The following is a 144,179-nucleotide window of genomic DNA, read 5'->3' as shown; positions in this document are numbered from 1 at the left end:
GAGATTGGCCACATTTTCATATACTTATTGACAATTTGGATATCTGTTGAAACATCTTAAACATTTTTAAAAACTTGGTTGTTTGCTATTGCTTAGTTTTTTATAGAAATTCTTTATGTATTTGGTACATGATTCCTTTGTCAGATATATATGTAGCAAGCATTTTCTACTCTGTGGCCTGTCTTATCATTCATATAACAGGGTCTTTTGGTAAATGTAGGTTTTTAATTATAATGTGTTGCAATTTATCAAGGTTTTGGTTATGTTTTGCAAAAAAAATCTCTGCTTACAAGATGTTGTTTTGTAGAATGTTTATTATTTTATCTTTAACTTTTTGATCTAAGGACCATCTGGAATTAATTTTTATTCAAGGGATGAGTTATGGGTAAAATTTACATTTTTCTATACAGATATTCAGTTGGCCTGGTACCATTTATTGAGAAGACCACCTTTTCCACACTGTGGTATAGTGGTGTGTTTTTTATAAATCAAGTGATATTGTAATTGTGGATTTGTTTCTAAAATTTCTATTCTATTTTATTGGTCTATTTAGTTATCTTTATGATAATACCACACCATGAGTTATTACAACTTTATAATAAATCTTGAGTAAGACCTCTATTTTCTCTGCTTCTTCAAACTTATATTGGTTATTCTTGGATTTTAGCATTTGTACACAAATATTAAAATAGGCTTACTGAGATTTTAAAACTTTGTGGCTTTCAATTTTGATTGCTTTGCCTTTATAGTTAAATTTAGGAAGAATGATTATTTAAAAACCATTGTGAAAAAAAAAAACAAAACATTGTGCCTCCTAATCTGTAAATATGGACTGTTCCTTCCATTATTCGGTCATTCTTTATTTTGTCTCAGTAATGTTCTATGTCATACATGATTGAACTCAAGGTTCTGATTTTGCCATATAATGCTCTTTATAATATGGTATCAAGGATATCTCCTGTCCACCTTATTTCCTGCCACTTCCCACTATTCATGCTTTTTTCCAAAGTCTTTGACCTTCCTAATATGTCTAGACTATAAAGGTTTTTTGTTGTTGTTGTTGTTGTTGTTTTTGTTATTTTTTAAGAGAGAGAGAGTGCATAGGAACAGGTGGGAAGGGGCAGAGGGAAAGGGAGAGAGAATTTTTTTTTTGGGGGAGGGATGAGAGAATTTTAAGCAGGCAGTCTCCATGCCCAGTGGTGAGCCCAATGTAAGGCTCAATCTCACAACCCTGAGATCATGACCTGAGCTGAAATCAAGAGTTAGATGCTTAGCCAATTGAGCCACTCCTAAAAGGCTATTTCTTAACTCTTTAATTTTGCATGTGATTTTTTCCTATTTCTCAAAATGTTCTTCTCTTCCATGCCTTGCAATTTTCTAGCAATAGTCTGAAGCAAAGCTCAGCTTCTATCATCTCTGTTAAATTTCCCCTTGCAGAGTAAATTGCATTGCCCAAAATGCATTGATAACACTTTTTCACATCACTTTAATTAATTCATATTACCGTTCCTCTGTGAAACTGAACTCATCAAGGGCAGGGACTGCATTTTATTTGTCTTTGTGCCAGTACCTAGTGCAATTCTCACAGCTAAGCAAGAGTTTAACTATTATTTACTGACTGAATGGATGTGTCACCAATATCTAATCCTTGTCAGTTCACGTACAGAGACACACAAAAATAGAAAAAAACTCCAGATGCCCTTCAGGTTTCAAAGAGTCTCAGGGTTACCTGGTATCTAAAATAAGCTAAGAGTACAGATAACAGATATACCTTAAAACTCACCTTTGAAGAAACATCTAAAAAATTATTGCTGTATTTCTAAGCCTCTTATAGTAAGTTAGCAACGCTCAGTGTGTCTTCCACAGACCAATTATGTCAGAGTCATGTGCAGTAATAATCAGGTTCCCTCACCCCAGGTCTGAACCCAGGCCTTCTGAATAACAACAACAACAACAACAACAACAACAACAAAAAGTGAGGGGGAGATGAGAGTCTGCATTTCTGACAAGTGTCCAAGGTGATGCTTATGGGCATTGATATTTGAGATTCATGGACCCTGAAATGGCCTTTTGGTCATTCTTTCAAATGGAAGCCCTGGATTTCCAATAAGTGTTATCTTACTGGCATTATGGCCTTAGGATCTCTTCCTTAACTTCTGTTCATCTTAGAGGATCTTCAGTCATCTGAAGGTAGGATTCCAGAATTAGAACAGTCTGAAAGCTTTAACAGCAGGTGATTCCCTTTGAAAACAGAATATATAAGACTGATAAGAGATCAGGATAAGGGGAGGCATGAAGGAAACTCTATCTCTAATATTGTGAAAATCTTCCATGTTGAATATTAACCCAGGTAACGGTGGTTGGCTCTTTCATTTCTATTTATCCTACTTTAATCATTATATTTCCACCTGTGGCGTCATGGGAATGGTCCAGAAATTGGCATTGACAACTGTATTTCTGTTGCAAGAGAAATTGAAGACTAATCTCTGAGGGTCATACCTAGACCTTTGCAGTGGCTCACATGAAATGCAGAGGAAGCAGTAAGTGTATTTCTTCCCCACTCAGGGAACAGTGGCCTTCTGAATTGTGTGACATACTGAGGTAATAGAAATCTTTGTACTGTTTTTTTTTTTGGGGGAGGGAGGGGTGTCAAACCTAGAGAAAACCCATTTTTTCCCTCTTTCTGCCTTAACAATGAAAGCCACTCTATTCTGCCCCAGAGCTTTGTAATTAAAAAGGTCCCTCATTGTTTGGTCTGTCCAATGAATGGCAGAGAAGGTCAGTCTATGATGCTAAAATGCTGATCAGTAGGAAAATGGTGAGAATACAGCTAACTTCACATAAACAAATTTAGAAAAAAGTAAAACCTCTCCATAACCCTGAATAGAATACAAACCAGAAGAATATTTTAGCCTCACTTTTTTTTTTTGATGAGGATGCTGTTTTATTTCTTCATTGTAAATATCACTCCACACCCTTTTGAGCCTCCTGAAATTTGGATGTTCATAGATAGATATATAACAGCAAGAAGGGAGAAAATTGCTGAATTTGGAACCACAGAGTTGTTCAAATCATTGGGAGAATGTTGTCCCTGGGACATATGCTGAGACAGTCAGGGCTGATCCATTTCCAGATGGAGCTCTCACACCAAAACCGCAGAAGGACTGTGAATTTGATTTCACAACTAACAAAGCCTCATTTCAAATCCAGATGCCTTAGGATTCTGTTCCAAAACAGATTTATAAGAGGGCCAACAAAGACCAGGCAATAAAATTTTTTCTAGGCAAAGACCACGTAAGAAGATGTATAAAAATTCTTAGTACTGAAGATCACTCTAGTTATTAACAAGTCAAATTACTCAAGAACACTAAGGTGATGCTTCCATTGCTCATTGAGGAAATAAACTGAGAAAAATGATGACAGTTCTACTTTAGGGACAGGTGATACCAAGGTGCCAAGAAAAGCTGTAGCTTTCCTGCAAGTCCTCTGATGTTCTGGGCATGATTGAGCTTAGAAAAAAAGCAATGAGCTTAGAAAAAAATACCCTCCAACAAGATATTAAAAGGATTCTCATGGGATTGGCAGACACTAAAGAGTGGTGAGCATGAAGGGTATAGATTTACCTAAAGCAACCGAATAGTTTAAAATTCCTAAAACGTAATATATCTGTAAGGGTGAGAGACCCTGATGCTCATGAAATCATGAATTGCCTAAGGCCAATTCCGGACAAAATTTGCTCACATGGAATGATATTAATATTTGCTCACAGCAGACTCTTAGTTCTCAAAATATTGTGAAAGCAAATATGTCAGAGACACTAGAGGCAATTCTCTGATCACTGACACAATATTCATCTTAGTAAAGGTATGATAGAATTTGAAATTAATTTGTTAATTCCATATGTGAAACAAAGATGAGGAGTCTAATATGAGTCCCAGCTGCAGTGAGTTGGAATATAAAGCTGCATAATGGATCATTTGATGCCTAATGTACATCATAATCATTACTCATTGGCATGGTGTAGGCAGTGGTTCTCAACCCTGGTGGCACCTGTTGGGGAGCTTTAAAAAATACAGACCCCTCCCCCACCCCACAGTCTTATTTGATAGACCTGGTGTGTGCCTTGTATCTCAGCATTTTTTTTAAAGCTTCCCCAGGTGATTCTAATGTACTACTGGGCTGCAGACCACTAAACCTTGGTGTTGGTCATTTATTTCTCAACTTTGGCTATTCATTAAAATTAACTGAGAAACAAACAAACAAACAAAATCCTAGTGTGGCCTGAGACCCATTCCAGACCAATGAAAGCAGAATGGAGGGCCCTTCTGGGTATAGATATCTTTTAAAGTTTGCCTAGGTCATGTCATTTTGCAACCAGGATGGAGAATTGCTGGCAGAGGGTTAGCTCTCTCAAAGGCAGGTTAAATGCATTTTGGCAAGTTTTTAATGTAAAAACCGTATGGTAAATTCTATCTTGTAAAAAGACTTTCTTGCTTTTCAGGAATCTAATATATGTATGTATATATGTATGTATATATGTATACATATATATTTATAAAGATATATAGATGTAAAATACATCTTTACTGTGAATTGGAATATGAAGGATATAAAAGAAAAGGGCATCTCTTGCCTTCAAGTAGTAGTGAAAAGCTTGCGTTGAACTTGAATGTTTCAATCAGAACTCCAGTATCAGAAAAATATTGGCAGAAAAGGAACTGGAGATTTTTTTTCTAATTCATAAAACTGGCACAGATGATTCTTGTTCTCAGGTTCTGTGAGTAGAAAATCTCTCTTCCAGGAGATACTGTCATTCAGCTGTTCCAATCCTAATGTGCTTAAAAAACGCTGATGTGCTAGATGTTTTTTCCTTTCCAAAGGAGTTGGTTATGAAACATCTAAAAATGAAGCATGAAACAAAAGAGAGAGTTAACTTATAATTGCTCTGTTGAAGCATTTTGCGCAAATCTTGGCAGATTGGTAACTCCATTTGCAAATCTCAAATTTTGAAAGTCAGCAATTCTTAGGTGTGGGGAATCATTATGTTCAAGGACTGTCACTGTATTTGCAAATGCCAAGTAGGTTTTGGACCAACGAAAGGATGAATAAAAGACTTTTCATTTACATTGTTTGTACCAAACACATCACTAGGTGTTTGGTGCTTTTACAATCTTTTCCCCGATGATATAATACTGATAAGCAGTTCTGTGATCCCATAATTTATTATACAGGCCTTTAAAATGACAAATGCTCATAAAAGTTAAGGAACGTTCTCAAACCACAAGTACAAGGTATCACAAGATACTGGTTTAATCTCAGGTCATTTGCTCCTTGAAGGGCCAATTTTCATCAATGTCTCTGCAAAAAATTTTCTTCAGTGAGGGATAAAGTCCTTATTGCCTCCCTCTCTACATATACAACAACAGGGTAAGGCCTTCTATTCTTTGGTTCAATTGGTTGTTCATGCACAACATGCTGTTCATTAGCCAGGACTCAAGGGACTGTGAACTTCTGCTGGTGCCAGTTCTTTTCTTGTTCTAGTTTCTGTTGAATCTTCCTAATCTCTGCCTTGGTAGCAGGATGGGAAATAAGACAGATTTTGCTATGGTGAGTTAGTGCCTTCCAGGGACTTCTCATCGTTGGGAAAATCAGGTGCCACTGAAAAACTCTATAGAATAGAAAAAGGTCAACTTTGGGGATCATTTACTAGTTCTTCCTAAAAGCAGTGCTCAGAAATAAAAAGTTGATCAAGGTATCACATAGGTGGATGGTATTGCATTTGGGGCAGAAGCAAGATTAATTTATCTGTATAATTTTCTCTGTCCTTAGGGCAAAGTAACATGCCTTCCATGCAGCAGGCAATTGGCAAAGATTTGTGGTAATGAATGATGGAGATTTGAATGTTTATTTTGTTGCCTGCCTATACCACCTCTGTTTCTCTATTATAAATATTTTTAAAATCTCATATATATGCCTATATACAGAGATGCAGCAGTATGGAGGGGAAGAAAAAGTTCTTGCTGAAGTCTGTTACCATGGAGAAAAATCTTCATTGTTCTGAGAGGGCTCATATTCAAAGATTTTAAAGGGAATCTTTCTAAGTTTGAGCAAAGGATAAAGGTGATCACCTGAGAATAGCTATTCATTTCCAACAAATGCCTTTTCCGTTCATCTACACCATATTTGTTCTCCTATTGCTGCTATAACAGATCACCGACAAACAATGGTGTCCATAACACACGCTTTTTATTCTACAGTCTATGGGTCAGAAGTCCAAGATGGGTCTTCATAGGCTAAAATCAGGGTATTATCAGGGCTCTATTCTTTTCTGGAGGCTTCAGTCTAACATCTGTTTCCTTGCATTTTTCAGCTTCTATTTTTTTTTTAATTTTTATTTATTTATGATAGGCACACAGTGAGAGAGAGAGAGGCAGAGACACAGGCAGAGGGAGAAGCAGGCTCCATGCACTGGAAGCCCGACGTGGGATTCGATCCCGCATCTCCAGGATCGCGCCCTGGGCCAAAGGCAGGCGCCAAACCACTGCGCCACCCAGGGATCCCCATTTTTCAGCTTCTAGAGAATATCTGCATTCTTTGGCTACTGTTCCTTCCTTCATCTTCACAGACAGCAGCTCTACATCCCCCTGACCTGTCTGCCATTGTCACATTTCTCTCTGACCACCGTCAAGAAACATAGTGATTAGGTTGGGTCTGCCTGTATAATGTAAGATGATCTCTGCATCTCAGTGTCCTTAATCACATCTGCAAAGGGTCCTTTGACCTTCTGCCATGTGGGGCCATATATCCTCAGGCTCTGGGACTTAGGATGTGGTCTTGTGTGGGGAGAAATTTGGGGTGGGGTGGAATGGGGTGAGGTGGAGGTGGGGTGAGTATTATTCATCCTACCACACCCACTCCCTGTCCTGTGTTCCCTATCATCCTCTCTTCAAATCTTTTCAAATTTGCTGTGATGCTATAAGGAAGACCAGACATTTGCTGCAGCTAAAAGTGGCATTATTAGTAAAATGAATTCCCAACTATGTTCTTAGTGATCTACAGTTTGGGAACTTGGGAAGTTTGAAGAACAGAAGTCTCAAAGGCACAGTGGTTGTAACTACCAAGGGCAGAGAAGATAAAAATTGCAAGTGATAGGCGATGACTGAAGTGCTTCTGAGCAACGGACATGGGTCATAGGGCTCCCAGAATGGGAGAAGCAATAGTAAAAACTTCCCTGATCCATCCTCTGAGGTATTCTGCCCCTTAACTTTGAGGCTGTCAGGAGAGAGCTGTCCATGTCCCTTCAGATAGGTGGTAGGATATTATCTCAGGGAGGTCCTCAAAGCTTCAGATACTTTACAAGACTTAGCTCCAAAAAAATAGAATGAAGTCAAAAAAGATTTGGAGTAAACAGAAACCACATCTCTCTTTTCTTCAAGTTAATCTTCCTAAACCACATCTGTAAAATTACAAGGACCTACTTAGGCTCTGTAGTGTTTGCCAATAAAATAGACTTGCATTCTGAGAGATAGAGAAAAGAGAGAAAGAGGGAGTGGGAGGGGGAGGGGAGAAGTGGAGAGGGGGAGAGGAAAGGAGGGGAGTGAGGGATTGGGGGAGAGGGGAGGAATTGAATTAAATGAACATGCACCAAGTGCCTACTGTGTGTCGGACTCTCCATATATTTTGTTTCTTTTAATTTCCTCTGTTGGTTATGAGTCAGATGTTGATAAATCTGTGTCATAGGGAAGAAACCTCAGGTTGACTAACGTATTTGAAAAGCAGCAGTGAGAGATTTGAATCTAATTTCTGTGTCTTGAAAGCCCTGTTCTATCCTCTGCCCGACTATGCAGCAAAGTATGTATTTGCTGAACTTCAGTCTATAATATAGACTGAAGTTAAAAGGTAGGCACTAATGAATAGTTAGGTACTTGTTTTTCTTAACTTACTTCTTTTGTTAAATATTTAGAATTATTTGGACATAGAACACACTCAATAAATGGTAGCTGTTCCTATTTATAGTATTGATCAGAATTACAGTGAAACCCATTCTTCATGCTCATTAGAAAGGAAGCTGCAGTGAATATACATTAACCTCTTTTTTATGCAGCTCATTCAGTGCTGCAACTATTAAGTGCTGGGAATTAGTCTTGACAGGGACATGAATTTAAAAGGATATGCTTTTAGACCTCAAGGGCTAGATGATAGAGCTGAGGATAACACAATTTGAAAAAAATACCTAAAGGAAACGTAAAATATGATAAATGTCATAAGGGTGGTGGTGCAGGAACTATTGAAATATTAGGGGCTCAGAAAATATTTCATTTAGTAGTATTTGCTTGAGGGACACCTGGGTGGCTCAGCAGTTGAGTGTCTGCCTTCAGCTCAGGTAATGATCCTGGAGTCCTGGGATCAAGTCCTACATCAGGCTCCCTGCATGGAGCCTGCTTCTCCCTCTACCTGTGTCTCTGCCTTTCTCTCTGTGTCTCTCATGAACAAATAAATAAAATATATATATATAAAAATAGTAGTTTCTTGATTATAGGTTATGACATCTTTGCAAGATTTGGCAAAAATAACAATAAAAAGATGGAAATAGTCATGGGCAGAAGCTAGAGTAGACTGATACAGACGGCTGATTAATGAGATTTCCTTGTGTTCTCACTGCCCATATGCTAGAATGAGTCATCATGATTAGTGAAGCTCAGGAATGAAAACTTCAAATCACTGTAATCTTTCTGAGCCTAGTTAGTCAGTTTCCTAAAATATGATCACTTTGCACAGGTAAAATTTATATAGTAGATGGATTGTAAAAACGGCTCCAACTCTGCACGCCTTCTTTTCATCCAGACCCTTTGTTATATATATGATTTGCTTCTCTTCCTATCAAGAAGTCTATTTCTCCAATTCTTGATATAGGCTGATCCTAGAGCTGGTTCTGGCCAAAAGAATGCAGCAGAAGTCTGTTCAGGTCCAAGAAGCCTTAACAACTCCATTTGCTTTCTTGGAAAACTGCCACCACCATGATATCAAACATAGACCACATGGAAAAAGTTGAATCAGTCCGTTTGTTTTAACTGAAGCCCAAGATATGTGAGAGCATCCAACTGAGAGTAGGAAAGACCGTCAGACCAGCAGCTGAACACAGGCCAACGACAGAGCCACAGCAAGCCCAGTCAGACCAGTAGTGCTGATTAATCTGTTGATTAATCAACCTACAGATTCATGAAAAAAAAAAAAGTGCTATTTTAAGCCACTGAATTGGGGGATGGATTGCTACATAGTAGTAACTAACTGATATATAATAGTCAGCTTTTTTTTTTCCTGTACAAATGGTATGGATGACAGAGGATAAGCTCTGCTTCCCAAAACACAAAAATAATAAAAAAAAGTACAGTTTGTTGAATTTTCCATTTGTCAAAGACGTAGTAAACTTTGAGGTAAGCAGTATTTTCTGCTATGTAAAGGTAATGTTTTCTCTCTTAAAAGCAAAGACATTTTGGAGAGATCATTATACACTATGTGTGTTTGAAAAGAGAAGTCAGACTTCTGCCTCCAGCCATGATGGATTAACAGATTTATCCTTATGCCATAGAAATCTAGAAAGGGGGAAAAAACTAGAAAAAACCCGACAAAATATATAAAGCAAATGTTTCAGACATTAGACAAAGAATAAAGCAGATAGTGATCCTAAGAGAAGGAAGCAAACAAGGTGAGGACTACGATCACCCCAGATTTCTGCTTAAAATCATTTTCTAGACCATTATACAGGCATTGCAACCTAATCTAAAGAGAAGTAACTCTAGACCTGTTGTGACAGCATATAAAACCAAGTTTTGAAAGTATCAAGCTGAACTGCAAGTTGCTTACCTTCTTGCCATAATGAACCAAAGTACTCATCTGGTAAAGAAATGTTAGCCTGAATAAAAGGGAACATTTTATCAAGGAGTCAGTTTATCAAGGTAATATAACAACCTCAAATGTTTATGTACCTAGTAACAGAGCTTCAAAAGTACCTGAAGAAAAATCTGACCAAACTGAAATTAGCAACGGAAAAACTTTCTATTATGGCTGGATATCTCAGTCATCCTTTTTTCAGGAATTAATAAGATGAGTCATCATAAAATCAGTAGGATATGGAAGTCTTATAACACACAATCACCAGCTTCACTGGATTAGCATTGTTGATGGGAATGTAAAAAAGTTCAACCACTTTGAAAAACAGTTTGTGAGTTTCCTTATCAAGTTAAACACGCACTTAATATATAACCCTACAATTCCACTGGTAGGTATTTACCCAAGAGACACAGAGACATATATCCACCCAAAGACAAGTACATGAATATTTTAAGTACTTAGAAGTTTTATTCACTGTAGCTCCAAAGGGGAAACAAATACATCACTAGGCAAATGAACAAACAATTTGTAGTGAATTCATGTGGTAGAAGCTACTCAGAATAAAAAGCAAGATCTATACAACACAGTGATTTAATTTCAAAAGCTTCATGCTGCACACAAGAAGCCAAATCTAAAAGAGTGCATATGGTTTGCTTCCGTTCAGATGATATCCCAGGAAATGAAAATTTCACAATGCAGGTAAGTGTTTTCCTTGAGATTACGGAGGGATGAGGGGCCCTGATGCAAAGGGGCATAAGGAAATTTTGGGGTCTTATGGAAATGTTCTATACCTTGATGGTGGAGGTAGTTACACAGATGTATGCAATTATCAAATTTCATTGAACTATGTATTTAATAAAACAGGTGTAGTTTCCTTCATGGGAATCACACCTTTATAAAATTGATTTAAAAATGATGTCAGTTTCTCATCCTATTCCTAGTACCCATTTAGATGAATACTATATATACCTAACATATTTGTTAGGAAATAAGTCTTTAGGGAAGAGCATTCTATGGAATTAATGTCTGACTAAGTGAATTTATGTCTTAAAATTTTTAATTAAAGTTGATACAGCCTTCCACTTTTCTGAAATAAGAATGTGAACACAAATGAGTTTTAACTGGAAGGAAAATCTACAGTCATTACAAATTCCCTCTCTTGATGGGACATGTATGAAACATCCAAATATAAATGTAAATATGAAACACCCAATTATAGATGTAAATGTAAATAAATATAAGACTTAAGGGAGCTAGCTAGGAATGAAATATAGCAGATTATATTTCTCTGATTCTCTACATTGACTGGGTGCCCAATAATTTAATTTTATTCTGACATGACCTGATGCTGGCATGAGGCTCTGCAGGTTTAAAAACTCAATCCCACAAGATTGCCCCCAGCTACCTACACTTCTGTTCACTTCTGTACCTATACTTTTGTTGTTCCTGAGTGTCAGATGAATGAGCTTTGTGGTTAGCTATATATCCCAGCTAAATGGAAAGCCAAGCACTAAACCAGTGCCTTATAATTCTTTTAGTCCATATGGAACATGAAAAATAAAGAGACAAAACTAAGGATAATTAATCTAAGCAATGTCTTTAACTGGGTTGGGAAATAGTGGAAAAGGCAAATATTTGAGTAAGGAGGAGAAAATACGTCCAGATTCAGACACATTGAGTTTGAGATGCCTATAAAATCTCCAGTTGGAAATATTCAGTAGGCAGATTAGGTAATACAAGCTTGGGGCTTTAATGAAAATCATATATGCTTCTAGGGATATAGATGTGGAGGAGAGATTGGGGGGAAAGTAGAGGAGAGCAGGGGAAGAGAGAGAAGGAGAGGAGAGATGAGGAAAGGAGAGGAAAGAAATGGTTAATATCTATTGTGGATTTCTCTTTCAAGAAGTTTCATGGTTAAAGGGGAGAGGAAGGAAGGAAGGAAAGAAGGAAGGAAGGAAGGGAGGGAGGGAGGAGAAAGAAAAGAAAGAAAGAAAGACAAAAGAAAGAAAGACGAAAGAAAGAAAGAAAGAAAGAAAGAAAGAAAGAAAGAAAGAAAGAAAGAAAGAAAGAAAGAAAGAAAGAAAGACTTAAGGGAGCTAGCTAGGAATGAAATATAGCAGATTATATTTCTCTGATTCTCTACATTGACTGGGTGCCCAATAATTCAATTTTATTCTGACATGACCTGGAGCTGGCATCAGGCTCTGCAGGTTTAAAAACTCAATCCCACAAGATTGCCCCCAGCTACCTACACTTCTGTTCAAATTGGCTACAAATTTCAGGGTTTCCATGACCTCCTCAATCCCTTGAGGAGGGATTTGCTAATATACTTGAATGCCTCAAAGAACCCAGGAAAACACTACTTACACTTACTAGATTATTCCAAAGGATTCAACTCAGGACTAGCCAAATGGAAAAGAAGCATAGGGCAGAGTCTGGCAGGGGTGCGTAGCGCAGAACTTCCATGCCCTCTTTGGGCATGCCACCCTCCCAGCATGTTCACTTGTTCACCAGTTAAGAAGCTCTTCAAATCTCACTCTTCAAGAGATTTTATAATCCAATCTGTAGCCCCACTCCCCTCTAGAGGATGGGATGGGCCAGAGAATTTCCACCCTTAAGTTACAGTTGTTCTTTCTAGTAATCAGCCTCCCATCCTGAGGCTATTTAAAAGCCCCACCCTGAGTCATCTCAGTAGCAAAGACTCTGGTGCGTTCCTGAGGGGCTTGATATGAATAACAAAAGATTTCTATCAGTTAGGAAAATCCAAGGGTTTGGGGAGCTTTGTGCCAGGAATATAAATCAAAGGCCAAATGTATTTTTTAAATTATATCACAATATCTATCACCAAGGCATAGAAACCAGCAAAGAGAATGAAGTGTATGATAGAACAGGAAAAATTGGATTTGCACCAGCTCCATGGAGATAGAAATGTGATAAAAAAGCCCAAGTGATTTTTGAAAAGAAGGTAGAGAGATAGAGATTGGAAAAACACAGAAGAGAAAGAGACATGGATGGATTCATCTCTCTCTCTCTCTATCATCTATCATCTATCTCTCATCTGTCTATAATTCATCTATCTATATGTGCACACACACTTGAAGTCTGATTACAGGTAAACTGAACAAGGGACTTGATAAAACAGGAAAACTGACCAAAGTCAAGTCAAGGCTTCATGTGCAGCTTCAGGGGTCCTACAAAGCTGAAAGTCATAAATTTGTAAGGTCCTCATTCTATAATATTACATATATTCCTCAATATTGATGACTCAGAAGAAAGAGCAAAGAAATTGAATGTTGACTACTGGTTTGTTTTGAATTTTATTTTGGGTTCACTCTAGTGCTATTGGAAAAGGAAACTTTCATATGACATTTTGTGTTTGAAATTTGTCAAGAATTTATTGATTGGGATTCTGAAAATTATAAAGCAAGGCCTTAAATTTAGAAGACTTCAGCAGTCTCCCTTTATCTGTGAGGAACATGTTCTAAGACTCCCAGTGGATGTCTCAAACCACAGGTAGTTTCAAACTCTATAGACAGTGTTTTTTCCTATATGTATATACTTATGATACAGTTTAATTTATAAATTAGGCTCAGTAAGAGATTAACAATAATGAATGACATAATAGAACAATTATTTTTTTAAGATTTTATTTTTAAGTAATCTTTATACCCAGAGTGGGACTCAAATTTACAACCCCAAGATCAAGAATTGCATGCTCCACCATCTGAGTCAGCCAGGCACCCCTAAAATAGAACAATTGTAACCTTATACTGTAATGAAAGTACTGTGAATGTGGCCTCTCTCTCAAAATACCTTATTGTACTGTACTTATCCTTCTTATGACGACATGAGATGATAAAATACCTACGTGATGAGATGAAGTGAGGTGAATGACATAGGCATGGGACCTACTGTTAGGCTGCTACTGACCTTCTGATGATTCATTAGAGGGAGGCTCATCTACTTCCCAACTGTGGTTGACTATGGGTAACTGAAACTAAGAAAAGCAAAACCATGGATAAAGGGGGGCTACAGTATTAGCTAGAGGAAGACATGAGGCTATTGAGTATGATCAGTTTTTAAGATAAATGTGCTAGCCAGAGAAAGGGAAATTTATTAATTCTATTTTTAAAAGATTTTATTTATTTATTCATGAGAGACATAGAGAGAGGCAGAGATACAGGGAGAGGGAGAAGAAGGCTCCTTGCGGGGAGCCCGATGTGGGGACTCAACACCAGGACCCCAGGATTGCAACCTGAGCTAAAGGCAGACACTCAACCATTGAGCCACCCAGGTGCCTGGGAAAGGGAAATTTATCTAGAGAAAGGCTATAAATATGTTTAAGGACGGCAGGCTTTGATGACTGGGCTCAGAACTAAATTTATAAGAAAGGAAGGAATTAGGGCTGATCACAGACCTTCAGAAACTTATAAAGGCTTTTCATCTTTTTTTGTTTCCTATCTGTATCCCCATCTTCAAGGCACCTTCTTTTTTGCCTCTTACTCAGCACACTGGGATAATGGATGAGGCAGAGATGGGGGTGTGAGCAGGGGAACAGTGATTGTCATACTTTCTTTTATTTCTAATTTATTTTTTAATAAATATCTTATTTATTTATTTTAAACAGGGGGTGGGTAGGGGCAGAGGAAGAGAAAGAATCTCAAGCAGACTCCACCCTGAGCATGAAGCCTGAGGAGGGTTTGATCTTACAACCCTGAGATCATGATCTGAGCCAAAGCCAAGAGTAGGATGCTCAATGGATTGAGCCAGCGGCACCCTGTCATATGTTCTTTCTGACTTCAGGGATAAAAACAGACAACTGGGGTGGGTGGAGGGTGAGGAATGGGAGTGGAGAGCACAGGACAGAGCAAGAGCTGGAGATGAGGTCTCAGTTCTAAAAGTGATTCAGTGTCAATGGCAAAGGGAACAATTTTTGGTTCAGGCATTCCTAGTCAGAAATGGCCTTATGTTGGATGTGTATGTATGTACCTCATATTGACTTTTCATTCTTTTATTTGCTCCCATCATAAATATTTTATATAAAATATTAGAATTTTAGTGTCACTGTTTCCAAGACAGACTAGTTAAGTGGTGCCAGGATTCTAGTCACCACTGAGCTGGGGCTCTGGTCACCCCTGAGGTAAAACATTTTTTCAGTGATGCCCTCTCTAGTCACTTCCAATTTTCTATATTTTCAGTCAGTTTTTTAATATTCATTTGAAGAGAAAAAAATGTGCATGCATATGTGTGTGTGCATGTGTGTGTGTGTGTGTGTGTGTGTGTGTGTGAGAGGGAGAGAGAGAGAGAGAGAGAGGGAGAGAGAGCCAAATGAAGCTAATTTTGCAAGGCTGAGATATGAACTCATTTTTGTTGTCATTTAAATTGTGTTCTGTATTGAAATGTCCTTTTGAAGAGGCCAGGGCCCTAAGGGTCATACTTTCTTAAAGCAAAGACACTCCCATTATGTATTTCTGTGTCTTAAAAAAACCCTACAAGTTATGTGTGTGAGCATGAAGAATAGTTATAGTGAAATGCATCTTATTCCTGAAGGACTTTTTACAGTTATGAACTACTCATTTTATACAATTCAAGTTGATTTTTTTTTTACCTCTATGAAGTAGTAATAGAGTCTTATGCCTTTCTATAACCATAGTATAATGGTAGCCTGAAATAGAACAAAATTCCCATAAAATGTTAAATGGTTCACAGCCACTTTATGAATTGAGATCCTTATTACAACTTTTAGAAAGTAAATATGGATGTGTAAATGAATGGGAGGCAGATCCTTTGGAGTATCCTCACCGATCCTGTTGCTATCAACATTATAACCCCTAACAGCTGATGAATATGGAGAAAGACATATGTAAATTGAGAAAGTTGTCTTTTAACATACTATACTAATGTCTCTCTACCTAGTCATTTGGTGAAATAATTTAGCAAAATGCATCCACAGTAAATAGGTTTATCTTCAAGCCTAATGCTCTTTTCCATCTTAACTGAGCATAAAATTATATCTTTAAGGATCTGTGGGTAAGAAAGGCTTGGTGCCTCTTGAACAGTTCAGTGTGACATATGGTTTTAAACGCAACAATTTTATCTGCAGCACACAGTATCTGCAAATTTGAGCTAATGTTCCTGTGAAAACAAGAAGGGATTTATGCCCAAAAACTAAAGAAGAAAAATCTTTTTAGCTACCATATGTAGAACACTGAAAACTGTGTATAAATAGAAAACAATATTGACATTTGTGCATCTCTAATTTTTTAGAAACATGTTTTTCCATGTAGCTCTCCTCTTCGAACATTAATGGTAACAGGGGTATTCAGTGCAGATCCTGCAGGGGTCAGGAAGGTAATGTGCGCTAGGAAAGCAGGCCTAGTGAGGAATTAAGGGGAACCTATAAGGGCTTCCCTGCCTTCAGCAGGCAAGTGCTTCACGAAATCCAGGAGGCTGTCGCCATAGATTGCTGCTGGCCCAGGGTGGCTACGTCTGCCAAATTTTCAAAAGAATGTCCCATAATTGGATTTTGCATAAAATCTCACAATCGTGTTGGCAACAGGATTTTTTTTTAACATGATTAGTTTTAAAACAGCTCTGTAGGTCAGCATTGCTTTGTGGGCTGCTAATTTCTTGCCTTGCCTTCTGATGCATGTAGTTAACCCAAAGAGAGGGCAGATGTGGGGAGGGAAGAATGTCAAGGAGGAGGAGCTAAAGAGGAAAGAGAGAGGAGCACAGAGAAAAGAAGAGGGAGGAAAATAAATTTTCCAAAATATGTATAAGGATTTCATCTTACGGATGCCTGAATGGCTCAGTGGTTAAGAATCTGCCTTAGGCTCAGGTCAGGATCCCCTGGTCCTAGGACCAAGTCCCGCATCAGCCTCCTGTAGGGGAGCCTGCTTCTCCCTCTGCCTGTGTCTCTGTCTCTCTCTGTGAGGCTCTAATGAATAAATAAATAAAATCTTTTTTAAAAAAAGATTTCATCTTAATCTTAGTAAAGAAGTGTATCCAAGGTACTGATCTCAATACAAATGAAAATAAAACTTTTTAAAAGACATATACCACTGATTAGATTTGTAGAGAAATACACCTGATAAAGCCTTGGGTGGACAGTGGAATTGATTTTGTGTGTTGTGTGAGATAGGGATCAACATTTATTTCTTTCAATATGGGTGTAATATCGACATGGCATCATAGGTTGAAAAGACCATCTGTTCCACAATCCTCAACTGTGCCACCTTAGTCGTGAATCAAGTAGATACAGATACAGATACAGAATTATTTACTCATTTATTTGTTTCTGGACTCCATATTCTAGTTCATCATTTATTTGCCTATTGTGACAGTATCACATTGTCATTATATTGTAGTTTAACAAATCAAACTTGGTATTGTATGTCTTTCTACTTTGGTGAGGTTTTCCCCTAGAATGTCTTGGCTACATTTGGCCCTGTGTTTTAACACATACATGTTAAATTATCGTGTTCATTTCTAATCCCCTTGGAAAACATTTTGGCATAGCTGAACATATGAACTCGGGGAGGTCACTTTAAGTACATTCCTCAAAAAAATGCAAACGCAGTGCAACAAAAGACATATACAAGAAAGTTCCTAGCAGTCCTCTTTGTAATGGGCAAAAATCTGGAAATAATCCAAATTTTCAACCATAGGAGAATGAACAAATTGTTCTATATTAATTCAAGTGAGTGCAATGAAAATATACAGCAATAAAAATGAACTACTACTGTAAGTAATGATGTGGGTAAATCTGACAATATGGATGAATGAAACCAGACACATGTGAGTACCAACTGTGACTCAATTTGTGTAACCTTCAGAAAGCAGCAAAATAAAGTGATGGTATTAGAAGTCAGGACACTGGTTTTCTTTGGGATGGATTGAAAAACCAGGCGTAGCAAAAGGGAGACTATTCAGTTGCTTTGGTCTGGATGCTGGTCACATAGGAGAATTTACTTTGTGAAAATTCCTCAAGCTGTATATTTATGATTTATGTACCTTTCTATACATATATTGCACTTCAATAAAAAAATTATGTGAAAATGTGCATGTAGTACCTGAGGCATAATTAGTTTTTTTTCTTTTTTCTTTTCTTTTCTTTCTTTTTTTTTTTTTTTTTGTTCTGTTTTGTGTGTTTCTCTGCAAAGCAAAATTTGGGAGCAAATGGAGAAAAGTCTGTGAGTCCAGCAACATGGTGTTATAGTTTATGGTATAACAAATAAGGCTTTTATTTTTATATCAAATTTGTATATGTCAGAAGAACCCATGAAGAATCTACTGGGTTGCCTTGTGTTACAGTAAGGCAAGTGCCAGGACAGCTGACTACCAGGTAATCAGAAGAAGAAACTGGAGGAAAAGACAGCATCAGTGGATTAAATGGGTGCCTGCATCCTGGGGAGCTCATATGAGTCCTCTGATCATACTTTTTTATAGAGAAATTCTTTTCCTTCTTTCCTTTCTTTTTCCCTGTGATTATAAAGACTCACATTGATGCAGCACCAACTAACGAAGTCAAATTTTGCAATAACATCCTAAGATTTCAATCACCTCTAGGGTGTTTGCATCCAGCTACTCAACAGCAGGAGCCCTCACTTGGTCAAACAAAGCCCCTAATGACAACTGTAAGGATAGAGTGATTGAGTCTGGCTGCAGGGCTCGTTGCTATCACTTTTATGTTATATTAACAGCTAATACTAATTGTGTGCTATTTGCTCAATAATTGTGATACAGACCAACCCCCCACAAACACTCAATTTTGCAATAATGCACCATAGGTCATCACAGACTATACCAGTAGTGAAATTCTAGCCCTTCACTCCAAGTGTTGAGCTTTTTCTTTGAGATTGATTATTTCCAAGTGTGTTTTTCTTCTGAACTTTATTTTTAAGGGAAACAAAACGAGAAAGTATAATATACAAACAGGTTGAAGTGGGGCCCCTTGGAGGAAGCAGCACTGGGACAAAATACCCAGGGCTCTACTGCTACTGCCAACCCCAGTCCCTCAGGATGTCCTTCTAGAACCCTTCCTCAGTCTGGATTTTCCCCAGTAAGCAGGCTGCCACAAGGGCTTGCCTATAGCTAGTTGACTTTTGGATAAGATCCCAGGGGATAGGATTAGGAGACTGGGAAGGAGGGAAGAGGAAGAGCAAAGGGCAGACAAGGGTTGCATTCTAGGGCTGGTCATCCCTGCGGGCAGCTGGGGATCTTCCTGCTGGGACCCTCTGGGGAATCACATAGAATGAGCTTCCGAAAATGGTGCACCCGAGGGATGGAAAATGAGAATCTTTACTTACTGACCCCTGCTTCCACTGGTCAAGGAGTCCTCCTCGGAGTGTGACCCTCCCCCCAATATGTTTCCAGCTTTGTGCCTGGTGCCCATGCGACAGACAGACAGGGTCCTGCAACCGTTCTGTGCTGCAGCACCGGGGGAGAGAGATGCACTTTTGCATTTGATTGGGCTGCGAGGACCTGTTGGCTTAAACATCCAGACTCAGGGATACCTCTTGTATAAAGGGCTGAGACTGGTCTTCCTCAGGCAAAGCCGTAGCTGTTACCACCTACTATGAAACAGGAAGGGGGCCCAACAATCATTTTGTAAATATACACATCCCACCTCACTGTTTTCTCTTCAATAATCTTCTCTATCCCTTCCTTCCTTCCTTCCTTCCTTCCTTCCTTCCTTCCTTCCTTCCTTCCTTCCTTCCTTCCTTCCTCCCTCTCTCCTTCTCCCTGTCTCTCCAGCCCTCTCCGCGCCCCCCCTTTCTCCCCTCCCCCTCCCTCCTTTCCTTTCTTTTCTCCAACATACTTCAGCTTCAACCCTTTTGGGCTTGTTGAAATTCTCTTGACATTTATGCTTGGACGCTTGAAAAGTTTTTTCTCTTTACACTATTAAACATTTTCTTGATGGATTTTGGCCTTTGTCCTTTCTCCAAATCTATCCCCCCCCCCCCACTTTCTCACTCCTCAGGGTATTTCAGGTCCAAATGTTGACCAAATAATTCTCTACACTCTAATTTATAAAATATTTCCTCCTGGGTCAGGGAAGTAAGAGGTTTTATTGCAGCTCAGATCCAAAAGTAGTGGACAGAGCCTGGATGTTTAAACAGAGCCCGAAGCAAGGTTTTGCCAACCGTTCAGAGGCTGCATAACAAATATTTATTTGCTTCTTCAGGTGCTGGAGTTAGTATAGCTTCTTGAAGGTCATCTGTTACCCTGCCTTCCCTGCTGCCCATACCAACCTTTATGAGTCTCTTGTGAAAATAAAAAACCACCCCAGGAAGAATCATACTAAGCTATAATAGTTAATACCATACTTTTCAACTAACACTCAAAGTCAATTGAGAATAGGAATAAGGGAGGGGGGTTGATACCTGGAAAGCCTGTTTAGAATACAACAAAAGAAAAATAAAGAGAAAAAAAGGGGATCTTTATCATTTTGTTTAAGAGCGGCAACTGGTCAGAGAACTTCAGATCATTCAGGCCACCTTCATTTGCCACCCTAGGGTTTAAAGGCACATGATTCTGAAATTTTGATTTTTAAAAGGCTTTGAGGTTTTCCTTCAGGGACAAGGAATGCCATGGATCATCCATCCACTTTCTCGCTGGGGTTACAGAGTGATCCTGTGCTCCCGTCAGTATATGGCTACAGTGCCCAGAAAAAAAAGATCTTACAATTTCCAAGTTTCATTTGCCCTGGGTTTGTTGCCAATAGAGCTCAAAGGTAAGGGGCGCTTAGATCCACGGTGTTTGCTTGGGGGATGCTATTCTAGTGGACTGCCAGGAAGGAACACACTGGACAAATTACACCTCATTTCGAGCCTGTGTCTCCACAGAAATAGCAGCAGCTCCTTTCCAAAAGGATGACAGTGAGTTGGTTGTCCTAATTTCAAGAAGTTACTTGTGTAACTTGTGTATATTGTACAACCACCCCACAACTTCTGCCCTGATTTTTTTCAGTTTATTTATTCTTTAATATAGTACTCAATACAAAAGGATATATGTGACATAGATATATGTATGTATTATATACCTTTGTGCATAAGTGTGATATAATGCAATAAACAAATGTGAACCCAATTAGCCAATCCAAATTTCAACATGTCATAAAACTTCCCTCTGGGACACCTGGGTGGCTCAGTGATTGAGCGTCTGCCTTCAGCCCAGGGCGTGATCCTGGAGTCCTGGGATGGAGTCCCACATCGGGCTCCCTGCATGGAGCCTGCTTCTCCCTCTGCCTGTCTCTCTCTCTCTCTCATTAATAAATAAATAAAGCCTTAAAAAAACAAACTCCCCTCTGCTTATCTACCCCATACTCCCTATAATCTCCTTATCTTGCACAAAAACTAATCAGTACCTTGAATTTTGTCTTATTGTGGCCTAGCCTATTTTTATAGTTGGATAATATGCTTATAGATATGCCTAAATAAGGCATTTTTCAATTTTTCTTGTTTTTGAGCATTATGTTAAGTATAGCACATTGGGTATCGTTTTAGGAGACTCGTTTTTCTTTTGCATCATATCACTAAAATTCTTTCATGTTGTCATTCATTCAATAACGTACATTTCACTCAATGGCTATGTCATGTTGATTTGCCTATTTCCCTGTCAAAGGGGAAATATTACTTCTACTTTGTTGCTGCTGTGATGAATATATTCTTATTTAAGTCCTGGCATAGCTATGAGCAAGAATTTCTCTAGGGTCTCTAATTAGGATGGGGTTTCTTGACTGTGGCACATGTAGGATCAGATAATTCTTTGTCGTGGGGGTCTGTCCCGGACGTTGTAGGATGTTTAAGAGCATCCCTGGCCTCTACCCACTAGATGCCAGTAGTATCCCTTTGTTGTGACAATCAAAAATGTCTAGAGACATGGCCACGTGTTCCTTAGAGGTCAAAATCACTGACCCAGGAATATAGCTGTTGGGTGGAGATTAGGTGTGGGAATATTCACCTTTACAGGAGAATACCAAGTGGTTTTCCAAGGCGATTATAAAAATTTAATGTCCTCTGCCTTTCCTGTTAATTCACTTCCTCTCCAATACTTGGTATTATCAAATCTTCCGATGTGAAGCAGCTAAATAGGTGTAAAATGGCATCTCATGATAGTGGTCATTTGATTATTTCCTTGATCATTAACTAGATTGAAAGCCTTCTGATTTCTGTTTGGGTGACACTTATTTCTTCTTCTGTTAAGTGCTTATGTTTGGCACCTCGCCTGATTTTCTGTTTTACTGATTTGTAGAAATTATTTATGTATTCAGGGTACTAATCTTTTGTTTATTAAATGAGTTGTAAATGTCTCTTCTAGTTTGTCATTTGTTTTTTCATTCTCTTTGTGATGTTTTTTGATGACCAGATTTTTTTTTTTTAGTTTCTGTTTGCTGTTGCTAAACTATAATTGCCATAATATTATGTTAGTTTCAGATGTACAACATAGAGATTTGATATGTGCATGTATTGCCAAATGATCACCATGGTAAGTTCAGTTAACATCTATCACCACACAGCTACATATATTTTTATTTTTGTCATGATGGGAACTTTTAAGATCTATTTTTCTAACTCATTTCAAATATGCAATACAGTATTATTAATATAGTTACCATGTTATACATTACATCCATGATTTATTATTCATTGTATAATTGAACATTTATGCCTTTTGACCCCCTTTACTGATTTCGCCCATCCTTCACCTGCCCACCTTCCCCCTTAGTCATCCATTGGGCTATTCTCGCTATGCATCAGCTCCATTTCTTTTTAAAGATTTATTTATTTATGATAGACACACAGAGAGAGAGAGAGAGAGAGAGAGAGAGGCAGAGACACAGGAGGAGGGAGAAGCAGGCTCCCTGTCAGGAGCCCGATGTGGGACTTGATCCGGGGACTCCAGGATTGCGCCCTGCGCCAAAGGCATGCGCTAAACCGCTGAGCCACCCGGGGATCCCCCATTTTTGTTGTTGTTTTAGATTCTACTTCTCAGTGAGACTATTGGCATTTATATATTTCCTTCTGATTTATTTCACTTAGCATAATACCCTTGAAGTTTCTCCATGTAGTCACAAATGGCAAGATTTCGTTCTTTTTATGCTTGAATAATATTCCATCATGCATTCTTTATCCATTTATCTATTGATGGATGTTTAATTTGTTTCCATGTCTTAGCTATTATAAATAATGCTGCAGTGAAAATGGGGTGCATATATTGTTTCAAATTAGTATTTTTGTATTCTTTGGGTAAATGCTTAGTAGTGTGATTCCTGGATCATATGGTTGTTCTATTTGTAATTTTTTTAGGAATCTCCCATACTGCTTTCCATAGTGGCTGCACCAATTTACATTCCCACCAGTAGTGTACAAAGGTTTCTTTTTCTCCACATCCTCACCAACACCTGTTGTTTCTTGCACAGGAAGAAAATACAGGAGAAAAATCTGTTATTGTTCATACTAGGCAGCTAATAGATACATATAAGGAAGTAATATCTAAAGATATATTATTTGATATGTGTGAGGTGACATCTCATTGTACTTTTGATTTGCATTTCCCTAATGATGAGTGATTTTGAGCATCTTTTCATTTGTCTGTTGGCCAAAAGTAAGTCTTTATTGGAAAAATGTCTGTTAAGATCCTCTGCCCATTTTTAAATTGGATTGTTTTTTGGCTACTGATTTGTACATGTTCTTTATATGTTTTGGATATTAACCCCTTATCAGAAACATGGTTTACAAATATTTTCTTACATTCAGTAGGTTGCTTTTTCATTTTGTTGATAGGTTACTTTGTTCTACAGAAGTTTTTTTAGTTGGATGTAGTTCCACTTATTTATTTTTGCTTTTGCTGCCTTCGCTTCTGATCCAATAAATTATCACCAAGAGTAATGTCAAGGAGCTTAGTGCCTATGTGCTCTTCCAGGAGTTTTTTGATTTCAGGTCTTATATTTAAGTCTCTAATCCATTTTAAGTTAGTGGTCCAGTTTTCTCAGCATCATTTGTTAAAGAGACTGCTTTTTCCCCATCATATATTAGCTCCTTTGTCATAAAGTAATTGACCATATAAGCGTGCATTTATTCCTGGGCTTTCTATTGTGTTCTATTGACCTATGTGTCTGTTTTTACCTCTTTGCCATACTATTTTGATTACTATAGATTTGTAATACAGTTTGAAATCAGGGAACATGATGCCTCCAGCTTTGTTTGAGTGAGTTTGGAAATATTCCCTCCCCTATTTTTTTGAAGAGCTTGAAAGGATTGGAAATAATTTTTCTTTATTTTGTAGAATTTACCAGTGAAACTGTCTGGTCCTGGATTTTGTTGGGGGGTTTGATTACAGATTTAATATCCTTACTAATAATCAGTCTGTTCAGGTTTTCTGTTTATTTATGATTTTAATATTATCGAATTTGTTGTTATTACTTTTCTTTCATGGTTAACCTTTTTTGACCCAAGATTACAAAGAAATTTTCCCATGTTTTCATCTAAGTTTAGCACATAAATATAATAGCTTCCACCTGATTTGATCTCTCCTGAATTGTTCACTCTGGGGAAAACCAGTTGCTGTCTCATGAGGACACTTAGCTGGCCTGAGGGGAGATTCATAGGGAAGTGATCTGAAGCCTCTAACCAACAAGCAACACCAGTATGCCAACCCAGTGATTAAGGGCATTTGGAAATAGATCCTCCAGCCACAGTCAAGCCTTCAGATGACTACCACTTTCTGAGACACCCTGAGTCAGGACTCAAATTTCAGGTACTTTAATTCCAGACTCTCAGAAACTAGGAGAAATAATGTATGTTTATTATCGTTTTGAACTACTAAGTTTTGGGGTAATTTATTATACAGCTGTAGGTAATGAATACGGCTTACCTTATTGTTTGCCAATGATCTTTGTGATCACATTACTTGATCTATCTATTGAGAATCCTGCAAGTCAAAAATTGAGAATTTCTTTTTTTTTTTTGAACACAAGTGTGCTTTGTTCCTATGGCTTTGGGTGTTATAGATGAACATTTCTATTTACCTTGACAGCCTTGGGTCAGTTTAAGAATCCTAGGCTCAACTTCCTTACTTTGATGTTTGCTCAACATTCAGCACCCAACAACAGCAGTGCTGCCATCCTGTTACACCCTGTTCTTCCTGATGACCCCTAACTATCCCAAGTTCACTGCTGTAATTTACACGGGCAGGGCTTAGGAGAAGGCATCTGAAAATCTCCACCTATTCAAATAGTAAACTACATTTGAAAACTCTATCTTATATAAGCTGTACTACCAACAGAAGGCTTTCAGGGTACCTGGTCAGCCATAATGTTAAAAGAAGATAGCCAAAGAGATTTTATCAAGGTTTTCTCATCTAGGAGGTTAGAACAGGTAGTTTCGTTCCTCCACATCGATGCTCAATATCATTTTATCCAGGGCTTTGTGGCTCCACAGGATTAAGTTAAAAGACTTCTTTCTTTTAAGCAACAGTTGACATATTGATAGACATAAATCAGCTGAATATAGATATTCCATCAAATGTGGGAGTACATAAGCTAGACATATTCCTTCAGCTTTCCCAAATGACATATGCTAAATTGTTTAGCTTGCCGAGTGCCCAAAATTCAGGGCCTCTGAGGAGTGTTAGTTTTCCCAAGGCAGGATTCTCAAAACTACCATCCTGGGAATCTGATAGGGGTGGAGATTACCTGTAGCAATAACTACCTTGACTCTCTGGGTCTCGATTTCCAAATATATAAAATGTGAAGAATGTTTGAGATGATTGTTAGGATCTTTTCCACCTCCTAAATTTTTGAAAATATCTATGGATAATGTCTTTTGGCAGCAGAATAGAGCCCTCTTGGCCACCATGCTGAGAAGGCCAAGAAATAATGCGATGATTTTATATTCCTGGTGACCAAGTCCACCTTTCAAACTGAATTACTCAGTTTTTTGAGGATCATTTCACTACTCCTAAAAGGTCAGACATGGCAGCACTTGTTAAATACTTATCTCTGACAAGAATCTAAACCTGTTGGGGACAAAAGAAATGAGAAATTTTGGAATGGGACAAAGAGGAGAAAGGGAACATGAATAGAAGGGAGAGGACAGCAAATCAAGCTTTCTTAAACCATGTCTTGCTCAAGGGCCAACTCTGACTTCTGAAAGGGTTTTTACCAATTAAAAAATTGCCTTTGTATGTGCTTGTACATATCTATATATGGGCAGATGTTCATGTGCATATGTATGTATTTATAAGCAACAAGAATTAATTGGCAGTCTTGAGGTTGTATTGGCAGAGACCTTCTTCCATTTAATCATGATTTCTCTCATCCTTTCTAAGCAGAGAGTGTTCTTGCAAAACAAATATGAGGAAGTAACTGGAATTTAGGTCTGCCCAAAGGAGCTTTGTCTTTACTTGCTTTGGTGAGTCATTCTTTAGCTGGCAGCCCCTGAACAACCTCCCAGCCGTTTTGCCTGCAATGAGAGACCTGCTTTAAGCACATTCCTCCAGGGACCTCGCAGGGCTGCTGTGAGAGGTATACACCCCTTGTGCACATGGTTCCCTTCAGCATGCCAGTCAGATAGCAAATGCATTCACAATGACTTGCTCAATTAAATGTGTCTTCATTTATCTAGTGGCATTTTCTACTGCAGCCCACAAATTCCCTTAATTTTGCCACTTCCCACCTCAAAAACAAAGTTGAAGAAGGAAGATTATAAGGAGGGTTTCACATTAAGGATTCTGGTGACAACAACCTGGTGATTTTTCAGTCAATCAGGATTTTTTTTTTCCTTGGGAAGAAATAGCAAGTAGGTGGATAATTATTTAGTTGAGCTTAAAATGTTTCTTCTGCATGAGTTCCAGAGAAAATGAAGATGCTTTTGTTATTAGCAAGGTAATGAAAGGAGGGCCTAGGTGCCAGGTAGGTAGAGAAACTTGAGAGGAGGTGGAGTTGAGGGGGAGTTTTTCAATGCGGTGTTAAGGGAAGGAGAAAATGAAGGAAAGAGAGAGGGGAGAAGTGTCTTTTTAGAACAAAACCTACAGCACTGGGTGGCAAGAAGGTGAAAATTTACTAAACCAAGTTTAAAGTTGCCATTAGAAATAATGAATTTAAAATTTACCATACTTCGGGCAAATTTTATTTATTCTTCAATGTGGAATATTGCATATCCTAATGCTACAGAAAATGATCTTTGATTAAATGAAAGCTTTTCAAATATCAGAGGGGAAAAAAGTCCAATATACCATTAAATAAGCACACATGTCATTAAGTATTTTCTTGACTAACAAAAAGTGGATTCAAGTCTCTCAGGGCAAACCCTGGATTCATTGGGGATAGATGCTAGGACTCAGGTATTTGTGTCTAAAAATCCTAAAGTAACTTCTTTGTTGAGATGCATTATCTCCCTCTAACATAGGAACAAGACATTTGTCATTTCACGATGACATGTATTTCCCCGAGGTCTCTTTCTTAATATTAATATTAGTGCATAAAAATTGTGACATATTAATGCTGGAAAGAACCAGCCCATCTGGTCTTTCAAGTTGATTGACTTGCTCAATTTCCATGTACCTGTGTATATTTAAATTCTTTGGGTTCTCAGTTTATTTCTAAATTGAGGAAAATTAGAGTGGATGAAGTCTTGGATCCTTCCTCAATTAATAATTTTGAATCTTATCTAACATCTTTAATTGAGTATAAGACATACATCTTTTTCACATTTTAATATCTCAGATATTGAAGTGTATCTTAAATAGATATTCCTTAGTCATTGTGTCACAGCATAATCAGAATGTTTTACTTCTCTTTTTTGAAGGTATATAAAATAATGGTGCAGATTGTAATTAATGTCATCTTAGATTTGATTAAATATGCTGTGTAATTGAGACATGAATCCCAAACATACCAAACTTAGCCAATGTCATCATCCATCACCCAATCATTCCCAAACTGACTTATTTTACATTATTGGGCACTTTTGGAAGGCAGAGTTTTGCCAGAAAAGAATTCAGTTGATGGGTGGGGATAAAGAAACCATTCTTTTCATTTTCTTTTTTTTTTTTTTTTTAATTTTTATTTATTTCTGATAGTCACAGAGAGAGAGAGAGAGGCAGAGACATAGGCAGAGGGAGAAGCAGGCTCCATGCACCGGGAGCCTGACGTGGGACTCGATCCTGGGTCTCCAGTATCGCGCCCTGGGCTAAAGGCAGGCGCCAAACCGCTGCGCCACCCAGGGATCCCCATTCTTTTCATTTTCTTTGGACATCTATTTTGGAATAATCCATTCCATTATTATTATAATTTTTTAATGAAGCTGTCTTGTTCCTTAGTTTTGTCTTAGAGACTATCCATTTAATTCTTGATTGTGCTGGTGTAAAATGTACACTAGGCAATGAGACAGTTCTTTCCTATGGTTAAATATATTTATTTAAAAGTGAATTAATTTAAAAAAGCATTTATTGAATTTCTATGTATTATGTTACGTACCCATCATCAAATAGTAAACAAAAGCAATATTTACCCTCAGAGAATAGGCTATTAAACAGTACAATGCAGCAAGATCTGTAGTGAGGAAGTGAGAGGAATTACACAGATAATCCTAAGTTATTAGAAAGAGTTTTCTGTAGACAGTGATTTCTAAGTTGAGACCTAAAGGACAGATACAGTTAGTCAAGTAAACAATAGAGGATAAAGAAGAAGGAATCAACAAGGAAAGAAGCAAAATGTTCAAAGACCCATGATTCAAATGGAAAAAACAAACAAACCCAAAACACCATGGTGTATTCAGGAAACTACATTTTGTTTAGAATGGCTAGACGTGCATGACAGTGTCAAGTTTTCCAAATCAATCCTTCAGTGTACAGTGGTCCCATTACTAGTGGGACCTACTTGGTGGGAACTACTGTAACCGAATTTTATCTAGTCTGAGCTAAACTCTGTACCAGGCTGATGGGATTGCAAAGAGATTTCAGAATGGATTGAGGGGGCAAGCTGGCGGAGGAGTAAGGTCCTCACCTCACCTGCCAAATTACCTAGATAATTTTCAAACCATCCTCAACACCTACAAATCCGACCTGAGATTTAAAGAGAGAACAGCTGGAATGCTACAGAGAGAAGGGTTTTCCCTTCTAACAAGGTAGGAAGGCAGAAAAAAATAAAAAGAGAATCCAGTGGGGGATGGGCACCGTGAGGAGCCGGGCTAAGGGGGACAGTGGGAGCCTTGGGACAGGAAAGCCCCGACCGGGAGAAGTGAGAACGTTAAAAATCCGTACTGGATTCTTCCCGGAGGAAAAGGCTCTGAGCGATATACAAGATATGGTTTTTTGTTTTGTGTTTTTTGTTTTCTCTGACTCATTTTGTTCTACACTGGTAGAAGTTAATACCTTCTAAAACATGACCAGCATGCTCCCAGAACCAAGTGGAATACCTTGCTGGTCCATTGTGTTAGATTATATTCTCTCTTCATTCCCATTCTGTCCCCTCTCCTTTATCTCGTTTATGTTTTGGTGGTCAATGTTGGGGCCTTCTACAAGTATTGCTGGTTTATATAAATTTGGGACTGAGCATCTTCTAACATACAGAACTTAATACACTCAGAACCAAGAGGATCACCCTCTAGGACCCCTCAGGTAGACTACATTCTCCCTCTACTACAACTTCTTCACCACCACCATTTCCCAGTCCTCCCCTTTCTTCTTCTCTTTTTTTTTTTCTTTTTTCTTTTTTTTTCTTTTTTCTCTTTACTTTTTCTTTTTTCTCTTCTTTTTCTTTCTTTTTCTTTGGGATTCTTGGCCTTTAATTTTTTACTACTTTGTTTTAAAATTTGTTTTTCACTTTAGTGGTCTTTCTGTTTTTTTCTGATCTTTGTTTTCATTTTCTGATCTCTGACCTCGGCAGAATTATCTAGGGTGAAATTTACTTAGGTTGTGGTTGATATTCTTGACTCAGCCCCCTCATACAACCACTCTGCCCTGAACAAAAAGACTAGAAGGAAGAATTCACCACAAAAGAAAGAAGCAGATATAGTACCCTCTGCCACAGAGTTACAGAATATGTATTAAAATTCTATGTCAGAAAGCTAATTCAGAAGCACAATTATAAAGCTACTGGTGGCTCTGGAAAAAAGCATAAAGGATTCTAGACACTTCATGACTGCAGAATTTAGATCTAATCAGGCAAAAATTAAAGATCAATTAAATGAGATGCAATCCAAACTGGAGGTCCTAATGACAAGGGTTAATGAGTTGGAAGAAAGAATGAGCAACATAGACGACAAGTTGATGGCAAGGAAGGAAGCTGAGGAAAAAAGAGAAAAACAAATAAGGGACCACAAGAAAAGGTTAAGGGAAATAAATGATAGCCTCAGAAGGAAGAATCTACATATAATCGGGGTCCCAGAAAACGTTGAGAGGGCCAGAGGGCCAGAAAGTATACTTGAACAAATCATAGCTGAGAACTTCCCTAATTTGGGGAGGGAAACAGGCATTCAGATCCAGAAGATAGAGAGGTTCCCCCCCCCCCCACTGATCAATAAAAACCACTCAACACCTTGAAGTTTATTTATTTATTTTTAAAGATTTTATTTATTTATTCATAGAGACACGAGAGAGAGAGAAAGGCAGAGACACGGGCAGAGGGAGAAGCAGGCTCCATGCAGGGATCCTGAGGTGGGGCTCGTTCCCGGGTCTCCAGGATCACACCCCGGGCTGCAGGCGGCGCTAAACCACTGCGCCACCAAGGCTGCCCAACACCTCGACATATAATAGTGACACTAGCAAATTCCAAAGATAAAGAGAAAATCCTTAAAGCAGCAAGAGATAAGAGATTCTTAACTTAAATGGGGAGAAATATCAGATTAACAGCTTACCTCTCCACAGAGACCTGGCAAGCCAGAAAGGGCTGGCAGGATATATTCAGGGTCCTAAATGAGAAGAACATACAGCCAAGAATACTTTATCTAGCAAGGCTCTCATACAGAATAGGAGGAGAGATAAAGAGCTTCCAAGATAGGCAGAAACTGAAAGAATATGTGAACACCAAACCAGCTCTGCAAGAAATATTAAGGGGGACCCTGTAAAAGGAAGAGGAAGCCCAAAGGAATAATCCACAAAAAAGGGACTGAATAGATATTATGAAGACACTAAATTCATATATTTCAATAGTTACTCTGAATGTGAATGGGCTAAATGATCCCATCAAAAGACACAGGGTTGTGGACTGGATTAAAAAGCAAGACCCATCTATTTGCTGTCTACAAGAGACTCATTTTAGACCTAAGGACACCTACAGCCTGAAAATGAAAGGTTGAAGAACCATTTACCATTCATAGGTCCTCAAAAGCAAGCTGAAGTAGCAATCCTATTAGATAAATTAAGGTTTATCCCAAAGACTGTAGTAAGAGATGAAGAGGGATACTATACCATACTTAAAGGGTCTATCCAACAAGAAGACCTAACAATCATGAATATTTATGGCCCTAATGTGGGAGCTGCCAAGTATATCAATCAATTAATAACCAAAGTAAAGAGATACTTAGATAATAATACACTAATAGTAGGAGACTTCAACATGACACTTTCTGCAAATGACAGGTATTCTAAGCACAATGTCTCCAGAGAAACAAGAGCTGTAAATGATACATTGGACCAGATGGATTTCACAGATATATACAGAACTTCACATCCGAATGCAGCTGAATACACATTCTTCTCAAATGCACATGGAACTTTCTCCAGAATAGACCACATACTGGGTCACAAATCAGGTCTCAACTGATACCAAAAGATCGGGATTGTCCCCTGCATATTTTTAAACCACAATGCTTTAAAACAGGAACTTAATCACAAGACGAAATTTGGAAGAGACACAAACATGTGGAGGTTAAAGAGTATCCTACTAAAAGATGAATGGGTCAACCAGGGAATTAGAGAAGATTTAAAAAGATTCATGGAAACTAATGAAAATGAAGGTACAACCATTCAAAATCTTTGGGATACAGCAAAAGCAGTACTAAGAAGGAAATACATCGCAATATGAGCATCCCTCAAAAAATTGGAAAAAACTTGAATACACAAGCTAACCTCACACCTAAAGGAACTGGAGAAAGAACAGCAAATAAAACCTATACCAAACATAAGAAGAGAGATAATAAAGATTTGAGCAGAACTCAATGAAATAGAGACCAGAAGAACTGTAGAACAGATCAACAAAACCAGGAGTTGGTTCTTTGAAAGAATTAATAAGATAGATAAACCATTAGCCAGCCTAATTAAAAAGAAAGGATAAAAGACTCAATTAATAAAATTATGAATGAAAGAGGAGAGATCACAACCAATACCAAGGAAATACAATTAAAAAATGTATTATGAGCAGCTATACACCAATAAATTATGCAATCTAGAAGAAATGATGTATTTCTGGAAAACCACAAATTACCAAAAGTGGAACAGGAAGAAATAGAAAGCCTGGACAGGCCAATACCCAGGGAGGAAATTGAAGCAGTCATCAAAAACCTCCATGAGTCCAGGGCCAAATAGCTTCCCAGGGGAATTCTATCAAATGTTTAAAGAAGAAATAATACCTGTTCTACTAAAGCTGTTCTGAAGGATAGAAAGGGACAAAATACTTCCAAACTCATTTTATGAGGCCAGCATCACCTTAATTCCAAAACCAGACAAAGACCCCACCAAAAAGGAGAATTATAGACCAATATCCCTGATGAACATGGATGCAAAATTCTCAACAAGACACTAGCCAACAGAATCCAACAGTATATTAAAAGGATTAATCACCATGATCAAGTGGGATTTATCCCCTGGATGCAAGGGTCGTTCAACACTCGTAAAACAATCAATGTGATAGATCATATCAACAAGAGAAAAATCAAGAACCGTATGATCCTTTCAATAGATGAAGAGAAAGCATTTGACAAAATATAGCATACATTCCTGATCAAAACTCTTCAGAGTGTGGGGATAGAGGGAACATTCCTCAGGATCTTAGTCATCTATGAAAAGCCCACAGCAAATATTCTCAATGGGGAAAAGCTGAGAGCCTTTCCCCTAAGATCAGGAGCACAGCAGGGATGTCCACTCTCACCACTGCTATTCAACATAGTACTAGAAGTCCTAGCCTCAGCAATCAGATAACAAAAAGAAATAAAAGGCATTAAAATTGGCAAAGAAGAAGTCAAACTCTCCCTCTTCGCAGATGACATGATGCTGATAGAAAACCCAAAAGACTCCGCCTCAATATTGCTAAAACTCATACAGCAATTTGGCAATGTGGCAGGATACAAAATCAATGCCCAGAAATCAGTGGCATCTCTATACACTGACAATAAGGCTGAAGAAAGAAAAATTAAGGACTCAATCCCATTTACAATTGCACCCAAAAGAATAAGATACCTACGAATAAACCTAACCAAAGAGGTAAAGGATCTATACCCTAAAAACTACAGAACACTTCTGAAAGAAACTGAGGAGGACACAAAGAGATGAAAAAATATTCCATGCTCATGGATTGCAAAAACAAATATTGTGAAAATGTCTATGCTACCCAGGGCAATTTACACTTTTAATGCAATCCCTATCAAAATACCATGGGCTTTCTTCAGAGAGTTGGAACAAATCATCTTAAGATTTGTGTGGAATCAGAAAAGACCCCGAATAGCCAGGGGAATGTTGAAAAAGAAAACCAGAGCCAGGGGCATCACAATGTAGGATTTCAAGTTTGTACTACAAAGCTGTGATCATCAAGACAGTGTGGTACTGGCACAAAAACAGACACATAGATCAATGGAACAGAATAGAGAACCCAGAAATGGGCCCTCATCTCTATGGTCAACTAATATTCGACAAAGCAGGAAAGACTATCCACTGGTAAAATACAGTCTGTTCCATAAATGCTGCTGAGAAAATTGGACAGCCACGTGCAAAAGAATGAAACTAGACCATTCTCTTACACCATACACAAAGATAAACTCAAAATGGATGAAAAATCTAAATGTGAGATAAGAATCCATCAAAATTCATACCATACACAAAGATAAACTCAAAATGGATGAAAAATCTAAATGTGAGATAAGAATCCATCAAAATTCTAGAGGAGAACACAGGCCACACCCTTTTTGAACTTGGCCACAGTAACTTCTTGCCAGATACATCTATGAAGGCAAGGGAAACAAAAGCAAAAATGAACTCTTGGGACTTTATCAAGATAAAAAGCTTCTGCACAGCAAAAGAAACAGTCAACAGAACTAAAGACAACCTACAGAATGGGAGAAGATATTTGCAAATGACGGATCAGATAAAGGGCTATAAAGATCTATAAAGATCCAAGATCTATATAAAGAACTGATTAAACTCAGCAGCAAAGAAACAAACCAATCATGAAATAGGCAAAAGACATGAACAGACATTTCACCAAAGAAGACATAGACATGGCCAAGAAGCACATGAGAAAAGGCTCAGCATCACTTGCCATCAGGGAAATACAGATCAATACCACAATGAGATCCCACCTCACACCAGCGAGAATGGAGAAAATTAACAAGACAGGAAACAACAAATATTGGAGAGGATGTGGAGAAGGGGAACCCTCTTGCACTGTTGGTGAGAATGTGAACTGGTGCAGCCACTCTGGAAAATTGTGTGGAGGTTCCTCAAAGAGTTAAAAATAGAGCTACCCTAGCACCCAACAATTGCACTACTGGGGATTTACCCAAAGATACAGATGCAGTGAAAACCCGAGACACCTGCACCCCAATGTTTCTAGCAGTGATGTCCATAGTAGCCAACTGTGGAAGGAACTTTGGTGTCCATGGAAAGATAAATGGATGAAGAAGATGTGGTAAATACATACAATGAAATATTAGCCATTAAAAATGACGAATACCCACCATTTGCTTTGACATAAGTGGAACTGGAGGGTATTTTGCTGAGTGAAATAAGTCAATTGGTGAAGGATAATCATTATATGGTTTCACTCATATGAGGAATATAAAAAAATAGTGAAAGGGATTATAGGGGAAAGGAGAAGAAATGAGTGGGAAAAATCAGAGAGGATGATAGAACACGAGAGACTCTTAACTCTGGGAAATGAACAATGGGTAGTGGAAGGGGTGGTAGGTGGTGTTTGGGGGGACTGGGTGATGGGGACTGAAGGGGGCACTTGATGGGATGAGCAGTGGTGTTATACTATATGTTGGCAAATCAAACTCCAATAAAAAATATACATTAAAAAATTCAAAAGTGAGTCATATGCCAAATATGTGCCAAACTAGCCACCAAAAATATCTTGATTCTCTCATCATCTTTATTATATTTTATTTAAAGCTTTTATGTATTTATTCATGAGAGACACAGAGAGAGAGTCAGACATAGACAGAGGGAGACGCAGGCTCCCCTCAAGGAGCCTGATACAGGGAATGGATACCAGGACCCCAGGATCATGCCCTGGGCCAAGGCAGATGCTCCACCACTGAGCCACCCAGGTGCCCTCTCTCATTATCTTTAAAGTTATAATATTCCAAATGAAACTCATTCTCTTTATATTCCACATCTGTTGTGTCTTCCTTTTTCCTATTCTTGGCAAATAACCATATCTGCCAACTAAGCTCCAAATCTTGAAATCATATCAATATATTTGATTAACATTCCACAAATCTAATGCACCATCAGGTTCTGTAATTTGGGCTTCTTCACCCCATTCTTTAGATATAATAATACCAGATTAAATGGACTTTGAAATGAAAATCTTTACTAGAGACAACAGTGTATGTTTTATAATAAGAAACAAAGAAGGACTTTTTTCTTAATAATGAAAGTGTCAATTTATGCACCCAATAAGAGATCTCCCAAATATATAAAAAATTAATAGAACTGATGGGAAAAATAGACAGTGACACTTTGGAAGAGCCTATAAATTAGGATGCTCTAATGGAGATCTGTTAACTTAATTGGTTTGGAATCCCCACTTCTTAATAAAGTCCCTTTTTTTGTGGTAACTCATGTCACATGGTTCATGTGATGCTAACATACTTTTCCCAACTACATGGATGGACATATGGTATATCTCACCCTCTAGGGTACCATAGATTCTGGAAAGTTAACATATAACCCAAGATAGGTCAGTTAGAGAATTCAGTTGAAATTTAGTGCTGTGCTTCCCTGTATTTTTTTTTTCAAGATTAATTAAGCTAGAACAGTGTGATCCCTTATGCCTACAGCTGAGAAAGAACAGGAATACAAAGTTAAGCCAAGAGAGACAAATGGATTTCATTTATCAGGGAAAGCTGGTGCCTTGATAACATTATTTTGAGGTCCTAGATTATTCCTGAACCCAAACTAACTCTAGACATTTTTACTGCATGAACCATTCTGTTCCTCTTCTTCTTAAATCTATTAGAGTCAGGACTCTGTCTCTTACAACTGTAAAAACCTTGAACAAAACAGCAGTTGGTAATTACAGTTCTGGTCACCAATCCCTCACCAATCCCAGGGCAGGGGTTTCCCACACCAAGCACTTCTCAGACACCCACTGGGTATCTTACAATTCAACTCAGTTCTGGCACTGCCTACCTGGAGATAGCATCAGATCCCACAGGTTAATGGCTCAGTCCTACAAGATTGCCCCCCTCTGTTACTTCAGATGGCAATTGAAATTCCAGCTTGTCAACTGTGTTTCAGGCTGATGAGCTATAGATTAGAATCCAACAGCCCCTTCCTTGGGTTTGATTAATTTGCTAGAGTAGTTCAGAGAACTCAGAAACATATTTTACTCATTAGATTACCCGTTTCTTAGAAAAGGATATAACTCAAGAACAGCCAGGTGGAACAGACACATAAAGAAAGGAGTTCAGAGCTCCATGCTCTCTGAGAGGGCCACATTCCCCAAATCTTCATGCGTTCACCAACAACCTGTCCTGTTTTTGTTTGTTTGTTTGTTTTTACAGAGGCTTCATAAGATAGACATGATTGATTAAAACATTGTTCATTGGTGATTAATTCAACCTCTAGCCCCTCTTACCTCCCCAAAGTTCCAAGAGGTCAGGGACCAAAAGTTACAACCCTCTAAGCACATGGTTTGTTCTCCAGGCAACCAGGTGCCATCCTCAGGTAGGTTTCAAAAGTCATCTCATTAACATAACAAAAGACATCTTTTATGGCTCTTATCATTTAGAAAATTCCAAAGGTTTAAGGAACTATGTGCCAGGAATAGTGGACAAAGACCAAATACCCATTTCTTATTATAAATCACCTGGGCACCTGGAGGGCTCACTTGAGCATCTGACTCTGATTTCAGCTCAAGTCATGATCTCAGGTTCCTGAGATCAAGCCTGGAGTGGGGCTACCTGCTCAGTGCAGAGTCTGCTTGAGATTCTTTCTCCTTCCACCTCATCTCCTTCCGCTGCTCAGGCAAACTGTCTCTCTAAAATAAACAAATAAGTAAATCTAAAAATTATTTTAAAAAAAGAAAAGAAACAATCACAACATCACCATAATAAAAATGTATTGGTAATTCAAATGGTTGAAAACAAGAATAACTAGATTCCAAGCAGAGGTACACAGAGAAAATATCTTTCTTTTTCTTTTTCTTTTTTTTTTTATTTTTTTTTTAGCCTCTGTCTTCTAACATGGCTTGTCATAGCTCCATTTCCATCCTACAATGTTTTGAGATGATTCCATAGTTTCCTTGTGATTCTACATTATAAGAATATCTAGGTACATATCACTCACTTTCAGGGAGTGAAAAAAAAATTCTAGGCAAGTTTAAATCAAAATTCTAGTCTCACATCTAATTTGATCTGAGTGTCTTTTCTTTTCACAGCTCAAGGCAGATCCATGCCTCTGGCCCTGCAGGAGGGAAGAGACCATGCTTTCAGCTTAGAGATTTCCTCTTTCCTCTGTCAAGCCTTTATTCTGCTGCTGTTTTGTATAGTTGTCCCTTGACTAAAAGAAAATGACCAGTGTGTTTTTTATTAGAGCAAGCTTCTAAATGCTGCTTTCTCATATATAACATTTTTTGTCCTGAGTTCTTCAGCCAATATCCAAACATTTTTCACTGAGATTGTTCCAGATCATTGCTTTATGACATGGGTGGTATACTTTCCAGCTAACCTAGAATGACATCATTTCAGCCTTTGTCCCGAGGGATCTATCCTGGTGGGATTCCCTGACCCCCAGCAGGCTTTTTTTTTTTTTTTTTAAAGTAGGATCCCATCATGACAATTCAGGCACATTGGTTCTAAAGGAAATTCATGCCTTGCTTTTGTGCCAGACTGTGGGTAGTCTGCTCCCCTAGCCACTCACTCTTCCTTGTCTTGCCATGGAAGACAGCTGCAGCCAGCCATTTATCTTCTGATTTTTTCCAGTTTGGCAACAGACTCCAAGTATCTATTTTTATGTACTCTGTCAAACTTCAGGGGACACGCATAAATTCCTCCTAAATGTCAAGTGCTCCCAAGGCCTTCCTCATCAAATTTTAATGCACCAAGTAAGACTACAAATTTCTGCATCTTGCAAGTGTCCGATGAGAGGATGATCTGCTTTCTCTTTTGCAGACATTCAAAGTCGCCAAGAGGGGCTGTCTTGGAGTCCTTCTGACTTGGTTAGGTGGAGAGAGCCCTTCTTCCCATTCCTCATGTGTATTCCTCCCGGTAACCACACTTGTTACTAGGCAGATAATTCTCTCCTACAACTTATCTCTCTCTCCAGGAACTCCTGCTTTTTGCTTTTATAGGATGGATGGAAAGGTAAGTGGGAGAATGAAGTTCCAGTCTGATCACTTAGCAAACACTTGAGGATATCTGTTTGGCTGTTCTTTAGACCAAAGAGGCACTTGTGGACAGAAGTGATATTCAGTGTGTTTAATAGCCATTATGGTAGACCACAGGAGTGGATTTAGACCACAATGTTGAAACGATATTCTGGAAAGGCCTTGATGATCCAGGATTTAATCTTATTTCCAGATTATTAGGAAATCAGAGGGTTCCAGAGGAGAGGCCAGGGTGGTTGAGTGGCAAAGCCCTGGGAAATGGCTATTTATCAATTGTCTGGAAGTATTTCTATAACTTAACCAGGTGATTATCAGCCCTTCCTATGGCCTATTATCCTTGGGATTAAAGCTTGAGCTGTCATTCTCAGGCAATAAGAAAAGTCTTATTTCATATCTCTTTACATCTGGGCTGTGATGGAAGCAATATTCAAAAATTAAAAAGTTTGATAAAATTAGCTTTACTGAGTTAAGGAAGGAGACTTGGGAGGCGAAGCAGTAGAGCAGAAATCACAAAGAGAGGGAAATCAAGATAATGTGATAACCCCAAAGTAAAAGTTTTATCTTGAAAGGAGGGCTTTTATAGCAGAGAAGACAATGAGACTGAAGGTGAGGGAAACATCCTGTGTTTATTGATGACCTTTATAAGTTGAAAGCAAGAGAAGAGGGATAAGAGAGCAAAAAGCAGAGATATGGAAGTGACAGTGGATGACACAGACCATTCAGGTGTGGAGCACAAGGATGGAAAGAAATTGTGTGGTAGTAAGAAGTGTGGGAGAAGAAAGCTTCATTGGAAGTTTTCATTGTTGTTGTTGTTTAATCCATTAAGTGTATCTGAAGGCAGAAGAGTAGGAGTTGGCAGGGAATACGTGGCTGTGTCCAAAAGGGAGACATGGAGCACAGTCCTTCTGATTCCAAGTCAAGAGTTCTGTCAAGAGCTCATATGGATGGAGGGGTTGGCTTTGAAGCAAATTCACTTCCTTCTAAGACTGAATGGTGACATCAGAGTATTGACCAGCATGTGAAAAAAGAGTGTGAGCAAAAGTAGTAGCTTAAACCAGAGAGCTGTGTCTTCTGAGTCAAATAGATCCCGAGAGTGGCAGAGTGAAAAGAAAGGTCTAGGGATGCCTGGGTGGTCTAGCAGTTGAGGGTCTGTCTTTGGCTCAGGGTGTCTTCCTGGCATTCCTGGATGGAGTCCTGCATGGGGCTCCCTGTGAGGAGCCTGCTTCTCCCTCTGCCTATGTCTTTGCCTCTCTATCTCTGTCTCTCATGAGTAAATAAATAAAATCTTTAAAAAAGAAAAAGAAAAAAAGAAAGGTCTAAAATATTCAACAAAGGGCAGGAGAGAATTTGTAGAACTGAGTTATTACCAGGCTGCAAGGTAGGTTCCAGCTACGACTGGACACCAAGTTGTGTGTGGGGGCTGGTGGTTCTGCATAGGCCAACAAGTTGTGAGGCCGAGGAAATGAAATATGTAGGGATATGGTGCATATGACCCAGGAGAAGCAATGACATAGGTTCGGGATGGCCAGGGTGAGTGGGGGGAACTGAGCAGAGCGGAGTGTCGATGGGCTCCCTCTGGGTACACAGTCCAGGGAGTAAACCGGATGAAGTACAAGGCTCTAAGCACAGGCTCTGTTTGCAAGGGAAGCAGATTGTCTAACCGTAAAATGAGTGGAGCGGGTGACATACTGGTTATTCTTTGGAAAAGGGAAACAGGTTCTATGGTTGTTTGTGCCTTGAAAGACCTCACCAAATTGTAACTGGTAAGGGAAGTCAGGAGGGAATTAAACCCTTCGTTGATTTGGCTTTCAAACTGCAGTAAGTTTCCACAGTGTGATATACTAAGGGAGAAAAGGGGAGCAGGCCTAGAAGGGACAAGAGTGAAGCCACATAGACATATGCAAATATGTGTGTGTTCACTCGCTTTTGAAAGCAAACATTTTGTTTTCAGCAAACAGCTTGCATTTTGTGCTTCCTTAATTTTTTTTTTAAAGGAAAGTTCACACACAAAACAGCCTGTCATTGCTGGTTTCACAGAGCAGGAAGACAGGCCCTTGAGTGTTTTCCAGTAACCAGCTCTCTAAGCTGGTTCTCACACGAGAAAGAAACCCAGAGTCACAAAAGGTGCCTATGAAAGGTTCTTTTAGACTAAAATTTGGTGGACATTAAAAGAGGGTAAAAGTTCAAATGAGAAGGAGCCACTGCCAAGTAAGCAGGAATCTCAGCCAAAGGGAAGGAAAAGGAGACACTGGTTTAAAATGCAAGTAACCATGGCGAGCCAACAGTTCAATGCTAGAATCTGGTTAAGAAGTAATATCACACAGAGCTGTGATTGTTTATTCAAAGCAGGCCATGAGAGAACAGTTGTCTCCAATGGGTACTCGCACAGCTTGGATTCAATATTATAAGTGCATTTTTAAAAGCATCCAGCGCTTCTCCCTGACCCATTTGGTTTTAAGCAAAAAGAAAAGAAAGCACAAAGTTTATTCTCAATGTCTCTTGTGGGTTTAAGACAGCTTTACATATGGAAAAGCATTTTGGTGTCAGCTGTTGAGCTGGTTTCCTGCAATTCTGCTTTCATTTGCCACTGGAAACTCTGCCTTTCTGTGTGGTAACATCACCCACTTCCCAAGGTCCAGAAACTGAAGCCCCTCTAAAGAGAAGCAGAGCATTTCTTTCTTTACAAAAACATGTTGTGCTTTGCCCTGGATTCTTAGCGAGACAGGCCTGCAAGTGGCTCAAGGACTGTGAGAATGAGGATGAGGTCTGGAAATCTGACATAAAGATAAGCCTGATATAATATAACAGGAAGTTCTACAATGGCCAGAAATGCACCTTCACGTTCTTGCCAATTCTTACATTGTGGGTTATCCATTTGCTGTGGTTACCCCATGCAGACAGGAGCCAGGATGGTTCTGTCCTTCCTGTGTAGATGGGATGACTATCAATATAGCAAAGGCTTTGGGGAGGGAAAAGGTCCCTGATCTTCTGAAATTTTTGCAAATGTATGTTTATCACTTGGCATGTGAATTTTTCTAGAGAAATACATCTGTAAATATCCCCAGATTATCAGAATGGGCCATGACCCCAAATGCATTAAAAATCTATGCACTGGGCACCTGGGTGGCTCAATGGTTGAGCATCTGCCTTTGGCTCAGGTCATGAGGCCTGCATCAGGCTGCCCGGAGGGAGCCTCCTCTCCCTCTGCCTGTGTCTCTGCCTCTCTCTGTATATCTCTCTCTGAATAAATAAATAAAACCTTTAAAAAAAGAACCAATGAACTAAAGTGTCACCAAGTAAAGTATGCTGGCCACATTCAGACATATGGAAAGAATGGTTTTGATTAGGACAATACAATAATAGGGATAGTGTGCTGGAAGGCTTTCTTGCTGGTTAATGGATACAAGATGGCCAAGGAGAGGAGATTTTCAAGAGGATATTGTACTGGAAGCCAAGAGAACTGGTGCTCCAGTTCTGTCATGACAGAAGGATCATTTTCCAGCTCTAAAAGATGTCATGTCTCCATTCCTCTCTTTTTCAAGTCTTGAGCCACTAAGGAGTCTGAGAGATGCAGGAGAATCTGTATAGTTAGGAAGGGAAGAGTTGTGTTTCAGACCTCAGCCTGATGATCCCACATCCCAATTCAGCAGAAAGAAAAGGGCAGCCTATCATGTGGTCTCATCAGGGGAGGTAGTCTAGCATCGTGTTCCAGGGGTTAAAACAAATAATCTGGAGTTAGACTGGTTGGGTTTGAAACCCTGTTCATTAAATCATAGATATTACAATCCTGTGCTGGTTACATATTACCTTCATGCCTGAGGTTCCTCAGCCTTATAGCTGAGTTATAACAGTTGGTTCTCATTGTTTTAGTCTACTTGGGCGGCCATAATAAAATACCATAGACCGTTTGGCTTACATAGCAGAAATTTAGTTTCTCACAGTTCCAGGGGACAGAAGTCTAAGATCAAGGCTCTAGGTGATTCAGTTTCTGTTAAGAGCCCTCCTCCTGGCTTGTGGATGGCTGCCTTCTCACTATGTCCTCATGGCTTTTCCTCAATGTATCTCGGCTATACTGGAGAACTCTCCAGCATCTCTTCCTATAAGGGCACTAACTCTATCAGATCAAGGTCTTACCCTTATGACATCATTTAACCTTAATTTACTTCCTCAGAGACCCCATCTCCAAATACAGTCACACTTTGGGGGATAAGGCTTCAACATATGAATTTTTGGGGGAAATAGATAGTCAGCTGATACTCTCATTATTCAGAGATTCTGTATTTGTGAATTTGCCTACTCTACAATTTATTTATGTCTCCAAAATCTGTACTCATAGCACTTTTGTGGTCAATTGCTCACTTGCAAAGAAAGGTGAAAAATTTGAGTTGCCTGGCATGCACGTTCCCAGCTGAGACTGAACAGGGCAATGCTCTGCCTTCTTATTTCAGCTCTCATGCTATAAACAAATATCCTTTTCACAGTCTATTTAGTGACATGTGTTTAACATTGTGTGCTTTCGTCGGTGATTTCACTGTTTAAAATTGCCCCAAAGCATAGTGCTAAATGCTATCTAGTGTTCTTAAATGCAAAAGGGCTGTCATGTGCCTTACAGAGAAAATATGTGTATTAGATAAGCTTTATTCAGGCATGAGTTCAGGTCTGCATGCTCTTATTCATGAGTTCAATGTAAATTAATCAACATTACATATTAAATAAAGTGTCACTTAACAGAAACACACATAAAACAAGATTATGTCTCAATCAGTTGATGAACACTGAGACTTATAGGAACCTCGCCCTTTATTTCTTTTAGGAGCGGCACTTCAGTATTATAGAACATAACTACCATGACTAATAGAATTGATTGCATATGACTCATTAGGCTATGATGAGGATTAGAAAAATTATTATATACAATGGCCTTGTGAGACTGCTGTGTCAGTTCGGGCTGCTAAAACAAACACCACAGCCTAGGGGGGCTTAAACAGTAAACATTTCTTTCAGTTCTAGAGGTTGAGAAGTCCAAGATTAAGGGGCTGACTGGTCAGGTTCCTATTGAGGAGCCTCTTCCTACTTTGAGGAAGAACGCCCTTTTACTGTATTCTCACATGATGGAGAGAGAGATCATTTCTGTTGTGTTTCTTCTTTAAGGGCTGAGAGCACTGATCCCATTCATAAGGTTTCCACCCTCTTGTGACCTAATCACCTCCCAGGGTTCCCACCTCCAAAGTTCCTACCTTCCATTACTTTGGAATTAGGACTTCAACTTATGAATTGGGGGTGGGGTGGACATGCAACATTTAGTCCACAGCAAATGATTAGCTCAGAGGCAATGCCCAGTAGATGTCTTCTAGTATTATTTCTCAGGACTAGAACAGCAAGAGATTACTCCACAGGTGGAAACAATAATATGCAGTATTAACCCTTGCCCAAACATTATATAAATAGAGTTTATAATGAGGCCAAAAAGAATTTAGGACTTGTTGGGTCATCTACCCTACCATTTCACCAGAAATAGCCAAAGATGCTAAAATGTTAGCCACAGATATGGCTGAGGTTATATTAATTAGTTTACTTATTGTTTATATCATCTGCCTGACATTTACTTTGCACATTTATGTAGTGCATTAAATACTATATGTATTCCAAGATGGACAAAACTTGTGCATAACTAAGTAAATAAACATGTGATATCAGAGGTGGCTCAATGAGAATGAAAGAAATATATATATATATATATATATATATATATATATATATATATATTAAGAGAACGTAGAGTTGGAATGACTCCCCTGCTAGTTCTCTCAGCATTTTCCTGAGAACTTCCTTGTCTTAAACCCTAGGTGATGTTTATCACAACTATAGAAGGGCCATCGTGGTCTGCTGGGAGTCCATTTTCTGCACTGATTAAACTATAACTTGATCGGGGCACCTCGGTGGCTCAGTTGGTTAGGCGTCCAACTCTTGGTTTTGGCTCAAGTTATGATCTCAGGGTTGTGATATGAAGCCAGTGATGGGCTCTGCACTGGGCATGAAGCCTGCTTGTCCCTCATTCTTCTCCTCTGCTCCTCCTCCTCTTGTGCTCACTACTTCTCTCTCTCTCTCTAAAATCACTCACTCACTCACTCACTCACTAACTCTTTAAACAAACTATAATACTGTCATCAACACAGCCTGGTGCTTGAGAGCCCAGATTCTGGAGCCAGACTGCCTGGATTCAAGGTCCATTTTTTTATACCACCAGCTCTGTGACCTTAGGTAAGTCACTGAATAGCTGTGTTCCAATTTCCTTACTATGTAAAATGAGCATAGGGATAGTACTTTGTAGCACTGCTATGAGGATTAAATAAGTAAATATTTGACAAGCACCAGAGAAGTGCCTGGCACATAATCTGCTTTGTTTTTATATTTAATGAATGACTAGATCATCATCTCTGAATGTCCCATACCAGACACATACTAAGTGGATAAATAAGATAATTAACAATCAATTGTTGAATGAATGTAAATGACCTTGGAAAATGTGCATAGGAGAAAAATATGAGGAAATGATTTAAAAAGAGCTGATTGGGGATCCCTGGGTGGCGCAGTGGTTTGGCGCCTGCCTTTGGCCCAGGACGCAATCCTGGAGACCCGGGATCGAATCCCACGTCGGGCTCCCTGTGCATGGAGCGTGCTTCTCCCTCTGCCTGTGTCTCTGCCTCTCTCTCTCTCTCTCTCTCTGTGTGTGTTTGTGTGTTACTATCATAAATAAATAAAAATTAAAAAAAATAAAAAGAGCTGATTGGATAGTTAGGATATTTTCAATTGTTCTCCTCTGTTATAAAAGCTTTTCTTGTTTTGATGCCATAAATATAAAGCCCAAATCTTAGGGTATGGTATACAAAAAGAAGTCAAGCATAGGATCTGTGGCAGTAACATGTAAATCTCCACACCTGAGGGGCTTACAAATAGCAAAGCGTATTTCTTTCCCTAGAAAAGTATGATGAAAAAGTAGTTCCCATCCATTTGATCACTAAGAAATTCAGAATATGTTTATCTTGTGATGTTACCATCTTGTGTCACCATGATGGGAAAAAAGAATGAAGGGAATGAATTCTTAATTGCCATGGCCCAGATAGGACATGTCATTTCTGCTCACAATCCGTTCCTCAAACTAGACCAATGTCCCAGATGCAGTTGATGCAGGAGGAGCCTGGGGAAGGTAGGGACTCACATGGAGATCAAGTGAGCAGCTGTCTCTACCACATGACAGATGAGGCCCTAAATACTCTGATCACAACTGTTTCTACTTTGTTTTTCAAATGAAATGAGGATTTGAGGTCTCATAAAACTGAGGAATAATCACTAGATGTGTACAACAGACATTCATCACAAGGAAATCTGGTTGTGTCAAGAAGAGTGCTCTGTAGACTCCCATTTGGCTGTGTGGGGAGGCAAAGAAATGCAGGATGGGGCTTCTGCTCTCAGTAGGCTTGCAGCATAGTTTCGGAGAAAGGAGAGTCAAGAGGGTCAGGCAGCGTAGAATCAATTGCAACTAACTGCTAGAGATAAGGTAGGATTTTTTAGGTTTTAGTTTTGTTTTAAGGATTTTATTTATTTATTTATTTATTTATTTATTTATTTATTTGATAGAGAGGGTGAGAGAGATTGGAAGGGAGAGAGAGAGAGAGCGTGCACAAGTAGGGGGGAGCAGAGGGAAAGGGAGAAGCAGGCTCCCCCTGAGCAGGGAGCCCTATATGGGGCTTGATCCCAGGATCCTGAGATCATAACTTGAGCTGAAGGCAGACACTTAACGACTGAGCCACCCAGGTGCCCCAAGGTAGTCTGCTTTTATATAAAGAGTTTGGGATTTGGCATCACGCAGTCCTGAGCCCCAAAGTTTACTACTTGTAATATCTCAAGGAAGCCACTTAACTTCTAATAGTAGATATACACAGACATACCACTATGTACAGGTACACACACACACACACACACACACACTAGCTCAATAAGTAGTAGCTGTTATTTATTTATTACTTGTCTGTTTCTGTAACAAAACATCTTTCATGTGAAATATATTTATTTTCTTCAGGTAAAAGATAAAATAGGATATTGCACCCATTATTCTTTGTTAAGCCTCTATTGAACAGCAGACCTGAAGCAAAGGTAAATGTGTCACTCATCTTGTCGAAAGAATTTCTATCAGGTCAAGTTCTAAACCTAAGCTTGGAAGTCTGGTCCTGCTATATTTCAGGGGGGATAATATGATCACAAGACCTACGTCCAGCAAGAGGGCAGTAGCAGTAGATTAGGGCATCCTTGCCATGGCAAGCAGCCCAAAAGTTTATGCCTCAGCCCAGCTGTCCACTTGCATCCCTCTCAGAGCCATGCACCTGGAATAAAGTGTTGAAGTCACCACTGGAATAAAGTGTTGAAGTCACCATTGCCCTTCCCATTTCAGTAAATACTTCCTTGCTTTCTAGCCTCTGCGTTCTGGAATATGGGGGCACTTCTTTTTCCAAAGTCCAAATTATAGTTTACTGAATTATCTCAAAACTTATGAAATGGGGGAGGGAGTGGGTATTATCTGCTTGGTTCTGTAGATGGTTCTGATTTTCAGTGTCAATTTAGAATAGCAGATGTCCCATCTCTTTTCTTGTGTCCTGTCCATTGCAGATCAGAGACGCTGGGAACTTATGGAGGGTGTTGACAGATGTCTCATATATATCCTGATCCATGATAAAGGAGTCTGGCTAAACGGAGCCCCACTCATTGGCATCACACTATTGATCACCACCAAACACCAGTAGATCCTTTTTATTCTGCAAACATTATCTACTATTATGAATAAGAATATCATCTTACCATCTCTCCCAGAGCACAGAAGCAAATACAAAGGAAGAATCCTGTAATTTTAACTGCATCAAGCTGTCCTGAGCTCTGTTCATCAGAGAATTCAATTCTGCTGAATAATTCTCCATAGGCACGAATGATAAAAGAGGGGATTATTACCCATCTGTTTGCCCTCTCGGCTTTTGTCCAGCCCTTATTGTCTTCTCAAGCTGGATCCATCTGATTAATTTAGTGACGCAGGAAGGCATCACCAAATATGAGCACATTCCCAGGCCCTGGGAGCCTCTTGCCACACTGAGGCAGAGTGACACAGGGTATTCTGCCTTGGAGCATTTCAGCAAACTGGGGCTGGAATAAGATATTTAAGATCAAGGCCATGACATCTGTGGCTGGGAAAGGGCCAACAGAGATCATTTTTATCTTCTGCTGCACACATGCAATCTATTCATCACAGGCATCAAGATCTTGACTGAGCAGCCAGAAAAAGCACAAGAGCTCTCATCTCCTCTGTTTATATTATTTTGCCTTGTTTTTCCTTACAAGCTAATATAAGATTTTTTCAAGTCTGTGCAAGACTTTGCCAGGGCCCTTGTTTCCAGGAGACAAATTTGAATGGGATTTGGGCAGAAAAGAAGGGAGACTCTGAACCATTAGAGTTCCTGATTTCCAGGTTGTAGAATTCAGGGGTCATTCTTTTAGGGAAATGGACGTGATTGTCAAATGTTCCAACCTAAACAGAAAATAAAATAATTTGTTTACATGCAAACACTTCCACTTAAACTTCATGTGAAAAGCCCATCCATTTCTTTCTCTAATCTATTCTCTTCGAGGCCAGAATTCTAGATTATAAAAGTTTACATTAGAATCAAAACATTTTCATTGGTGAAAATTGTCTTTTACTTATTTTGTGACTTTTCTGGACCCTATTATAGAGTAGAAATTGTAGCTGTACTTACATGCTTCCAACTCACACTCTTAGATCCAGTAGGATGTATAAGAGAACCACTATGTTATTAGAGATTCTGAGTTCAATTCCAGGCTTTCAAACTAACCACCATGTCTGCTTCCCTTCCCTGGGCTTCCTTTTCCTTGCCTGAGAAATGATATAGTTAGACAACATTGTTTCTGAAGTCCCTTACTGTTCTGAAAGTTTCTTTTCCTGGAGGGTATTTGCTTCTAGTGGCATTTACACTATGTATTAACAATTTCTCTGTATTGATTTTGTGGCTACTCTATTAAATAGAAACATGCTTATCTTTGTCTTCATGAGTGTAATAGAGGCTAAAGTGGAGAAGGTGACATGACCTTCACCCTTTAAAGGCACATTATCCTGAGCAACTTCTGAGCTCTGCTTCTAATCTACTTTTGATTATGTCTCTTCTTTCACTAAAGACACAGCAATAAGAACTTCAGAAAGAAGATGCCTATTATGTTTTCACACTCCCCCACTTTCATTTAAAATGTGCTGCTATCATGCACTTATTTTATAATTTACCATTAATCTCTGTGACACTGCCGTGATCAGGATTTCAGAACATTTCTGAAAGGTGCATTGTCTCATACTGCTTTTGTACAGTGAATTGCATTTTGCTGCTATCCACTTTCAAGATTGCTGAAGCACACTCATAATGGGTTATCATGATCCCAGGTAAAAGCAACCCAGCAACACCGAATTACATACTCAGGCTTCTCTACCAGGATCTTACTTTACTTTTAGATGTAAAGAACTGGCCTCGCCCTGCACTTTTTCAGGATCTACGAGAATAGTATAATGAACTATTAAGATCAAGCCTCAGAATTCAGCTCTTCTGAAGTCCTGGGTAGTGATACTACCTTTGTATTTACATTTTGTAAGGACAAAAGGGAGAGGAGTAGTAATTGACATTTATTATGTCCCTTCTATCATATATTCCAAATGCTACATTAGGTGCATCTAACTCACCCTTGCTCACCCAAGCCCCTCCAGCAAACTGTGAAGCAGGGAGTATTATGGCCATGCTACTGACGAGAGACTAAAGTTTGGAGATGTTTTGCAAATTACTGAATATTGCACAAGAAGGAAATACAGAACCTTGACTTGAACCCAGGTCTATTTGTTTAGCAAAACCCATATGGTGGGTTTGTGATTTCTTCATCCTTTTTAAATTTTTAAAATGTCCATTCTGCATACATAATATATTTCTTACATTTGTTTTTTTTTTCATTTTTTTCATTTATTCTTATTTCTTTATTGTAGTAGCATGATTTCATTTTCTACCATGCAATTATCCACCAATATAGTATGCAATCTTCCATCTTTTGGAGTTTGCTGTTCCCTTGTCTGCCATCTTATAAGGACCACGTTTCTGCAAATATTTTTAGATCTGGCACAGGGTCTTTGGGAAACCAACCATAATGGAGCCTGTAATTCATGTGTCTGAAAGTCCTTCCCTGATATAGACAGGTCTACTTGTCCTGCCTCTTTCATCAAACAGGGGGATAGAAGGGAGGAAGAACAGAGGCAAGTCTGTAAAAGAGCTGCTGGTAGAGAATAACCGTTGGAGTCTTGTGAACATGTTGAATCAGCTTAAGAACTTAATTTTTTTAAGTCAATAATAAAGAAGGTGAGAGTTTAGGGTTTTTTTTCCTATCGTGGACACAGTTGTCTATATGAATAAAAATTGAAAACAGAGATTGTGAAAAACTGCCAAATGACCTAAAAACTATGGAAATTTCTTGCAAACACTAGACAGCGGAAAGTCAACACCAAAGGCAGTCTACAGGCTGCACGCAGGTGGAAAATACTGAAGGTCACACATAATGTCATTTTACCAGATGTGCACATCAGCGTAAATATATGTTCTCAGCAATCCTTAAGGCAGGGTGCTGGTGGATAGAAATGTAGACAGCATCTAAGGACACATCTTTGGCTTGTGCCATCAAATACTGAGATTCAATGTTCTTTTCACTCTTATTAAGTTAACAGACACTATAGTTCTAAGACAGAGAATCCTGGGAATAAAGTACCTTCTGAAAATTAATAGTTTTTAAAATTTTTGACAAGATCCATGTTTCTGGGAGCAAGGAATCCTTTGCAGGGTTGTGTGGGGTTTTTTTTTTTGTTTTTGTTTTTGTTTTTGTTTTTGTTTTTGTTTTGTCATTTATGGTCTACAGCTGGAGCACTTTTCCAGGATCCTATAGCCTCTCCTGTTGCTAAGCCACACCTCAGATAAAACAGTGATCTATAATCTGGAGTTATTATGAAGATTCAGTATTTTGAAGCCATTCTTGAGAATTTGATGAATTTCATTTTCTGTTTAGGAGATTCTAGTTGCATATCTAGAATTAGATAGAATAGAGTTATTGTTCATATTCAAGTGATTACCCAAAGGAAATACTCCCTTCTTGCTGTTTCTCTAGGAGAAAATAATGAATTCACACACACACACACACACACACACACACACACACACACAGATATAAAGGAAAACTGCCAGATATGTTTAAATCCAAATTCCTGTTGGTACTTTGATACTGGCATTTGCTGTTCTTTGTGCTAAGAACAGGAAGTCCCAATCTTTAAAACATTTTGAAGGTAGTTTTATCAAATGACAAATTATCTCACAGCAAAGAGCCTATCTCCCATATAAGAATCAAAAACCTGCTTGAAAAGTCGATAAATAACATCTAATCCTTTGTTTCATTTCACAAGCAGTTCAGAGAGAAAGATGCTCTGTCTCAGTATTTCTGAAGCCTGGCTACACATTTGAATCCCTCGGGTCTGTTTGTAACCTAGCAGATTCGACCCGCCCTAAAGATTTGGTTGTTTCTCTGGATGGAGCTTGGGCTTTTTATTTCTAAAAACTGCTCAGGTGAGTACAATAGGCAGCTAGGCTTGAGCACTGCTTTGGGGGGACACTCATCAATGGAATGCAGGACAGACATGGATGCTGGAAACATGCAGTAGCAGCTGGATGTCGGGGAGAGAGAGAGGCAAAGGAAGGCAGATACTAGTTAGATTTGAGCTCACCAGCAATTACTGGAAATAATTATTACTTAATCTTCTTACTCCATGGCAGTTACATGGCATAATGGAAAGATCTTGCCCCTGGCATTGAGCAAGTGCCTAGTTTTCTGATGTCAGGACCATCCTGTTAATTCAGATTCAAAGACTCAGAGGCAAGCTTAGTAGAATTGCTGCTTTAGTGATGCTATTTCCAATAATATGCACAGAACCATGAGTATGAGGTCAACCTCACGTTGGCTAGAGCTGGGGGAACCAGAGGTAAAAAAATTACAAAATTTTATTTGAACTTTTTTTCATATACAACGGAATGTTACTGTGTTATGAAAAAGAATGCGATCTTGCCATTTATGACAACATCGATGAAACTAAAGGGTATTATGCCAAGTGAAATAAGTCAGACAGAAAAAGACAAATACTGCATAAATACTTATATGTGGACTTTTAAGAAAACTAAAACAAAAGAGAGAAACATACAAAACAAAACATAACATTTCAGAAAACAGAACAGACTGCTGGTTGCCAGAGGGAATAAGGGTGGAGGGATGGGAAAAATAGGTAAGGAAGGCTAAGAAATAAAAGCTTCCAGTTCTAAAACAAATAAGTCATAGGCATGTAATGTACAAGATAAGGGTTATAGTCAGTAATATTGCACATACTTTATATGGTGTCAGATGGTTACTAGACCCATTGTGGTGATCAGCTTGTAATGTATGAAAATAAAGAATCAAAAAAAAAAAGAAAGAAAATAAAGAATCACTATCTTGAAACCAATGAAATATTGCATGTCAAACAAAATTCAGTAGAAATACATATTTTTTATTCCTATCTCTTCCATCCTCCAGCTTATGTCATCCATCACCACCACTCCCCATTCACCGCTGCTGGCTCCCTCTTGGTGGGTACCTCTATTTCTGGTCCATCTTCAGATTCATATGTATATTTTTAAATATCTGTAGCCATCACTTTCTTATCCTCCTTCTACCTTCCCTTCCAGACTAAGAAAAATGTCTGCATTTATTTTTTTAAAGTTTTTATTTATTTATTCATGAGAGAGGCAGAGATATAGGCAGAGGGAGAAGCAGGCTCCCTGTGGGGAGCCTGTTGTAGGACTCGATCCCAGGATCCCTGGATCATGACCTGAGCCAAGGCAGACACTCAACCACTGAACCACCCAGGTGCCCCAATGGCTACATTTCTTGTCCTGCCTTGAATCTGTAATGCTGCCCTCCTTCCCAAGGATTCTTCAAGCCCAGTTCTGTCTGATTCAAACTAGTTTCTACATTTTCTGATGTCTTTTACTATTAAGTCACAGGACCATTTCTCCAGTGTTCCAGTGTTTTCTCCTTTTCAAGGCCTCTGGCTCAGTTGCTAAATTTTCTCATGTAATTCTGAGCAAATAACCCAGGGAAAACTGGTGCTCCTGTCTCCAACTGGGAAGACTGGGTACCTGGAGAATTAGGGACTCCCAAACAAAACATGTCTGTAAGGATACAGCCTGACACTGACTCATGCAAAACATTAATAAATTAGGGGAAAATAATACCTACTTAAAAGTTGTCATAGAGAGTACAGTGAAATTATACATCCCCAGTAGCTGGCATACATTGGCACATCCCAACTTTTGGCATCTGCCTCCCCTGTATTCCCTAAGGGCAAGGAACTGTGATATGGATCTCATCCAGATTGTTAGTAGTATTTAGTATCTCAGGTTTGGAACATATGGGATATATTCATATGGTTCCAAAGAAAGAAGGGTAAGAGGCTTTTCTCATTTTCTCTAAATTACTCAGAAATTTTTAATAATTTTTTTGTATATTTTTTATTGGAGTTCGATTTTCTAACATATAGTGTAACACCCAGGGCTCATCCTGTTAAGTGCCCCGCTCAGTGCCCATCTCCCAGTCACCCCATCCCCCTGCTCACCTCCCCTTCCACTACTCCTTGACCATTTCCCAGACTTAGGAATATCTTATGTTCTGTCTCCCTCTCTGATATTTCCCACTCATTTTCTCTTCTTTCCTCTATAGTTTTTTATCTCTATTCATATTCATTATTTTTGACAAACTATTGGGGTTCATGAATATAAAAATAAAAATACACACAGGTGGATGGTAAGGCTCCATTTATGCTGATGGTTTCTGGATTGCACTGAAGACTTTAATACTTGTTCCACAAAGTTCTGAGTATCCCCACCCCACTTAATTTTTTTAGAGTAGTTTTAGGTTCATAACAAAATTGAGCAGAGAGCACAGAGAGTTCCTATTTATCCTCTTCCCCACACATGCATAACCTTCCCCACTATCAGTATCCCACACCACAGTAATCCTTTTTTTTTTTTTTTACAATTGATGAACCTACATTGACATATTATTATCATACAAAATCCACAGTTTATATTTAGATTCATGGTCATTGGTCATGTACATTCTACGGATTTTGACACATGTGTAATGGGATGTGTTCACCAATGCAATATCATGCAGAATAGCTTCATTGCCCTAAAAACTTCTATGCTCCACATATTCATTCCTCTCTCCCTAGAACTCCTGGCAACCACTGAACTTTTCACTGTCTCCATGGTTTTGCCTTTTCCAGAATGTCATAGAGTTGGAATCATACAGTATGTAGCCTTTTCAGAGTAGCTTCTTTTGCTTATTATTATGCATTTAAGATTCCTCCATGTGTTTTCATGGCTTGAGAGCTTATTTCTTTTTAATGCTGAATGATATTCCATTGTCTTGTTATCCATTCACCTGCTGAAGGACATCTTGGTTGCTTCCAAATTTTAGATATTATGAATAAAGCAGCTATAAACACCTATGTGCAGATTTTTGTTTGGACATAAGTTTTTAACTCATTTGGGTAAATCCCAATGAACACAGTTGCTGGATCATAAAAGCTCTATATTTTGTTGCTTCAAAATTCATTGTCACTGACATTTACAACATGGTAGACTAAATCCACTTTAGAATGGTAAGAGAACTTTTAATCAGACTCAATGCTCAATGCAAAGTGGGATCCTGCACCCCAGCAGTTGGCTCTTTTGATGAATACAAATGTTGCAATTTCAGACACTTTTATTGTATTGAATAGCATGTGTCATGCTATGGAGGGTTCCCAGTAAAGAAATTCATTGTTCTATTTCTCGTGTGTCATGATTTTCAAAGTGTTATACCCCAACTTATATGCTATATCAATGCTATGCCTCCTTAAACCCCACTTTAGGTATGAGTGATTAAGCATATCTGCTGAATTGGTATGGCTGGTCCACCAGAAAGGTATTTAAAGAGAGAAACGAGAATAAAAGTTCCTGTGTGGGGGCAGACTGACCCGACCCTAGGTAGATGGGCTTTTTATAATATAGATTTGATTATAAGAGGGGAAGTGATTCTGAGTGCAGCATGATTGTAGTCTCCTAGGTGCATCTTGCAACCTAGCTCCCCCTGGATGCATATTTAGAGCAACAGAGAGCAGAGATGGTACATGAAAGCTTAAATGCTGTTGTTTTGTCCTGTTTTTTTTTTTTTTTTTTTTTTTAAATTGCAGACGGAACAAGAGCAATCTTATTTCAGGAACTTTAGGCCAGAGTGTAACCAAAGGGAAAAAAGGCATTCCCCCTTCCATGTAGCCACAGATAGCCCTGCAGATTTAGTGAAACAAACCCCTGGTGGGTGGTGAAGAACATGTAAATCCATGAGTCCCAGCATTACAACTCACTGGATTTGTAGCAGGAACAACAAGGATGTCGTAGTTACCAGGTAGAACAGCCGGGGAGCTCAGCCGAGCAGACTTGTATGAAAGCACATGTGTATCAACACTTGGGAATTCTTAGCTATTAACAGGGAGACTGAGGCAGGGCAAGACCCCAGGCATGGAGAGGAGAAAGATGGAAGGGGCCTGGGTCCCTGGCTGGCCTCATGAAGCCACCCCACAGTACTGGCCTCCTCCAACTCTCCTTATGCCATTCAGTGAGAAGTAGTCATCTAACCAGCCAGTGTTATAATGGGTCTCTGCTAATGGATCTTGTATTCTGATATCTCTCTTTCTCAGGGACACCCCCCGCCCCCTGCAGATTATGCTCATCCTACCTCCTGGCCTCCTCTGTAGATCTTCCTCTGCAAAACATACACCCCACTTATTTCCTAAACACCCTCTTGTCTGGGGATATAGATGTGATTTGGCAAATTCACTCAGGTCTCTATTAGGACTTTCCTTAGGATACTGAAATTTTCTTAGATGGTTAGTATTGTTTACATTTTAACAAAGGTTTTTCTTATGTTAGAAAAATAAGTGACCAAAGGTTTGAGGTGTCAGCCATGGTGACAGACCTTATGGAGGTGACATTTTCATGCACTAAGATCTATAGGTGTCCCTCCATAATATTTTGATTGCCACCTGCCCCCTCCCATGTGTATGGCTGACCTGGAGAGAAGAAATCCACAGTAATACCCCACATGGGCCCTTTATAGCAATGTCAGCATATTTCCTACAGTATGACTAAACTAAGTTGCTTCCACTCTGGAAACTAAATACTTCCAAGATATAAGATGAAAAATATTAAAATAATAAAGAAAGTAAAAGGCATTCACATGGACTCAAGGACGTTCAAGTAAATACAGTTGTGAATGCAAAGTCATTTAATTCAAAACCAAACATGCCTGGAGATTGCATCTCTGCTTCAGCTTGTACCTGGTGAGCCCTTGATTTGCACAATATAAGATTCCTTGAATAGCGTCTCTTACATAGTAGGTGACTAACGAATACTATTTAATGAATGATGGATGACTCTGCTATGTGAGCAATATTGGTAAGTAAGTAAATCTCCATTTGTGAAACTTCTTATGCATTTCTAATCCCTAAGAAACTGGGTGTATAAGAGTGGTATAGAAAACATGCCAGCTAGAAAAATAAATGTGAAAGGGAAGTCAAGGGGAAAAGGTGGCAGAAGCATCCAGAAAATTATATAAAGACAAAATTGATTAATTCTCTTCTGTCACTTGGCACCATATTACTGGAATAAAGTTTTCTTCATTCAGCAGCAGTTCATTTGAACCCCCTGAGCCCAGTCTGAGCCATCAGAAGGTGGGAAAGTGTCACATATGGGCATGGAGAGAATTTATTTCCTTCACGAACGGGCAAACACAGACACAATTGCTGGGAACAGCTAGCGGTGGCTCAGGACCGCAGTAGGAAGGATTCCTAAAGAAACACAGGTGACCATGACAAGCTTCAGGTGGGTGGGATGTAATTTTACTCCATGCAGTGGGCGTGAACAGGAAGAAGGCACCAGCTTTAACTTGTAAGGCTCACTGCAGCTAAATCAGGCCTGTTCAGTTCAAAGGAATGCGTTAATTTTCTATTCACTGAATTCTGCATGCCTCATGAATTGTTTATGATTTATTTTTATTTGCTCAATCTCTTCTGAGCTATATCATTGCAAACTCTCTCCTACTGATCAATAGACAGTCCTGACCGATGAGCTTCCATTCATTTCAGTCTTTTCAGGAAAAGCACATCTGTAACCTGCTCAGTGGGTGCTCACCCCTGTTGAGGGTGGGGGTAGGGGGGGGTTCCTCCTCTCATAAAAATGTCCTTGCAGGACACCATCCTCATTGCTTAGCACAACGGCGGCGTACTCTCCAGTTGAATCTTTGAAGGAGATCAGTATTATGCTGGTAAATGTTTGACAACAATAACAACAACGCCCAGGTGAAGGTGGGACCCTGGTTTGCAGTATTTGTTCATTTCTGTGGCATGAACACATCCACCACAACCTGTGTCATGTTACCAGTATAACCTGTTTCATGTTACCAGTATGAAGCCACTGAACCCAGAGTTGGAGAGAGACATGCACAGCTGACTCTCAGGAGCTGGTATGAGCCAATTTCAGCACACCATTACATTTGATGTTAATCATTTTCTGGGTCCTTCTGGAAACCTACTCTCATGTGGCCTCTGAGGTCAGACAGCTAAATTTCTCTTAAGACTGTAGACCTAGGAAGGACTCCTGGTGGGTTTTCTTACCTACAGACGCCCACAGAATTCATCTATGTTTGGAAAACCTTCCGGCAAGAGGCCTCTCTCGTGCTGCTATTGAAAAATTAGCACCGTAGGCTGTCAGACCCACCTCGCAGCATCCTTAATATCTCCTTCTTCTTTGCAGTGTCCCATCTCTGCCACTCCACTGCCACCTTCCTGTCTGCCAGTCCCACAAATATTTGCCAGGAACTCTGAGTTGTGAGCTACATGGCATTCTTGTTATTCACCTTATAAAGTGAAAAGAAGGAATCAGAGAGCTCCTTTCTCCCTCCTGCCTCTTCTGGGCTGCTGTTACAGTGATATTAATTTTTTTAATATATAGAGAGTGCACAAGCATGGCGTGGGGGGCAGGGGCAGAGAGAGGGAGACTCTTAAGCAGGGCTGGATCTCATGACCCTGAGATCATGACCTGAGCTGAAATCAAGAGTTGGATGCTTAGCTGACTGAGCCACCCAGGCACCCCTACAGTAGTATTTCTAAAGCTAACTTACTTTTTTGTAGTACATCTTTTTTTTTAATGTCATTTCTCTATCCTTGTTGCTGTCATCTGCTGATTTCCAGGAAAGGCAACAAACTTTCCTGATGAGTTAAGTACCAGGTGGACAAGATTTTTCCCGCCTCTTCCCTTGTAATTATTCTCATGAGTTTCAACAACCACTTGCTTTTATTTATATGCACACTCTGGCTTCTCATTCTCATATATTAGTTATTCTAGTCAAAATGAATCATTTGATTTTTTTTATCATAGTCACGCTTTATTCTCTCCCAGCTCCATAGCTGTGGCAGTTATCTTTCATTTGGCCCCTATCCCAATCCATTTTCTACCTTGAGCTGTGCTCCAGGGAGCTGTTGCTGGAGAAGTCACCTAACTACCTTGCTCCCTTGCTTCATGTTGGGCATCACATCAGGAGATGGAGAGTGGGAGGGAATGGGTTCGGGAGTTTTTCTTCCTGTTGTCTTCCTGCTTGAACATCATGGCTCTTGCAGTGATTATGCCTCTCCCAGACTACAGCTCTGTGAGGTGGTCCTTCCTCCACGGCTCCAGTCTTCAGCAACTCCTAAAACTTTCCTCCTCCTCCTCCACCTTCTTCTTCTTCCTTCTTCTTCTCCTCCTTCCTCTTCCTCTTCTTTCTCCTCTCTCTTCCTCTTCTTCCTCTTCCTCTTCTTCCTCTCCCTCTTCTTCCTCTTCCTCCTCTTCCACTTCACCCCCTCCTCCTCCTTTTTCTTCTTCTTTTAAGTATAGTTCACATGCAATGTCACATTAGTTTCAGTATACAACTTAGTGATTTGTTAAGTTTATACATTATGCTATTTGATCACAAGCATAGCTACCATCTGTCTTGTAACATTGCCATTATAATATTATGGACAGTATTCCTTATGTTGTGCTTTTTATTCCCCTGACTTATTCATTCCAAAACCAGAAGCCTGTAAGGTGTAATCTCTCATGTGTTATGTGTTATGTGTCATGTGTCCCCAGGCCCTCAACATCTGTATGTGTCCCCAGGCCCTCAACATCTTTGTCCATCCCTTAAGCCTACTAGGTCGTATATAAATAGTCCCTGGAATCAGTCACTAAAAGCCTTTCCAGAACTTCATGGGACTGTGCCTTAAAGTCCCCACTATTATAGAACCACGGCTAATATCAATTTTTCCATCTGCCAAATCTCCATGACAGCATTCTCTCCATTGGAAAATGTTATTCACCTTTAAGATCCAAATGCTACTTGCTATATAAAATAATATTCTCATGTATTTCCCAGTAGAAAGCAAAATCCCTTTCAGAGTTCTCAAGGTTTTTATCTACAAATCTCTTAAGAGATATACATAATTAACCAAGAAAACAAAACAAATACTTATCATATCTCTGTCACATTTAAAGATGGAATGTAGGTTTACCTCCTAAAGTACCAGTTCAATGTTTTTCAGTAAGTACCATTTGTTAAATGCATGAACAAGTTATTTCTCTACCTCTTATATTTCACCTAGTTGATCTTAACTTTTAATAAATAATCTTGTGAGGGTTAACTTTATGCTGTGTTTTCTATTCTTCCTCTCAAACACACACACACACACACACACACACACACACACACAGTATGTGCCCCTTGTAGAGTTCCACCAATCACTTCTATAAGATTGAGTCCTAAACTTATGTTTTTGTGTGTGTGTCAGATTTCCATTTCTAACTGCCAATTTATCATCACTGGATATAGGCATCACTACTTTACCCTCCCATATCCTATGCTGATATAATGATCTTTTTAAAAATACCTCCTTGGCCTGATTTCCACACTTCTGAAAATCACCTATATCTTTCTATAACACAAAATAAGACACTTGAAATCATCCTGAAATGCAGTTTCTCCTACTTCTCGATCCTACCTCTGCAAATTCCCTTGAATTACAAAAATGTTTTCTCAGTTTTCCAATTGCCTTAATTCATTCCCCATTTATTTGTACAAAAATCATTACTACATACTAAAAAGTCTTCAAATTCCCCATGTTTTCCCCATTACAATATACAGAGCTGTGCTATTGGAGAGCAAGTTCATTACCTTTATTTTATAGACAGAGCAATGGGGCCAAGAGGGGGCAAATAACTCACTTTACCTCACACATCTGAGTGGTGTGAAAAAGCTGGAATAAAAGCCTGTCTCATGATACCTACCATGGCATTTCCCCACTATCTTGAGATTCAATCTTTATCTTCCTGCTAGATTCATGCTAATGAGGATCAGTGATCTATTCACATGATTTGAGAATACGTAATGGTCCCTTGAAGATGATCAGAATCGTATTTGCTTCTCTTTCCATTCCCATGATCCTAGTTAACTCACCTATTTAGGATAGTCCAGGCTGTTGAGCCCACATATCCACTTACTCATTTTTTTTAAAAGATTGATTGGTTGGTTGATTGATTGATTGATTGATTGATTTTAGATAGTGAGAGAAAGTATAGAGCAGGGGTTGGGGCAGAGGAAGAGAGAGAGAGAATCTCAAGCAAACTCCCCACTGAGCATGGAGCCAAATGTGGGGTTTGATCTCACAACCCATGAGATGGTGATGTGAGCTGAAACCAAGAATTAGATGTTTAACTGACTGAGCCCCCAGATGTCCCATCTACTTATTCATTTTAATATATTAGTCTTCACTCTAGTTACTTGAGATGCATATCCATAAATACAGTTGGATATAACTCTGAGTCTGAGTAATAGTGATACCATGAAGTTGTGGTACAGAACTTCCCTCCTCCAATAAACAAAAGTAAAAATAGAACAACCCTGCCAAGAATTTTCCAGCATTAGAAAGAAATACAGAATAATTATAAACTTCAAAAAGTTATGACTGGTGAAAGGACAGAAAATTCTGGTCTATTGGCCAGGCTGACAGGATTCCCAAGCTTGCTTCAACCCCAGAAAGCAGCACGGAAGATATGAGAAACTGCAGAAATCCTGAAACTTCTGCATATTCTCTTACTTGAAAAGGAGTGGGCTAAAGAGATGGGTAGATATCCCTGGGAAAATCAAGATAAAATATTGTGAAAATGCTCTACAAACCACATCTGGACCTTAGCAGAAGCAGAAAGGGCTCCTGATTCTCTTGCTCCAGCATGTAGTGCTAAGTCAGGGGAGTGAGCCAAAGACCTCAAGAGTTGAATGCATGCCAAGCTGGGTGGAATGGAGTATAATAGAGGACATCTGCTGAGACATCAGCAATAAGAGTGAACTCAGGACCTCAGCTCGGACTGCAGCTGGCCTCAGCTGTGCTTGCCCCTTCTCCATATCCTGCTCTTGGTGCCCGCTAACTCAGAAGGGAAGTCAGATGATTCCAGACAAGGTAGGGATGATATTCAGGAAAAAAATCACACAAACTATTTCAGAGAAAAACTAAAATCTGAACAAAGGTGGAGGAAGAAAATAAATGATTTTAGAGCCATGAAACCATTACAGGAAAAAAAACAAACAAACAAAAATCAATCAAAATATGTAAGTGGAGGAAGGCATTGAGTTTAAAAGATAGCACAGATGATTCAATGGAAAGAATATATAATTTATGAAATAAAAGAAATAAAAGCAGATTCTCTGCTGGTACTTTAATCTCTTGAATAATCCAATGAGAACTGGATTTAGTAACCCAAGGAAAACACAATAATATAATAAAAGAGAGGAGAAGAATGGAGATATAAAGAAAAAAAAACTAAGATAAAACAAAATCAGTACAGATAAATTAGAAGCAGCAAAAAGCAAAAAATTATCATGTAAATCAGGCTTTATACTGAATAAAATTAAAGAGACAACAAGTTTAAAATACATCCTTAGGAAGGCAATAGATATGGAAACTCTAGTCCATCCACCATAAGGGTGATTGATATTGCTCAAGTAGACTCTGGCAAATAGGACAGAAAATAATCAGAAATATCACATAGGAAAATTCACCTAAAGTAAATAAATGATAGAGCATTCCATATACTAAGAAAAATCAATACAAAGCTGGTGATATAAAAACACATTTAGTTGTTACTGAATAAAGTTTCCTTTAAGTTTTTGGGAAGAAAAAGCAAGAAACATACATGTGGAAGAAATTTGTCTCAGAATAAAAACTCAAGTTTCCAAAACAAGGTAACAAAATCTCCGTTGGACCAAGTTAACGTGTTATTTATATATAAAAACAAACAAACAAAAAGCATTTCCATATGTGAAATAATAGGTTTGAGGAAACTTAGGAGCAATGAAATTTTATCAAAGTTGAAGTTTCTTTACTGAAGAAAATGCAACCGGAGAAGAAGTGACTTAAAATAAAAAACACAGAAACTAAGAAGCCATGATAACAGGACAGGAGTTCAAATCTTAATTCACTTAAATATAACTATAAGATAAAACAGCTGGGTAAATGTTATTATACCAGATATAAGCCATTAAAAATTAAGTATTATAGAGGCAATAAACTCAGAAGAAAGGAGACATAGAGGTTACTAATTACCTCATCTGTCTCAGAAGGAGTTAATTAGTGATGGTGACTAAAATTAAAATATGTAAATTAAATATATCTATGCTGACTGAAATGTATTGATGGTTTTAATCATTTTTTTTCCCCTGAAACTTAGAGGTGTCTTTTAGTATGTATTACCTCTTACAATGGAAAAACTGAAGTTCTATAATTTTTTCATTTACGTTAGTTGCTTTACTGGTCACTAAATTCACATCAACATTACCAGCTGCTATTTTATAATAACATTTATCCAAGTAGTCTATCTTAAAATTATTTTTGCCTCTTCCTCTCATCTATCTACTTTTGACTTCATTTATCTATATTTTCCTTTCAATGTCTATAGAAAGACTGTTTAAATAATTAAGAGTAATAATGTCCATTTTAAGTAATTTATTGTTTACAATCTTATTTGTTTTGGTGTGGCCAGATTTAGGTTGAATGTGATACATCACTTTAAACAATCATGGCATCAATTTAAACTTTTTCAAGAAATTTATCATGAAAGCTATTATTATTATTATTACCATTATTTTAAGTAGGCTCCATGTCCAGTATGGAGCCCCATGTGGGGCTTGAACTCATAACCCCGAGATCGAGACATGAGCTGAAATCAAGAGTCAGACGCTTAACCTACTGAGCCACCCAGGCACCTGAATCATTGAATTTATTTTTGAAAGTCCGTAGGAAATCAGTGGGAAGACCAGGTTACAAAAGACTGGTCTTTTACTGTGCAGTAATGGACAAAAGGAATCAGCTTTAAGGAGCCTCCTGAAGCAATTCAAAAATACTGGGATTTGCAGCTACCTCATTTATTACTTCCAGAATAATTTTTTTTCCTTTTTCACTCATATTTTTTAACTCTCACATCTATTTGTCATCAAGGCTAATTGTTCAGCTCACTACCTACCTATTGGCTGTAGGATTACAATATTGTCTAGGAAAAAATTGAAGAAGAAAACAAAATAAATGAAGGTTGGTACAGATTGGGGGAGTAAGTGAATACTCATCTGTGTTAGTCAGGATAAAGTAGGTGCTGCTTTAATCCCAGAATCTCAAGACAGTGCAACAAAGTCCAATGAAGTCAGGAAGCTCATCTACCAGCAGCTATCTTTAAGCTGTTGACTCAGAAAGCCAGACTGGTACCATCTTGTCACTCTGCCATCTTGACAGATGATCCCAACAATCACTGAAAAAAAGCAAGAGAGAATGGAGAGAACTTGTGCTTGCACTTTTTGCCTATTGACCTAAAAGTAAAAACAACAGTTTATTTATAATTTATTGTCCAGGACTATCTCATGGCCCTGTCCTAACTGCAAGAGAGCCTGGGAACATGGTATTCCTGCGTATTCAGGAAGAGGACAATAAAGCAGAATTCAGGGAATGCTTAATATTACCACTTTCACATGACCTGAAACTGAAACAATTATGAAGTTAAACAATAATGGTCTGAGAAATTAAAAGAAGTGAGAAATAATTATTATTGCATTTACATAATAAGACATGGTATGTTCATGAGTTGGAAGAATTAATATTGTTAAGATGGAAATACTGCTCAAATCTATCTGCACATTCATTTAACATGGTCCCTTACAAAATCCAAGATGATTAATTGCAGAAACTGAAAATATGATTCTAAAATTACCATATACCGCATACAAATATTAAATCAAAATGGATCAAGACATAAGTATAACAGCTGAAACTATAAACTCTTAAAAGAAAACATAGGCACATCTGTCATCTTGAATGAAGCAATGGTTTCTTAGATATAACATCAAAGTTACAAATAAAAAACATATAAGTTACAACAAGAAAAGGCAGATGTCAAACATAATTGAAATTTAAAATAATTTGTACATCAAAGGACATTATCAAGAGAATGAAGAGTCAATCCATATAACATGAGAAAATATTTGCAAATCATATATCTCATAAGGGTCTGATATTCAGAAATATATAAAGAACGTAATTCAACAACAAAAATACACAATCCAATTTTTTAAATGGGGAAATGATTTTAATAGACTTCTGTCCAAAGAGGATGTACAAGTGTCCAAAACACATGACAAGATGATCAACATCATTAATAATTAGGAAAATGCAAGCCAAAACCATAATGAAATACCATTTCACTCCTACTAGGATGGCTACAATCAGAAACACAGACAATAATAAGGGTGTGGAGTTATTGGAATCCTCATACACTGTTGATGAGATGATAAAATTGTAAACATATAAGCATACATCTATAGAAAAATTTGTACATGAATGGTATTATACTCGTAGGAAGACACAAACTACCAAAACTGACCAAGCATTATTTATAATTGCTTAAAAATAGAAACAACCAAATATGGATTGAGAAATGGATAAACGTAGTTGGTATATACCATACAATGAAATATTCAGCCACAAAGAGAAATAAAGTACTGATGCCTCACACTACATGGGTGAACCTTGAAAACATTATGCTACACGAGAAAAAGGCAAACACATAAGGCTACAGATTCTATCTGATGTAAAATGTCAAGAATGGGCACATATGTAGAAACATAAAGTAGATTGTTTTCCGGGGATTGGGGCAGGAGAGAAAGAAAGTATCTGCACATAAGTAAGAGGTTTTCTTTGGGATGATGATGATGTTCTGGAATGAATATCCTTGATGGTTGAACATACTAAAAACTATTGCTTAAACTGGACCTTTTTAAATAGGCTCCACACCCAATGTGGAGGGCTTAGATTCATGGCTCCGAGATCCAGAATCACATGCTCTAACAGCCAAGCCAGCCAAGTGCCCCAGAATCGTGCATTTTAAATGAGTGATTTAATTGTACATGAATTGTATCGGACTAAAATATCATGTAAGAAAAAAAAATTAAGAAGCCAAATTGTTGGTAGAGAAAATAAAGTTACAGGATGAAATAGACTATAACCCCACCTATTGAATATGTATGCTGATCTGTTTTCAGGTTTATATATAAAAATGCATAGAGAAAGGACTGGAGTAATATAAAAATAATTCTATTGGGGAGATTTCAATGTGGGGGACTTTTTATTGTCTCTGTATTTGGTATCCTTTGAATGTAACAAGAATATGTTTATATATTATGTAAAACTAAACAAAAGAAAATGAATGAAGTTAGAAAGTATGAGAGACAAACACTATTATACTCCATCTTCAATGCCCAGTTCCATTTCCTCTGTTATATGAAGTCTTCCTCAACCTTTTACTGATTTGTCTTACCTGCACTCTTGCAACCCACACATTATGTGCTACATAACTTAGTACCTAATCAGATATTTAAATAATTCAACTACATGTGAAAATACTGGCTACACTGTAAAGCACAGTAAAAATATCATGGCAGCATGTTGGACAGCCTTTTGGCCCAATCCGTGTGAAATTAAGGATAGCAAAGCCAAAATTGGAGGTATAGAGTCAGAAGCTGGATAAAGCTTGCCCTGGATGCCAAAAGAAGTCCTTAAAATAGTAGCCATGTCACAGGTCTGAGATTGCATATTCTGGATTTTTACATAAAGAAACACCTTAAATCTAGCATTTTCTGAGCAAATTGATTTCAAGTGAGCAGTGTTTGGTAAGCAAGCAAGCAAGCAACTGTAGAAGTTCCAGAGTCCACATAAAAAATGTCCTTCCAGTCTTGGAAGCAAACAAGCAACAAAACAAAACCCACAAGACCTAAGAGAATAGGTGCACCTCATCATGGCCTTAAAGGTTAAGTTCTTATATAGTATAGCTTTTATCTCTGCATTCATACTATTTCCTACATGTTGGCCTCAAGTCCCCAATAAGACTTCAAGAGTGCCATCCACTGTGATTTAGAAAGAGTGCTTGTATTTATCCTACAACTTCTAACATTTATGAGATTGAGCACCTGATAGATTTTGTTAATTTAATTGATAAAATGACCAGTTACATAGTTCTTGACAAGTGAAAATTCATTTTCCAAAAATATTAAGGGTCTGTTTTGACTAAACCCAAAATAACAAACTGAATGGTCACAGTCATCAAATAAAACATGGAGAACTAATTTCACAGGGTTCACAATAAATCTGACATGAAGAATAAAGTAGAGAATGGAGTTCATTTGACAGTCTCAAACAGCCAGAATCTCAGAAGGGAGTCAGACTGGACTCTTAAAAAGACTAAGAATCCCTCTGCCTAGCCTTTACTAATATGACTGTGTTTGTTATTAATGTTCTATTGGTAGCAGATAATATGTATTGAAGGTATATGCCAGGAGCACGGAGCTAAACATTTTTATGTATATTATCTCATTTGATAATCATGATAATCCTATGCAGTAGGTGCTATAATCACACATATTGTACAGATGAGAAAATTGGAACTGAGTATAAAGAACTGTCCATGCCCACACAGATAGTTGGTAGTGAAGATATGATTTCATTTCACTTCATTTCACTTCAAGCCTAACTCCCAAATTCATGTTCTTTACTAATAATAGCATTCTCATTAGCTATACCAAGAATTGAATATTGAATATTCAATTGAATATTTGAGTATTACCAAGAATTCAGGATTCCCATGCTATCCTGCCATGGTAGTTTGTTTCTCAAAGGAAACCTATGTCCTCAAAGGAACTGTATGTCCTGAGGACTAAGTCGGTTAGCTAGAGGTTTAGTCTCCAATCCTAATAAAACATTTGCTGAACTAGTCTTGGTTCTGTGATGACCCTACTTATAGAGCCTCATTTGAACAGAGTGGTCTCCTTTTTCCTTTCTTCTGATTCCAGCCACTTGCTATACCAAATGCTGAAGAAGCCTAAGTCTAGAGGAAATGACCAACTGAGAGCAAGCCCATCAGAAACTCATGTTTTCTCTCTTGTTTTCCTTCATTTCCTCCTTTTTGCCCTTCTTCATTGGTGACTGTATTTAAATAGGTCTCATGATTAAAAATATATTCTAACAATAGAATGTGTGTTAGAAATCAATATGTTAGGAATGAGCAAGAATATGTTAGAAATGAGCAAGACAGTTTGCCCTTAAGAGGTTTTCTTTTCTTTTTTCTTCTTCTTCTTCTTCTTTTTTCCTTTTGGCATAATCACCAGGAAGCTTGTTCAACACAAAAATGCTGACACCAATCCATCAAAGGGTACCCTGCAAACTTGTCTCAGGGATTGTAAGAATCCATTTGATTCAATGATAAGAAAGCAAAACTTCTAAGATTCAGAGAAATGAGAGTAATTTTTTCCGAAAGGTGAGGGTTCCAGACTGCTACTCATCATTTCATGCAGCTCAATGGTCCTGGAAGGCAGGAATAGACTCTTTTAATTTGTCCGGAACTGATGACACCATGAATATATTGGATATATAATTAGTCTACTGCTTTATGATGAGAAAACCTAGGTTTCTGTTCCCATCAGGCCTGAGAGGGAGATCCAGAAAGGCAAGACATTCATCTTTGTAGAAAATTCATGCGAGAGAAAAAAATGACCTTACGCTCATGATTAGGAAGGAAAAGAACTTTCAAAACTCTACTTTTTTTTTTTTAAGTGACACAATAAAGAAATTGCAGATAAGGAAAAACAAGGTAAAGAAGAAGAGTTAAGCTACCTCTGAGAGCTCAAAGTTGATTGGACCAAAAATCAGAAATGATACTAAATTTAAAAAAAATGAGTCCACATAAATCAGAAAGAAAAGATCTCACTATCTGGAGAGAAACACACAGACAAAAACCACTGGCGCACAAAACAACAAATCCCTCAGTATGCCATCTTTCAAGCAAACCACGAGACAGCGAACGAGAGGGAAAACCTCACAGTAACACTTGCAGCTGTGAAATCGTGCCTGAAAGAATGTATTTTTTTCCCTTTCTCCATGTTACATTTTCTCATCATATTCCTCTTGGAACTAGCAGCTCTTTAAAAAGAAGATACTTGCAAACATTGGCCTAGCCTTTCACTGAGTTACATTTGTCTGTCTCCCCAGTTCTTCTGGTATATCATGGAACATACCTACATATTTCCTTCTTTACCCTTTTTCCTGATAACTGAAATACACTCCTCAGAGCTTCCAGAAGCCCTCCTCTGACATCCATCAGAACAGATCTGCAAACATTTCTCAGGGAGTGTGTGTGGGGGGTGACTTATGGTAAGATGATGTAATGGATTCACGTCTGATGATTTTCAAAAATATATCTACATATTTGTAGTCTGAGTAGCACAGTAGAAGTGGCAACAGCAAACATCCTATGTCCTCCCCCACCCCTATCCCACTCCTGTGACAGATTTCTGCAATTGGAATTAGGATCCCATTCGTATGTTAGCCTCTTGAATAGATTATGGGTTTCTTTTCCTTCTTTTCCTTTCTTTCTTCTCTTTTTTTTTCTTCTCTTTTTCTTTTTTTCCATTGGGGCTAAAGCCAGCAGGGAATCTTCATTAAAATTCACCATAAGGCCCATTTGTTTGCCATTTCCCTTCCCCCAACTCCCATATCCCTCCTACCCGCTGTGAACTCTTTGCGGGGGCAGAGGAATGACCCGTGGAAATCTCACTGCCATGTCGAGGTACACAATCCAGGGAAGCATTCCAGGCTGCTCCTGTCTGTCAAATAAAGATGACAAATATTTACTGTCTGTGGACACCCCTCCAGGTAGTTATTCATTCATAATTTCATTTTATTATGCATTTTAGGAAACAAGACGTCTTTCCCCACAAATAGGTGCAAATAACTGCTGGCATTTAGAACATTCCTCAAAGACAAGGACTGAGAGGATATAGAGGTGCGAGATATTAGTTCTTATGGGAAACTGGGATCAGAGGATGTTTCTCGAGGTGGTTGTTACTGTTATTGGTTATCATGCCTTCCCCTTCGTTCCAATAAGACATAACTATGCCAGAGTCATACTTCATATTCATCTATAGGAACATCTGGCCCATGTCTAACATTTAATTTCCACACCATTAGAGTCAAACAATACATGTACATCAGTAGATAATGTAATGCATTATCACGCAAGGCAGAGAGTAGCAATTTATTAGCCTAATTTAAAATAGCCTTCAGCGAAAAATAGTGCATCTTAATTCAGAGTTCTGAACGGAATGACATGTTTTCCAGTAAAATTCAAAAGTATATACTCAGACATGCCTTGGAAAAACTTTCCTGCATACATTACCTCCTGCATTATTCAAGGATGAAATATCAATTGTGGGTTTTTTTTTTATGTTTAAACCAATTTCATCCATAATAACACAAAAAGAGATAACAGCCTTAGGAGAAAAGGAAAAAAGGAATTCCCTGGAACATAAGTAGGCCTCACATCTTTATTTCTCAGAAATCACGACTTGAATGTGTAGGTTACTCTGAATTTCTTTGCATATACTTAAAATCACAGAAAATGGCTTGCTTTGAATGTAGAATGAATTTTGCTTCTATTTCTCCCCCTTAAGACATTTTCATTACTATTTTAGCTTTATAGACAATGGATAAATAGAGCCTTAGCTTGTCTTTGTTGAAGAATAGTAGGCCTTTATGAGGACTTAAACGATATAACCTTAGGAAGTAGCTTAAACCACATAGCCTGCATGAATCATTGTTATTATTAAAAGCAGAAATATTCAAATACCTTCTCAGTTCTTGTTAATTAAAAATCAATGTCTAGTTTCCTGACTTGGACATCTGATACAAAAGGGGGTGCGGTGCTTATCAATATAGATAGAAAACATTTTCATTCCCCTAGATGGTACTAATGGAAATAATAAAATATACTTATAACATGATCTGGTAATACACATTCTGAATTTTGTGACGCTAACCAAAACACACTTGTAAGGCACATTGCATTTGACAATTCAATGAGGTGGGCAAAATGTGTCATCTTGGGGTCCTCACATAGCACTTGATTTGCTGTTGAACCTTCTTTCACTAACGATGTGCAAGGTCCATGGCTGGTCCCTACGACAAATGTGTATCCCAAATTGTCATGACATCTTAGATTAATAAGGGAAGTAAGAAATGCACATGTATAACCAGAGTGTGCGTATGTGTGTGTGTGTATATATGTGTGTGTGTGTGTATATATGTATATATGTGTGTGTGTATATATATATATATATATATATATGCATAATATAAAGGGCTAAATGCCGTAAGAAAATTAGAGAAAGGGCTTTGGGAGATCAAGGAGGGAGGGATTATTTCTGGTTCTGGGCACTATAAAGGGTTTTTTTTTTATTTTTTTGGAAGTTTGTGCTGGAACTTTCAGGACAGGTTGGCATGTAGAGTAGATATGTTCAGTGACAGCCCAGAAGACAAGATCCTGACCCATTGAGAGGGTTACTGAGAAAGTCAGCCAATTGTGGTGAATCAGAATTAATATGGATTGCCCTGTCTCCAAATCCCCATATCCCATTACCAAATTCTCTCCTGAAAAATCCTAATCCTTAGCTCTGATTCACCAGTTTGGTTTAAAATATTTGCTCCTGTTCTGCTGATGGGATTTCTATTTGAAACCTATGATATGACTAATATTTTTTTCCCTCTATTCTATTCTTTCATTGTGATATGTGACTAATTTGATATGGTACTGCTACCACAGGAGCAAATGTGAGACCACCCAGGACACTGATGCTTTGCCCTGGTCCCCGACTGCCTAAACTAACTCCAAGGAACAAGGACATCTTGCTCTATGAATTTTCAAAACCTGTTATTACCCTTGATAGTCTTCAAATCACTTTATAGTTTCATTAGTTCACTTTACTTGAGACTTGAATTTGTCATAGACCTGGGAAATTTGTCAACAAATTTCTTACTCTACACCCAACCCCTGAAACTGGGGGAGATGTGCAAATTATCTTCTGCTGTCTTCCAAAGGATTCCCAAACTGTGTATGTATAGTAACCTTGGGTTTCATCTTTCAATTATTTATTATAATACATGTTTTGTAGTACAATAAATTAAAAATAAGGGTAAAAAATGGGTGGCTCGGTTGGTTAATTATTCTTGATTTTAGCTCAGATCATGAGATCAAACCGCATGCTGAGGTCCACACTCTGCAGAGAGTCTGCTTGAGGTTGTCTATCTCCTTCTCCCTCTACTCCTCTCTCCATCCCCAATGCATGCACATGCATGTGCATGCACACACACACACACACACACACACACACACTTAAATTAAAAAATCTTTTTAGGGGATCCCTGGATGACTCAGAGGTTTAGTGTCTGCCTTTGGCCCAGGGCGTGATCCTGGAGTCCTGGGATCGAGTCCCATGCCAGGTTCCCTGCATGGAGCCTGCTTCTTTCTCTGCCTGTGTCTCTGCCTCTCTCTATGTCTCTCATGAATAAATAAAATAAAATCTTAAAAAAAGTCTTTTTAAAAATTAATAAAGTAAAAAATTTCAAGTAAAAGTCTACCTCCCCAACTCCATTCCCCAGCCCTAGCCTCGTTTCCCAGAGATAATTATACTTAAATGTCTCTAATTTTAGTTCTTTTCATGATTATCACTATAAGTACTAGGCTTTTGAGTCCATTCTAGAAAGAAGAGAAATTTGGTTCACTTACTAGAATCTTCTCCTCTATTTCAATTTGCATTATATTATTATTTTCTGTTCCTCAGTTGCTTGCCTTCATAATTTTAAATGACATCGGTTCTTCAATTTCAAAATTATCTTTACCATGTAAGGTTTTTACTTCAGCTTGACAAATATGTATTTAATGCCCACAATGACCAACTGCTATGCTAGATTCTGGCAATAAAATGGTAAATAAAAATGAAGATAAACTCTGTCATCATGGAAATTGCCACCTAATGAAAAAGGCAAAGGTCAATCAATAATAACACAAACAAATAATTTGCAATAACAAGTGCTGCCCAGAAGTTTATAGAATTATGAGGATTTATATTAAGGAGATCAGGGATTCTTTCTCCAAAGTGATTACCTTTGGTATGAGATCTGCTGGATGAATGATATTTAACTATGTGGAAATTGGGAGAAAAGAGCATCCTAGGAAGAAGAATAGCTCTTACAAAGGCCCTGTGACAGGGAAGTCATGGCAAGAATGATGTGATAGGAGCCATTTGGGACTTAAGTGGAAAAAAGTGGAGAAGATCAAAGAGTTAACACAGGGAAGAAAGGTAAGTAGAGACCAGCCATACAGAGCTTTGCAGGCCTTATCAAGGACTTTGCCTTTATTCTAAGAACCAGAGGAATGGTTTTGGAGCAGAGGAAGATCATGATCAGAATATAATTTTGAAAAGTTTACTCTGATTCTAGTTGGTGAATATGAGTAAATGAGCCAGAGTATTATTTTTCTCCCATTGAATTTTGTCTTTAACCTTGCGGTTAAATTACCAAGACTTTTGCTATTTTCATTTACTTTAGTACTATCCATGAGTCTTCAATGTTTTCCCTATAGCTTGAACATAAATGTTTAAAAGCGGTAAAAATATCTACTATCCTATGGACCAGCGATCCACTCGTAGGTATTTGACCATATGCAGATGAGTGGAAAAATACCATGGAAAGTTATTCACAGCAGCTTTTTTCATGGTAGCCAAAACTCAAAACCAACTGAAACATCCAAAGGGACAATGGCTCGGTTGTGGCATATAAATGAAGTGATCTATCAAATATTAGGAAGCAATGACAAGAGAATGAACTAGTGGCCCACACAATGATAAGAATGGCTGTCACAGCAAAAGAAACCAGGAGCAAAATAGTACACATTGTGGGATTGCATTTAGATGAACTTCCAGACCTGAGAAAACTGATGAACGAGGGTAGAAGTGGGTGTGGTGGTAGTTATGTCAGGGGGTAAAGGCACTTTCCAAGGGTCTGGAAAGGTTCTATATTTTCATCTTGGTAGCCATTACCTGCGTGTATACATCTATAAAATTCCCCAAACCTTATCAAGATTAGTGAATTTGAGGCTTATTAATCTGTATATGTTTTACTTCATTAAAAATGTAAAAAGACCAGCAGCGTCTATAATATTATGATATTGCATATGCACCAGGTCCAAGTGACACATCTGACACATACTCTTGTGTACCTCTCGAAGGAGACTATTCCAAGAGTAAAGGTCAAATTGATTCTTTTTATTGTATATTCTATGATTTTCTCAAAATCGTGCCATATGAACATTGTAATCTCAATGTCCTTGCATGTCAGAAAATGTCTTTATTTCACTCTTTCATTTTATTCATTGGTTAGCTCCAAATTATTTTTCTTCAGAACATTGGAGGAACTGTCCCATCGTTTTCTAGAACAACACACTGTTAATGAAAAGTCTAAAGTTATTCTTATTTTAATAATATTAAAATTCTCCTTTGAAAGCATTAAGGAACTTTCCTTTATACTTAAAGTCCCGAAGTTTCACCCTAATATGTGTAGAATTTGTATCAGATTTCTACTGCTATTTAACAGAGTACCACAAATTTAGCAATTTGAAGCAATACTTGTTAATTAGATCATAGTTTCTATAGGTCAGAAGTCCAAGAAAGATAACTAAATCCTCTACTCAGGGTGTCCCAAGACTAAAATCAAGGTGTTTACTGGGCTGCAGTCTTATTTGAAGGCTTGACTTAAGGATTTACTTCCATAGTCCCTCAGGTTTTGGCAGAATTTATTTCTTTGATGCTATAGAATTCATGGCAGTTTGCTTCTTCAATTGCAGCAACAGAAAGAGTTCCTTCTAAGAAGTCTCTAAGTGCAAGGAAGTCCTACTAAAATCACTTTTATTCTTTTAGGATTTCATTTATTTATTTTAGAGAGAGATAGAGTGCATGAGCAAGGGCAGAGGGAGAAAAAGAGAGAACATTAAGCAGACTCTGCATTGAGCATGAAGCCTGCCACCGGGCTTGATCTCACAACCTTGAGATCATGACTTGAGCCAAAATTAAAAGTTGGATGCTTAACTGAGCCACACAGGTATCCTTAGAACCACTTCTAAAGGGCTCACTTAATTAGGTCAGGTGTACCTAGGCAATTATCCTAGGTATGGATAACACAATTCAAAGGCAAACTGATTAGGGACCTTAGTTATAACTGGACAATCTCTTTGCCTTTACTATATAGTATAAACTATCATAGAAGTCACATCCATCACAGTCTTAGGTCTTTTCCCATACTCAATGGGAGGTCATTATATAGGACATGGGAAATTTGAGAGCCACTTAAAAATATAGCCTACCACAGATTTTTAAAATTCTTTTTCATTCTTAATACTCATTTCCATTTCCACAACATTCTGAATAAACTGAGCTTGAGGGGCATCTGGGTGGCTTGGTCTGTTAAGCATCTGCCTTCAGCTCAGGTCATGATCCTTGGGTCCTGGGATGGAGCCCTGAGTCTGGGCTCCTTGCTCATGGGGGACCTGCTTCTCCCTCTCCCTCTGCACCCACCCTGGTTGTGCTCTTTCAAATAAACAAATAAAATCTTTTAAAAAACTGAGCTCCATAATTATTTGCTGAATAAATAAACAACAAATTAATACACAGTAACTTATAGCCCATTTTGAATCTGAAGATTTAACCATTGCTTCCACTCAGAAAAATTTTCCTCTGTTACATTGGCAATTTCTTTTACCTTGTTTCTGAGCATTTTATTTAACCTATTTTTGTGTTTTTAAAAGGATTTTATTTATTTATTTTAGAGAAAAAGAGAGTGAGTGAGCAGAGGGGCATAGGGAGAAGGAAAGGGAGAAGCTGACACAAGGCTGGATCTCACGATCCTGAGATCGTGACCTGAGCCGAAATCAAGAGTCAGACACTCAACTGACTGAACCACCCAGGTGCTCTTTAACATATTTTTAATAAATATTACTCATGTCTTAATATTTTCTTGCATGCTTTTCATCTTTCTGTTGTTTTGCTTTGTGTCCTTAGACATAGGTTCATAGAGGAATAAATATGAATCTTTCAGAACACAAACTTTTTTAACTTGTGTCCAAGTTATTCTTCAGTTATCCTGTTCAATGTTTTATTTTGATGACCATATTTATTATTTCCAAGAACTGTTTCTAGTTTTTTTGGTCCTGTGCAATTCTGAATAAGATAGCTTCTCAAATATCTCTGAGAATACCAAAATCATAATTTTTAAGTTCTCTTTCCCTTCTCAGCCAGAAAGAAGAGTTTCTACTTCCACTGCAGCTCTTGATGTACCTTTTAGCACTGTCTTCAAAGTTTATCCATTAGTATGATCCCTTTTCCTTTCCATATTTCAGGAGGATGGTGGGTCAGAAAATACCTTATTGATTGGAATAGGACTTGAAAGATAAGCAAGATTCTTACATCATTGTCTTATTCATTTAATCAACATTTTCATAGTTTGCAAAAACTAGTAGGTACTAAAGTAGATTTTTAAAATGCCTTCACTCTGGGACCTTAGAATTTAGTAGGATTTAAGTAATAATAGTGTAGTACAAGGATATTTAAAGTCAGGAAGAAATAAATGAGCAGGTCATGAATGATACAGACTCAAAGATATGAACTGACTACTTTGGAACAGCCTGCCATGTTGATGAATTAGGGGCCATGCCAATGAAGGACTTCCAGTACCTCATTCCCAAGCTATGAGTGGGTTGGGTGAAGTAGCTAAACCTGGGTTGCTAGTAGCTTAAGAAGATAATGACTAACAGCAACTGAGCTAATGCTTAAATAGATGGGATGAGGCTTCTGGCTGTTTCCAGGTATTGCTTGGGTATCTCTGTAAGCTATTGTATATCACCCAACATGTGATATGTCTACTGCTGTGCAATAAATTGCTGCAAACCCAGCATCCTAAAACAACAAAAATTTCTTACATCATGGTTACTATAGGTCAGCAATCCAGGCATGGAATGGCTGGTTTCTCTGCTCAGGATCTCGTAAGTCTGAAATGAAGATGCCAGTTGGAACCTGAGATCTTATGTGGGGGCTCTGGAGGAAAATGCACTTCCAAGCTCATTCTTGTTGTTGCCAGAATTCAGTTTCTTGCAGTTGTGGGTCTCTCTTATTTTCCTGGCTGCCAGCAGGGGACCCCTCTCAACTTCCAGAGTCCACCCATATCCCTTGCTGTGTGGTCCCTTCCATGTTCAAGCTAGCAATGATAAGTCAGAGCCTCTCATGCTTCAGATCTTTACCTTTGTTTATCCTTATCCTCTAGATACAAATTTAAAGAGCTCATGTGATTAGGTCAGGCTCACTCAAATAATCTCCTTTTTGGTTAACTCAAAGTCAACACATTAATAATCGAAAATTCATTTGCAAAACCTTTTTTGTCATGTAACTTAATGGGAACGATGTCTTATTATACTCAAGGGATCCTCTCACAGTGAAGGGGACAGTGGTATATGAAAGTGGATCCTTGGAGATCATCTTTGAATTCTGTCTACTGCAGAGTCTCAGAAACTATTTCCTCCATGGTACCACTACCAATAAAGAAGGAAAATATCAATATCTACCTTTCCATTCTCTCCCCCTTCTTTCATTCATATCTATCCTTATCAATTTAACCCATGCACAGCCAAACTACTCTGAAAAGAGATAAGCAAGAAACAATTGTGGGCAGAGGACTTTGCCTTTAAGCTTTGTATTCGGGTCTATTTTTTTTAGGCCAAATAAATGTAATATACACACTTGGGGAAATAAATTCTTTTTTTTTCCTATTTTTAACTTGAGAGTCAATCTGAAACCCCGACTCTCCCACTAAGAAAGGGAAGGGAAATGAGTTGAGTTTACATTTACAAAGTGTCTACTATAGGCATAGAGCTTTATAAATGAGAAACCAAGAAAGCAAAGTAATGTGCTCAAGACCACACAGCGAAGAAGCTAGTACTTTAATCTAGGCTGAGGATTTTACAGATGTTGGTACAAGCTCTGAGGTGCAAGCAAAAAAGGAAAGACAACTATTTTGATTAGCTGATGTGAGATACTTGAGTGTGATGATGCTTGACTTGCTTTGCCTGGCGTCACACACAAAACTATTTTGACCTGCAGGGCAAGTGTCCAGATATCTAAATTTAGTTTCAGGATTGAACCTCCTAAACTATCCATCATCCTGGGCAAACTCTCATTCTCAATCATCCATGGATCATAGGTCAGTGTCATAGTTGAGGAACTTGAACATAAGGGTTTGCAATGATGACTGGAGTGGTACTGGGTGAACATCATTGCTTCTTTCCCAGTCAAGGGGACTCCAGTGACAGTGTGAGAAAATATCCAAGACCTTAAGACCTGATAGAGGAGGCATTGTGATCATGGCAACTGTCTTAGTCTAGTCAGGCAGCTGTAACAAAATATTGCAGACTGGGTGGCTTGTAAACAACAGAAATTTAATTCTCATAGTTCTGGAGGCTAGAATTTCAAGATCAGAGTGCCAGCACAGTTGGGTGAGGGTCCTTTTCTGTTCTTTTTTGTGTTGCAGACTTGCCATTGTGTTTTCAAATAGCAGAGGCAGTTCAGGAGCTCTGTGGGCTCCCTTTCCTAAGAGTGCTAACTCTATTCCTGAAGGCTCCACCCTTGTGATCTAAGAACTTCCCAAAGCCCTACATCCTAATACCATCACATTGGCATTAGGATTTCACATATGAATTTTGAGGGGCACAAACCTTCAAATCACAGCAGCAGTGTTCTAGTTTTATCTGTATTTATTCATCTCATTTGAAAAAAAAAACTATGGTGGTTTGCACAGATACAAAAAATATGGTAAGATAACATAAGTCATAAACATAATTGAATAAGAATGATTGAATTCTTATCATTCATCACGTGCCATATACTTTCCTCCAAACAATGTTATTAGCAAGGTATCAATATTGACCTCATCTTATAAATGAGAACAAAGAAAATTAAGGAGGCAAAAGAGCTCACTTGAAGTTAACAGGCTAATCAGTAATGGATGCAGGACTCAAACTAGCTCTGTATGACTCCAAAATTCATGCTAAAACAGAAAGGAAAATAAGAGCAAAATCATGATTTGGAATCAGGAGAGAAATATATACTATGAATTACTATGTACTTGATTTGGGAAAGAACACAAATTGGGCTTTAAACTCTCTATCAGATGGTGAAAAGATGGAAATCTGTCAACCACAACTCTCAATATTGATTCCTAGGATAAAATCAATTATTCTTGACAGTGACCAGTAAGAACATTCTTAGACTCTTTGCACAGAGGACCCTGCACAACTATGTGTATATATGAGCTAATATTCTGAAGATTTTATTCAGTCAGATACTTTACATACTTTTTATCTTTATTTCTTATAATAAGCCTGTGCTTTGAGTACTGTTGTTATCCTCATTTGACACATGAGCAAACTGAGACTCAGAGATGCTAGTCAACATGCCTAAGACACCAGAGTAGTGAGTGAAATGTCAAAATTTAAATTCAGATACCAGATGAGACTTGTAATAATTGCATTATGGTGCCCCCAATGACAATTTTATTAGTAGCCTTAAGTACTTTCATGTGCTATTTTTTTATAGTATCACTAAATATAACCATCACTCCAAAGTACAAGGCAGTTAAAAAAAAAAAGCTATTGAGAGACCATGTAATGGGGTAAGCAGGGAAGTATATAGCTGAGTCCAGGGATAGATTTTAGAGTGTTTAACACATGAGTTCTCAATGTGGGCAATATCATCCACAAGAGGATAATGATTGGTTCTTGGGAGGCAAAAAATTCCTAGATATTACAATAGTTGTGGCCTTCCAAGGGCTGCAACACAAAAATATGTGTGTGTATATATATAGTATATCTCTGGTATTCAAATTTCCCTTGAAGCTTGGCAGGGAAGCAATTGAAGGGGGTGGGATGCCAAAAAAAGGCTCTGTGAGGGGGCCGTTAAAAAAATAAAAAGTTGAGAAATAATGGTTTAGAGAATTAAATGGACATCATGTTCTTTGGATTATCTTCAAAGATATTATTTATCCCACTTGTGGATTTGATAGCTATAGAATATCAGTACATTCCAGATTGTCAACTCCAATCACATGTACAGTTAGTATGTTACCAACTGAATACAAATACTTCTTTCCAAACAGATATACGTGAACTGATGCAGTTGGCATTGTATTGAAAACCGAGTTGATTAACATTGTATTGAAAACCGAGTTGACTAACAGAGCCCCCAATGCCTCTTCTGCTATAAGATGACAAAGTCTATAAACCATGTTATGATTCTGCGTATGATAGATTAAGATTATTTTAAACCTTATAAATACAAATTCTATTCTAAATAGTTTGGCAAAATAATGTTAGTCTAAAAGGTTTCTGCCTAGGGGAAAAAAGAAACCCTCATCTTGTGAAAGAGCTAATATGTACCTTTGAGCAATTTTATTTTTGCCCTTTTTGTATGTGCTTTAAAGTGTTTTACTTGCTTTTAGGACATCTACCAAGGTAATGGCTTCAGATTTAGAAAAATTAAACTATACTCTCTTTTCCAGCAAAAATCAGGTCACAGTTTTGATAGTGTATTAATGACACCTCCAAAAGGATGTAGGGGTGAATTTAACAACTTCCTCCTATCTGGTGTGGAATTTTATCCTACTTACAAGCTAATAAATAAGCCTGCTACAGTTTCATGGATGCTGTCAAAGACACAAGATTCCTGGATCAGAGACAAAGGACTTTATTACTTACAGCAAAGCAAGAAGCATAAGCACCAGCACGTTTGAATCCTTTCCCCCTTGTCCACCGTGTCTCACAGGGGTGATGCAGGATTCCACATTGATGCTACATCTGCAATGGCTTTACCTTATAGCCAAGGGACACTGATATTGGGAACCTACTATTTTATAGCAGACAGTAGGCAAGCCTGCTCTTTGTCTCAGAAGGAGGCATTATTGCATTCCCTAAGGTTGCTCACTACAAACACAACATTGAGAAATGGCAGGTAAAGAGCAATTAGGGCCTCAAATTCTTTTCATACTCAGCAACACACTAGAAGCAAAAGACACCTAGGGAGTAGCGTCTCCAATCTCTCTCACCTTGAGATCTCCATAGCCTCAGTTCAATGGGATGTGCTTCTTCCAAAGATACTGTAGGTATATTTCATTCTTATACTTAATTCCTCGTTCCAGTTCCTTTATTTCCTCTGGGACTTCTCTGAGTTAGGCAGAGGAACACTCTGAAAAGAGTAAGCTGCTATAATTACCCACTTTGCTATGGTATTTATTCATTGCCTAAATATAAACTAAATTATTCATCTTGTAAAAGATGCTAGCAAAGTTGAGAAAGCAATCATCAACTATATTTGAGTTGCATCAAAATTTAGGAGTACTAAAAGATTAGATAGAAACATGTTTTCAAATTAACTTTTTAATATTGTAAAGAGAATCTCTAATTGCATGGGAAGTTAGATAAGGTAAATTCTAAGCTCTAGAATCTGTGTTTATTTGATGTTATGAAGGGTCACTACCTAATTTAAACTCACAGATATCTGTTATTGTTCTTACCTACTCAGTTTTTTGAAAAATCATAATGTTACTCAGGAGGAAGTATTTGGTGACACTAGATTAATATTATCAAAATGATCTTGTTTATCATATCTTAATACCCTCTTCCACAAGTAGAACAACTTCTAATAGCCCTCTTTTCCTACCAAACACTAGCAATTCCCATATATTCAATTTTATTTTAAAAGAGATTTACTAACGGTTTAAACATAAATAACTAGCAAAACAACCAGAAAGAATTATTATCTCTATGAAGGAAAGAGGGTGGGAAGGGAGTTGCAATAGATTTTATTTGACCCCTGCAACATCTCTGCACTAAGGCACAGATATTTTATGAGGTGTGTGTTTGAGCCAGAATGGAAAATAGGACTCTTGGATCCTAGGAGAATTTCTGTTTAATTTAAAATATGTAAGCCTGTTGCTGAAGACTTATTTTAAAGCAACACTCTTTGTGGTTCTTGTGTTTCTAGTATGATCTCTTTGCACCCTGCCAGGTATAGATAAGTTCTTGTGAAATCAGATCAAATACTTGGCTTTATTCAGTCTGAGTTTTACAGACACAGTTTTATGTAGAAGTTTGCTTTCGCTTCTGCAATTGAAGTTTTGTATTCTTTTCTTGATTTTGTAACTACACTGAGCTCTTGTTTAGAAATTATCTGTGGTCAACAACCCAAGGATTTTAGCACCGAGACACATCAGACTCATAAAACAGGTGGAGCCAAACACCTGAATCCCTTAGACTGAAAAAATAAAGACAAAGAGAAGGTGGTTAAGTTAAAGCTGCCTTGAGGCACCAGAAAGTTATGGGTTGGTGGGTTTTATAAGACTACTTACTATGCTATTCAATTAAAAAAGAGAGAGCAGTTACCATGGCAACAACACATCTAATGGGGCTTATGCTACCTCTGAGACACAAAACACCTTCTTCCAGGGACACATTGACCAATACAGCCTGTTATGGGAAGTTTTATGTCTAATGTTAGTCTTGCAGGAGGAAAAACACATTTCAATAATATGAGGAACATACATACAACGCGTAATCTTCATTGGCAATATTCATTTATCATAAAACAGACATAACTCATTTTTTCTTCTTTAATATTTTTAAAAATTCTATTGTTTTGCTGAACTTCTGTGAAAATGAGACCCATTTAAGAATAACAAGCATGGAGTTCAGCTGACATATAGATATGGGCTGATTTTCAACTCTTTCCTGACAGCCACTAAATTTATATAATTTTTTATTGAAACAACACTTTGACTTTGTTACTGTTAATATAGAAATTCAGGTATTACCTGTGTTTGAGTAAACTAGATTGTAATTGTTGGCCAGAAAAACAGATAAGTTCCTGTTCATTTAAAACAAAACAGAACAAAACAAAAAGCTCTTGTATAAAATAAAACAACAAAATAGTTGTGTGAAGTAGTAGAGAAGATAGCCCTCTAATAATCTCATGGACTAATTAAATATCAAAGAGAATATGAATGCAAAACAAACATTATTTTAGTGTAGAAGAGATTGCTGTCCCCCTATCTTCTCTAAGACAAATTTCAAAAAACTAAATGATACGCAACCCTAATATTGCTTTAAACAACTACCAATAAATGTACCAATAAATATTTTCTTTTTTTTAATGGTTTTAGATCATTTTTAGCAAAGAAATCCACATAACGACTTTCCTTCTGGTTGTCCAGACATTGGAGTATTGCACTCACATCTACTGTATATACTATGTACTAAACACCTTTCTTGCTCCATATAAAGGACTACATTTAAGTATTTACCATTTACATCTTCCCTACTTCTGAAAACAGGGCTTAATGTGGTTGTTGCATGGATACTAAGATGTTATTAGTGAAACTTGGTTTCTGGTCCAACGTTTTAATGATTGCTCAGAACTCTATATATAGACTGTCATCAATGTCAAAATTAATTTTGAATTCAAAGTTTGTTGGAAAGTAAATTTTTTGTTACTTGGACTACAGACCACATTTTCATACAGAAACAAGGTAATAAATACAGTTTAGGCTCCCTGGAAGACTCATAAAGCCCATTTGATCTAGGATATAACAAAACTGCTTTAGACTTGCAATAAAATATAATTGGCTATACTATATGTGAAATCAAAACATAAAGCCAAAGAATAAATCATTTTTATTACAGATGCTAATACTCGAGAAATTATATTTTATTTCGAGAAAATAATAGATTAATTAGAACTTTTCAGAACTTTGCAGGAAATCTTAGAGCTCTTTCAAAAATGTATTTATTCAATAATTATTCAGGAAGCACCTACTTTAAGCCAGTATTGCTCTGAGAACTACAGAAGTAAACAAGGTAAGGTTCCTCAAACTTCATTACAGTGGTGGAAGTAAACAATACACAAGTGAACAATAATGAAAATAAACAAACAAAAAACAATTTTGCATTGTCACATGCATTACAAAGTTAATAAACTATATGCTATGACAGAGAATAACTGGGGGTCACTTAAGATAGAGACATAACATGGGGAGCAGAGAGATAATTATTGAATTGATGCTTAAAAGAAGAAATGTAGGAGATAAGCTATGAGAATTGTGAAGAGAAGGAATAATAATGTAAAGAACCTTAGGAGAAAAGAAGCCAGCATGGCTGGTGCTGGATAAGGAGGGGGGTAATAACCAGATCAAAGAGGGTTCTGTAGGCCATGGTAAGTAGTTTATGATGAGCACAATGAGAAGCTACCAAAGCTCTGGTACAAAGCCTTTCAGCAGGGCAGTAATACTACCAGAATGCAAGGCCACTTCTTACTACAGAACATTTACTTGTCTAGCTCCTGACTCATGAAAAAATGTAATGCTTGGATTACTTTTTACTTATTTATCTTTCCCAAGCTATATTTGCTATTCTCAGCTCCTATGCACAACTTTTACATTTTGAAAATGTTAATGTTGGAACCAGGTAGAGAATGGATTGAGTCTTTGCTCTTTCTGCAATCCAGGTTTGATGTTATGGTACAGGCGTGGCTGTGGTGGTAGAGAGAAGTAAAAGGATTCAACATATGTTTCTTAGGAAGCAGGTAGGGTAGAAACTAAAGGTGACTCTCAAATTCATTTCTTTAGTAACCCAAGTGGATGCTAGTGTCACTGATAGAAAGTTAGAATTCAGAAAGATGGCTAACTTAATGAGACAGTGTGAGGAGGGCAAACTTTCTATTTAGGAATAAATAATTATGAGATGACTATTATCTTTTAGAGCAAGGATCAGAGAGTCATTCAGATAAATTTGTCTGTAGTTCAATAGAGGATTTATGCAATTTGATATAGCCAGAATTGAGATCTTGTCATGTGTGTGACTAAAGGATAGCAATATAATAATTCCCCAAATAGGAATAATTTTGAGGGTAAAAAGTTACTACTACTACTAATCACTGAGGGACAACTGGCAAAAACTAGAACTGTTCTCAGTGGTCAACCCCCTGATGGAGATAGAGTAAAATTGTTGAACATATTTGAAAGCAAATACTTCTAGTGATGAATAGAAAATCTAAAGAAGGACATGAACCAAAGGATCATGATAGAAAGTCTAAAAGTGGTGAAAATACTACTTTTTGGTGGTGGATTTGATGTGTAGAGCAGTCCAAAAAGTATTGCTTGGGGTCAGAAGGTTTGTGGAAAAAAATAAATAATTTTAAGGTAGGTCTGATGGCTTTCTTTCTAAATTCTTCAACATTTATGGCTACCCTTTTCTTTAATACACACACACACACACACACACACATAGAAAATTAGTACCAATCCTATGCTTATCTCTATGATTTGATCATTTTATTACTAATAGAATGAAGAACATAATGAAATTGAGGGAAAATTGTGGAAAGATCTAGTGAAGAGAAAATTTTAAAAAATTAAGATACAAATATTTTTAAAAGATTTTCTGAATAAAAAAGTTTGTGTAAAGGAAAAAAAAAATTTCCTAGAGAACAACAGGTAGAAATGGGATTAAAATAATATGTATTCAATGAAACATATTTGAAGATACTAGAGATCAACTAAAACCAACAAATGTCATGAGCTAAAATCTCAGAGAAAAGGAATAATTGCTGAATGGAGGTCTATACTCAACAACCTATTTTCCACTTTGTTCATTTGTATGGAGAGGCCTAGAGCCTAAGGAGAAAAGCTCGTGCTTGTGGCAGACTTGCTAGCCTCAAGATACAAAATTAAGCACCCTATGTTCAGGAAAGGGAATCCTGGGGAAGGGAAAACAATAGTGAAACTAGACCTATGTTCTGTATTCAACTTTGTTCTCAAGAAATTTGCCAGTTCCTGAGCTCCATAGGCCAAGGGCAAGAGTTAAGAAATTAAGCAAACGTAGCTGATAAGAGGCTAACAAGCAGACTAAGGATTTACCTGACTCATAGTTCTGAAGAGATAAGACTTGGGATTGAAGTCTGTTCCTGGAGACCACAGTAAAACTGCAGGCTTTTGGTTGAGACTTCCAGAGGGCTCCATTATAGGAATAGAGGCAAATTAGAAACAGCAGAACAGCAGAAAGCTACAGCATAGCCTTGAATGATCTAAATGCCTGATTGTATTAAAATGGTTTTCTCATATCTGTTTGCTGCCAGAAGGTGATTAACTTCTCTCTGGAGAAAGACAACTTCAACCAGAGCACCTATAATTTTTCATATACAATGTTTGGCAGACTATCTGAAATTACTAGGCTTGCCAGTAAACGAGACCAAATGACAGAAAGCCAAGAGAAGATTTACACAATAAAACATATCTGTGATGATACAGATATTGCAGTTATCCAAACCAGATTTCCAAATAACTGTGATTAATATAGTCAATGATCGAGTTTTCTGAAATATGGTAACTATCACAAGAGAATTGAAATATATAATAAAGAATCAGATGGAAATTCCAGAACCAAAACCAAAATAACCTAACAGTGATGATTCAAAATATGAGTTTAACAGTAAGGAAAGTGAGAGAACATTAGTGAACTAAAAGGTATAACAGGAGGGGAGATCCAGATTGTAGTATTCAGAGGAACAAAAAAAATTAAAACACAGAAAATGACATGAAACATATGGAAATTGGTAAATAAGACTAACACAATGTGTATTTGGAATCTCATATGGAGAAGACAGAGACAAAAATGTGGAAAAATATTATTTAGAAAGATATTTTAAAGATTATTTCTAAACGTATGAAACATATCACAGGGCAAAGAAACATGGGATCCGGGTATGCCTGGGTGGCTCAGTCAGTAAAGCGTCCAACTCTTGACTTCAGCTCAAGACATGGTCTCAGGGTCATAGAATTGGGCCCCATATCAGACCCTGTGTTGGGCTCCATGCTTATTAGGGAGTCTGCTTGAGATTCTCTCTTTCCCTCAGCTTCTCCCCTGCAAAAAATAAATAAATCTTAAAGAAACATGGGATCCAAATAGGATGCATGCAAAGAAAATTATAAAATACAGTAGAGTCAAATGGCTGAAAACCAAAGACAAAAAGAAAATTTAAAACAGAGGAAAGGGATGCCTGAGTGGCTCAGCAGTTGAGCGCCTGCCTTTGGCCCAGGGCCTGATCCCAGGGTCCCAGGATCGAGTCCCACATTGGGCTCCCTACAGGGAGCCTGCTTCTCCCTCTGCCTGTGTCTCTGCCTCTCTCTCTCTCTGTCTCTCTCTCTCTGTCTCTCATGAATAAATAAATAAAATCTTAAAAAAAATAAAAACAGAGAAAAATGATACATCAAAGTACTAACAGACTTTTCAACAGGAACAGAGAGGAGTCAGAGGACAATTGTACTCATTTGCTGTGGTTACTGCAACAAAGTACTACAAACTGGCTGACTGAAAGAAACCAGATCGAATTGTATTACAGTTCTGGAGGATAGAAACCTGAACTCCAGGTGTCAGCAGCCATGTTCCCTCTGAAAGTTATAGATGAGTCCTTCCTGAACTTTTCTTGGCTTCTGGTGGTTTTCTGGCAATCTTTGGCATTCTGCGGATTATAGATGGGTCACTCCAATCTCTTATTTCTCCTTTTTATTAAAACACTCCCAGTTATATTGCATTAGAGCTCACCCTAATGATCTCATTCTAATTTGATTAGCTCTATAAAGACCCTATTTCCAAAGTCAGTTCACATCCTAATATGCTAGCAGTTAAGTGTTCAACATACTTTTTTGGAGGACATAAATAATCCTAACAACAATAAGATGCCATCTTCAAAGAGCTGGGGGAAAAAGCGCCCACCTGAAATTTATACCCAGTAAAATATGTGGAAAAATAAAACCCAAGTAAAATTATTCAGAGAATAAAAGTCGAGAGAATTTACTGACAGCACATCTGAAGTAAAGAAATCTTAAAAAGAGTTTTGTTTTGTCTGTTTGTTTGTTTTTTAGGCAGTGGAAAATGACTCCATATGGAAAGCATCTCTATGCAAAAACAAGAGAAACAGAAAGGTGAAGATGTAAGTACATATAAATTAATATTGACTATATAAAACAATAATGAAAATAATATCTCCTGATGTTTAAAGTGCACACTGAATTAAGAGACTAAAAAAACAGTAGCAGAGAAGTTGAAAGATAGTAAAAGAAAATAAACTGTTCTAAAATTCTTACCTTGTGTAGAATGAAGCAAAAGGAAAACAAAGTTTTTTTCTAGTAAGGCATAAATAGGCCTTGTAATTTACAGAATAATCACTAAAAATAATAATTAAAAAAACCCAAAGGTAATATAGGAGAAAAAATGAAACGAAACTGTATAATTAATTTGAAATAAAGGAAAAAAAGAAAAGGAATAAAGAAAATGTTGGGCTAAAAGAAAACAAGTGATAAAATAATAGAAATAAACTTAAATATATACTGATGACTACATTAAAAGAAAATAGAATAAAAATAAATGTAAATAAAAATGAAAGAATGGCGGCAGAGAAAGAATATATGTCACTTATATGGTAAACACTAAGTATAGTGATACATAGATTGAAAATAAAAGGATGTAAAGAACATATCCTACAAACATTAAATTTTATAAAGCTATGATAATATCAGACAGACTTTAAAGCAATAAATATTACTAACATTATCATTTAAATAAATTTAAAAGAAATAAGATTCTAAATTCATATGCACCTAAAATATACAAAATACATAAAGAAAAACAGAGAAATAAAAGGAGATATAGACAAATAGAGGAAGATTTTAATAGAAATTCTTAATAACTAATAAAATAAGCAGCAGCCAAAAATTAGTAGAGATACTGATAATTAGCCAATAGAATTAATATACCTGACCTAATGGAAACATATAAAACACTGTACAATATAAGTGCAGAATACATATTCTTTTCAAGTAGATATGGAGCATCAATAAAAACAGATCATACATTGGAGCATAAAATAGTTCTCAACAAATTGTATAATATTAGAGCCATGCAGAATATGTTCTCTATACCAAATGCTATCAAAGCAGAACTAAATAGGAAAAGATAACTATAATATCTCAAAATATTTCAAAAGTAATCAACATACTTCCAAATATTCCATGATTCAAAAAGGAAATCACGATATTAATTTAAAATATTTAAAAAATCAAAAACAGCAAAAGAAAAAGACTTATCACATACAACAGATATTAAATAACATTAATAGCATTATTTCTCACCGGAAAAGCAGAGAGGCCATTAGGCAGTGGAATGACATTTCAGAGGTTTGAAGAAAAAGATACAAACCTTTTAACCAACTATTGTATATCCAACAAGACAATTTTTTTAAAATAAAGAAAAAAAGACATAAAGACATTCCCAGGTAAATAAAAATAGAATTTGCTGCTAGCAGAATTGTTCTCCAGGAAATACTGTAAAAAGTTCTTCAAAGTGAAATGAAAAGACACTAGACAGTAACTAGAACACATGAAAAAATAAACAGCAACAGTAAAGGTATCAATATATGGAAATATAAAATAAAAGATAATACATTTTGTTTGTAACCCCCTTTTTTCTATCATCTGATTTAAAAGACAACTGCATAAATAAAAAATAATACATCTATTTTGATGAGTACACAGTCCCTAAAGAGACATAATTTATGACAATAACAGCATTAAAGAAGAAGGGAAGGGAGCTTTATAGAAGCAAGTTTTTATATACTATTAAGATTGAGTTGGTATTAATCCAAACTACACTGTTATAATTTAAGATGTTAATAGTAATCCCCAGGGCACCACTGAAAAAATAATTTTAAAATTATATACTTATAAAAATACAAGGGAATACAAAGGAACAGAAAAAATTAAAACTTTTGTACTTCAAAGGACACTATCGATAAGGCAAAAAGAAGACACTGGGATAAAATATTTGTAAATCATATATCTGAGCAGGGCCTAATATCTAAAATATATAAAGAACTCTTACAACTCAATAAAAAGCCAATTTTAAAAGTGGACAAAGGATGTGAATAGACAGTTTTACAACTAAGATATACGGATGGCCAATGAAAAATACTAAATATCATTAGTTATACAGAAATGCAAATCATAACCAAAATGCACCACCACTTCATATGAACTGGGATGGTTATAATCTTAAACAAACAAAACACAAATATAGTGATGATGGGAAGTTATTAGAGGCTTCATGCATTGCTGGTAGGAATGTAAAGTGATGTAACCACTGTGGAAAGTTATTTGTCAGTTCCTTAAAAACATTAATCACAGAGTGATCATGGGACCCAGAAATCCCAATTGTAGGTATGTACCCAGAAAAATTGAAAATAGATGTTCCCAGAAAAACTTGCCATGTTTAATAGCAGAATTATCCATAATAGCTTGAAATGGAAACTACTCAAATGTGTATCAACTGATGAATGAAGAAACAAAACGTATAATCATATAATGGAATATATACTTAACCCTAAAAGAATGGTGCACCTACATGTGCTATGACACGGATAGACCTTGAAAACACTATGCTAAGTGAAACAACTTGGCACTCAAAATCATACAGTGTATGATTTCATTTATTTGAAATGTCCAGTTTATGCCTGTCGCACCAAAGTAATCACTTAATGTACATCCTTTCATACTCAAAATTGTCCCCATGTGAATGATAAACCACAAGATTATCCTCTCCTTGAATGCAATGTGTGTAGAGTATAAAACATGTCTGATTTACCTGAGGGGGAAGAGTAGCAAAGTTGTTGGGACGGAAGACTAAGCCAAAAACAATCAAAAGAACAGCAACACATTAATAATAATAACAATGACAACAAAATATTGTGGGGATTCTCTTCATTTATAGGGGATAATTGTATATGTGATGATCATGACTTAGGAAGTATCAGGGGGTAAAATTTTCCAAATAATACTAAAGAATCAAAAAAGTAGAAAATGCATTTTATAGCAGTGCTTTAAAATAGTCCGAAGTATTTTTGTTTAGATTGATCACTACTCTTCCAGAATCATTCTATCTGGTCTTTTTTTGTTTTTATCATTAGGCACATTAAAGAGACTTTCTTTGTATGGCTATTTCATTTCTGAAACCAGAAAATACAATATTGACAAGATCATTTGTGGCGATCTCTGTTCTTCTGGGGATTTTAGAAAATAAAACACAATATTTCTTACCTTTCCTATTTCAACAGCTTCCCATATCCAGAAATGCACTATTCATTTTAAATAAAATATGAAAACCTTTCTTAGTTCTATATTACTAAAACAAAACAATTCGAATGTACTTCCATGAGTGAAACTGCATATATGTCTGAAGTGTCCAATTTCATCTGAGAAAATTAACAAAAATGAAAATTTCCTGTGTTGAATATTTAAAAATTTGATGACAATCTAAAATTATCATTTACATTAATGTATTCTAAAATATGAATTATTAAACAAATCATATTGCTATAACAAAAGGCAATCCGAAATACCTGCTTTAGTCTCAAGCATTTTGAATCTTCTTTTTCTCTTTTTCAGCCTAATTTGAACACTACTAAACATGAGAAGGGAATTTTTCTAATTGGAACAGTATATATGTTATGCTTATTTTTTTTTCAAAAAAAGCTACATTTTCACTCTTTTCTATGTTTTCAACATTAGAAAAATATAATTCAGAAAATCCAGAATCTTTAGTATGTCTGGAATCTTCTTTGCAACATCTCCTTATTTTAGAACCTTATATTGCAAAGAGTACTTTGCCCCAGTCAGTGTTTAATACTATCTGTTATATTCCTGGTCATCACAGGAGAGGGTCTGGCCCAAGAAAAAACTGAGTCACACTGCTCAGTGGTGGCTAGTTTGCCAGACATCTTCCAGGAAGGGTGTCTGGAATGATTCCAGAAGCATCCAGGAGCCTCCCTTCATCCCTCCCAGTCATCTAACTAGATAGAAAGACCAACTTCTTTCCCTCAGGAGACAGAGAATTAAGAAGAAATGCCTCTGATATCAAATTTCCTTAAAGCAAGAGGGAAAAAAAGAACAGAAGGCCATTTTGTCAAGTATTTTCAATGTGAGCTCTGCTGGAACAGTGGAAAGCCAGAAGAAAGCACATGAAACAAAAAAGACTGAGTGCCTTTGCATTACATTCAGAGTGAACTTGTCTAAAAACAAGCCTGTAATGAAGAACAGTGTTGGAGGACCGGCACTACTCAACTTTGAGACTTATTATAAAGTCTTGGTGGGCAGCCCTGGTGGCTCAGTGGCTTAGCGACACCTTCAGCCCAGGGTGTGATCCTGGAGACCGGAATCAAGTCCCACGTCAGGATCCCTGCATGGAGCCTGCTTCTCCCTCTGCCTGTGTCTCTGCCTCTCTCTCTGTGTCTCTCATGAATAAATAAATAAAATCTTTAGAAAAATAAAAAATAAAAAAAATAAAGTCTTGGTATTAGGGAAAGAATAGCCAAATAGATCACTGGAAAAAAATGGAGAGCCCAGGACTAAATCCACAAAAAAATAAAACAAATTAAAATAGGAATATAATAAAAGAAAGAATAGAATAAAATAAGGAATCTACACACAGACCCTACACCATTCACGATAATTAAGTCCATATAAATCAGAGACCTAAGGGTAAAGTGAAAAATCTTAAATCTCCTGGAAGTTTATATAGGAGAAAAGCCAGATGCCTTTTTTGAGTTTGGTAATGACATTTTAGGTACAACCTCAAAGGCGTGATCTATGAAAGAAATAATAGGTAAATTGGACTTAAAATTCTGGGCAGCCCCGGTGGCTTAGCGGTTTAGCGCTGCCTTCAGCCCAGGGTGTGATCCTGGAGACTCCCTCTGCCTGTGTCTCTGCCTCTCTCTCTCTCTCTGTCTAATAAATAAATAAAATCTTTAAAAAAAGGGATCCCTGGGTGGCGCAGCGGTTTGGCGCCTGCCTTTGGCCCAGGGCACGATCCTGGAGACACGGGATCGAATCCCACATCAGGCTCCCAGTGCATGGAGCCTGCTTCTCCCTCTGCCTATGTCTCTGCTTCTCTCTCTCTCTCTCTGTGACTATCATAAATAAATAAAAAATTAAAAAAAAAATTCTACCCCCAGGAAAGATTCCATCAGGAAAATGAGAAGACAAACTATGAACAGGGAGAAAATATGTTTAAAAGATATCTCTGATAAAGGACTCTTAACCAAAATATACACAGAACTCTTAAAACTCTACTGCAAAAACAAAAAAACAAAAACAAAAAACCCAACTATACAACCCAAATAAAAAGGGAGCAAAAGATCCGAACAGACACACCAAAAAAGATATACAGATGGCAAATAAGCATATGAAAAGATGCTTCACATCGTATGTCTTTAGTGAATTGCAAATTAAAACAAATTGCAACTACACACCAATTACAATGGTGAAAATCCAAAACACTGATAACATCAAATGCTGGCAAGGATGTAGGGCAACAGAAACTCTCATTCATTGCTAGTGAGAATGCAAAATGGTGTAGCCACTTTGGAAGACAGTTTGGCAGTTTCTTACAAAACTAAACATACTCTTACCATATGATCCAGCAATTATGGTCCTTGGTATTTACCCAAATGAGCTGAAAAATTATGCCCACACAAAAACCTGCACACAGATGTTTATAGCAGCTTTCTTCACAATTGCCTAAACCTGGACGCAACCAAGAAATCCTTCTGTAGGTGAATGGATACGTAAACTGCAGTCCATACAGACAATGGAGTATTATTATAGCTAAATATTATAGCTATTGTAACGAAAGAGAAATGAGCCATGAAAAGACATTCAGGAAACTTAAATGTATATTTAAGTAAAGAATGTAAAAGAAGCCAATCTGAAAAGGCTACAGACTATCTATGATTCTAACTATATGGCATTCTGGAAAAGGCAGAGCTGTACAGTACAAAGATCGGTGGGGGTGGAAGGGTGGGGATAACCAAGTAGAGCACAGAGGATTTTTTTAGGCCATGAAACTACCCAGTACGATACTACAGTGGTATATACACGTGTCGTTATGCATTTGTCAAAACCCAAAGAATGTACAATAGGACAAATGAACTGTAGTGTAAATGATGGAGCAATAATGATGTCTCGGTGTAGGCTTGTGCGTGGACTTTAACAAATGCCCACTGTGCTTTGGTGTGTGGGTAGCTGGGGAGGCTGTGGGTCAGGGAGCAACTGGGAATTCTGTGTACTTGGTACACAGTTTTTTCATGAACTTAAAACTGTTCTTCAAAAGAAAATCGATTTAAAAACCAAACAACAACAACAACAAAAATAGCTTGTCCTCTACATGTAGCTTCACCTAGTAACCAAAAAGGTCAGGCCTAGAGTTGTTTCTGAGGTCTAGGTACTAAAGACGTGATGCAACAGGCTATGGTTGCCTGCCACCAACCTTCAGATAGTCTGAAGCCAAAGTTAGCGACACTGCCCTGGGCTCGGTCAAAATTGTGTCTGAAACTGCACTGACTCCTCTCATAGCCCTGCTCTACTGATTCTGTGTTTGTATTTGTGGGTTTCATTTTCATACGTCCCAATGCCTTGTTCCCAAAAACTTCTGCTTTATTCCAGGCTGTGGTTTTTATTCGCCCTGTAAAGTGGCCCTACGGCAGAAATCAATAGGAAGACATAAACAAACAAAAGTGTGGAGAAAGCTTCTTAGAATTATTTTTTTCATACGTAACTTTCAGAAGCGTGGCATTATGCCATACTCTAGATGATAAAGTTGTTCCCCACAGGGTCTGGGTTAACAATTCTGATATTGTTAGACATGTATCCTGGAACAGAACGATGGAGTAAATGGATGGCAGATGGCAGAAGCCAGGTTTCTCACTGTTGGAGAGGGACTTTATAGATAAGCGAGGGGAGGAGGCTAGAATGATCCATGCAGTGACAGATTAAAGTTGGAGACATTGGTATGAACTCATGTTTAGCTTAATATAGACATAGATGGCTACATATAGAAATATTTATAGATACGTGTATAAACAGGGGTTAGCGTGCAGTCATAGATTTCCTTGCTCAGTCAGCTTAGAAGCAACCAGTAACAACGAGCACAGCTGGCACCCAGATCCTGGTTTCTAATACTATTCTCCAATAAAAGGAACTAGAGCTCCTTCAGAAAATGGTTATTTCTAGAACTAGGGACAGAAATACACAAGATGAGAAGATGAGCCTGGAGCATCTCTAGTGCCAGAAAGTAAAGTAGTGCTGAAAGCAAAACAAAGAAACAAAATCTCACAGTGACAGTGTGCCAAAGGGATGTAGGAGCCAACTGGAAGAGATCTCAGTGACCAAAGCTGGAAAACTTTGAGCAACAAAATAAATAAGTATCATAGAGTTAAAAAACCGACATATAAGATTAATATCCACAAGTCCATATTGATATAAATAAATGATTCAATAAAATACATGGAGAAGAAATAAATTTTCCGTGCACAAGAATTCCAAATATTTAATTCCAAATATTTAAATAATCCATCTTAAGTCAGGGTGTGCAAAGTTGCCCAGTCCTTAAGTGTAGTAGAGAAAGTGTAGTCCCTTTCACCAAAGAGCAGAAAATGGGAAGGGAGAGAAACTTTAGAGTGGAGAAACCTGCTATATGACCTTGATGTATGACCTTGATTCTCTAGCTTATATATGGGATCAAAGTCAACATCAACAGTGAAAAATCGTGTTGATCGTTACATGCATTTGGCGGGATGTGTTGCATATCTCTTATTTCTGTGGTCTTCCTCCCTCAAAACCATAACCCCAGGCTAAGCACGAGAAAGGCATTAGCCAATTCCTCGTTGAGGCACATCCTACAACATAATTGAGCAGTCTCAAACCTGTCAAGGCCACCAAAAAATAAGAGAAGTCTAAGAAACTACCACAATCATGAGGCGCCTAATGAGACAACTCATGGTGTGATTTCCTGGATGGAATCTTGGAAAGAAAAAGGACATCAGGCCAAAATTAAGAAATCGGAATAAAGTATGGAGTTTAGTTAATAATAATGTATCAGTGTGGGTTCATTAAAGTAACAAACATGTCATCCTAGTATACGATGTTAATAAGAAAAGAAATTGCATGTGGGGTACATGGGAACTTGCTGTACCATTGTCACAATTTTTCTGCGTGCACAAAACCATTCTAAAATTTTAAAAAGTTGTTAAATGTGATGTTTGGTTGTAGTAGGGAAAATGGTACATAAAGGTGATATTTGAGATTATTTAAGACATATCATAATAGAGATCTTAGAGATGGAGATAGATTCTCAAGAAACCTGAGCGCAATCTATAAAGCATTCTAAGTCCAAATCTTAGGCTTCTTCATGTTGAAGAGACTTTCTTGGAAAAAAGGACTATGTTTAAAACACTTCTGTGCAGGATGAATGAAAATCTGTTTGCGCATTTCACAGAGTGGATTTTCACCAAAAACTCCTGATGACGGTGATATTTCAGAAGAAGGGACAAGCCAGAAAATAGTTGAGATTAGTGGAAAACATCACAAAATAGATAGTGAAACCACCCCGGGGTCAGGTGAGAAGGTAGATGAAGAGCACAATTTTGCAGCAAGGAGCATGACTAAAATGGCTTAGAGCAGAAGATCTGATATGGCGAAGACCAGGAGGGTAGGGTGCTGGAGTTCTGGAAGTCAAGTCATCTGAAGTTAAGAACTCAGAATCATGAGTCCCAGACCTGAGCTCATTATCTGTTTCCATCCCTTACCAGCTATGTGACTTTAGGTAAGTTAAGGCAGCTCTCCTAAGCCTTCATTTCATCGTCTGAAAAATGGGAATCATAAGGGTGCTTATCTCATTAGCTTGTGGTGAATATTATATGCCATATGGTTTTAAATGCTTAGAATATTGCTTGGCTCATATTTAATAGAGGACAGCTGCAATTGTTATAATTGCGTTATTACTCATATCCTTTAAAGGGATGCTTGCAGGACCAACAGTATAGGAGAGTAGGACATGAGACCAGGGCTGGCACAAACTAGGGAAAAGGTAAATGTGGTAGTTTAAATGCCTCTTCCTAAAATGATGACTTGGCCATGTGATTTGCAGACTGGGCTTTCAGTCCATTCACTTTCACTGCTGTCTGTTCCCGATGATCTATGGTGGTATGTGCATGTCCTTTAGGGCATTGTTCATTTTCTCTATCCATCAATTTTTCCTTTTTTTTCTCTGCATTGATATATAAGTTTAGCACCACTAGCCACAGTTAACTGTCAACTGCATTTTTAACTTTTAAACCCACAATCATAGCAGTCAAAGTCTGTCCTTAATGCTACAAACTATTCCTTTTCTACCTCAACTAAAAAGCATTCGAGGAGCAATGTGGGTATATTGGATATCATGTGTGCTGGTAAGCTTTCTCAACAATGGTTATTTAAAGTTTTCCTTAGGGAAAGAAGTCATAGGAACCAGTAAAATTCTTTGTTTTTGTTTTTCAAATCCTACTTCTAGGCGTGATGTGTGCTAAAAAGATGATAAAACGACAACATTCATGATTCACTGCAACGTTCTCACTCTCTGGGGCAGAGGATCAGATTTGCATCTGGTCCTGACTTTAGCAACTAGGTATCTTAGTTTAGGCTCACCCAGAAGCAGATATGAGATGTCAGATGTGAGGTAGTTGAGGTAGTTTGTTGGATAATGTGATGGCAAGGAGAAGTGTTCGGGGCAGGGGGAATGAAATAGGAAAGAGGAAAAGCCAATCCAAGGATGTGTGTTGGGTACTGGAGAGGGTGACTAGAATCTCATCCTCTCAGGATCATTAAGAGATACGTCTCAAACTGTTCAGTCAAGTACAGAAGAGCGAAGCCTTTAGCCACCAGCACCTGATACCCCTCTGTGTTTTCTCATCTGCCCTTCTGGGTTGCATGTGTGTGGATGCTGAGTGGGTTCCCAGGAGGTATTTCATACCCTGGCATTAGAGAAGTCCCATGATGGAAAGTGTGAAAGGTATACTCCTGGCCTAAGGTAGAACTTTGCGTATTGTTCCTTCATAAATCTGGACAAAGCCAGCATGAAAATGGTCCCTGAGGCAATGGGGTAGACTGAGAGGTTAAGGGCAAGTCTTTTAATCACCAATTGAGGAAACTTCACTATTTCTCAAATTATAAATCTGTCTGAACAAAAACTTGCAAGAGTTCTGAGAAATACAGATTTGATGTTTGGAGTTAAGAATGCCATTGTCTGTTGATACAACTCATTCATTCAGTCATTACAGGCAATACATGCTGATTTATTTATTTGTTTTTGTTGAATTTTTTTTTTATTTGGAGAGAGAGAGAATGAGAGAGAGAACTGAAGGAGAGAGAGAGAGAGAGAGAGAGAGAGAGAGAATCCTAAGTAGGCTCCACACCCAGTGCAGAGCCCAATGCGAGGCTCAGTCTCCCACCCTGAGATCATGTCCTGAGCCAAAATGAAGAGTTGGACACTTAACTTACTGAGCCTTCCAGGCACCCCAATAAATGCTGATTTATTAAGCTTTTCCTTTCTGTAAGGCCCTACAATGAGTACTTAGGTAAAAATAACACAAGCAAGACTCCTGTATTCCCAGAGCCTGCAGAGTAATCAGGAAGCTAAGAAATGCTTGCTATAAAGTAGATGTCAGGTGCTGATGTCATACTCACGCCCCAAAGGTAACTATGTAAGGAGATGATTTGACTACTTCTTAAAGAAGTAGTTGACTTAAACTAGTAGTTGACTACTAGTTTGACTGTAGCAATCATTTCACCATGTATATGTATATAAAATCATTGTGTTTGCATCTTAAATATGTACAATTTTTATATAAAAATTAAAAAACATATTCAGTATTATAAAAGAGGGACAAAGAAAATATTACAAGGATTTAGAAGTGAAAGAGGTCACTCATATCTAAGGGACTCAAGGAACGTTTCAAGATGGAGGAAGCATTTTGAGTTATGCTTTTATCAAAGTAGGCTGACTTTAGCTTTATGGGGACTGGTACGTAGGGCCAGGTAAGGACCATATCGAGATAGGAAATAGGCTATCTAAACTAGAGGCAACAAGTCACTTGGTCCAGAGCCACATTTTAGAGTTGAATGGATCTACTTGCTTAAAATGAGTAGATTCACTTATTTGTTAGTAAATTCAACAAGCATTTTTTTTAAATATCTCCCAAGGACCAGGACTTGGAATATAACTATAAATAAATTTTCTATTCTCTCTGCTCTTGTGAACTCTCTAAGTCTAAGGTAAGATAAAAAACTAAACTGATTTTTAAAATAAAGTGTGATGGAGAGTAAGAAGCAAGGATAGTCTCTGTGAAAGCTCAGAGCAGGGCTCTGTGGACTCCAAAAAGGACTCCCAGAGGAAATGTCATGCCAAGTAGGACCTGAAAAATGATGTATGGTCTCATCAATGGATCCTGGATACCAGGCTGAGACTTTTGAACAGCATAGAATGATGTAACTATGTAATGTTTGCATTGAAATTTGAACAAAGAAGTGATATGATCTGGACTGTTCTTTAAGAAGTTTGATCTTGGGTCACCTGGCTGGCTCAGTCAGAGGAGCATGCAATTCTCGATCTCAAGATCTAGAATTCAAGCCCCACGTTGGGCATAGAGCTTGGAGAAGAAGAAGGAGAAGGAGAAGAAGAAGAAAGAAGAAGAAGAAGAAAGAAGGAGAAGGAGAAGGAGAAGGAGAAGAAGAAGAAGAAGAAGAAGAAGAAGAAGAAGAAGAAGAAGAAGAAGAAGAAGAAGAAGAAAAAGGAGTTTGATCTTGCCGCTATACAGGATACATATAAGAGAAGAATAAAGACTAGAAGAGACCAATTGGCATACTTCAGGTGAGAAAGAGTGAGTCTGAAGAATTTATCTAGGAAAATTTAGATAAATGGGTAGATCTGAGATGTATTGAAGCAATGGACCTGAGAGGATTTGTCAACCGATGTTATTTTAGATAGCAAAAAGAAAAAGGAGGCAAAGATTGTTCACCTAGGTAACTTGTATCATTTGCAAAGAGGAAATTCAAGGAAGCAGACATGCTTGGAAAAGAGAGGGCATAGACAGGTATGTGTTCTTCAGAGAGAGATAGCTAGTGACACCAACTCTGGGTGCATTGAATTTGAGATGCATGAAGGATATATTGATAAGAATGAGTTTTGGATAGAATGTTATAGTTTTGGGAGAGCATGCCAGAGCTGAAAATAAAGGTTTGGAAGTCTTGTACCACGCTGAAATATTAATTGCAGCTGAGATTGTCAAATGACACCAGGTTTAGAGAAAAACAAGAAAAGGCAAGCCAATAGTGAGACCCAGGTGACATTGGGAGGGAGTTGGAGAGAAGGTGGAAGAGGTAGGGGAGGAACAGGTAAAGACAGGGAGGAAGAAAGTGCTAGAGTCATTAGGGTGAAGTTTCAGGAAAACAGAGGATGAAGGGTTCACAGTGTGAGATGTGGCCAGAGGTTCTGATATTAGAGTCCTGCTCAAAAGATATACCACTTTTCTAAGCAGACTGCCTTGGGGCAGGCAGTGTGTGAAGAGAGAAGAACTAAAAGTGGTACTGCTTTATTTGATATTTTCCCCAAAGTCAGCTTCCTGTGTAGTGGGATATTTAACATCTTCAGCCAAATGCTGTGAGCACATTTTCACTAAAGCCCAGACTTCACAAACCAACCATTTGAAATTGGTCATTTGGGTGCAAAGATTTTGTAATTCCGCCTTAATTTCTTTATATAAAACAACTCATAAAAAATTCATTTTAATGTCAACTTATGCTAGAAAGGCAATAAATACCTTAAAAGCAAAATTTTTGATTAAAAAAAAAAAAGCCTACGACAGCACAAAATGAAACCAAGAGTAAGGTGTTAAAAACTAGGTAAAGGCAAACAGGTATGCATCTCCAGCAGATGAGAGGAAGTTGCCTATGTGGGAGTAACAGTCTCCCTTTTGTAAATTTTGCTGCTGAAATTCAGGCTGAGTTGACAGATGTTAATACTAAGTGGTTCCAGGGACTTCTGGGTGGCTCAGTCCATTGAGTGTCTACCTTCAGCTCAGGTTGTGATCCCAAGTTCTGGGCATCAAGCAGCATCAAGCTCTCTGCTCCATAGATACCCTGCTTCTCCCCCTCCACTGCTTGTGTTCTCTCTCACTCACACACATATTCTCTCTCTCAAATTAATAAATACAATATTTTTTAAAATACCAAGTGGTTAAAGATTCATCATTCTCAGGCAGGTATACTTCTTAGGTCAGCTCCCTCTTTTTTTTTTTTTAAACAATTAATTAATTAATTTAAGAGAGAGAGAAGGAGGGAGGGGCAGAGGGAGAGAATCTTCAAGCTGACTCCCTTTGAGAGAGGGAGAAAGTGAGCAGGGGGAGGGGCAGAGGCAGAGAGAGAAAGGGAATCTCAAGTAGGCTGTCCACTGAGCATGGAGCCAGAGGCCGGGCTCGATTCCATGGCTCCCCAAGATCATGACTTGAGCTGACATGAAGAGTCGGACACTCAACCTACTGAGCCATCCAACTGTTCCCGATTCCATTATTTTTTAAAATTATTTTTGGCAAGATTTACTCTTGAGCAAGTTTTAACTTCCCTGGGCCTCAGTTTCCTAAAATGCTAAATGAGAATAGCAATAGAACCTTCGGAATAGTTACTGTAATAAAGTGATGTCTCTTAAGAGTTGAAGCACTTTGCCTGGAACATACAGAGACACCCAATAAGTGTTACCAGTTATTAATAATCTTATTATTTCTGTCATCCCCATCTAGAGCACTTTCCCAGACTGGGGTTTATTTGAAGGTGTGACTATTTAAAATCATGATCTCCTCAAGTTCCAAAGGGAGTGCCTCTTTGCCTGTGCCAAGGCTCCACCGCAGTAAGGAGTACCCTTAAAGATCTTTCAGCCATGTGGCTTCATTCCCCTATCAAGCTCACTATCTGCTCATCAGCAATCAGCAATAGCTCCTGGAAACACTCTGAAGTGAGGACAGAAATAGAAGTAACAATTACAAACACACTCAACAAATGACTTAACCAGGATACTGAGTCCACGCCATGTACATTTATAAAGTAATTTCCCTGTCTTCACGTGTGTTGTCACACGTATAACGATATGAATCCTGTGAGAATAAAGTATTTTTCTTACAGTTCAGAAATATGAGTCTTTGAATCCTCTGCCTGCTGCCAGTTGAGTCGACTGACATAGCTGCGTGTATCTGAAATTTGAACCAAATTACCCTGGATTTTTGCACTGCCTCAAAAATCAGAAAATGTGCAAAATACTCTTTTGCCTAATATCTATTCCATTATCCATTTAAGCCATGCTTGTGTCTCAAAAATTGTATGACACACATAAAACAATAATTATAAACACGACTTTTGCCTCCATCACCCCTTTTCTGCAGAAGATCTTAGCACCAGGTCCTGTTTGGTCAATGAAAGAATTAGATTCCTAGAGTCTCGCTTAATGAAAGAAGGCATTGCTTCAGCATCGCTAGTGGCCAGTGTCCTGTCTGATTTGAAGAACCATAGAATTGCCTGATAGCCTCAGACATCACTGAGTGTGACTATTTTTAAGCCCTCTACATGCATGCTTTGAATTTCTCTCATATCTCATCTGAATGGATGATGTTGATGTTTGTAGACATTCGTGATTGCCTGTGAGAAAGAGAGCGAGTGAACCTCAGGATGTTCTTAACTGCTAGTATTAATTCTGTTCCTGTTTGTTTTCAGCCCCGGGGTGGGTGGGGGGGGGCACCACATGAGATCCCAGGGTACTGCTCCTACCCACTGGAGGCTCAAGTCCTCCAGTAGATACAGATTTCCATTGTGCCTTCCAGAAGTCTCAGCTCTGCACTCTGTCCCCTTCTTCTCACAGGGATCTATCAGACTAGAAGCAGGCCACAGCAAAAAGGAAAAATCCCTCTTAAAATTTAGATTCTGGAGGTATTCTCCAAACAATATATTATTCATTGTTCAAGAGACTACAGCAACTCAAAAATCTCGTCTTTTGATTGCCTAAGCTCACCCACCTCAAACAAAGAGTGCATTATTTCCCTAAAAATCTTTATAGGCAGTGCAGGAAAGTGGATACGACCCTATTCTTTCACCAAGAGGGACCTAAGAATGAATTCTGTGGTTGCCACCAGCAAATTGGATAACTTCAGACATGCACCTGAACTTCCTAATCTTTACAATCATGATCGTGAGAGCGGCTACTGCCAAAGACTGCAATGAGGACCACATAAGATGAGATGAGCACTTAGTCCAGAGCCCTGCCCACAGTGTCTGCTGAATGCTGACCTTTACAATATGTTAACTAGCATTTCGGAGGGGGGGTGGTGGCTACTGATTCTCATAACTGTCGGGGGTCACCCGACAGAGACTCCACATGCCATTTCACACCAGGCCAGGCTTGGTCGAGAATATAGTCCAGGCCTCTATAGGTATCTGCCTTGGGAAACATCACTGCTCTGAAGACAGCGAGCAAGTGCAGAAAGAACTGATGATAAGTGACGGAGCTGGAAACCAAAGGGTAAAAAGAATGCATTTATGAACACACACAGGTTTTCAAAAACCTCTCAGCACATCTATGGGACTTTATTTGGAACCACTGCCATCTGTTTGCCGGATGTCTCTGACAGAAATGTGTCCATGAATTTGGACCCTACTTTTTCCCCCCCTCAGCTGTGCTGGGGAGCCAGATGTTCTTGTGTTTCAAAAGCAACCACATCCATCAACCTCTTTGCGGGACTGGATCATTCATGCTTGTGTGACTTCATTTCTCCAGCAGCGGGACTAGTGGGCTTGTTTATTCACCTTTTTTTTTCCTGATTTTTTTTTCTCATATTGCTTCAAATTAAATTAAAAGCCAGCACTGTCACTAATTAACCAAGGGTGGCACATTTGTAAACCTGGATTTGCCGGGTTGCCAGTTGAGAGGAATTCCTCTGCGTTCTTTGCCAAAAACCGTGTTTACCAGTCACCATTGGTGTCTTGGCAAAGCTGCTTGGGTGTTGTCAGAACATAATGTAGCTGTGTAAAAGATGTCCTTCGGAGATGTTAGCTGACTTGTGTTGTTCCCAGACTTAAATATGCTGTGAACTAATTAACACCAGCGTGAGAGTAAACACTCAAATATCGTTACCTTGCGAATAACAGCACACAAATTTCTGTGCATGGGTTTCTGTCTCCTAAAAAGAGAATGATGATGGTTGTTATCACAGGAAGGGAAAATATTGAGGAAGTAAAGCATTGGCATCTGCTAACAGGCAGTCTCTCATCCCAGCTTCTAACAAGCTTGCAAACTCCAGGGTAGAACCATATTATCAGAAATGTGTGTTGAAAATATTTGGCGGTAGAGGAGGTAACTGTGGATTTGGGAACGAGTATGCCATCAAGAAGGTTCCATGGAGAGGGTCGTTTGAATTCATGTTGGAAGGAAATAGTTCCTTGCTTTCCCGCACCCTCCCACCCCGGTCGGCATAAAAGCTCTGCTGCAATCAGGGTTGCTTAAATCCAGGGACTCCTGACCTAAGATAACTATATTGCTTCTGGACACCCTGAGTTGGGCACCCTCTGAGCTGTGGGGTAAGGAAAAGAGAGCCTGCTTTCTCTACACCTTGATCTGAAGTGGCCCTGACAGTGGGAATCTGAGATTCCAAGTGCCCAAAGGAAGAGAAGTTGGAGAGAACATAGACCAGCTGCATGGAAATGATGTTGATTTTTATACATTCCAATAGAAATATGATTCAGTTTCTTTTCCTTAAAATTTGTCTTTAACATAGGAACACAGACCAAAAAGTCACCATCATACACATATTTGGTACCCAATAGAACTCTTCAGAATACTGGGAATACTGGGAATGTTTCCAGAACACTGGGAATTAGTTCTAAAATACTAATATGGCAGCCTCTGGGCACATTGTGGCTGTTGAGCACTTGAAATGAGCCTAGGAAGACTGAGAAACTGAATATCTAATTGATTATTTTATTTGTTTTATTAATTAATGATGAATTTAAATGTGAACAATCACATGTAATTGTCCTCTACATTGGGCAACACAACGACTCTATGGGATATGACATGTGGCATTATTTTGCATGTTTGCACACCTTTTTCACATGTATTATAATGAATAGAGGATGGTTGATTCTTTTTTTTTTAATTTTTTTAAATTTATTTTTTATTGGTGTTCAATTTACCAACATACAGAATAACCCCCAGTGCCTGTCACCCAATCACTCCCACCCCCCGCCCTCCTCCCCTTCTACCACCCCTAGTTCATTTCCCAGAGTTAGCAGTCTTTACGTTCTGTCTCCCTTTCTGATATTTCCCACACATTTCTTCTCCCTTCCCTTATATTCCCTTTCACTATTATTTATATTCCCCGAATGAATGAGAACATATAATGTTTGTCCTTCTCCGACTGACTTACTTCACTCAGCATAATACCCTCCAGTTCCATCCACGTTGAAGCAAATGGTGGGTATTTGTCATTTCTAATAGCTGAGTAATATTCCATTGGATACATAAACCACATCTTCTTTATCCATTCATCTTTCGATGGACACCGAGGCTCCTTCCACAGTTTGGCTATTGTGGCCATTGCTGCTAGAAACATCGGGGTGCAGGTGTCCCGGCGTTTCACTGTATCGGTATCTTTGGGGTAAATCCCCAACAGTGCAATTGCTGGGTCGTAGGGCAGGTCTATTTTTAACTCTTTGAGGAACCTCCACACAGTTTTCCAGGGTCCTAAATGAGAGGATGGTTGATTCTTGCATCTGTTTCTGGATCCTATCTACTATAATAGTTTTGGTTGAAGTTTATGAAGAAAATCTAGCCATTCCCAGAGATACACGTTTAAAGTGAAAAATATGCTCAAGAATCAAGATTTAATAAAATTAACATTTCTTTACGGCCTCATTGAAGACATTTTTAAATGAAATCGGCTTAAAAAAATGCTTGGTGCCATTCCTGAGATTCATGTTAAGGCACCAGCAGCTTTACCCACAGCTGCCTTTGTTCCAATAGTATAAATGACAAGGCCATGAGTAAAAATAAATAAAATCTAAGCATTATTTTATAAATAGTTTAGACTTTTCCACCCCCCGAGGCAGTATCGAGGACCTCTAGAATTCTACAGACCATACTTCAGAGTGCTCTGGAATCTTCACTGTCTTCCCCACACTGCATACCCCTCCCCTCCACTGAGTCACACACACCCCAAAAACCAGAACAGTCTAGCTTTATTTTTGGAAACCTTGGCACCAATCAATAAGAACCTTCTTTCCCAAGAACCTACATTATATTTTCCAAAAACCATAATTTCCACCTAATGATGGATTCTGGTACCATTTGTAAGAATTGTCACATTTCTGGTTACTCTCTCCCATATGAACAAACCTGAAAATATTTCATTCACCTCTGAGCTCAGCATCTCCAACCTGTCTGCTGGGAAGCTCCACCAGGGTACTTACCTTTACGTAATTGTCTGTTTCTTTGACTCTTTGGTTATCTGTTTCTGTCATTAGGCTGTGAGTTCCTTGTGAAAAAACAGTATTTACTTAAGAAATATTAACTGGATGAATGAATGTGTGAGTTAGGTCCCAGTGTGGCCCATTCACAGTTCTTCCACACTGAACTGCTTCTCCTTTTCTGTATCACAAGGTATAGCCGGTTCTTAGAGTCAATAAATGCATGAATCCAAGCCATTTGGGTAGATGACCACTTGGTAATTATGAGTAAAATACATCTAATTGGTATTTGTAATTGAAGAAAAGAGTCGTGGCCTCATTTAGCTTTCTAGCACTTAATGTAAGAGTTAGCTGAAATGGGCTCTACCCATATCATGTGGCAATATGAATAATATATTTTAAGAAATTGCCAGAAACTTTAGAAGGATTCTCCACAACTGGGATCTATTTATAATTTAAGAGGGCTTCAGTTGTCCTCCCTGCCCTGGATTTCATTGTGCTGAAACGTACAGAGCCAAACATCACAGACCCCACTCTTGGCAGAGGACCCATAGCCTCACATTACGTGGGGATTCAGTGTACCATCGTTTAGTTACCAAGTTTATTTCTGGACTCATTACTGACCATCTAAATTCTTTAAGGCCCCACAGCAAAACCGGTCTCCAAGGGATTGTAACACATTCTGAATTTGAGTTGCAAGGGAGTATGGAGACTGTTACTTTCGGCCAAAACCCAGAACCACTGCAGTAAAATAGTGTTATTTTTTCACATAAATGTATTTTCCTAACAATCACTAGGAAGAAAGTCCATATTATATGATTAAGATGTGTTAGCTATCAATATGAAAATCTAATATTCTAAGGGAAACATGGTGTGGTAGAGTAAGAAACGAGACTGGAAATGAAAAGATAGATCTCTCTTTTATTCTTGGTTTTGTACCTGTCTACACTGGTGCCCCCTTATCTGCAGGCGATATGTTTCAAGAACACCAGTGGATGCCTGAGACTGCAGTTAGTTCCAAACCCTGTATATACTGGTTTTTTTTCCTTATGATAAAGTTTATGCATTAGGTACAGTAAGAAATTAACAACAATAACTCATAATAAAATAGAACATTATAACAAAATACTGTAGTAAAAGCTACCATAGATCTTGGCAACCTCAACATAAACTGTTGTTTTAACTGTTGTTAAATGGGGAACATTTTTTCTTTCCACTTAATGGAAGCATATTTGAAACACCAGCATCACTGCCCTTGGTCTTTGGGGTCATTATTAAGTAAAATAAGGTTTATTTGGACATAAGCATTGTGATACTGTGACAGTTGATCTGATAACTCAGCTGGCTGCTAAGTCGCTAAGGGATGGCAACGGATGCAGAGTGGAGACACAGAGTCTCTTAAGATGCTGGACAAAGGGATGATTCCTGTCCTGGTCAGAATACAGCTGGACAGTGCGAGATTATCATCATGCAGCTCAGAATGCACAATTTAAAAGTTATGAATTGTTTATTTCCAAAATTTTCCATTTAATATTTTCAGACTGTGGGTGGCCTTGGGTCACTGAAATCGTAGAAGGTGAAACCATGAGCAAGGGCAGACAACTGTAGTCCTAGGAACTTGGACAAGTAATTGAACTTCTTTGGATTTCAGTCTCTCTCTTTTTTTAAAAAAAAGATTTTATTTATTTATTCATGAGAGACAGAGAGAAAGAGAGAGGCAGAGACACAGGCTGCAGAGGGAGAAGCAGGCTCCATGGGGGAAACCTGACATGGGACTCGATCCTGGGACTCCAGGATCACACCCTGGGCTGAAGGTGATGCTAAACCGCTGAGCCACCCGGGCTGCCCAGATTTCAGTCTCTTAATGTGACATAAATCACAACTCTCTTTTCCATCTTTGGATTCTGTAAATCCATATAATCCTTTGCTTTTCTGCTCTGATGCACCAGCTCATACTCTTGTCATTTTGCCTTTTGCAAGCATATATTAAAAATTAAGCTTGGACTCCTGGATAGCTCAGTCAGTTAAGCATCTGTCTTTAGCTCAGGTCATGATCCCAGGGTACCCTCATCAAGCCCCACGTTGGGATCCTTGCTCAGCAGGGAACCTGCTTCTCCCTTTGCCTGCAGCACCCCCCCTGCCCCCCAGTGCTGTCTCTCTCAGTCAACTACATAAATCAAATCTATAAAATATTAAACCAAATTTCATTTTGCTTGGAAACTATTTACTAATGGACAGATTATGAGATGCAAGTGTGAGTTTTACAGTATATGTGATTTTGCTTCCAAGTGCACTAAGCCAAGTGCAGTATTAGAAACCTGGGGTCAGAGTCAGGGACTCTTCATTTTCCACCCAAGGAATAACTTGTCTAACCCCTCAGTAATGTCTAAATTACAGTGACATGTAATTTACAAATACATTAAGATGAAAGTTACTTCTAAGTTTTCTGGCTCACCAATAGTACTAATTATTTGCAAATATAGATTCATAAAGTCATTTACTTGGTTAAAATGTTACATGACAGATACACAATGTAACAGAGCACATGATTTTCCCAATTCCTTATTTAATGGAATGGAACACAATGAATGCCCAATCATCTTGGCTAAAGTACTCAGGCAAAGGCATCATATACATGAACACTCCACAAAGTACCAGCACTGCCTCCTAATAACTCTATCAGAATTGGGAGGTACACCAAACATCTCCACCTAACCAGAATCCGGTTTGAACCTTGGCTTAACCATTCCATCTGCAGTGAGGATGTGTTTCATGTCAATAGTTTAATGCACCTGTGCCTTTCTTCATGCCTTAAAAATGATCATTGTGCCATGTGATCAAACACTGTCGTGTTATGGGTGACGGAGAGGCAGTTATTAGTTTTAGGCCATATGGTGATATATGTTGCAGTGAGTCGGCATATCAAGTTTGTCTGGTAAGACTGAAAAGAGTGCTATGAATCTAAATATGGAAAAAAATTCAGAGAAGGTAGACTCCTGTCCAGGAACCAACAGATCGAAAGAATCAGCTATTGTCTCTTAAAAGGCAGGGGAAACTGGTTTGTTAGTGAGCTAGGCTAGGTTGTTGGGTGTGAGTTTTCTACTAGGGCAGCCTCATTGCATTAAAAAAATGCAATTATAGCTATGACAATTTTTAGAAATTGAATTTGCATTTTCTTATGAACCTTCTGTGAAGTGTCTTTTACTAAATATCATTTGTGTCCTCCTCTAACAACTTCAGTTTATTACTTGCTAAATTAGAGGACAATAGTTCCAGATTCATCTCCAGTGAGTAACTTGACTCATCACAGTAAATTTAACACGGTCTGGTTAATACCTACCCCCATTTCCAGGAAACTGAAGTTTCTACAGGCACTCATTAAACTACAGTGGGACCTTTGGTTAAACGACAGTGGCCACCCACTTATCCACCCTTCACCCTTATTACCGCTTCAAGGAATCTGAGTTACAAGATGTCATTGGTTCTATGTCCTAAGATTACATTGAGAACAATGGGTCTCCCTCTCATCACTCACTTTTTCAGGTTTATATTTCCTTACCTAGAAATTTCAAGATGATACTAAAACATGCTTGCATGTCTATTCTCCTTTTTGGGATATTGCTTCAAAGTGGCTCTGTCCTTATACTTTGAGGACCAGAAAGACAAGAGAAACAGGAAGGGAATGAAAGAGCAATCCAATGATTATTGTAGGGGATGCCTGCAAATAAACTGAACTTCACCTAGTATTTAAACTGACTGAGGAGAGCATCGCTTAGAAATTAAGGACAAAAGCTTTCAATCTGGCAATGACCAGAAATGAAACCTTTTCTGTAAAAACCCTACACCAAGTGTTTGCCGGTAGGGTGATATGTGTCTTCCTTGTCTCCCTCATCAATCCTTCAAGGAGACATGGCTTTGTTTAATTTATGTGGCTAGCTTGTGAGTCTGAGAAAGAGCTGTTTGTAAGAATAGTAAATCAAAATAATGTCAGAGTCACTTGGAACAGTGTTTTCGAAATTCAAGTTCGGAACAAGTAGTTCAGGCTACCAGTACTGTTAGCCTCACATCTGCTTTCTGTCCCAGCTGTGGCTTCAATGACATCATGCAAGAAACCAGAAGGGCAACTCCATTTCCATAGGTTACATTGACCTTGCAGAAGTGGAGAAATTAAAAAAAAAGAAAAGAAAAGAAAAGAAAGAAATAAAAAAGAAAACCTAAAAAATAAAGAAAGAATGAAAAGAAAGGAAAGGAAAAACAAAACAAAACAAAACAAAAAAACAAGTCATCTTGGTTTGGGCTGAGGAATTAAATAAACCCAGATAAAAATCACAGTTGAAGTGAGTGTCATTGAAATAAAGTGATTTTTTTTTTTTTTTATCGCAAGGCTATTTTCAGCTAAGTTCACTCTAATTCTTATCTTTATTCATCCTACAGGTTATAGATAATGCATGACCATATTAAAATTCTCTTCTTGATCTGAATCTCCCTATCTCTGGTAGACAAGCAGGGTCCTTGACAGCTTGATTGTATGTGTGTTGTTTTTTAAAAGACAATAACACAAAACCTTTAAAGTTGGAATTTCCTGATTACTTCAAGCCAAGTTCTATAGACTGCATCAATCTTGCACAACAATTTTAGAGAGCAACAATAATGGGACAAAATAATCTGGAGTCAATAGCAGAATTAAGGAATAGGCGATCTGGTTGTTTTTTTTTTTTTAAATGTTTACTTAAGTATAATATATATATACAGAAAAGTTAAAAAAAAAAGTTTGGTGAATCTGCACAAAATGCACACAGCCCCATAACCATCAATCAGATCAAGAAATAGAACGTTGGGGTACCTGGGTGGCTCACTGGTGAGTGTCTGCCTTTGGCTTGGGTCATGATCTTAGGTTCCTAGAATCAAGTCTCACATGGGGCTCCCCTCAGGGAGCTGCTTCTCCCTCAGCGTATGTCTCTGCCTCTTTCTGTGTGTCTTGCATGAATGAATAAAATTTTTTTTTAAAGAAATAGAACATTAACAGGTACCCACGAAGACTCCCTGGCCCTGCCCACACATGCAATCTTCTCCAAAGTAATCACTCTATGGCTTCTTTCTCCATTGTCCGGGTTAGCCAGAATTATACAGCATGTCTTCTTTTGTGTCTGGCTTCTTTTTGCTCTACAGTGTGTTTGCAGAGTTCCATTTATATATCTAAAATATATCAAGTGACCATTAATATTTGGCTCTCACAAATAGCACCATGACCAACATTGCTTTGTCACAAATACATAATCATTTCTGCTGAGCACATACTTTGGGGTCATAAAGTATGCGCCTTGTACACATTTGTAGGTACTGCCAAACTGTTTCTCAAAGTGGCTTTATCAATTCACACGCCCATCCAAAGTGTGGGAAGCTTCTAGTTGTCCTGTGTCCCCATAATCCCTTGGTTTTGTCAGCCTTTGTTATTTTAGTCAATGTGATGGGTGGAAAGGGCTTTCACATTTTAGTTTTAATTAGAATTTCCTTGACAACTAATGAAGGTGGACAATTTTCATATGTCTATAGGCCATTTGGATGTGTTATTTGGAAGGGCTTGTTAAAATCCTGAGCTCATTTTTCTACTGACATGTCTTTTCATTATTAACACACAGGAGTTTTTTTTATGTATTTCTGGTATAAGTCTTCTGTGATATATATGCATTGTCACTAGACTCCCCCTCTCTGTACCTTGCCCCGTCACTCTTCTAATGGTCCTTTAATGAACATGTGTTTTAATTTTAATTTTTCCCAATTTACCAAAATTTTCCTTATAAGCAGTGTTTTCTGAATCCTATTTAAGAAATTATTTCCTGGGATGCCTCGATGGCTCAGCAGTTGAGCATCTGCCTTTGGCTCAGGGTGTGATCCTGGAGTCTCGGGATCGAGTCCCTCATTAGGCTTCCTACAGGGAGCCTACTTCTCTCACTGCCTATGTCTCTGCCCCTCTCTCTGTGTGTCTCTCATGAATAAATAAATAAAATCTTTTAAAAAAAGAAATAATTTCCTATGCAAATTACATGGAAATACTCTATCTTCTTGGGGCCTTAGGGTTCATACTTTTCTCATTCAGATCTATACACCACCTTGAATTATAAATCATATTGATTTTCCTTTTATAAATATAAACCTCACCCAACTCCATTCATTGAAAATATAATCCTTTCCCTCACTGCATTGCAGTGACACCTTTGTTATATATTTCAAGAGACTGTATATTTGTGGGTTTATTTCTGGATTCTCTATTCTGTTCCATTGGTCTATTTGTCAGTAAGTCAATCCCATACTGTCTTAATTATACAGCTTTACAATAAGTCTTGGTATCTGGTAGCACAAGTCCTCTGACTTTGTTTTTCAAGGTAGCATTTCATTGACATATATGTTTTTGAATAAACTTGACAACCCCACCACAGCAATACCCCAGCAACAAGAAAACTTTTTGTAAACATGGAATCTGCTTTTATTTATTTACAGACTCTGATTTCTGTCAACAGAGTTTCTAGTTTTTTAGTACAGAGGTCTTGCACATCTGTTCGAGATATTTGACAATTTTTGAGCTATTGCAAATGGCACATATTATATTTTAAATTTTATAATGACTTGTTTCATTTGGTTCATTTTGCCCATATCTTATCCCTGAACAATTTAGTCTACTATAAAGTACTCAAAAGTGGAAATTGAGGGGCGCCTGGGTGGCTCAGTGCATTGAGCTTCTGTCTGACTCTTTATTTTGGCCCAGGTCATGATCTCAGGGTCTTGAGATAAAGCCCCACATTGGGCTCCATGCTCAGTGGGAGTCTGCTGGAGATTCTCTCTCTCTCTCTCTCCATCTTCCCCTCCCCCTGCTCACACACACACATACTCTCTCTCTCCCTCTTGTTCTCTCAAATAAATAAATAAATCTTTTTTTAAAAAAAGATTTCTTTTTAAAAAAAAAGTGGAAATTGAGACCTACTTAGATTACAAGTAACTATTTTGTTAATAGGACAAAGAAAAAGAAAAGAACATATGAAAAGAAAAACATATGAAAAGAAAAACGTGCTTTGCAGAGACACTAACTATATTTGCCCCATAGTGATCCTAAAGGTAATGAGAGAGGAAATGAGGATTTTTGCTCCACACTAAGATTGTCTCTTACCATGAGACTGTGTGTGGCAATCTCAGAATAACTCAAAGTGAAGCATTAAGTGGACTAAATCAGTGGCTACAATGAAGGTACAAAAAGTGGGCACATAACTACCCCGCAGTGCAAAACTCCTTCAGTGTAAATAAGCCAAACTGCTAGTTATTTGTCTACTGCTCTATCATTATCTTGTGTGCATCCATCTCCACAGAGGCTGTCAGGTTCATATATGGTTGCGTGTGGTGAGGTGCTGTATCTCTCCTAAGTCATTCATATCAGTTATGGAACTAACTGGTTGGAGGATAAAACAAGTGGCCTGTTTGAGCAGAATAGGGTGATGGAATGTGGGGAGCAGAGAGAAATGGAGGAAAGGCAGCAGAGAATCATAAAGAATCAAAAGTTGCGCACTCGATGGTCGATTCCATCTGTCCTGCAGCTTGCTTGGTAAGTCCCACATTTCAGCAATGGGACTCCTACTACTCTTTTCTTCCTGGCTAATGCACATGGAAAATCTGTACAGCACAACCAGTAAAATAAACCCTAGCCCAGGGAACAATCTTCTTTAAGCCCAGAAAAAGTAAATGTAATATGTAAATAAAATTTCTGTGCCCTTGTATGTATACTTCTGACAATAAGAGCAAATATATGAGTTGTGCTGAACAGAGTAATTCTCATCTTACAAGAAAACTGACACTCAAGGAAATTAATGACCAAAGGCTTCATCGAGAACTGGATTTCAGGACTTTTGATTCTATTTTAGAACTCTTTCCTTAAAACTATTTTGATATTTTAATTTTATTCTTCCAAGAAATGCCTCTTGGCATCCAAAGCATGAAAGTAGTGACTTAGAACATTTCTGAGGTGCATCTACTCTTCTTCTTACACGGTAAGCATTTGTCTACTTTTGGGTATTTCAGCATTTCCAGAGGCATGGCCTTTGGGTAGTATCTTCCCTTAGGCCTTGCATTTTGGCTTTCGCTCTCTGAGAGGGGCCAGAACAGTGTAACAGCAACTCAACTACACAGAGGGCAGAACGTGGCCCTTTGTTGACAATGGAGCATTATTAGTGATATAAGCAAAGTGGTTAATTAGATCCAAAGCAACTTCTGAAACACCAAAAAGAAAAGATTGAAACAGAATAAAAGTGCAAAGAAACATGATCAGAACTGACAAGCACGCACCAGGGGCCTGAAGCATGGCAGACATAACTGAAAAGCAGAAGGCTTGCTTAGACAAACCCTACATTTTATTTTCCCTCCTTCTTGCTTTAGTTTGCTTGGAGGTTTTTGTTTTTCATTTTTGTTTGTTTGTTTCCTGAAATCAAATTAACAGTATTTATTGGCTCGGCAGCTATGGGAACGCTAGGGTGTAAAACGATACCACAAACAGGAAAGAAATGACTGAACCATGGGTCTGGACATGTCATTTCTCAGTCCCTATTCTAAACACTGTGTGACTTCAGTCAAGGTGCATGACCTCTCCCACCTGCTGCAGACTCATCCCTACAGTGAGAGTGTTCAGCTGGATGTTATCCAGTGTCCTGGCTAGCTCAGTGATCCTATGAACTCTAGAATAGTGAGGAGGAGAGAAGTCGAGGCATAAAGTCATTGATGATGACCCTAAAAGGGCTTCTGGAGGTTTGCCTCATTTGGACTTATTTTTCCATTCCCAAAGCCTAGAGGTGAAGTTTTAAAGGCCACAAGCTGAAAGGCTTTGGAGAAAAACTATTTTGAATGTTTGCATGAAGTCCTTGAGATACTATGTGGAGTATAAGAATCTCGATTGGCACAATCTTGTTGCAGAGGAGTTTCACTCTCCTTGGAGAAGTTGCGCTGCACAAATATGCACTAATGCTGCAAGAATCCAAATAAGGCTGAATGAAATGCAAATGTTACAAAAGCGTAAACATTGGCCATGGTAGGAAATCAGAGATACATGGTCTGCAACTGGAGAAGCACTGAAGATAACCTTGAAGAAGAGGTTTGGAGAATAAACTTCTCAATAGACAGATGTACAGAAGGCAGAGCATACTGTTGACAGGAACAAGATGATTGAGGTTTTGGATGTATAGAAATGAAGGTGACATCTCCCAAGAAGAGTGAGAAGAAAGTAACATTGGATCAGAGGGACTGTTTGCAGCCCTAGAGGGAGGTAGTAGGAAGAGTCAGGGAGCATATTTTGTAAATACCCAGGCTGAAGAGGATCGACTTCTCCTGATAGTTTATAGGGAGCTAGCAATGGGAAAAGATTATGGGAGACAATTTAATCTTTTAGAAAGATTGAACAAGGGCCAATTGGAAGAATTGATTAATTAAAAAATGAGATGGATAACAAGGGTCAAATTAGTTATCTATTGCAATTGTCAGGCATAAATGAAGACCTAAAGCAGTAAAATGGGAAAATCTAATATTGAAGGGTCTTCCTCACTACAGTCTCCCTTTTGCTGTCCCCCTTTCCCTTTCTGATCTCAAGAAGCCTCTGAGTAATGAGGTAATATAAAATTGTACTTTCACTTATCAAGCCTAAACAATGATCGCACCCCCCGTTGGTGGTCTTCAGTCGGATGACACAGAATTGATTTTGTAGCTTGTCTCATGGGGGCCTCTGGGAAAGTGTTCGTTCGAGTGACCTTTTGTTTTCACAATTATGGACATATGACCCAATCCCCACCCTTAGTTCAAAAAGAAAACAAATCCTCTTCATTACTTGGTTGGCTCTCCTCACTTCTTGATCTTGGCCAATTTTTTTTTTCCAGGGTCTCCTTCTATCCGTTCTCCTCCCACAATAATACTCTTAGATGTTTTGTTTCCTGGGAGCCAAAGACAGACTCTTTATGTGGTGAAAAAGAGTAGATCTCACCAAAATCACTCCGGACTAGATGTCCATAGCCCAGTGATAATCATTCCACTATCTGAAAGAAAAATGTGATTTCACCACAAACACTCCCATGATGATTCAGCCTTAAACTCTTGCCAAAGGAGGACTGCGCCATATTTTCCCCCTCTCCTCAGCATGCAGGCTGCTGTGAAGAAGCATCTGCTGCCTAATTCTTTTCTATATTAGGATAAAAAGCTTTTTGGCTTGCTGATTTCAGGCCCTGAGGAAAAGAGAGAGACGAGAGTTTCTCATAACGTCTTTATTGCACAACCAATCGGTCTGTGTCCTGGGAACCCCAGGCATGTACTCAGGGATGAGCCACAAGACCAATAGCACAGAGATGATGGGGTTGAAAGCTGGACAAGACACACTCACTCTGGGGATACGGATGGTATCTATTAGCTAGAATCCTTCCACTGGGGTTGCTTTAACACCCAGACCATTTTAACTGGCTTCTTATCATATTTGGGAAGGCCTGCTTTTCCTGAAGATTAACCAGACATGACTTTTGATCCTCACAGTTCAAATAAGGGATTGGAGAGCCAGATGAAAAAGAATGGGGTCTGGGAAGAAAAATATTCATTCAAAGATGGGTCTGTCCTTGAGAACACTGCTGAAAGCACCTCAAGGAAAAAACGTTGAGGGGGTGGGTGGGTATTTCCCAATTATTTCTATCTGTGCCCCTGGGGCTGCTTTTGCTGAAGACAGTGGCTTGATGTTTATGTTAAGATTCCTGACCCAGGGCATGATCCTGGAGTTCTGGGGTCGAGTCCCACATCGGGCTTTCCGCATGGAGCCTGCTTCTCCCACTGCCTCTGTCTCTGCTTCTCTCTCTATGTGTGTCTCATGAATGAATAAATAAAATCTTAAAAAAAAAAAAATCCTGACCGGATATGGAACTGGAAGCTGAGGGAAGGTAGGATTGCCCGAGGGACCATGGACCTGTTAGAGGTTGTTGGCCTATGTCTCTTGTGAGGAGACTAAGTAGGGAAGCTCTGGCAAAATGATTGTGTCTATCTTTCCCTCTCATCCTGCAGCTCTCTGCGTGCTGGTGACCCGCAAGCTGCATGCTGCAAGCACTGGCAAGCTGCATCACATCTCTGGACACCAGAAGTGAATAAGGAAGCTGCAAGAATCTCCCAGAAAACAGTCACATCTGTAGAGCTGGGAGTTGTGTTTTTGTTTTAGTCTCATAAAATAGTGGTGACAAGAATAGTTGTCGTTGTTGCTATGATTTGTCAAGTTGGCCCATTTGATGTCTTTCCTATCATGCTAGAATGCCCTCCTGGACATGAGGATCTAAAGATGGGACATGCTTTGAGCTAGCAAATCCCTATGTCTACTCCTTGCGATTTAAGCACTAGAGAGAATGCAGCTATTTTGTTTGATAAGGTGGAGTTCAAAGCCACAGTGAGGCATATCACAAAAGGACTCAGTAAAAAGAAAAAAAGAATAAGAAAAAAGAAAAAAGGAAAGAAAGAAAAAGCCGAAGTGATGGAGGAGGAAGAGTTTATTAAGTGATAAACATACGCTTCTCCACAAAGCTCATACTTGATGCCTCTAGTCATAACATACTAGCTCTGAGCTTACCATGCAGCTCTCAAAAGACTTCCCCTTTGGGTTGTGGGCAATTCACAGATTTCAGCTTCTTGCTCCCTGGTTGGGGTTGATGGGCCAGGGAACAATTTTTATTAGGTTTCAATGCATCTGCAGTGCTTAAATACGAGACTGAAACAGGCACTTGTTCCGGGCTGTAGGGTGATAAGTTGCATTAATTTTTATTTTAGGCTGTCTCCAAACATGGCTTTTATAGACTAATAAAAAAGCAATTTTTATAAGTTCACAAAAAACAATGAGCACAGTCAAGCATAAATATCTTACAACCAGGGCCAGAGGAAAAATTATGAACTAAAAAATCTGCTGAAAATGGCACAAAAAAACACAATACTTGGATGCTGCCTTTTCAAGGTAAATTACACTCTTACCTAATGGAAGATTCTATCAATGCAAATTTCCACTAGTGATTCCTCCCTGTTCTCGGCTATCTGTGGTCAGAACTTTGGCTCCTAACCCTTCCCTAATTTATGAACATCCTACTCCGGAGGATGAACCTCAAAAAATCCGCTCTTTGGGTAATACCACCCATGAATATCAGTCCTCACACTTCTATTTACCTGTTCAGAATATACTAGGAAACATTGAAACCTTAATAGGAAATCTTTCAGGCAAATTATTCCATTGTCATATCTCTGGCGAGACAATCTTATACGTGGATGAGCAGAATCTCTGTGACCATAAAAACATGTAAAGTATTTTTGGATAACTGTCTTATTAAAGCTATTCCTAAAGGTTTTCACATAAGCAGCAACCGCTACGTTGTTATACAGTTATAATGTGTATGTGAAATGCATGATCTCAATTAATTTTTAATGTTATGTATCAAAAGAACTTTTCCAGAAGTTTAAAAGAAAAATCAATGACTCTACAAAATCTTTTGTTTACTTATTGCCAAACATCCGATGACCCCAGAGGGCTGACAACGGTTTTGATTTTTGATTCTGCTAGTCTGGGATCATGCAGTTACCCTTTACCTTTAGAACATAAATCATTGCTCTTACTACTTCCATGAATTCCATGTTTCAGCCACACTTTTAGCCTGACGTGAGGATTTTCCATCTTCATGTCATGCAAGGAAAAGAGGCAAAAACAGATAAAATATCCAGGAATTTTATACTTAGACAAAGCATCTTGACTATCTTAGGCTTTCAGCTGGTTAAACTTTCCTAAGACAGTGCTCATTTTTGTGGTGTTTTGTTTTTTAGAAAGATAAAAGCAGTACTTAGGGTTCCTGGGTGATTCAGTCTGTTAAGCGTCTGCCTTCAGCGCAGGTCATGATCTCAGGGTCCTGGGATCGAGCTCTGAATCAGGCTCCCTGCGTAGTAAGGAACCTGCTTCCTCCTCTCCCTCCGCCCTTCCTCTTGCTTGTGCTCCCTCTTACTCTCTTAAATAAATAAATACAATCTTAAAAAAAAATAAAGATAAAAGCAGTGCCTAGAATTGAGTTGGAGGCCCTACTCATAAGGTAATCCATGCACATGATACCTTTGTATCTGACATTTTCCTCACTTTTGTAACCCTTAGTGGAAGCATGTGGGAGGTAGGGGGTCTTCTATATGATTTCTAAATAAAAGGGATGTGTGGTTATCAGTACTTATTTGTAAACTAGCTTTATCTAGCAAGCACATCATTTTACTTAAGTTGCATGTTTATTTTGAGAAGTCTTATACAGATTTCTGGAGATTATAATTGTCTATACTATTTAAGGTGATGCTAGCAGCTGAAACTAACAAATTTAAAATCTCAATGGATTCACACAATGCAAGTTCACTTCTTATTCATATAAAAGCCTACCGTGTTTTCCTGGTCAAGTGGATTTTCTCCAAGTACTCATTCCTGGCCCAGGCCCCTTTAATCCTGGGGTAACAACTTTAACAAATAATAAAGGACACAAAGATTTTAGCATCAAGCTGTGAAAAGAGAAGAAAAAGGAAGGATTTCCTTCTCAGTAGATCAGGTCTACAAGTACCCTATCCCCTTACCAGGTACTCATTCCCATGGCCAACTCTAACCGCAGCAGAGGCTGGGAAATGTAGTCCAGCCGTGTGTCCAAAAAACTGAAAATCTCAGCTATAGACCTCAACTCCAGCCTCTGAGTCTGTCCTAATAATTTCACTGGAAGGAATGTGTAGCATGAACATTAGAGTCGAGCTTCTAACTGCCCACCTTAGAGGTACCAGTGATGACTATGGGATTCCCAAAAAGCACAGTAACCATACAGGGGGCCCTCCCTCTGAGTCTCCTGTCAACCGTGCTCTATTCCACCCCCTGATTCATAGTCCATGCCACTGTAGAGATCATCAGCTAACTACCAGGTATTACATTTAAAAGATGGGATTCATGTGTACAGGAGTTACATTTCAAACCTTCAAAATTGAGTCTTCTCATTTCCTTTTTTCCTAATTTGGCATTGATTTTCTCCATGCTTGAATAAGCATTTTAATTCTGCCAAGGTGGAAGTTCAAATTTGCAACATTTTTCATTTCAAAAACGAAAGCTAAAAACGTCTGATTAATTTTCAAGAGCTAGAAAAGGTTAGTTTTTTCCCACCCCCATATAACACAAAAATGGATGTGCTAATTTAGCTGAAATGTTATGAAATATGTACTATTGGGTTGAAACCAAGTATGGAAATTCCATGAACATTTCCCACTGTGATATCTCTTCAGAGACACCTGTTCATATCCTACCAAACAGATTTCTATCCCCGTAATTAAAATGTAAATACATCCAATATCAGTAAAAGAAACTCACCTACCAATTTGGGGATGCCTTAGCTCTCTGAACAAGTTTGATCCTTTGCAACAGCATCATGGATGAGTTTAGTACTGGAACAATACATTATATATGTATACATGAAAATTAGCAGTAACTGCTAAGATTCTATTAAGTTTATCCTCAACTAAGAATTTCAATCTACAATTATAATTTCACTATAGTTTAAATTTTCTTCCATAAATACTTTTCAACGACCAACTAGCCTTATGAACACTTTGATTCTTTAATGAAATGATTAGTACAAGGACAGTTGCATGTCAGATGTCGTAGAACTTTTTAGAAGCCAGTTTCCCACAGCATTTAAAGTTCTTGGAATTCCATTGATGATGTTCTCACACTATGCATGCTGAAAAATTCACTGGCAACACACATCTGTGTTTACCCTTCTAATCATGACAATACCCACAGTACTTTTCATATTCCTAAAGGATTGAGTAATACCTTCAGAATCTTAGAAGACAAACATGACTTATGTCGGACCTGAAATTATCCTACCATCCATAATAGGAAGAATCTAAAATTGGAAATCACTTACATACAGGAAGCAGAAGATTGTTAGAACTGCATATTTCTAGCTCAAGAGTAAATTAATATGATAGAAGGATCTGCAAAGTAATGAACAAAAAGACATAGCTCTGGATATATGGGCCCTTGGAATCTTTCTTTCTTTCTCTTTCTTTCTTTCTTTCTTTCTTTCTTTCTTTCTTTCTTTCTTTCTTTCTTTCTTTCTTTCTCTCTTCATCTGCATTCCAAATCAATTTTGTTTGAGTTAGGGAATTTTTTCAATATGTGGAATATATATTGTCTTGCATCTTGCCCCATTCCTGACAACAATAAAAACACATAGAGGCAATCACAGGATAGGGGGAGGATAACAGTCTTTCCATGTTTGGTAGAGAGACAAAAATGCTTCACTCTTGATTAGCTTTCCTGATAGGGACTTAGAAAAGGAATATAGGTACCAAACAGCTAATTCCCTACAACTCTGGGGTATAATCCGAATCAAAAGATCAGAAAGCACTTGAAACCAGACATGCTAAATACATTTGTCACCACTCTTACTTTCTTGGCCAATATTGTTAGTAAACCACATTACTCTTTTCCATTGGGCCCAGGTATGGGTGAAAAATTGTTCTCAACCTAAAGCTTTAGGTATCTACTAGCAATTGACAATTGATCCAAGTTGTAACTCAATGTAAAAATTTATTTGTCATTCTTGACATTGAGGGTCCCTGGGTGAGAATCAGAGGGAAAGCAAAGTTACAGGTAGCCATGACCTTGGAAATCTCTATAGTTTCAAATGGTCATCTCTACAATAGTAGTTGCCATTTACATTATTTCTGAGGTTTTCTTCTGGTTTGACTTTGCCTCAAGAAGCTTTCGATGCCTTTCTGGCAGGCATAATTGTGATGACCACATGAAGGGTGAAGAGCATGTTAGAAAAAGAAGTTGAAATTCCGTTATTTACAGAGTAAATTTTCCCAGCTGGGGAACGTACGAGTTGTCAGATGTAGTAACATCAAAAACACAGACCAGGATACCAACCATTATGGCAGGGTGGGGGGACAAGATAGGGTTTCCAGGAACTGATTTCTCTTTTCTGAGTCTTCGAAAGTAAAATCTCGGCTGGGTCCATAGATTTTTAGTCATCTGGTTACCCACTGGAAACTAGTTCTGGATCACAGACAAAAATAACACCTATATAAAAACCACATGGCCAGCAGCTTTTGTTCTAACCTCAAATATATCTTATCTATCTTACTCTTACTTGCCCTGAATATCCTCACTAAGGCTTCATTTTTTAAAATCATATGATGTTGTTTTTAGACATCTTAAATCCTTTTTGGAACAAGGCAAGACATAAATACATAAAAATGAATTCAAATATAAATACATCAAAATCTCCACCACTAGTGATCTTATGTTTCACAGTCCACAAACCTTCCAAGACGGTTAATATCTTCTGGAAATTGCTTTCTTGTTTTGGTATTGTGTCTACTAGCCAAAGAAGTCTGTTTTTCAAATTATTCAAGAGAAATATGTTAAGAGCATGCTAATATACCTAAAAATAACATCATGGATATTGCCAATCTTATGGTTACAGTTACCCACTAGGACAAAGTCCTTCATTCTCACCCTTAAGATATTGCTGGACCTCTTTTTCCACATGGAGAAGCTAAAGCTATTAAAAGTGTGCCATATTTAACCAATGTCTCAGAAACACCAAAGGTATGAGAAACTATAATAAATTGGCTCGTGTCTCCAAGGATTAATATTCTCTTGAGAGAAGACATTTTTCTCTCTCTTTATTTATGTCTGCGAAATCTTGCTTTTAACTTGACTAAGCTGAAGAAAATAATGTCTCTCAGGCTGCTGATAGACTGGGAAATTAAGTTCAAGAAATCAGATCACTCGAAGGAGCAATCCTTACCCTTGAACCTGTCCTGTCATCACAGACTCCGAAAAATCTGGCTTTGAACTCATCCATCAGTTTTGTTTCCTCTATTCATGTTTGCAAGTTAGTAGAAGAAATTGGTGGTTTTGAGATTGGCAAGAAAAAGGTCAAGTGAAAACAAAGCCTTCTTGCAGGCTTTTTTTTTTTTTTTTTTTTCTGGCAATAGTGTCCTTTTCTCCTTTGGAGTCCTCAATGCATTTCTTAGTTTTGAAAATATTTTTCCTTTTGAAGCCTTCTCACCAAAGCTGTCAGCAGAATTTATGACAAATGTAACTTGCAGCAGACAAGAGCTGTTTCTTTATTCTATACCTGCCAAATATATTGCTTTTTACTTGGGCATTTGTAACCACTGGTGGTTTCAATGATAATGTCGAAATGAACTGGGTTCCATGCAAAGAAGCAGCCTATTGTCTTATTGACAAGAGGTGGCCTCTTATCATCCTACACAATAAAATTAAACCTGTTATTTGCTGTGCACATTATTTATGTGTCAGGTGCAAGGTGTCCATTATTTCTAAGTCAAACAAAGACAATATGGAGTTATTATTACTATTATTACTCTCCATATTGAATAGCTTCAAACACAATCTCAGAGCTATTAGCTAGCATTGAAACAGGTGACTGAAAATCATACAGAAAATTAGAATTTAAACACAGGAAAATCTGAATTCAAATTGTGAATTCCATACCACATCTCTTTCTCCACAAATGCTTTCTGAATACATTTCACCCAGGCTTCAACTTTTCAAAATACAAAGTTAATGCTGGTTACAGGTTACTGATCTCTTTATGAGAGTCACTTTAAGGAGTTCACATTCACTGCCCTTTCAAGGAGAATTGAAAATGCCTTAAAGATAAATCACCAAGTCTTATATCAGGACTTGCATGTGGTAATTTTCAAAAACACAAATAAAAATAATTGCCAAATGTGATTGGCATATTAATAAAATCAAGTACCTTATTTGGACTTCAGTTATTTTCATTTTAATAATTTCATGAAATTTTTAAAGGTATTTGAAGGAATTTTGCCTTCCGTGCTTTATTTTAACTTAAATTAACTTTTTGCCATATCTGCCTCCACTTTCTCTTCGATTCTGTTTTTTCTTTGCTCCAATTTTTGTTTGTTTCTTTCACATTTGTGAAATATGGTTTGATCCAATAAGAATGATATGGAGCTTCTATAAAAATGTGTCTGTCAACTAGAAGTGACACTTGCCCAATGTAGTCTTCCTTTTACTTTTCATAGAACATTCTGGACCTTGAACACTCTCACAAGGCAATAGAGAGAGATCTGTATGCTGTTTTAGAAATATGTTATTTCTGTTCATTTTTCTTACTTCTTACCCAGATATATGACAGCAAATAAATACGTTGAATTTTCTGGATTCTGAGAATTGACACCTTCCAGTCCAGGTTGTAATTGTTCACTGATTTAATTAAGAGCAATTTTTGAGTGCTTTGTGTCTGTGCCAAGAGCCAGATAGGCATGGGGGCAATGGCATTGAAATAGATAGAACTATCTAGGTCCTTCGGATCACAGGTCAGAGAGTCAGGCAGAGAGCACCTGAAATTAATAGGGGAAGATGAGGTGTTTTTTGAATCAATGAGAGAGGACTTGATTTACTCTGGAAGCTTGGAAGATCAGAAACGTTTTTCCTAAGGAAGTGCTGACCATTCTGAGAAATACAGGAATTGGCCAGATGGGAAGTAGATGTGGAGGGATAATCAGGCTTTCTAGCAGCATAAGCCACTTTTGTGAGGGATGTTAGATGAGGTAAGAAGCCAATGTCTTCCCATGTCTAGAGTGCATTGCCAGCACTCAGGACATACTTTAGAAGACCATTTTGCCAACATCTAAAATCAAACTTTAAGGAAATAAACTTGTGGTGCTGTATCCCCTTCTTCCCAAACTTTGGTTATTTTTCAATTCTTGGCTAAGAGAAGCAAAAGATGAGGATAAAAAGCCAGAAGAGGTTTCTGCAGTCTTAGCAAGGAAGTATTTCAAAAAAATGTCAAGGAGACAGGAATCATTTATTATTTCTTACCACAGACATTGTGATAAATTCTTCTTTTGATTTGATACTGAGTATAAATCTATGAAATCAATATTTTTCCTATTTTTTTCCCCACAGAGAAAACTGACACTTGGAGAGTGTAAGATGCTCAGTCTGTATGAAGTAGAGCCAGAATTTGAAACCAGATGTCTTGGACTCAAAAGCTCACATTAGGGCTCTCCAGAGTAGCAAAGGCACAGAGGTGGCTTACCAACAACATGTTTAGGAATGGTGATAGTCCAATGTAACTAAAGGCAACAAAGCACACAGAAAACGAGGCTGGAAGTTAGGACATGATATGAAAAGTATGGATTGGAAATCATTGGCTGTTTACTCAAAGCTCATTTTGTTCCAAGTAGGTAACTTCCCATCATCACCACCCCATGCAGATATATCTGATCATCCCCAGCAAAAGGGGCTTCCCGTTTCTGGAATTACTTCAATTCCCTTGTCAGGAAATAGTTTAGGAACATAGACCAGAACCAATTAGCAGTCATTACTCCTTGGCCCACTGGGATGTTCTTAGGAATGGCATGTGAATCGCCTCAATGGGCATGATTCAGGTGGGTCAGTGAGATGATGGCAGGAGGCAGTTTATGAGGTGATCAGAAAAAAAGATTTATTGATTAAAAAGAAAAAAACTATTGGAAGAAATGTCAAAGCCAGAACTGTGATAGTCATTTTACCACCAGCCTGGGGGAGAACCCCACTCATGTGTGATCTGTTAGATGGGGATATTAATAAAACCACCTCATAGGGTTTGGGGGAGGAATGAATATATGTATATATATAAGTGGTAGTTTTATAATTATAAGTCAAGCCACAATGAAACCTTTGTGTCTCTGACGAAGGATGAAAAGTTAGTAGTTATATTTGTCTTTAAGGGTTTTAATCCTTACATTTATTTTTTTTAATCCTTACATTTAATACCTAATATCATAAGTCATGTTTCAGTGTAGATTTGCTATGTTTGCTTCTTATTTTATAAGAAACAGAGTCTGTAAATTTACCATTTCTCCAGATTTAGGCCAAGGAAGAGAGATCGGCTATGAAACCGATCATGATATAAGAACTGACTAACCCACATCAACTGGAATCGGTATCCAGTTCAGGTTTTGTACCTCACAGCACGTCTGTGAACCAAAAAGAAAAGAGATCTTTCTGTGAAATCGGCTTAAATAAGAACTTAGGCCTTAGCCCGGTTCTGATTCTGAAGGTCTGCCTTCAGTTCCATAAACCACCCAGCCTTGAAGCAATCAGAGTAACTCAGACTAATCTATGGAACATCTCTTGATTGTCAACTCCATCCAAGAACAAGGTATTTGATTCCAGAATGAATTCCAGCACAGAAATTGAAAAAGAAGGAGGAACACATTTCATGAAACTGCCACAAAGGAGGCTTGAATATTTATGCTGTGATTTGGCAAGTGAATTTTTTTCTGTTACCAAAAGACAGATATTGGAGGGGAGGGGGGCAAGCAACAAATGGACATGACTTTTAAACCTGGCACGAATTTACTTACAGCTCACGATCTTGGCCCCGAAGAATGCCATTGTAACAATAAACTTATATATTTCTCAAGTTTTTAATGGGGATAAAAAGATATAGAGAACAATAATCTCATATTAAAAATTATTTTTAATTTTCTAGCGTACTTTAAATTTACTTTATATATCCTTGGGAGTGGTGGGAGTATGCATAAAGGAAAGGATCGTGATTTTTTTTTATGAATTGCTAATACTGGTAATAATTATTATAGAACCTGGTGTTAAACCTGTTACACAAAGAGTTTTTCATTTCATGTACAGGAGAAGAGCAGGCCCATTGTCACTATAGGCCATCTCAAGCCGTTGACAGATAAGAAGAAAGGGTGGAAGGTGTGGAGAGTCCAAAATGTAGAAAAGAAGTCAGAAATGGAGAAAGCAAGGAAAGAAAGATTGAGGTCAAGCAGCAAGCCAGAAGCACACTTCTCAGGTGTGAGTCAGACTTGCCCAGTCTCCATCTCTGCCCAAAATGAGGGCCTGAAAACAAAAATAATAATAATAATAATAAATGAGGGCCTGCCCGTTCTCTCTGGTAATTCAAACTACCTATACTGATAAATTCAATATACTGTGCAGAGAGTGACTATTTTTTTTATCTTACCAAAATGCAATTATAAATGTGCAATTATAGATATAGTGCCCCCATCCCAAAGGAAATCTCTGAACTCACAGCATTAAGCATCAAGCCATATGAACCTTCGGGGTGACTCTTAGCCTATTCTTGTTTACCTAGTCATCAACTAGGGCTAAACAAAAGCTTTGCAAACTTGAACCCAGTAGTATTGTGTAAAGAGCTGGAGTGTGTGTGGGATGACCATCAGCCCCTCTCAAGCCCTCCCGCCTGACAACTCCTCATATTGTCTTTAGAATAATTATCTTCAACATGGGATCCTATACCATGTAAGTCAGATTCAACTGGCTTGCTTATTAATTATGCAGATTTCCAAATTCTGGTGGGCTGGGCCTGGCACTTACTTGTCTGCACTTTCGACAAATGCTTCAATCAATATGTAAGTTTTTTCTAAGTCCTCTTTTTTTCTACCTAACTACCTTTCCCAAATTTGCTCTTAGGTGGCTGTCTATTGATCTTTGCAGAGGTATTAAAAATAGCCACAGTGTTCACAGATACTATTTCAAGGAGTAACTCCTCCCAGAGGCTTTGCATTTTTTTAAGGGTGTTTTCATTTTTTAAGTGGTCTCCAAGAAAGTCAAGTATCTTTTTTTGATGAGAAAAATGGTATCATAATACTAAAAAAAGATAGCTTGTCAATATGTGGTAAGCAGATGCTCAAACAGTAAATACAAGGTAATAATTACAATCAAGAATTATGGAATATCAATTTACTATGTGTCAATGTCCTTTGTTGGCAATATTGCCATTTCTTATTATTAACCATGGGAGGAGTAATATCCCCTTTTAAATGAAGAAAGAAACTGAAAGCTGAAGTTGTAAAATGTCTTGTTCCGGGACCATACAGCTAGCAGACGCCTAAATCAGAATTTTAATTTTATGTGGTTTTGCCCATCTCGCTCAGTCTCTTTCTATTAGACCTTACTTCCTTCTGAAAAACAGCCTTTCACAAAGTACACAGTAGACACCATCTTAGAGAATTCCCATGACATCCATTTGGCTAAAGTTGCTGAGAACCCTAATTATATTTATGAACGACTAAAGCGTTTTACATGTTTCCAGACATTTTTTTAATCAGGTTTAGCGCTGCTAGGTTGAAAATGTGTCATTTTCATTAGTGCCCTGAGATCCTCTCTGCACCCAACTCTTCTGTTTGCTGCTTCGGTCTCATTTTTATCACCTTTCAAAGAGCTGCGTGGCTGAAATTTATTATTTTTTTAGGTTGTTTTCATTGCTACAAATTAACTCCAAAAAAAAAAGGTTATGGGTTTTCAGAAATGTGTAGGAAGTGTGGGGATTTATTTGTATAATTCTTACTTATTGACAGGAGAATGAATTCCCAGGGTTTATTAACTTGTTCTGTCAGTTTGACATTTAGTTGAAAGTGTTCACCACTCTGATTCTCAAGGAGACAGTCTCCTTCCTACATTCATCTCTCGGATATATTCTGAGAAGACCTCCTACATGCGAAATGTAAACGCATTTGTCCGACTACTTTGGTTTTGGTTTGTTTTTCTCCAGCAAGGACACAAAGCTAAAAGTCTCAAACTAATTAGACATGCTTGGAGGTCTTAGGTAGCAATTTTTAAAACTGAACATAACTCTTCCTCAAAGACATAACTGGAAGGATTTGGAATCCTTTTGAATTGGCAAGCGTTGTATAAACAGCTCCATGGAGGGAGACCACCACTTTGTGTTGTGGGAGGTAGCTCAATGGAGAACGTAAGCCATACGTGATACTCTTCCTTGGTACATTCATTACGTTTGCTGATCCTGGGCCTGCTCACCCTGAGATTTATTCCTCTTCCCTCCCCTGTCCTCTTGCCTCCAGAGGAAAATCAGGTGTTGAGCATTTACCAGTCCGTCTGGCAGGCCCTTTGGCCCTGTTTGGGCAGGACCCTGTGGGAAGTGAGGAGAGGGAAAAGCCATGTGTTCCTCCTTCTTCTTCTTTGCCTCAGGCATGTTCTTGGGCATTGGCTTTAAACACTCCACATCACCAGCTCTTGGGGGAGACACCTGCTCAGGCTCCAGCTTTCAACTTGTGACCTGGTCCCTGGGCAGAGAGACCACCATCTCCTCTCTTTGTTTCTCCAGCCTCTGAGTGGGAGTGGCTTCCTGCTGTTGAAATCTCTTGGGTTACCTCACTGTTGCTTGTTTGGTTTTTCAGGTCCTCTACCACCTGTATAACCATTTCCCTGAAAGTAAATATTTGAACCGGTTTTGCATTTCTGGTTAAACCCTGACCTATCCACCTCTATGCATATAACATTCATCAGACCATCAATAACATGTTGAAGGCTCTCTTAGTGCCTTGTAATAGTGACAACCGAGGTGAGAACTGGGCACATTGCAACAAACCCAGCTCTTGCCATGATGTGGAACTATAATTAATGATTGGGTATTTGCTATTATGTATTTTTGAGTGAACCAAGGAAACATATTTTGCTGAAAGGATTTGTAAATTGCCACTCTAACCAGACAGTAACCATCTATTTCTATTTCTATGTAAAGGAATTTGGGGGGAAGGAAATAACATGCCTGTTTTTTTCTTTTAGGGTGTTTGCTTGTTTTGATAGTTTAAAGTTACGAAATCATCTAGTAAAAGAATTCTATTCCAGGTACATTCTAAATAATGTATTTCTATGCAAATCTCTTAAATTTCTAAGCCAGCACAAATCTAAACACTGTATCAAATATTTTCATAGCGTCAACTTTATAAGATACAAACTAATTTATAAAAACCTCTTCACCTGCGTTCAAAAGATTAACTAATAGTGTACTTTATGTGTTTGCACAGAGTGCAAAAGAGGGTTAAAATTCCTTTTACCACATGGCAGTTGGAATGGAGGAAAGCTGACTAGAGACTCCCATAGGTTGGCTGGGCACTCCCTTGTCATCCAGCCAGGGATGCTGCTGGGGGAGAAAAAACTCCTAGCTCTGGTCCCACACTGTCACATAGACAAAGCTAGTTGTCTCCAAATGCTCTGCTCTTTCCTTTTATTCCTATTTGCATAACCAAAGTATATTTTCAGCTTCCATTGCGGATTGATGAGGTCAGGTGTCTGAGTTCTGGCCAACAGAATGTGGAAGGAAGTAACATAGGCCCCTTTCATTCCTGGTTCTTAGGAACTTCCTGCTATGTTCTCTACTCCAGCTGGATTTTCTTTCATTTTGTTGAGGGCAAAAAAAATAACACAATCGAAGAATCTGAGCTGGGGTCCTGAATGACTGTGTGGAGCAGAGTGCCCTGCGTTTCCCAAAGGCTTATGTGTACTGACGGTGATGGGGCTAAAGATTTGCTTTTACTCTAAGTCCATGAAATGTCAAGGTTAGAGGAGCATGTGTTTACCTTGATAGTACACGGATAAATTAAGCCCTGACAGAACAAAATTTCAGAGATATACTGTTAATCTGAGATCTAAATTTTTCCTTTTGCATCCTTTTTTACTACCTCATCCATCTTTTCCTTCTCCTGATTTCCCTGTGTTCATTTTAATATGGAAAATAGGCTCTATTGAAATATAAATTAAGCAGGGCATGCTGCCAAAGGCTTGTCTTAGGGTGTGCCTTGAGGCTTTAACTTGTATTTTATTTTCCACAGCTAGAGCAAAAAAACCTTTTTGTTGGTCTTTTGAGGGGTGAAACATCAGGAGCAAATAACAGGGATTTGCCCCACCTGCTTTCCAAGCTGGACAAAAGACTAGCTCTGCGTTTATAGCTATTGGGCCTTTTTAAATGGGCCATCAATCTCCTCTCTTCTTTGGCAGGAGAAAAGGCATGAAGGAGCTCTTTATATTAGGACCTTAAAAAATATCTAGTGTTGGCAGGACCTGAGGACAGAGTAGGAAAAAGAAATAGGTTCAGGATATTAGATGATATTCTAAGGCCAGGGGCATGCTGAAGCAAATAGACCAAATTTTGAAGTCTGCAGGGAGGTCTCCACATAAATGCTTAGGACCAGTGGATGGACTACAGGACCTGTCTCATGCTTGTTCCCATGTTTCCCTAATAGTTGACTAATCATCGCATGAGATTCTACCTCAGATTTCCCAAGACCATTATGCATACCTTTGTCCCAAAACTAGCCCCAGGATGACAAGGTCCTAATTTTCCAAATTTTGATCCAGGAACAGCCACTGTCATTTTGAATTTGTATAAGAACCTCAAGGAAAAGGCATATGATCTCATTTGTGTTTGTCTCAGCCTATTCATAATGATGCCATGACTAGGAATGCTTGGGGGCACTCATCTGGTCATACTACATGTGGCAAGCTCACCTCCCCCTTAATCAGGAACTTTGAACAAACAAGGTTTATTACTCACAATTCCTGGAGGCTACCCAGCACACAGAGGACACTCAAGGAGATCATGGTGGGAGACAGAGAGACAGAGAGACAGGAGAGAGAGAAAGAGAGTGAGAGAGAATGGACCTGGGGTTCACCTGTATTGGGACTGGGCTTAGGCTTTTACAGGTTTGCTCTTTATTGGTGAATTTAAAAAAAATAAGAGTGGGAATTAAGGCATGGGTCACTTACCTATATTATGTAGAGCTTTCTAAAAGGGAAACTTCATGGGTGAGCTGCCTGGCTCTTATCTAGTTGTCTAAATGGCAATGTGTTTATTTGAGATGGATGTCCTTGAAATGGATGGTTCAGCAATCAAAAGCTTAATGCCAGGCACTTGCACTACAATTAAAAATGCTTATAACGAGGCACTTGTACTATAGACCTTTGTCTCATCGATGAAGATCTGAGATCTTCAGTAAGGTAGCTTCACTAATACCACATGGCAAGCCAAAGCTTTATGTGGTATTTACAATCAGGACATCTTTTATAACATGACTTAAATATTTTTTATTGGAGTTCAATTTGCCAACGTATACGTATAACACTCAGTGCTCATCCCGCCAAGTGCCCCCTTCAGTGCCCATCACCCAGTCACCACAAGCCTCTCTTTCCACTACCCCTTGTTTGTTTCCCAGAGTTAGGAGTCTCTCATATTCTGTCTCCCTCTCTGATATTTCCTACTCATTTTCTCTCCTTTTCCCTATAATCCCTTTCCTATTTTTATATTCCCCATATGAGTGAAACCATATAATGTTTGTCCTTCTCCAATTGACTTACTTCACTCAGCATTATACCCTCCAGTTCTATCCATGTCGAAGCAAATGGTGGGTATTTGTCTTTTCTAAAGGCTGAGTAATATTCCATTGTGTGTGTATATATATATCACATCTTCTTGATCCATTCATCCTTCGATGGACACCGAGGTTCCTTCCACAGTTTGGCTATTGTGGACATTGCTGCTATAAACATTGGGGTGCAGGTGTTCCAGTGTTTCACTGCATCTGTATCTTTGGGGTAAATCCCCAGCAGTGCAACTGCTGGGTCATAGGGCAGTTCTATTTTTAACTCTTTGAGGAACCTCCACACAATTTTCCAGAGTGGCTGCACCAGTTCATATTCCCGCCAACAGTGCAAGAGGGTTCCCCTTCTCCACATCCTCTCCAACATTTGTTGTTTCCTGTCTTGTTAATTTTCCCCATTTTCACTGGTGTGAGGTGGTATCTCATTGTGGCTTTGATTTGTATTTCCCTGATGGCCAGTGGTGCTGAGCCTTTTCTCATGTGCTCGTTGGCTATGTCTATGTCTTCTTTGGTGAAATGTCTATTCATGTCTTTTGCCAATTTCATGATTGGATTTTTTGTTTCTTTGCTGTTGAGTTTAATAAGTTCTTTATAGATTTTGGATACTAGCCCTTTGTCTGATATGTCATTTGCAAATATCTTCTCCCATTCTGTAGGTTGTCTTTAGTTTTGGTGACTGTTTCTTTTGCTGTGCAGAAGCTTTTTATCTTGATGAAGTCCCAATAATTCATTTTTGCTTTCGTTTCCCTTGCCTTCATAGATGTATCTTGCAAGAAGTTGCTGTGACCAAGTTCAAAAAGGGTGTTGCCTGTGTTCTCCTCTAGGATTTTGATGGATTCTTGTCTCACATTGAGATCTTTCATCCATTTTTAGTTTATCTTTGTGTCTGGTGTAAGAGAATGGTCTAGTTTCATTCTTCTCCATGTGGCTGTCCAATTTTTCCCAGCACCATTTATTGAAGAGACTGTCTTTTTACCAGTGGATAGTCTTTCCTGCTTTGTCAAATATTAGTTGACCATGGAGTTAAGGGCCCATTTCTGGGTTCTATATTCTGTTCCATTGATCTATGTGTCTGTTTTTGTGCCAGTACCATACTGTCCTGATGACCACAGCATTATAGTACAACCTGAAATCTGCCATTGTGATGCCCCTGGCTCTGGTTTTCTTTTTCAATATTTCCCTGGCTATTCAGGGTCTTTTCTGATTCCACACAAATCTTAAGATGATTTGTTCCAACTCTCTGAAGAAAGTCCATGGTATTTTGATAGGGATTGCATTAAATGTGTAAAGTGCCCTGGGTGGCATTGACATTTCACAATATAAATTCTTCCAATCCATGAGCATGGAATATTTTCCCATCTCTTTGTGTCTTCCTCAATTTCTTTCAGAAGTGTTCTATAGTTTTTACGGTATAGATTCTTTACCTCTTTGGTTAGGTTTATTCCTAGGTATCTCATGCTTTTGGGTGCAATTGTAAATGGGATTGAGTCCTTAATTTTTCTTTCTTCAGCCTAATTGTCAGTGTATAGAAATGCCACTGATTTCTGGGCATTGGTTGTGTATCCTGCCACACTGCTGAATTGCTGTATGAGTTGTAGCAATCTTGGGGTGGAGTCTTTTGGGTTTTCTATGTACAGTATCATGTATAATATGACTTAAATATTTGATGTAATTTTGTGATTTTCCAAAACACTTTTCATCTGTCCCAGCAAAGGCAAACAGAAAGATTCTTTCTTTCTTTCTTTCTTTCTTTCTTTCTTTCTTTCTTTCTTTCTCTTTCTTTCTTTCTCCTTCTTTCTTTCTTTCTTTCCTTCTTTCCTTCCTTCCTTCCTTCCTTCCTTCCTTCCTTCCTTCCTTCCTTCCCTCCTTTTTCTTTTCTCTTTCTTTTTCTTTTTTTTTCCTCTCCAGTATTTATACCATTGGCAACCCCCCCACCCCCAGAACGTTATCTTTGTGCCTATGGACTATTTGCAAGTCTCTAACACACCCTGGAAACAGTGTCCATTTTCCTAATCCTGGTCCAATAATTCAGCCTCAGAGCTGTTCAGTACACTGAGCATCATAGCTCTTCCCTCTCTACAGAGAATGACCACCCATCACAGTTACCTTCATCCAAGTACACTATAGTAATTTTCTTTTAGTACAGTGAGTTGTGATCAAGAAATAATGTTTCAATCATCTGAATAACAATTTGGCTGAAGATAAGCATTTTGTCCATTTGTCAAAGGTAAATACACAGGAATGTCTGTTATATGTAAGCTATTGAATGAAAAGATTCAGAGATGTAGAAATCAATTATTTTTGTTCATGAGTATTGTGGGATAGCCAAGTATAACAGCCAAGAAAGAATTTTTGGGACTTGTGTGGTATAATTTAGTAAGTTTAAGTAACATGGGGACAGATCTGTGGGCAGAAAGAGGTGCACTTTTGCTGGTGGTTCTATGCTTAGTGCTCAAGTGGCAAAGGACATGCAAGGAGTACTAGATCCTAAATGTCTTCTTCAAATTTATACTCATAAAAATGCTTTTGCAAGATTTTTCCAGGGCTAATCATTGAGTTCGATATTAACTATTGGTAAGATGTACAGGGAGTCATGAGACCGTTTAAGAGTGTAACAGCCAGCACATGTTTGATCCTTAGAGAAACCATGCAGGCTATAGATCAGCCTTCTGGGCTAAAGGTGAACATTTTTCTGCTTCTATTCTTTGTCAATGAGGATGACATGTATATAACAATATAAGATAGTATATGTGCAGCTGTCAAAGGAGAAGAATAGCAGAAAGGTAGAGATCAAGGTATGATGAAGTGATAATGTTACATATTATATTCTTTCTGGAGGGAGGGCACTGAGAGATGGCTTGGTTTTGAAAACAGAAGGTTAAGGAACTGGGATTTAGACCTTGAAAAGTTTATACAAAAGCATGGATTAAAAATACGTGCAAGGAATGGTATAGAAATTAAAACAAAAAAGCTCATCAGAGTGAGAATCAATTTGGGCAGGAAAGAGAAATAAGTTCTTAGGTTAGGTCAGCAGCTTATACAATAGGAAATGTTAAAGAATGGGGTGGGACTATTGGGCATCATCTGGTGGCTGTGGGGAGGCTCTGGGGTTTCGAAGTATAAGAGTATGATGAAAGGCATGTTTAAGGAAGACCAAAAGGTAAAAAAAAAAAAAAAGAAAGAAGACCAAAAGGTCAAGGGGTGGGTATCAAGACAGAAAAATTTGTTAGAGACCAACAAAAGATGAATGGATAAAGAAGATGTGGTTTATGTATACAATGGAATATTACTCAGCTATTAGAAATGACAAATACCCACCATTTGCTTCAACGTGGATGGAACTGGAGGGTATTATGCTGAGTGAAGGAAGTCAATCGGAGAAGGACAAACATTATATGTTCTCATTCATTTGGGGAATATAAATAATAGTGAAAGGGAATATAAGGGAAGGGGGAAGAAATGTGTGGGAAATATCAGAAAGGGAGACAGAACGTAAAGACTGCTAACTCTGGGAAACGAACTAGGGGTGTTGGAAGGGGAGGAGGGCGGGGGGTGGGAGTGAATGGGTGACGGGCACTGGGGGTTATTCTGTATGTTAGTAAATTGAACACCAATAAAAAATAAATTAAAAAAAAGAGATCATTTCAATTTTCCAGGAAAAGTGATTGAATATCTGGAAAAGCAAAAGAAATGCAGCAGTTAAAAAACACAAAAACCATACAGTAAGAAGAAGCATCACTGAGTCAATGGCTGAAGGATTATGTGCATGCACCAGAATCTTCCACAGTGCTTATTAAACCACAGATTTCTGGGTCCCAATCCAGTGATCTTCCTTATGATGGCAAATTACAGGGGCCACGAAGCTCTCAAGATTCCATAGAATGCAGGATCATGATGAACCTAACACTTAATGTCAGGCACCATATTGTATAGATTGCATTTCTCATGATTAGAGCAAAATGTACTAAAGTCAATACTTATTAAATCTCACATGTCGTTTGAACATATAATATCAAATCAAATTTCTTTTGCAAACACCTGTTGCTGCACCCACACCCCCTTTCTGAGATCAGAACAGTGATTTAACAACCACATCTTCCAGCAGTGATGTACGATGTAGTTTCTGAAATTAACCAACATGAGAACTCCTTGGTACATAATTCAGATCTCCCCTTCCACCATGTGCATAATTTCCTTCATCTCCTATTTTGCTCTTTGGATGTGTACTCATGCAAATAACACAAATGAACAGCTTCACTCAGTGAACCAGATGGTCACATGTGGGAACAGAGATGGGATGGTGACAACAGAAGAAACAGCCTATAAAGTAGGTTAGTGCTACTGAAATTCTACTTTTTTCTATTAACACCAAGTGAAAGGTTAATTATTTCCATCAGTATTCACTTAATGGAGAGAATTAATCTCAGAGGCACAGTAAGAAATTTTCAATGAAATTCCATGACTCTTGATTCCAAAATTGGAGAGGAGAGTGATTGAATGTATACTGGAGAGCATCATGGGAACAACAAAGAGGCTTCCAGACCACCACTTCCTTGACACGTATGGCTAAGTTTGTAGGTGGTTGGGAAGAAGATAAAGAAGGAGTATATTCTACCTTCTTTCTCAGAATTGAGCTCTCATAAAACAAAAGATAGTTTTTTGGTTCCCAGATGCTCTTCTCTGAAATTCAAGGCATTTGAAATAAAGATATAAACTCCTATCATCTGTGCACAACATGGACCATGTTTAACATGGGTTATATTTATTTTTTAAACACTCTTTTTAAAAATATTTATTTATTTAAGAGAGAGAGAGAAGGAGAGCATGAGCGGGCCAGGGGGTGGGGGAAGGGAAGGAGTAGAGAGAGAGGAAGAAGAAGACTCACCACTGAGCAGAGAGCCTGATGTGGGGCTGATGCCAGGACGCTGGGATCAGGACCTGAGCTGAAGGCAGGTGCTTAACTGACTGAGCAACCCAGGCACCCCTAACATGGGTTATATTTAAAGATGCCATGTATGCTTTAATATTTGTAGTCAGAGAAATATTTGCAATCTTTCTAAATTTTGCATAACCATGTTTTACTTTCCTCTTAAAGAAGTCCTTCCTCAGGGCACATAGTATGTGTATAACATCTTAATTTACAGTATCGCATCTAGTCATATTTCAATATCTATGAGGAAAGACAAATGCATTCTCATTGTAGTGGGCACTACTGCTTTGCAACTTACAGATCCACTCACTAAAGAACCATAAAGTTCATGAATGGCAGTTAAAATTCAGGATGACAGTAATTCGTCCACCCCTTCATTAACATAAAAATCAAAGTTGATCTATCACTTGGCTCTATATCTTTTACAGAAGCATCTAAGGCCCAGTTCTTTTGTAAATAGTTGAATAAAATAAAAAAGATACCAGACCCCACTGTATATTGGTGCTTTGAACAACAAGGAGATATAGAAAATAAAAGAAGCAAAATAAGCCTTTGGCTCCATTATTAGAAATCAAAAGAAAATGTTTTTAGTAAAATTCACTGAATAATAAAAGAAAACCATGAAAATAGAAAAATTAAAAAAAGAGCAAGAGCAAAATGCTTGATTCTATTACATAAAATATTTTAATTATATATTTATTATAAAATTAAGCCTTGCTTATTTGTTATCAATTTGGAAAAGGGCCAAGAATATAAAGAATAAAATAAAAACTGCCCATTATTCTCAGGATAATCAGTATTAACATTTTGCTATATTTTCTTCTGATGACTTCTTTACACACTAAACATATGTATAGTTATATACGCATATTCAAGATAACCTATATTTAAAATAGTGCATGTTTCTTTTAAAAATGTAACATTATATATTATTCTTGCCCATAATACTCTAAGTTCTTTTCAAGCACTATTATTCGTCATAAAATGTTATTGCATAGTCATATTATGACTATGTGCTTAATTATTTCCTTATTGAAAGGGCTGTTACCAAATTTTGGTGCCACTAATAATGATGTGCTATAATTATTTCCTATTATTGGATTCTTACTAAGTTTTTGCACTCTGATGAGAACAGAAGTGTAGAAAGCAATTGATCAGAGCCAGAGCTAAACAGGACTTACACTGATTTTATAGAAGATACAGGAGTCAATAATTCATTCATTCAAGTATTTTGGGGGAAATGCCTGGGTGGCTTAATCAGTTAAGCATCTGCCTTTAGCTGAGGTCATGATCCCAGGGTTCTGAGATTAAGCCCCACATCAGGCTCCCTACTGAGCCTGCTTCTCCCTCTCCCTGCTTGTACTCTCTTCTCTCTCTCTCTCTCTCTCTTTCTCTCTCTCTCTGTCAAATAAGTAAATAAAATATTTTTAAAAGTATTTTTTTAAATAACTGCTCTTTTTTGGACATGGTTCTATTGGGGACACATCAGTAGACCAAATTTCTAAACATCCCTGGTTTCATGGAGCTTGGGTCCCAGTGTTCTCATTGATTATGATAGAGACAGAAAGAATTAGAAACAGTGTTTTGTGAGTTTTTTGGTGGAGAAGGGAAGCTGGTAGAGTTGTGTAAAATTCTGATTCAGAGATGTTGAATTTATGGTGCCAGTGATGTATGCAAGTAGAAATTCACCAAAGGGGATCAGGAAATGAGTCTGGGTTCTATACATTGACTCAGGACTCATCAGCGTGCAGATGGAGCTTCCACCAGGGGAGTAGATATAGTCATCCAGGAAAAATTGCTGCCTGAGAATTACCAAAAGTGGAGGACATGACACCTGTGGAACACCAACATTTCAAACAGAGGTATTTGCAAAAGAAATGGACAGAGGAAAGAAGGAAACTCCTAAAATTAATTGTGCAGCCATGGAGCCGAGGGGAATGTATTGCCAGGGAAAGGAAATAGACAGTGCTAACCCTTCTGAGAAATCCATCAAAATAAAGACTGACCAAGTGCACATTGTATTTGGATACATAAAGTTCTTTACAACACAGATTAGAAATACAATCCATGGGGAGACTACACATTTCTTTGATCTCTTAGCTCCATCCTCATCCTTCATTTTAGCCACCTCCTGCTCTGGCCATACCTGCCAATTACGTTTTGGTTTGTTACTGTGCCATTCCTGAAATCACGAAGTCAGACACTACACTGTGTACATCTCATGCACCAAATGCTCCCAATGTACAAAGCTACTTGACATGAAGCCTCCCAGTAAATATACTCCCTTTCTTTCTACCCATTAGCCCTTTCCATTCCATAGTCCAGCACTCTTCCAAGAATCTTGAATGACTTTGACCTAGGAAAACAGGAACACTTCAGAGATATTGATCCTGTGACAATGTGCCTCCACTTGGGAACCAAAGGAAATGTTACACTGAATAGGAAAACATAGTGTATTCTGTTCTTATAAGATGTGTGTTTTTTTAAAACAAGTGAGAGATGAGTTCTAGCAAATCTCCTTTAATTGCATAACACATCAGGAGGCATACCTATGGTTCCAGAGTGGAAGGTGCAACTAAATTTCCATGAAAAATTCTTAACTGTCCTGTGATATCCATTTTAAAAAGTCTACCCACTCACTTGAAATTGCCACTTATCTCATAAGTTCATTTAGAAATCTGCTAGAGAGTGATAAGATCTGAATCTATGGAAACCAGAATGGTTGGGCTAGATGATGTTGTCTTAGTTTGAGTTCCTATCACATCTTAAGGATTCTTATCCTTAAGGATAAGGATTCAAGTGTGAGTGGTTTATTTGGGTGCGATAGTAGGAAACAACAATTAGAGGAAATGGTTTGGGGTGCAAGTGAGACAGAAAGAAAGGCAGCCAATAAATAGTGTGTTATTATACCAAGTAACCCATTATGTTTCTGGAGCTTAGTCCTACTGAGGAGCTGCGGGGTTCAGTGTAGAACCTGTGACTCAGAGTTATCTCCACTTCTCCTTTGCTCTCAGGAAGGAGCTGGAGTTTTTATATTCACCAATAATCCTCAGTTAACAGTGCCCCATTTGGGGTGTGGGTGTCAGTAGGGACAGAGGAGAGGTAGAGAGGAAGACGAGGGACAGGAAAGGCCTCAGAAGCAGACATCATGCATTGCAAAGCAAAGACAGCCTCTGTTCCAGCCTCTCCAATGATGCTCTAATAGCTCTAACATTTTATCTCCAAGGTATAGGATTCTGTAAAATTGTATGGGCTCCTATTTTGGGAAAGGGTTTTGTTTAAAAATTGTTATTTGAATTTGAAAAGTTCTAGATGAATGATATTCAAATTGTTCCCAGTTATGTTAATCAGCAGACCCCTTTTCTGCTAAATTTCATTCAAATAAACCAATATGGGGACTGTTGGTTTTGTCTAATGATATAACCCAGTAGAAAGAGATGGTTGCACACATGCAGATGGTTAAATAAGACCAAACACAAGAGTTTGACCTTGTTCTCCTCATTTTGTTCTCCTTAATGCCCCTTTAACCAACATAGGCTAGTGTTACTCTAGCATAAAAACTAACCCCCAAATTCTAAGAACTTAACATATCAAAGGGTTATTTTTCACTCACACCATGTCCATTATGGCACCACAAGGATCTCTGCCCCATATAGTTATTTGAGGACCCAGGCTGACAAGGGGTCCATAATCTTATAGCTGCACCCTATGCAAGAGGCAGCCTCTTTAAACACAGTAGCAAGGGAAGAGAATATGATGAACCACATATGCGTTTCCTTTGTTTCAACTCAAAGGAGACAAACTTTTTTGCCCATATTGGCCAAAACCAATCACAATGTGATGCCTAACTGCAAGGTATAAGGAATATACGGGGCCAGAGAGAGTACGTGATGATCATTATGGTTTTTGCCACACATATCAAATAGAAGACAACTTGACGCTCATCCACAGGGAGGTTCCAAGTGTGCATTCCAGAATTATAGTGCTCCCAGCACCCCCTGGGGGTAGAACAGTTATTCCACACACACACACACACACACACACCCTAGCCCATGTTAACCAGAAAAGCTTTTTCTTTAGTATTGGTGTACATATTAATGCCCCTCACAAGATTTGGTTTGAAGAAAGGATTCTTAAAGAATATGGAATACAGCAAATGTCCAATTGCTTCATTTTTAAGATAAGAAAAATTGAGAACTTAAGCAAGAAATAATTTGGGAAAAGAAAAGTGAAATAAGAAAAGAAATCAGGAGAGACGGGTGGGGCAGGGAGGAAGTTTTGGCAAAGTGAAAAAGGGATAAAGTGAGAGAGCCAGAGAGAGAGAGAGGTACAGGAGGCGTGAGAGGCTGAGAGCCCAAATGAGAGAGCCACTCAGTCTAGACTCCAGATGTGAATACATGGCTTCAGTGAGTTCAGTACTGGACTCTGCAAATACTCCTGCCAGATGTCATGGCTGAGCTACAAATCCTTGGATGGGTGACAGAATTGGCTGTTGTTCTGTTCAATGTTTCACTTCTTATTGTGTGACTGGTCAGTCTGCTGGTTGCTCTAAGGTTATAATACCAGATAATGACTTTAATCCAAAAGTTAACATTTTGGCTGACCTCAAAGAAGCAAAGCACAGCACTGGAGCCCTCTTGATTGTCCAGAGGTGGGTTGATAGACTCAGACTAGCAGGTATGGTCATCTCAGAGGGAGGTCAACCTAACCCCAAGAAAGGTCAAACTATGGAGAGACACAGAGTACATAAAATAGAAAGAAGCTACCCGCTGGCAGCAAGATCTTGGGTAAATTGCCTTATCTTTCTGGGACTCTGTTTCCTCTAAGGGATTTAATTAAATGGTCTTTAGCTTCCATCTGAACATAGACAATCCATAATCCTATGCAATGGCACCATGAAAAAGGATAAACGAGGAAGCCATGTTCTTTCTAAGCTTATATGCTAGAACAGCAAAAAGCAAAACACTGCTTTGTTAAATAAACAAGGTAAAAACTCGTATTTGTTCTCTTCAAGTGAGCAATTTGTACAGTCTAGTGATGAGCTTAACACGTGAGAACTAAAATGGAACAGCTCTAAGGACAAAGAATAGTTCTAGAAAAACGAAAATATTAAAGGGCCAGCCTCATGCAACAAATGAGAAGTCCACAGAATTTGTGTTTCTAATTCTTCCAATATTCTTCCCTTCTTTATACCAATATGTAGTACCTGTTGTATTCCATGGCCTAGAAATTTGATGACAAGGGAGATCGCTTGGTCTTCATCTTTGTCAGGCCTATGATGCACTGGTGGGCACAGGCTTAAGCAAAGCTACAGTCTGGTGCAGATGGGACCATCATAGGGAAAGAGATATGGAGGATGGGGTAGGAGAGGCATACAGATCAGGCTTGGAAGACCTGAGATCAGTGGAGGAAGTGAAATTTAAGCTGAATCCTGAAAGAAAGGTGAGAAATAGTCAAAGAAGTGGAGAACAGTTGTAGGCAACCACTTGAAGCATGTTCAGGAAACTGAAAGTAATGCATTATGACTCTGAGACTGTTGCCCGAGTGACATGAGCATGCTACTTAACATTTCAGAGCCTCAACTTTCTCATCGGAAAGATGTAATAGTAACAGGTTGAGCAGAGGCCTGGACTTAGCGTTAAACAAGATGGTATATATATCACCTACTAAGAGCCTACCACATAAGAGGTGCCCAATAGATAATACAATCACAATATTACACTGCTAGATTTGGAAAGGACAACATAGGAATCAAATTTAGCCCAGGTTTTTAAGTTTGGGGGGATTGGTTAAATGGTATCACCGATACTCATTTAAGGAATATAGGAAGAAAAGGTAGATGGAGGAGGGAAGAGCAACAAGATAGCAGATTCAATTCTGGACATACTGAGTTGGTGGTATATGTGTACTAGTGAATAGAGTGTCCAGTGAGTGCTTTAATATATAAATTAAAGGAGAAAGATGAGGGCTGAGATGTATATTCAACTTAGTACATGTATTATTAAAAAACAATCCTCCCATTTCATTTTTCGTCGTGTCATGTTGCCCTTCTGGAAAAACTCCTTTCTCTGATCCATGTTGTTATTGCCTCATAGCTGTCAACTCCTGAATTATTAGCTGATAAAGAATTGCATTTTAATAGTGAGAAATTAAAGACATTTAGAAAACTGAAATTCTTTCAGGACCCCAAGAGACAGAGTACCAGTGGACAGTCACCTGAGGTTGAACTCTTCAGCCAAGATGGACAGGCTACACAATCAGTTGGAGGCTCCGAAGCAGAGTTTTCTCAACTCTCATATTACGTTCTGACAAGAAAATGGCGGTGGGTTAATAGGAGGCAGCAGACATCATTGCTAACGTGAATCCTTAAGATTTCCCTGACATTTCTTCCTACCTAATAAATCAAATTAGCTACAAAACATCATCAGTGTAGCAAATCTGCCCGCCCCTTCTTTTCTGTTTTTCAGTTCAAATTAATATCAGATGAAACAATTAATGCCTCTCAGAGCATTTTAAAGATCAAAAACACGCACTAATCACATGACAAAACTGGCATTTAAAGAGGAAAAAAAAAACTCCACAACTTTATTTAACGTAAAACTTATTGAAAAATTCAAAGGCTGCCAACTGGGCAGGAAATGAAGGTGAGCTCTCTGAAAAGTCTCTCTGCTCATCAATAGGAGGGAACAGCAGGAGGTTTGGCTGCCATTCCCTAGATGTTTCCAACGTGAAGTCCTTGTTTAGTGAGGCTATAAACTGTCCCACATATTATCTCCTTCCCTCCCACTGAGTATAAAATCCTATCAAGCCTCTACTCTAGAATTAAATTCTCAGCATACTAAGGCTCCTTTTCTGCTCTTTCCTATGACCTCACACTTTCTGGAACAGCAATTTCTGGTTTACAACCCCTTTCACTTAGTCCCTGAGCTCTGTCTTCAGTGCTGGGTAAGCAGTAGCAGGAGAAAGCTTAGACTTAGGTGGAAGGCTTTTTGTTTTTCTTTCAAATGGGGGTGGGGATGAAGGGTGTTACATCCTTGGAAGAGTATTTAATTAATAAGTGCTTATTCATCCTAAATCTGATATGTAACCAGAACTCTGAGCCAATGCCCACTGCTTACATTGAGGATACAGCTGCTATTGTTGCT

General features: G+C 38.2%; 1 long non-coding RNA gene across 1 annotated transcript; it reads left to right on the top strand.

Moving 5' to 3' along the window:
• Nucleotides 1–44,645: 44,645 nt before the first annotated feature.
• LOC140626189 (uncharacterized) lies at nucleotides 44,646–117,091 on the top strand. The gene is made up of 3 exons (XR_012025389.1): nucleotides 44,646–44,923; nucleotides 87,357–87,424; nucleotides 116,916–117,091. It is a non-coding gene; the product is annotated as an uncharacterized lncRNA (long non-coding RNA).
• The last annotated feature ends 27,088 nt before the right edge of the window (nucleotides 117,092–144,179 follow it).

This window comes from Canis lupus, chromosome 37 (genome assembly GCF_048164855.1).
Source record: "Canis lupus baileyi chromosome 37, mCanLup2.hap1, whole genome shotgun sequence".
Taxonomy (NCBI): Eukaryota; Metazoa; Chordata; class Mammalia; order Carnivora; family Canidae; genus Canis; species Canis lupus.
Note: the sequence above shows the minus strand (reverse complement) of the source record. Positions and strands in the feature narration are given on the sequence as shown.